General features: G+C 38.5%; 5 protein-coding genes and 1 long non-coding RNA gene across 12 annotated transcripts; 4 read left to right on the forward strand and 2 right to left on the reverse strand.

The window, feature by feature from the left end:
* Positions 1–1,856: 1,856 nt before the first annotated feature.
* Positions 1,857–25,873, reverse strand: LOC121957591 (homeobox-containing protein 1). Of its 6 annotated transcripts, none has more exons than XM_042506239.2 (11): positions 25,641–25,873; positions 23,750–23,861; positions 22,055–22,481; positions 21,669–21,754; positions 17,287–17,397; positions 15,092–15,304; positions 11,939–12,095; positions 9,852–9,934; positions 8,350–8,445; positions 7,428–7,543; positions 1,857–4,712 (listed from the first exon to the last, which is right to left on the reverse strand). In XM_042506239.2, exons 2-11 carry the CDS (start codon positions 23,829–23,831, stop codon positions 4,566–4,568), a joined length of 1,518 nt encoding a protein of 505 aa, XP_042362173.2. In that variant the 5' UTR covers positions 23,832–23,861; positions 25,641–25,873; the 3' UTR covers positions 1,857–4,565. The 6 variants fall into 6 exon arrangements, with proteins under 6 accessions (XP_042362173.2, XP_042362172.2, XP_042362176.1 ...); XM_042506238.2 differs by having other exon boundaries at positions 7,428–7,546; positions 25,641–25,871; XM_042506242.2 differs by lacking the exon at positions 15,092–15,304.
* A 2,066-nt stretch (positions 25,874–27,939) lies between these two features.
* Positions 27,940–31,120, forward strand: LOC121957592 (gap junction beta-4 protein-like). The gene is made up of 2 exons (XM_042506243.2): positions 27,940–30,298; positions 30,423–31,120. The coding sequence occupies exons 1-2, from the start codon at positions 29,763–29,765 to the stop codon at positions 30,697–30,699; spliced, it is 813 nt and encodes a 270-aa protein (XP_042362177.1). The 5' UTR covers positions 27,940–29,762; the 3' UTR covers positions 30,700–31,120.
* Positions 31,121–32,118: 998 nt separating this feature from the next.
* LOC121957936 (gap junction beta-3 protein-like) lies at positions 32,119–33,625 on the forward strand. The gene is made up of 2 exons (XM_042506755.2): positions 32,119–32,240; positions 32,710–33,625. The coding sequence occupies exon 2, from the start codon at positions 32,801–32,803 to the stop codon at positions 33,491–33,493; it is 693 nt and encodes a 230-aa protein (XP_042362689.1). The 5' UTR covers positions 32,119–32,240; positions 32,710–32,800; the 3' UTR covers positions 33,494–33,625.
* A 1,282-nt stretch (positions 33,626–34,907) lies between these two features.
* Positions 34,908–48,009, forward strand: LOC121957799 (transmembrane protein 54). The gene is made up of 6 exons (XM_042506577.2): positions 34,908–35,053; positions 37,009–37,205; positions 38,820–38,879; positions 41,760–41,951; positions 44,713–44,859; positions 45,996–48,009. Exons 1-6 carry the CDS (start codon positions 35,041–35,043, stop codon positions 46,347–46,349), a joined length of 963 nt encoding a protein of 320 aa, XP_042362511.1. The 5' UTR covers positions 34,908–35,040; the 3' UTR covers positions 46,350–48,009.
* Positions 48,010–48,309: 300 nt separating this feature from the next.
* Positions 48,310–102,713, reverse strand: LOC121958193 (hippocalcin-like protein 1). 2 transcript variants are annotated; one of them, XM_088089996.1, is made up of 5 exons: positions 102,279–102,713; positions 61,409–61,577; positions 57,465–57,746; positions 54,289–54,394; positions 48,310–53,138 (listed from the first exon to the last, which is right to left on the reverse strand). In XM_088089996.1, the coding sequence occupies exons 2-5, from the start codon at positions 61,502–61,504 to the stop codon at positions 53,041–53,043; spliced, it is 582 nt and encodes a 193-aa protein (XP_087946122.1). In that variant the 5' UTR covers positions 61,505–61,577; positions 102,279–102,713; the 3' UTR covers positions 48,310–53,040. The 2 variants fall into 2 exon arrangements, with proteins under 2 accessions (XP_087946122.1, XP_087946123.1); XM_088089997.1 differs by lacking the exon at positions 102,279–102,713 and adding an exon at positions 78,618–78,637.
* On the forward strand, positions 59,552–78,593 carry LOC148186586 (uncharacterized). Its single transcript, XR_015779385.1, has 3 exons — positions 59,552–59,808; positions 60,058–60,091; positions 78,138–78,593. It is a non-coding gene; the product is annotated as an uncharacterized LOC148186586 (long non-coding RNA).
* Positions 102,714–144,179: the final 41,466 nt, after the last annotated feature.

Raw genomic sequence — 144,179 nt, forward strand, 5'->3', positions numbered from 1 at the left:
TCGATAATCTTGGATCAATGCTCGTTGAATTAATACATTGATTTAGTGTCATTTACCCCAATGATTTACCCAATTATTCAGTCAACACATGTAGGACTAAATTTTTGTGGTATAACAGGGTTCCTGCAGCTTAAGGTAAGGTACATTTAAGACTTTAACAATTTTTTCAAAAGCTGACTTTTAAAAAAAAATAGATGTTGAAAAAGGAATCTTTTTTTATTCTTTACTTGAAGAACACATGAAAAACAATGAACATATTATATTATCATGAAAGTATCTAATTAGTTTACCAAAAGAAGTGAGATATATCTGGCATTTCTGGCTGCTTGTTTGGGGGCAATTTTGTGTTTCTAAGTCTGCATGTGAAATTCCACTATTTGAATTCTCATCTTGATAAGAAAAAAGAAGGTCTTCAATTATTTAACAACAAAAAAAAAGATGTTAAAATAATTTTGAGATTTTAAAATAGCCTACAACGTAAGAAAAAAAAAAAAACAATTCTTAAAATCCTAATTCCGATGACGGAGCATTTTTGATTTTGATTTTTGAAAGATTAATATAAGTTCATTTAATACCAATTAAGGCCTTACTTTTAGATTAATGAATTCAATGCTTTTTAAGACTTTTTACTGATCCAGGAGAACCCTGTATAAATATACACCCTGTTGCTGTGCTTCCTCTCTGTTATCAGACATAATCAGTGAGTTTGAGTGTCTTCTTTTATAGATCTGATCATAGCACTGGCACTGTTCCTGAGATCAAAACTGAATATATTAGAAAACGCTGAAGCTCTCACTACAGTATGCTTTTGAAAGGTTTTCTTTTTAATTAATTAAATAATTCAGTCCCACTCATCATGTGCTGACATGGTGAGACACTGACTTTTTTTAGATATGACTTGACTTGCTTCAGGAATCTGCTTGAATTCAGTTTCATCACCTTGACACCAACACTCCCATCCTCACATCATTTAATATGAAACACACTCGTATCTGTGTACAAATCTCAAAATTTCTGCTTTCATTGAGTTCATTTTTTAACCAACCTCAGTCCTAATCATAAATATCCAATATTCATTACTTTTCAGACTGTTATTAGTTTTGATTATCACAGCATAGTATATGTAAATTACTTGCAGCAACATTGATTCTTATACATTATTTTTGTGCAGCGTCAAATACTCACACACAAAATGCACTTTTTCAAAATCAGGCTATAAAAAATATTACACCTTAATATAATTTTCTACTGTCTTTGAGTTTATTTCTTAACAAACATCAGTCCTAATCATAAATATCAAGTATTCCTTAATTTTCTCAATTTTAACTCTTTAAAAGGGTTTTTGTCATGATGCCTCTACGTCTTAAGATGAGAAGATTTTTACTGCTTTGTAGCAACATTGATTGTAACAGTGCATCAAGTGGAAAAAGCATGTATTTTATCCATATGCCAAATATGATAAAAAAAAATAACAGCAGCGTGTGGAAAATAGTAAAAATGACAAATTCCAAGGCAAAAGCCCAGAATGACGCCCAGAAATAATACAATGCATTTTTTATGCTTTGATGGCTGTGGGATCAGAAACTGCAGTTTGAATGGCTTTTCAGTGGACCATTTTTATGCACTAAACAGTCTGAATGTAACAATTTTGTTTCCACAGTGTATTGTAGACTTATTGTAGGAGTTGAGCTGGAAATTCAAAGATGAAACAAAAATACACATCCTGCCAAAATGTATGCCATATGCATAAACACGGCCAAAATAATCACAGAAAATGGGGAATGCAAAGCACATAAAAATGTGCCAAAGAATCCCCAGGCATTAATCACTCTGAATAAATCCAGACACATCACAGCTGTTGTTTACAATTTTATTATTGTTATTGTTTTCTGGTTGTCAGATAAAAGCAGATAGAGAGGAGCAGAATAATCAGAAACAGCGTGCAGCTTTGGGGTTCCTGTCCAAAGCCGGACGTGAGAACTGTCTGAGGTGAGTATACGTTAACAATACTGGGCAAACCCCACCGTCGGAAATGCTACATAACACTGTCCATATCATCAACAGTCACAAGAACGGCTGCTGTCACTGAAACGACAGTTAGCCTGTCACACATTCAGGACACAGAGATATTCTGAGGTAAGCTAGAGGTGGCTAGTGTTGTACTGAGCAAATAAACATCTATGTACTGCAGATCTATAGAGTTGTGACTGTCGTATCCTGTTCCTTGGAGCACAGGGGCTCATCTCTACCTTGGCATAGCTTTGGCATTAGGAGGTAACATGGTAGCGGCCTGTCGGGGGCCAAATACAAGCTTCTTTGTCCATTTCATGGACATTTAGGGAGTATCTCCCTCGGCCTTGGGCCAGTAAATATAGGGGACTAAATAATGCAGAGTTTAAAGGAATACTTCACCCACAAAATGACAATTTGTATATCAATTACTCACTGTATATTACTTTAAATTCACAAAGCCTCCACGGTGAACAGCCATGGATATTCATGATAAATTTAGGTGAACGGGGTCCACATTTAACCCTTTGAATCTTGCATCAACATCACTTTTCCAATGATGCATTCAGACACCTTCACAAGTATTTAAACCTTTGAACATTGAGCAAATTTGTTTGATTTGTTTCAGAATTATGGGAAAAAGGAAAACAACAACATAAAAAAGAAAGCTGGGGGAAATTTTCCAGAGAACTACATGTTTATGATTATCATAACTATATATTTAAAAATATTTTAAAGCATAACTATAATTTTTTGTTTTGAGGTTTTTTTTGTTTTCAATTTTGTTTATTTTTTATTTTCCCATTTTCATATGGGAAAACTTCCCTCAAGGCATTCAGGCATTCACAAGAATGGGAAGTAAGTCTGTACGGATGGACATATGTATATATGGACAGACAACCCAAAAGCGTAAGAAAAAACCTCAGATTCAAGACATGTCATGTACAGTACACAAGTACAGTCTCATGCACGGGTGAATAGCTTGCTCAGGCAAACTCAGGGTTCTACTTGTAAGCAGAAGTGTTTTAATCCTAATGTTTTAGTAAAATGCAGGTTTCTGGGGAGTACTGTTTATACAACTGGATGAATGAGACTCAGATGATACTGCACGAGTCGTGTGACAGTTCGTAAACCTTTCATTTTGATGTAGTTTTGCTGTTGTTAAATGTGGACCCCTATATATTCAGTTCATGAAGAATGTTGACCTTTTTTGGATTCTCTGTTCCCCATGGAGGCATGTAAGAAAACAAAATTTTCTTTGCAAGTTTGAGGTAAAACGAGGTGTTTTTGTTGTACAAATGGTGACTGTGTGGTTGAAGTGCTCCTTTAAGGAAGCTTTTCAAGTGTGACAAATAACAGTTTCTATATAGTGCTTATGTTATTTAAAGGAAAGCACCCATAGACGTGTATATCCTCTGGGTTATGTACAGGTCTAGGCCCAAATGCAGGTAGTCTGATACGCTTCCCTCTTACAGTTAGAGTGATATTCACTTTGAAGTGCAGCTTTACAGTCATACAAACTTACAGGAGCTTAAGCTTTAGCTTATTCCAATAGGAGAGAAGGTGCTTGTAGCGTGTAAGCTATCGCATCATTTTTGATCACATTTGTTTTAGCGTTCTTTTCAACGTTCAAGAGAAAAACAAAATCAGAGCAGACTTCTGCGTGTCGTCTAGCTTCACTGGCTGAGTTGAGGATTGAGACAGAGTTTGAAATGAGGATATAACTCCAAAACAAACAGCAGCATTCAGTATAACAAAGAAGACAGATGATAAAGAGATTCTATGATATATCGTCTTAGGCTTGTTTTGCTAATATCAAAAGGTATAAATAACATCCCGTTTTGGTTAAACAGTTAAGATGAGGAAAATCAAGATGAAGAAACCAAAGCGGATGTTAAGACAAGTCTTCACTGTCCTTATCCACCTTTTTTGGGATTACCTGAGATTCCAGTTGTCCCTCAGGGCTTTACAAATTTGATGGCAACAGCACTCGTTGATTGATCGACTGATTGAATCAATCGACTGATTGAGGTTAAAGTCTTGTGAACCAGATGGGGTCAAAGACATTCAAGCAAGCGGAGGGTGTTCCTATCACCATAAACTCGATCCTTGATTGCGTACTTTATCCCCACACCTAAACACACCTGACCTGCAGGCTCAGCACTCACAGCACCACAGTCCATCAAACAAGCACTCGGTGAAAAGGCTAAAAGAAGGCATGTGGCAAAAAAACAAGAAAGGCTTAGCTTAAAATGGGCGAGGTATCTTTTACATAATTCTCCCTCTAAGGAATTTAGGCTTCTTAATACCATCTTGGAATGCACTATATATTGATATATATACTGTATATTGCCGTTAATATAAGCAGGATTACTGTTGATAAATACAGTGGCCTCCTTACCATCAGAGGCACCTCAGCGAGCCCCAGCACCCCTCTCCCTTTGATTTTTGGGTGCCATCGACCCCACAGGCCCTACGTGGGTGGAAGAAGAACACTTTTTTTCCTATTTCATCTGATTAAAATTCAAATACGATCCAAACTCCACCAGCTTTGGTCACTCTTCATCCACAGTCTCCCTTTTTGAATCCTCCTCTTTCTGATCCAGGACCTGAGGGGTGGGGCTCGGCAGGGCTGCGACTTCTGTGGTAGCCAATGAGGAGGGGTCTTGTTGGTCAACAATCCTGTGGGAAGATGTCTCTTCCTGTGGAAAAGTATGGATGGATGTGGTAAAAAAACAAACAAAAAAAAAACAGTTGGATTTGACTCGATATCCAGTTGTTTAGAGACGTGTGATTTACAGGGCTGGAACCAAATATTCGGCTATTTGAGTATCCGTTAATTATATTTGGAAATTCTGTTTTTTTTCTTTTGTAGAGGACAAATGCCGTTTGAGTTTTTGTGATCTTGCAGCTGTGCCTGTCACACACACACAGTGATAGGAATGATAATTTTACGCAGAGGTTATGAACAGGTTTATTGACTGAGTAGAACCTGCCCCCCTGCAGCACAGAGCAGGTGAATTATAATATCTTCCATAAATAAAGGACACTTATCATTTCAGATGTGCAAATTTAACAGACTAATTTAGAACACTGGACACAGATTGTTGTACTGATAACTGTTCCATCGTTTTTGTTTAACTATATAACTACAAAGTGTCACAAACTGGCAAGCAGTCGGAGGCACACTGGGCTCTCTCTCACACAATGCTGAAGCTCTGTGGTGCACGGTGTCTCCCTCTCACCTGACACACGGGCTGTGTTCCAAACCGCCTACTACACTAGCAGTACATACTGATTTGGTCAAAATGTAGTATGCAGTATGCAAACAAAAGCAAAATCCGCAGTATGCCAGCAGTACCCGGATGTCATACAGATTCGGAAAAAATCCTCAGTATGCATCGGACCAGTCTGCCTCGCCTACTGTTTCCTACAATGCACTGCGCGGAGAGCGCGACCGTTGTTGTCATGCCACCAGTGGCTCGAGCGCCGCCATCACACAGCTGGACAGACCTAAGCTACCAGATGGGGTCCTTGGCCTGCCATAGTGTTACACTCTATTAATTAGGCCTTGCCAAAATCATATTTTTGTATGTATGCTAGTAAGAGTACAATTATGCAGGAGACATGAGCGAATTTATTTCTTATTTTTTTGGCTTTTCATGCCTTTATTATATTGCAGTTAGAGAGTGACAGGAAAGGGGGAGAGAAAACGGGGATGATACACAGCAAAGGACCGCAAGCCGGAAACAAACCTAGGCCACTGCTAAAAACCGCTACACGCTTTACTCACTGAACTAGAGGCCGCCCCAACATTATAAGTTTTAACCACTAAACCAGCTTGGGCTTTCACATGAACAAGAAATCGGACGGGAAAGGAAAAGGAATTTGGCAGTAATGCAAATGTAACAGCAGTACATCAGGTCACTTACGGTCATTACAAAGGCGTTATTCATCTCACAGGTAAGCCTTCATCACTGTTGTCTATATATATCACTTGTTTACTCTCTTTCAAATCCTAAATGAATGCTACATGGTAACGGTTTTGCTATTGTTTCCTTGCGCTTTCAAAAACTGGAAACCAGCCATGCCCGAGTCAGCATACTGCAAAACAGATTGAACTAAACAGCTATACTGCATACTACTGTCGAACGTAGTATGTAGTATGTAGAGCATACTGCATACTGAGTTCAACTGCAGTATGCAGTACGCTGTTTCGAACACAGCCATGGTTTCTCCCCTCCTGACGGTGAAGTCATGAAGCACACTGTCTATCCATGACCTGATGGTGAAGCTCTGGGGCACAAGGTGTCGACCCCGCCGCTCTCGTCACGATCCACGTTTTGTCATATAAGCCACGAGTGAGGCGGAGAGGAACTGGGGGGGCTGGCAACCAGCTTGTAGGAGCAACTTCCAGGTCACAACAAATCAGACAAATTAATATCAAAATCAAGTTCAGCCTGTGGCCATTTTTGTTTTTTCATTTTTTTTTGTTTGGGTTTTTTTTTCAAGTATGAAAAACAACCCGCTTTTGACTTTTTTGGTATCTGATTCATAAACAAATAATGAAATAAATTATTTTTTAATGTTACTATTTTGAACACTGTAGCAGGCTTGTGATTAGCAAAGGACAAAACATAAAGGAAAATATACAGTTCCCCCGTAAGCTGAGAGAAGTAATGCGCTGCACGCAGCTCTATAATGAAATAGGATTTTACCCATTTCAAATAGTAAGAAAATGTCAGTATGTTACAGTCATTGTTGATAATGTGGCGGACCGCCACAAGTGAATAAAAGTATGGGAAACACTGTAATGCAATGCTAACCCATTGAAAAAAAAGAGGCTTAACTTTTCCTTCAAGTAGTAATGAAGCTACCTGGTCCTCATCCAACTTAATGGTGGCAGCTATTTACTGGTGTTAACCAACTCTTCAGCACTTAGATGCAGATAGCTAAGTAGTTCCACTTTAACTAACTTTATATATTTGAGCAATTTAAATCTTTTTGTAAGTTTACACCAAACAGCATGCATAAATGTGCTGCAAACCCCACTTGCTGACAGTTTCCCCTTTGTAGAGAGAAATCCTGATTATGTCATTTCCTGCATTGCATAGTTTACTCACTGACATTGTTCTGCACGAGTCCTTGTTTCCTAAAATCTCTACAGCAGAGGTGGCGAGTGCAAAGTTAGCGTGACCCAAAGAGTCACAATGCGCACATTTCTGTGGCAGGTTAGAATACAAAGGCTGTCTCTTGGCTTTACGTGATGTGGAAAGCCATGAGACAGTCTGTTTCTGCTGCTATTTCTTTATTTGTCCTCAATAGTGGCAGACACTTTCCACATAAAATTATCCTAATAGTCCTAATCGTTGTCTTTTTCCTTTATCAGCTACTTAAGTGGCACCACTTTGACTTACCTGCTCTGAGAATCGATGATTAACCTGATCGCCAAACTCATGCATCTCTCCCTCCTCCCCGTTTGAGTGGCAGCTTGGACTTGGCACCTCAATTCCATGACTTTCCAAAATGGCAGCTTCTGGTTGTGTGAGATGTAGAGGGTGGAAACACAGCAAATATAAATGCACATGTACATTTTCCAGAGACAAACGTGGCCTCGAGAGCCAAAAGCTTCCTTCGGTGATTCTACCTTGTTGCCGTCCACGGGAAACCTTTCTGATTTTTTTTTTTCTAAAATAAAACTAAATTCAAAACTAAAATAAACAAAACAACAAGAGGTGAAATGTGACTATATGGTGCGCTCCTGTGAATTAACCCTTTAAAACCTGGTTTGTGTTGCATTCAGATGCCTTTTACAAGCTGTTTAACCCTTTGAACCCTGAGCAAATTAGTTTGACCTCTCTCAAAAACATGGGGAGGGAAGGCGGTGACCAATTTGGCAAGAAATGTTCCACAAATTGCAAGAAATAAGTGAAAAATTACAATTAGAACAAAAATACATAAAAATGTCCAGAAGACATTAATCATTATAATTATTTGTTTAAAATTATGCTACAGAAAAAAAACACACAGATTTATTTTTAATTTCTGCACTTTTTTCCCATGGTCATTTTCTTGTTTTTCACTTTATTTGGTGCTTATTTTCAGGTAATTTGTTGTAACTTCTTACCATTTTCTTGCTAATTTTTGGGCCATGTGTTGTTAAGTTGCTCACTGACTTTTTCCCATGTTTTTGAAATAAATCAAACCAATTTGCTCAGGTTTTACTATTTAAAATCCCATGGGGTTTTAACTGTCACCAAGCTTTTTTCCAAAAGCATGAAAAGTTGACTTCTTGTAGATAAATAAACAGCTATAATATGCAAGTCACCAGCTCCTCACCTATGTTCGCTCTTCTCTTCATCTCCTTCCGACGGTTGGCAAACCAGTTGTACACCTTCAGCGCTGTCACACGCTCAAACTCAGACAGCTTACAGCCTAGGTGATGAAACACACAGTCTCTCACTTTAAGTGCCAGCAAATCTGGCAAAATGTCTGTGGAGACACTTTCTCATCTGGAACAGGTTACTTTTATCTTGTACATTATTTGGGATAACAAATTTAATTACATGAAATACAAACCCCTGACGCAGTTTTAAAAGGTCAAATAAATCAATCATGGAAAGACAGCAGAAATTCTAAGTTTGAACATTTACAGGTTAATTTAACTATTAAGTGTATAAAATGTTAACCCCTACTAAATCAATAAGAAGGTCTTGTAAAACTTGTTAAAAACGAGGATATGCAAAATTACTGTATCACGCATGCAAAGTCATCAAGGGTTTAAAAGATGACAAAGAAGTGAACTCCCTTGGTGAGTCGGGGGCACCGCACTTTGGAAAGACAAATATGTAAGCTAATGTTTATGGAAATAACATTTTCACCTTACATTCAAACTGGGATGGCTTGTATCTGCTTACTCAAAACAACTCAACCTTATCGGGCTAAATAACAATCTAAGTTTGACACTAGGTGAGTTTCCATTACAGATTTGAGCATAACAAAGCAATATTTTCAAAATGTAGATAAAACACAACTGCGAGATGACTGCGTTTCCACTGATTGATGTCATGTGACTTCTCCTCTGGCGATGTCATTCCAAGACGCATGGTGATGGATGTTAGCAGCAAACATTAGCAGGTTTATTTTTTATTGCAGCCACCGAACTAGCTGTCATTATTTCCAATCGAAGGCAGTGTAGGCGTGTTATGCGAGCGATAATGGAAAGGCAAGCCCCTTACATGTGGGAGTGGCCATGTATGAGAGATTTCTGGGAGGTGATAGTCCACAGTTTCACAGAGGAATTGTGGATTCAAAACTTTCAGATGATTTGCTCAACTTTTAAAGAGTTATAGCACTTATAGTTAGCGCCTCTTGTAGCGTCTGCTGCTTCATGAGGGAGCCACTTCCTACTGACAAGCACAGAGCATCATGTCACCAATAAAAGCCAAAAAAGTGTTTCTATTGCAGTTTTGCAAAATATGACTTTTTTGAATCACCTGAAATACCACCCGATGCAAGTACAAAACTTTTTTTGAGATAAATGGTTATGCAATGGAGTTTTTTCTAAATTGACATGTTTTCATTAGGCGCATTTTCTATCCACAATTTCAATTTTCATAATTTGAGGGTAAACGGAAACTTGCCTAGTGACTAAAATGAATTATCAAAACAGTTTACCTGTCAATGAAAAAAACAATTAATCACATCTATTCAACAAATTCAAATCAAGTATGCAGAATGCCATTTTAAATAAAAGACTTTATCAGAGTCATCTTGATCAGCCGTCTGAGGATGTTTCTGACCTGATCAGGCCTCCATACTCTAACGTTGTCTGTTAGTACCTGGTTTCTGAATGACAGAGTTGCAGGCGTTGGCGATCTCCTCCCGCTTTGCTTCATCTGGGTACTGGTTCTCCATGAAGAAGCTGTAGGAGACAAACATCCACAGTATTGGAAACAGTTAAATCATGTTGCATCACAGACTGCACATTTATTAGAAGATGGCACCAGTCTGAGCAGCACTCTCGCTACGCCCTCATTTTACACCTCATCTACTTTTAGTCTTTGTATTGAACCACTGGAGAGTAAGGACCATATTTATACAGTGAAAAGCTACAGGAGAGGTCGGAACAGATTCATGGATACATTAAGTGGATTAATTTCTGCATTTCAAGCATTGCATTGGTAAATCTTTTCCTGAGCCTAGACATATGATTGTCTGGTAAAACAGTAACTTCTATATATTTAGGAAAGATCAAAGTAACCTTTTTTTCCCCTCACTTATGCCTGGAGTCTTTATATCTCTCTAAGGCTGAAACTGAATCATTATCTCACATTACAAAACACACAGAGATCAATTTCTCTCAGCCCTCTGTTCCTCTCACCCTCTGAGGTGCCCTATCCTGTCCACTCTGTCTCAGACACACACACACACACGCACGCACGCACACACACACACACACACACACACACACACACACACACACACACACACACACACACACACACACACACACACACACACACACACACACACCATCTTCACCTCTACTGTATCGTCCTTGGGTCTAAACTAGCTCATAAAGATCAGCACTGCAGCAGAATTGCGTAATCCGGGGCCACTGCTGGTGAGTGTAGTCTGAGGGCCGCTGTGGTCTTATTACTGTGAGTGCCCACGCTGCACACTATACTTACAGCTACCATGTAATAGACAAATCAATTTCACGCAGCGGGTAGGACTGGAGAGGAATGCCTACTGCTCTTTCTCTGCATCTTTTGGCCAGAACAAGTGTTTTACAGAGAGGCAGAGACGCAATACACATAAGAAAGAGCGCCTCACTGTTCTAACTGAGTGTGGGTACCCGACCCGAGCCCTTTTAAAGTTAAACTACCACACATGCACTGGTTCAAGCTTTTCTGCTTTTCTTTATCGAACGACAGATTCACACTGGACAGGGTGTGAGCGTTGCCAAACCTGCTGGGTTTTTTTTTTTTAAATTCAGCATCCACACTTCCTGCATGAGCAGCGCTTGTCAGGTGCGTCTCAGTTGCTTGTCAGCTGTGACACATCTAGAAAAAACGGTGAAAATGATGTTTGGAAATCGGATTAGATTCTATACCACCTTTTCCTGCAGTTTAAAAGTCTCTCTGCCACAGAGATGAGGGATGTTTTACTCAAGCTTCCTTGCCTCTGTTTCAAAATAAAAGTCCTGTGACAACATCTCTGTTGACAGAATCCCATCAGTTGTTGACACAAGGCATTTTATTTTGAAATATTTGCAGCACAGTGTTGTCGACAACACAGGAGCTTGCACAATTTCATAAATTGTGTGAGTGAAAGTTGTGCATATAAATGTGGAAATAAAGAAGTCATAGCAGCAGGCAGCCCTGCAGAAGTGTAGCAGCCACAAAGCTGTCAATGTGAACACCACGGGCATGAAACAAGCTGCAGTTCAGTGAGGTTGCCGTCACGCACTGCTTCCATGTCCAATGTGAATCTGGTGTAATGTGTTTCCAAGCTGACTATCTTTGGGTTTCAGACCCTTGCTCAGACAGAACAAACTGATTTTTTTTTCTCTGGCATTTTATAGATCAACAATTATTTGATTAGTTAGGAAAAAAATAACTTTAATCAATAATGAAAATAATTGCTAATAGCCCAAGTTAGGTTTGTGTATAATAAAAGCTGCTTGTCATCATTGATGATGCTACAATGAAAGAAGTCAGTTTAATGAGGGCTTAAATCTTGAGTATTTTCTCCTTCACAACTGACAATATACTTAAGACATCGTGACTTGAATGCAAATCATACAGTACTTGTCTCCTTTTTTTTTTACACTGAGTCAAATAAAGAGCTGAAGTCATAATGAAAAAATGAAGTATGTTTGTGGATTTTTCACTCTGGCCCTGCAGCACTTAGACTCGCTCACCTCTCCATGATCGATTGGCACTCCTTCCTCCAGGTGAACCTGCTTCCTCTGCGCAGCCTCAGAGGCCCGCCCACCATCCCTGCTCTGTCGCCTGCCATGATCCCTGTCCTCCAATCAGGCTCCTCCTTCACCAGAGAGCGCATCGATAAGGTAGCCCCTGAAGCACAGAGCACATAAAACAGAACTGTTAAGATCTATGGAAACAAAGACAGTGACTGTGTTCAAACTGCAGCTGTGTGTTGCACCACAGGGACATCACCCACATCTCACCTCAGTGTTTAGTTATAACATTTCAACTTACAATATGAGCTAACTGAGTTGGCAGAATTTAAAGGACTTTTCATCCTGTGCCCCATTCAGTTCAGTATCAAGGCAATATATCAAGGCAAGGTAGATTTAGGACTAGTTAGGACTGTCTTTTTTTTATGTGAGTCAGAGTTAAGAAGTAGACCTATTTTGTCATAACCAAAATTTCATTTTCTCCATATGTTTATTGTAACATAAATTATGACTTTTTTGTCCAGTGATATAAAACAACCCTTTTTAGAGTGGAGCACATGGAATACAATGAGCATATTATATTATCATAAAGGTATGATTTGGTTCACCAACAGGAGCAGGAACTATGTGGCATTTCTGGCTGGTTTTCTGAGTAATTTTGTGTTTCTCGCTCTGCATGTGATCGCTCTGCAATTCCACAGTTCGGATTTCCCATCATGACGAGTGTAGGAAAATACATTTTTTGATATTGAACAAAAAAAGACAGACAGACATCTCTCTCTCTCTCTCTTATATATATATATATATATATATACACAATTCTACTTCCCATGTCAGAGCATTTAAGACTTTTAAAAGATTAATTGAAGTCAATTTAACACCAATTAGGGTCTGTTAACACCTACAACAGACTGTTTACTAAATAAAAAAACAATCATTTTATGATCACTTCTGTTTTACTTTGATGCCATTTATGAGGTAGGGATGGACATTAGGATAAATAAAAACCTTCATAAGAATCTGTAATCTGTGCATCTGCCGAAAAACAGACGCAACCAGGTGGTGCCGGCAACAATTCCCATCTCCAGTGAATGCAGCATAAAACACACTTCATCATCGTCATCACATCAATCATCATTGTCTATTCAATAACAGTAACTGTGCAATTCAATACAATGTGTTCATGTCTGTTCAGCATAAATGTGTACAGTTGTAGTCTGCCATCATCCCAGTGTAGATATCAAAGAAAATGTTCCTGTGGATATTCAAACATTGCCATGGTAACGAGGACTGACAATTTAAGTAATATCTTAACTCTACATTGCAGCTAACTTGCATCAGGACTTCTGCAGGGTATACGCCTTATCACATAGAATGCAATTTAATAGCTGTTTCAGTCATACTGTGCAGTATGATGGTAAACCAGCAGGAAAGATATGTCCTGACATGATTTATTATTACATCACACTTCCTTCATTACTTCCCAGCATTATATCATAATTCCTAATGATATAATTAATTAAATGAATGCAATGTGGACCCCTGTGAGTGGATAGACGAATGAAGCAATAATAAATGATGAATTCATTTTGGTTTATGAGTAAATCAACATTTGCACATTATGAGATAATAAGTTTCTAAGCTTCACTACTAAGTCGATGCCAAATTCTAAAAATGTGATGGTGTTTGTTTTTCTCCAGTATGACAGGCAGCGGGGATGCAATTCTTCTGGACCTGACGGGTAAGCATATAGACCTTCAAGTGTTCTAGTCTGCCGCTGAATGCCAAATGAAGAATTTGGCATTTGGCATGAATACTTTCTTTTACATTTTTGACCTGTGCCTGTCACTGTCACTTTTTAGCCAGCCATCCAATCACAGTGGAGAAGAGGCGGGACAAACCATAAATACCAACCATCCCATCTTACATGTGCAAAGGCTGAACAACAATAATGGAAGACAATATGTTTATATTCTGTAGGCCTTTTTTTTCTCTCGAGCACAAACATTTTGTAAACCTGTATGGACAAGCATTTTGGGTTTGAGACAGATCATCTGGCATGAAAAATAAAATTAACTGAATTAAATATCTTTAACCCTTAGGGCCCTCATTAATATTTCACACACTCGTATTGCTCTGCACACAAAAAATGCACTTTTCAAAATCAACCATTTAAAAATATTATACTTTAATATTATTTTCTGCTTTCATTGAGTTAGTTTTGTAACCAACAAAAGTCCTAATTATAAATATGAAATATTCATTAATTTTCAAAATTTTAACCCTTTAAATGATCACAGCCTGAGATACGTCAATGATTTGCAGCAACATTGATTGTGACAGTGCACCTGGTGGAAATGGCATGTTTTTTCTCCATATGCCAAATATGGTTAAAAATAACATCATCACACAGAACACTGTAAAAATAACAGGCCCAGAATGATACCCAGAAATAATACAATGCATGTTTTTATGCTTTGATGGCTGTGGAATAAAAAACTGTAGTTTGAATGGGTTTCAGTGGAGCATTTTTATGCACTTAACAGTATGAATGTAACAATTTTGTTTCCACAGTGAATTTTAGTCTTGTTGTAGTAGCTGAGCTATAAAGTCCAAGATTTAACAAAAATACAATCTTTCCTAAATGTATGCCATATGCATGAACACAGACATAATTATCAAAGAATGAAAAGCACGGAAAATGCGCCAAACACTCCTTAAGAGTCAAATATGGAGTGCTTAAGACCATGGGTTTATTATGATATTGACTACTACATTTCTGGTATCATGAAATGCCAAATACCTTCAAAGGACTTTTTATGAGGAAAATAAATGCAGTGCCAGCACATGCTGCAGGTGTTTTTATTAAGGCACTACCCCTACGTTACACTCAAACTCAGCCAGATCTGAACTCACACAGCTGCTGCGACAGACAACCTGCCACTACGGCAAAGTCAAGAGGATTTGAATAGAATGGAGCCGCTTCATTTCTAGCATTTGGGTTACATTATTTTAGTTTATCTCTCCTCAGACTGTTGAAATGCGCCCCGAGTTGACAGAGAAGCTACGGGGTAAATGGCATGCAGGTCAGCTGATGTGCGGACATCTCCTGTGGCAGTCAGCTGAGGCCGGGGAGCGGGAGGGCGCGGTTACCTGGCTGGGCCTGGGCGGCCGCGGCAGCAGCAGTGTACCAGGGCAGCAAGTGCATCAGCAGCTCTCTCTGCCTGCTCCACACTGGGTTGGGGTTGAGGTTGGTGTTGGGGTTGGGGAGGCTGCCGCTTGCCCCAGCTACCGTCCCGTCTCTGTCCCCTCCCCTGGCCCTGGGCATGGGGCTCACGCTGTGCTGGCTTTCACTCCACCTCAGCCCTTCAGTCGGGACAAAACCAACGGTCAGGCAGGCCACAGCCAGGGATCAGATTATGGACACCAGTTTAGGTTCATGTCATTGGAAATTGAGAGTTAATTGGGTTAACTGACACACTCCTGTAGACCTGCCTGGGAAGTTTATGTGATAAATTTAGAAACAAATGCCTGCTTTATAATGTATCTGCCAATTACAAGTCGAATTGACTAACAATCATGTTGGGCAGGTCAATAGGAGCCTTTATTGGAAGCAAAGCATTGTGGCCGCTGAGAAAATTAGTTATTGTTAGTATCACTGTGAATAACCAGTTTGTTAGCCATGTAGGAATGAAAACCAGCACCAGAGTACCTCCAGCATCAGGGCTGAGAACTACACAGGAGCTAAGGCCAAGCTTGGAGGGGAGGGGGAGGGATATAAAGGATTCAGATGAAGGGAAACAGCAGGGTCAGCAGATGGTCCGTTGGTGGCTTTTATTCCTTAGAACTGATTGTAACTAGAATTATCACCTCGCAGTTTATGCCTCCACGCAACAGTCAAGTTTCTCTTACAGTTTCCATCCATGTCTGTGAAAACATGGATGGTGTACACACCTCTTTACCCCGGCAGCATCAGAAGATCAAGGTGGACACCCAAGATAAGTGTCACCAATTCAGTATCCAACCAAATGTCTATGTTCGGTATTAGCCAGAAAAATGTTTTTTCAGGACATTTTGATGTCACAGTGAAGATGACCTTTGACCTTTTGGACATAAATCTTCAAACTCCATCATCATTATATCCTAAAAGACATTTGTGGAAATCTTAAATTATGGCCAAAAACATGTTCTGTAAAGTCACACTGACCTTGACCAAAGTCTTCTTTGCTTAGTCTTCAGTCAAAGTGGATGTTTGTGCAAATTTTTTTAAAGAGTCCCTCATGGCGTTTTTGAGATATTGCATTCACAAGAATGAGACAGATGCAAGGTCACAATAACCTTAACCTTTGACCACCAACATCTAATCAACTCATCACTGTGTCCAAGTTAACTTTTGTACTGAATTTGAAAAAATACTTCCAAGGCGTTCTTGAGATATTGTGTCACAAGAATGTGACAGACAAAGTCACAGAGACCTTGACCTTTGACCACCAAAATCTAATCAGCTCATCCTTGAATCCCAGGGGATGCTTGTGCCATATTTGAAGACATTCCCTCAAGGCAATTTTGAAATATTGTGTTCACGAGAATGAGACCGATGGACAACTCGAAAACATAACACCTCCAACTTCGGCAGCAGCTGGCATAGAGACACAAAAATGTGACTTTCCAACATGATTTACAGTGAATGCATGCTGTCTGACCCCAAACTAATAAAATCTCTGAGCATTGTTGCTTGTACAGTATGTTGTAGCCTTTAAAGCAATACAATTTTTTCAAGTATCTCTATCTGTATATTCGAGGACATGGAGAGGTCAACACCTACCTAAGCTGTTACTCTAGCCTGTACAGACAAACCGCATTCACCCGCTAAAGTTTCATTTCCAAACCAGAAGCCTTAATATTATTGATTAGCATCTCCTGTGACAGGACTACCTTTATCATTTGTCTTTCCTCTGAAATTATAGATTTGTCTTGTGTCCTTCCGTGACCTCAAGGACCAGGACAGAGTTAGCGGGAGGAATTAGAGGTGTGTGTACCATGCAGGGGGATGGATGGAGGGGGGGTAGCAAGCAGTGGTTCACATTCACATAACACAAAAAAAATCCCTTTTTCATTCAAGCCTTCCTTCCCACATTATCTAATCTATTATCATTACCCTGACACTCAACCTTGAGGCGCTGATCTGCACTTTCTCATAATCACTCATCCTGTACCTAACATCCATCATCCCTGTAATGATCTATTATCCCACTCCTCTGCTCTTTAACAGTCAAACTCTACACTCGATCTGGATCTTTATATGTCCTGTCTGACCCCCGCCGCCCTCACCCTGCCCTGCGCCTCACCTGGGTTATTCCTCTCCAGCAGGTACCAGCGGTAGAAAGCTCTGCGTTTGGAGTCGCTCATCTCCAGGCCCTGCTGCAGCAGCCACTGGGAGATGTAGCTTTGGCTGATGCCTGGGAGCACCAAGAAAAAGCATGTTATCTTAACACATTAACGACATTGATTTACTTCATGGTGCACCGGTAGCTTCTGTAGGGCTGAGATCGGCTGCGTGCCAGCTCTGAAATACTCCTGTTAAGCTAATGAAGTCACCCCAGTATCAATACTTTAATCAAGAACATGTGATGTGGTGCAATATTTTGTGAACATGCAGCTACTTGTGAAGTTCAGCATTTATTGCTTAGAGATGGAGCCCTGGCTGTGGATGCCAGAAACCCTTCTTTAATGTAGTGATAGGACCAACCAATCTATTGCACTGTTCTCCAAGCTTGGGACATGACGAGGATTTTTTGATTTTTTTTTGTTGAGCTGTAATTATATGTTTGAACAGCAACACTGGAAGTTATTTTCATGTAATTAAATGTGTACTGTGGATTATTGTTCTTTTTGTTGTTAAGGGGTCCTATAATCCGATGTGAGATGGGCCACTAGGTGGCATGACACTAAAATCAAATAATTCATTCATTCCAACTATTCCTATTATATTTAAAGGATTAGATCACCTGCAAAACGACCACTTGTGTATCAATTACTGTCATCTTGAATTAAGGCTGGGCAATATGGCTTTAAAATAATATTGCAACATTTTAAGGCTATATCACAATACACAATATATGTCTTGATATTTTTAAATGTCATTGAACATGTCATTGCCGTTGACAACTAAAAGACAAAATTACTGAATGAACTGCAGTTACAACACAGTTAATTAAAGAACTTGAATGCACTACTGTTATCATACCATTTAATAAATTTATTTTAAAAGCATTAAGTTGGAATGTCACCATAGTGCCATTTAACATGATGATTTATTCTCTGTAAGCTGGAAACAAACTAACAGCTCTCCAGTTCATATATTAATGGTGATTGCAAATCGCAGTGGTGCTCTACGGTAGCAAAATGTGACTAAATAGTCACAGTCTGGAGCCCATCAAAAGCTCTGTTTTGTGTGTGAGAGGCAAAGAGCCCCAGAAGAAAGCAAGTGAACCAAAATGCTGGTGGCTTATAAAAATGATGTGACAATTTATGCTTGATGTTTGCAATAAGGTCATTTTATATACTGCACCTGGAAAAAGAAGCAATACCTCGAGTACATCTTCGATGTATCACCCGCCCCTAACCTTGAATTTGTGAGGAAAACGCCGCAGTGAATGGAGACTAAGAAAGCGCAACATTCTTCATGGGACAACATTTAAAAACAGCAAAAATATACCAAACCCCTGTTTACAAATTCTAACACAACTCGTGCAGTATAATTCAAGTTTGATTTATCCAGTCAGTAACACGCCATGAGCGTGCCGGAGCACGCATGTGTTTGAGTTTAGCTTGAGCAGAATCCAAATGCATGCATGAGCTCACTCACGCTACACAGCTGTGCATGGGACAGCTTGTACTAACGTGTTTTAAAACATAATGTTTTAGTAAAAATGTACTGAGCATACGGCTGGATAATTAAGGCTCGCATCACACTGCATGAATTGTTGAGTGATATTGTTTTGCTGTTTAATTCAATTCATTAAGAATTATCACCTTTTTGGATTCTTTTTGGAAGTTTTCTTCATGTATTTAAGGAGGCATGTGGTGAGTAACTTATATACAAATGTTATTATTGCAAGACAAGTATTCCTTTAAGCTCTGCATTTCTCGGTCCTCTGTATTTGCTGGCCCAAGGCCTTAGGAGTTCCTCCCTGAAGTTAGAGCTGTATCTCTAGTTGTAGTCTTCAATTTAAAATGTCTTGTTTTGTACAAAAACTTTAGCCCCTTTTATGCTGCCTGTTCAAGACTGGAGTATCTTGTCGTCATGCTACCTCACTGTTCTGAATATGAGGGGAGACAGAGTTGTCTCGCTTTTAGGCTGGCAACTGAGGTCAAGACAGCTTCAAAAGGGCGTCAGTGTAAAAGGTGCAGCTGACAGGATGTGACTATGAGTGTGACGTTTTGAACACCTGCTATGTATGCAACCCACCGCGGGAGTTTTAAAAGCAGCTAGCAGCAGTTAGTGACTGAATGAAAGAGGAAGTACAGCAGCCATAAAAGTTTGTGAATTGGAAAAAATTAGATTTGTGAGCTCTTTACACTCCAAGCAGAGGACGAAATCAGTCACCGTGTAACAGAAAAGGTCAGAAATTGTTTTCGACATTTGCCGTTGTTATTGTTAAGAAAGGGTTGCAGATACATATTTTATACGTCAAACTACAGGCAGACGCTGTTTTTGGTGTTAAACGTCATTCCTCTTTTTATTCAGGATGTTAGTATACCGTCTACAATCACACACTGGAGTGTCACGATGCCGCTCTCTTGGTATTGTGAAAAAAAGTGAAGGCAGCCCAAAGAAGGGACTTTATAGTGGCCCTTTCGTGCAATTTCTAAAAGGTGCTTTATTTTCTTTGATTTTGAATCAATTTACAATTGACAGAAATTGATTCTTGCAAAATTTAATAACTTCAAGGTGCAGTATATGATTCCAGATAACGATTATTGATCTATTCCCAGGTCACTTAGTACCAATGCTTTGGGCTGGTGGTCAGAATGAACCACCAACCACCAAGCATTTGGACATTCACTGTTGACGGTCAGTAAATTTAACTTTTATTTCACTTTTTTATATGTGCAGAGAACTTTAAAATGTGTCTAAAACACTGCAGTTAATATCATTAAATGACACTGCCTATATCACACACTTTTCTTGTGTTCAGTCAGATGGTGACCTTCATCATTAACAGTTAAATTAACAGCCAGTAAAGTTTCAAATTGCAATTTAGTGGATTAAAAAGATGAGTGAATGTTTTGGTACACAGTGCACTGGAGTAAAATCCTGAAAATAGTTTCCCTCTTTGCTACTTATTGAATCAAGAATCTCATTCAGATCAATCATGATATTGTCAAAGATTTCAGCACTTTTTTATAACATTTGACAGGTATCCTTGTGGCTGTTTATTCCTTTGAAACCTGGTTCAGCATCTGTTTTCTTTTGCTACATTCAAACGGCTTTCACAAGCTATTTGACCGTTAATAAGTGAGCAACTTCGTCTGATTTCTTTTTTAAAACATGGGGGAAGAAGGCAATGACCAGCATGGCAAGAAATGTCCCACAAATTGTAAAAAAAAAATAGTGAGAGGTGACAATGAAATGACCGATAAAATCACTTTAAGATACAGGGAACGATTATTAGAAAATTATCCCCACAAAAAAAGAAAAAAAAATGGCCAGAAAAGTATATTTAGAATTATATTATATTTAAAATTATGTGTGCAAAAAAAACATATTAAAAAAATACTCTAAATGTTCTTGTCAGTTCTGGACATTTTTTTTGCTCAGATAATTTTCCTGTTACTTTTTTGGCTAATTTTTAGGCCATGTTTTGTTTACACTTTGAGACGTGGATCAACATCAGTTTTCTTGTGCTGCATTCAGGCGCCTATTACTTTCAAAAACAAGGCAGGAAAAGGCAGCGAGCAACTTTAATAGAAATGTCCCATAAATTGCAAGAAATTAGTAAAAGGTGACAAAGTAAAGACCTGAATTTTATTTTATTTTATTTTTCAAAGGGTTGAATTTTTAAGAAAAACTAGTTAGAATAACCTGAAAACTACATTTATAATTATTATATATATTATATATTTGAGATTATGTTACAGAAAAAATATATTTTTTAAAAAAATTTCAGCACTTTTGGGGTCATTACTTATTTGTTGTTTGTTGTTTTTTTTTCAGGTAACCTTCATTCGATTTTTTTCCTTATTTATTCTGATATTATTTTGGTACATGTCTTATTAAGTTGTTTATTGCCTTCTCTCAATGTTTAGTAAAAGGTGAAAAAGAAAAAGACCGGAATTTTATTCTAAAAAACAAGGGGGGAATTTAAACAAAAACTAGGTAAAATAACCAGAAAACTATATTTATAATCATTATATCTACTATATATTTTATGATTATGTTACAGAAAAAAATGTACTTTTTTATTTTTCAGCACTTTTTTAGGGTCATTACTTGTTTGTTTGGGTTTTTTTTATAAACGTATTTTCAGCTTTGGTCCATGTCTTAATAAGATTTTTACTGCCCTCTCCCCATGTTTTTGCAAGAAATCAAACCAATTTGATTCCAACAAGTAACTACAGGTTACTTGTTGCCTTCTCCCTATGTTTTAGCAAGGATTAAAAACAATTTGCTCAGGCTTTAAAAGGGTTAATAAGTTTTAAGAACTTCACAGAGTGAGCTGAGTACCTGTAACTTGGCCTACGATGGCCTGAGAGATCCTGCGATTGTTGAGGAACGTTTTGATCTCTTCTTTCACCAGGTTGCTGTCTCTCCTGTATAGACAAAAAAGCGCCATCGAGGCATTACAACCATTACACTGTGGTTAAAACAGCAGCCTTTGCTCTGACTAACCTTATTCACTGCTGCCTCTCTTTTTTCAGCCATCCCTGAACACCCGACCTGAATTAAACTCCAGTAAAATTCTAAAGAATAAGCCTGCACCTCAGGGGACGCTAGCTGTCATTATCTGATGTTATAATAGTCTCTCTTTGTCTCTACCATTCTTCTGCTCTCGCTTCACCCAGCTCTCTGATAACACTAAGCTCACCCTGTCCTCTTCCCTCCCCGCTCACCTCATGTACTCCTCCACCTTTTCCTCCAGGTCCCACTCCTCCTCGCCCATCATGTCGTAGCTGAATGACCGCTGCACTGCCACGCTGGGAGGGTAGAGGGGTGGGGGAGAGGCCTCATAGCTGTTGCTGGGGGACAGAGCGGCGCCGTCCAGGCCGGAGGTCTGCGTGGTGGCGGAGGCTAGGGAGAGCGAGGAGGAGGAGGATGAAGATGAGGACGGGGCCGGGGCGGCTGTGGTGGGAGCGTTGTTGGACGGGGCGGGCTGGGAGTCACAGTGCGACGGGCGGTGGTCCGGGTCCAGCCTCTCCAGGGACTCCAGAGCGTGGATGATTTGAGGTTTAGTCATGCCGGAGAGACGCAGGCGCTGCAGGAGGTCGATCTGTTCGATAGTGTAGCGCGGCTCTACCTCACAGCACTCCATCCTGGCATCTGCAAACACAATGTGGAGGTGCAAGCTTGATCAGGTGGAATTTGAGAGTGGCATTATGAAGGAAACACAAGATTGTAAATGAATATGAACCAACTGTATTAATACACCAAAGCTCAGCATGCACAGGTTGATTTCTCACCAGATCAACAGCACCCCAAAACTTCACAAAATGTTACCAACACGTATACTGCTATATTTATCTCTACGTTTAATAGATCTTAATTTAGATAATATGTCGCAAACTTTCTCAGAACCTGAAGACAAACTGATAAATGATGAAAGAAGTATTAATAGATGAAGAAACCCAAATAAAAACAGACAGTCAAAGCTGAATTCAAACACTACACTTTCTTTTTTGGGGGGTTCATTTATCTCATGCAAATCTGCCAAAATTCATTTTAGTTATGCTAATACCAAGAACTTTGAGCAAGACTGGTTAAAAAAAAGTGAACTTAAAAAACCCAGACTGCATTCTCCTCTGAAGAACCCTTGGGTCATTGAAAAATTTGGCACCCTTTCAAACACTTGGCACAGACACTTGGGGCTAACCTTGCTCCATTTGTCCAGGGTGGAATTAAAGGAAGATCACCCTGGCATACATAACCTAACATCAGGTCCGCTCAGCCTAGTCACATCTATCCTGTCATGTCCTGTGCCTGCCTGTCATGCACAGGCTCATAGGCCGCCTTGCTTTAGCATTCTCTGTTAAATGTACAGACTACAGTGTGAAAATCACATTGAACTCCTTTAAAAAATCTAACTATTTAACATGACCTTGCATAATTAAAAAGGAAGACATCTGGGACAATATAACTTTGTACATGTTAGCAATCTGATGTACTCACTCTTCAATTCGGTATAGGTATGATTTTCAAAATAACATTACTTTCACCAAAACACACAATGTTAAGCTCCAACAAAAAGAGCCAAGTGCCTTTAAAAAGTTTATCTTGCTAAATCGGATGTAAGCCGAATTTACCAGAAGAACTCACTCAAACATTTCTAAGACGTGTCAAGCCCAGTTTGGTCTTGTATGTATGTTTGTTTACAAGAAGGACAAAGTTGTCTTGCCAAATACAAAGAATTCGGTTTTAAATGTTGTGTTTACGGGACAGACTGGCACCTATTACAGCTGCACAAACTGTGCCAATTTGATCACATTCTTGGTTCTTTCTGTGCAAAACTAAAACATCCAGAATTAAGCAGCAGACTGTCTTTCGCTTAATAAAGTAAGTTAAACGGTGTCCCATCGCGGAGGTTATCTTACCTGAAGGAGGGGGCGACACAGACAGGCGCCCCGGGAGCGGTTCAGTGCGAGGGGTCGCGGCGGGGACACACCACTGTCGCATGGCTCCGTGGAGTTCAGCTCGGCTGGACCTCTACAGAGTCACACAGGACACTTGCTGCAGTGTGTGGTGGCTAAACTACCTTCACTAGCATGCTGGCAAACATATAACAGCAGATGACTCGCTAGCGGGCTGTGTTGGCTAAGCTAACGCAGTCAACTCTGGTTGGTTCCCCCCCCGAGCACCAGCTGCCTCCCACCGATAGCTGCTCGCGCTGCCTTGTTGTGTTAAGTTAGCCAGCGCGAGCCAGGCACAAAGCGGAAGTCAACCTATTAGCCCTTAAAAATAAAAGCATTTGTGGCAGCCCTGTCTTCGTCTACATGGTGCGTCTAAGGGACTGACAGAGAAGAGGATGACATAGGTGTGACTTAAGGTTTGTCTTTGTGTTTTTACTTACTGGCTTTACTTTTTACTTTTAAAACTTACACTGTGCTGTTTGAAAGTTCAGAACTGAAGACAAAATCTACTAAATCTATCACTACTTTTGTATATGTGGGTTAGTTAGTGCAAATGGTTTAATTTGAAATGAGACATAGAATAAAGAGATTTTGATTAAATACCATTGTTTTTATGCTCAGATTTGGTTGTTTGGGTTTTTTTTCTGTTGGATGCATTCACCACTGCACATAATGGCGATGTATCCAAAGATCATCAGAAATCCTTGATAATTTCAATTTTTACACTTTATGTAATAACAATAAATGGTGTAATTTTGCAGATTTTTAATGAACACAAAGGCATGCAGGTTTAAAGGCAGAAAGAAACATGCCTTCCAAAGCTTTGAGTTTTGAAGCCATGATTTCTTTAGGAATCGATGGTAAAGTAAACATAGAAACATGCAATTTAAGTTATATGCCCCACTCTAAGCCTAATAACAACAAAAAAAAAGTGCCTCCGTTACTTAAAATATTAATTGGCATGCCTCCCCCTTTTTGCATTATGCCCCCTCCTCTAATGAGTGAGCAACAGTCTCAAAACAATTTGATAATAAAAATAAACAAATAATAATAATAACAATAAACTGATAATAATAACCTCTCTATGACTGAGATTATATTCTCACAAGAGCAGAAGCAAATGATCTGAAGACCAAAACTTCACCTTAAATCATACGCATTTAACCACAGTAGTATTTACATGGGGAAAATACCTGTATAACATAAGGTACAAACTTTGCCTTACAGAACACATTTTTACATGTTCCTAAATTAAAATAATGTTTTAACTTTTATTTACACCAATTGAACTAGCTGATGGAGCCACCACCCCGAACTGTAATGATAGGAGTATAATGGTCTAAAAGTTACAAGTACTATATGTAAATAACTATCAATCAGATTATTGTTTAGCTTTAATGCAAAGGTTAGCAAAAGCTATATGTTAACAAGCTGGAGAGACACTACTCGCCCTACTTTCATGGACCTGCATCACAGGATGTACTGATTACATTCGTTGCTCATCTGCAGCTTTGTTTATGAAAAATCTCCACAATAGCCAATGGTACTTTTATTTTGAAGGGCATAGGAACCATTAATCTTAAGTCTTGCTTGCTTGTCATTCTAGTATGTCTTTTATTGACTAACAACTTATCTAAAACTTGCACTTTTAAAGTTACATCGACAGTAATTTATATGGGTAGCTATATACGAAACCTTTATGGTTATACATAACTGCTGATAGACACATTTTGTGTTAAGTCGAGGGGATGGGGCGCTGGAACACAGCGAGTTGCTAACGAGTTAGCTCGCTGGCTAGCTCGGTTAGCCGAAAGCTAGCAGCGGATTGTCCCACCGCGGAGCTCCTCTCTCTTACCTCCCGGTGCTGTGGAGAGACAGCAGCAGCCGGCTGGACGGAGGGCGAAGATGGTGAAAACTGTAGAGAAAGTGTCGGTCCACCCAGCCACCCCGAAGAAAGTAACTCCTCGGTCCGGTGTTGACGGTGAATTAACGAGCAGCGGGTGAACGGTGCAGGGTCATATTGTCTTTCAGCTATGCAGTGGGGAAATAGTGTATGCAAATGTGGGGAGTCTCAATTTATGACCCCTCACCCGACACCACTGTCAAGCTTGCGACAATTATGATTATGGTTTCCGGTTATACTGTACATAGAAAAAAAAACAATCTCTTTGAACATTTGAACACCACAATAATAATAATAATAATAATAATAATAATAATAATAATAATAATAATTATTATTATTATTATTATTATTATTATTGCAAAAAACGTAAAAAAAAAAAAAAAAACAACTGCTATTTATATAGGCCTAGCACCTTTAAAAATAGATGTTTACAAAGTGCATTAACAGATGAAGAAAAGGCAGGAACTCTGTGAATAATAAAATAGACATCAACAAACATGCCAAACAGAAAAAAAGGTCTAGAAAAGTTTTTTTTTTCTTAAATATGCAAATAAAAGCAATACAAGATGATAAAATAATATAAGAATATAAGACGACAACATCACATCAGTGGGGATAAAACAAAGATAGGAAGATAAAAACACACGAATATGAGACAAATGAACAAGTTAATACATTAAAAAATAGAAAGATAGTAAAAACAGGGCATTAGAATGATAAAGAACAGATAAATAGAGTGAGAGCAGCAAAATGCATAGTGGATGAGAGAATAAATCTGATCAGGAGAGGACCTGAGGTTTCGCTTTGACTCATAAGGGGTCAACATTTCAGAAATGTATTTTGGGGCAAGACTTATACGTGCTTTAAAAGCAAGGTTACATTTAAGCAAAGGTATTTAGAAACTAAAATACAAAAACAATTTTCATACATACACAGCACATAGCACTCTATTTTCAGCAGAAAATTTGTTTCATTTTGTTTAGCTATAGAAACATATATCGTGAAATGTATCTGATACATGACCACCTTACAAGTGTGTTTGTCTGCAGACACACAAGCTCCCTTTGTAATTTCCAAGCATTTATTGAAGAAGTTATATGAAAATAAAATAAACAACAAATCATTAGCCTACTTTTAAAAACACTGGTTAAGATTTCACCTGATGAGATGCTGTAGGCTTATTCAGGAATCCTGCAAAATGGTCTGATTTCCATTAAAACCCAAAGAAAATATTTTGTAATGGATTTGATTGCACTTTTATACAAGACTCATACTGCTACTGACTCCTACTGTAAAAGGGTTGTTAATCATACTGAAACCTGCAAGAATCAACATCGAGCACAATGATGCTTTGAGTCTCTTAAAAGGGGGAATTCACCCAAAAATGAAAGTTCATTTCAAATCTACTCACCCTCATGCCAATGGAAGGTCAGGTGAAGTTTTACACTCCACAAAACACAGCCAGTGTTTTACAGGAAAAAGGCATTGCAGTCATCTTTTTATTTTGTTTTTTTATTTATTTTATTTCTTTGTATCTATTTTACTTGTTTAATGTATGTTTAATTTATTTTATTTCCTTTTATTTGTGGTTTTATTGATTTTATTTTTTTGTATTTTTTAAAAAAAAAATCAATTTCTTTGTATTATTTTATTTTGACATTATGCATCCTGCATCTTGCATTATCCATCCTCTGGTTTTAATCTTATATATCTACCCTAATTTCTTCTCACTTGTGTTCAGTAGGATTGTTTGGTTTTCCATTGTTGTATTGCCATCTATGTATCCTAGTTCTGCTTTGCTTTGTTTGTAAACTCTGATTTTAAAGGTACTACATAAATGAAGTTATTATTATTATTATTATTATTATTGTTGTTGTTGTTGTTGTTGTTGTTGTTATTGTTATTATTGTTAGTAGTAGTAGTAGTAGTAGTAGTAGTAGTAGTAGTATTATCTCCCAAGCAATTGAAGCTTATGGTGACCAGGATTTAAACGTAAAAAAGTAAATAAATAATGCCTCTATACTGTTTGTCCGGGGTAATCCAGGAGAAGCCCCAATATGCAAAGTTATTTTGAAACATCACTGACACCATGTTTTTAGCCATATTTTGTACAATAGTCTGCAGTTCCTCATGTTGGATATGACTAATAATGGGAAAAAACATGGCTGAAAACACTGTGTCAGTGACATTTTTCAAAACAACTTTGCATGTTGGGGCTTCAGGACACTCGGACTTCTTTGGACAAGCAGTTTAAAGGCATTACATGATTTTATCATGCATTTTTTTGACATTTGAATCACCATACGCTTCAGTTGTTTAGGAGATGAGTGTAACGCCTTTTCCTGTGAAACTCTGGCTATGTTTTGTGGATTGTAAAAACTTGATTGTAAAAACCTGATCTTCCATCGGCATGAGGGTGAGTAGATAATGTCTGTATTTTCATTTTTGGGTGAACTCCCCCTTTAATCTTAATGTTTAATTCAATAGTCTATCAGGCCTCTCCTCAATTAAGCTATGTGCACGTGCTCATGTAGCTCACGGCAACTGGTTTGCATATAATTGTGCAAATTGAAGAGAGCTGAAGTAACCAAGTGGCTTCACTCCCAGAGCTACACATTACCACGGAATTTTCAGAGTAGTAGAAGAGGTTGTGCCTGCAGTGCACTTTATTGCAAGTCTTTTTCATACCTCTGCCATTTACACCCCTAAAGTGCATCTCTGTGCCCCAAATGTAGGCCTATTGTGCATTCATACACCATTTTAACCTTTCAGAAATTCTTGTGTGTGCTGTTCATGTGACCACTGAAACTAGTGGAACCACACAGACAGTGTGGAGGAAAAAATGCACACTCATATGCAGAAACAAACAACCTCCTCTTAAAATAATTAATAACAAACAATAATAAAGTTGGTTTGTCTAAAGATTTGAATCTATTGTTATGTCTCTGCACTGGTGATAGCTGTGGCCAGAGGCATAACAATAGATTAATATCTGATTAGATTTTGAAGATCAAAGGTCAAGGTCACTGTGACCTTCTCTGTAAGAGCAAACACCAATGAGGTAAACAATATTCTTGCTCAGATGTTCTGCATCACAGATAATCTATATAATCCTAATTTTAAAAAAAGAAAGAAAAAGAAGGAAAAAACTTTGCATTGCATGTGGCAATTTTGTAAATGCACGGCTTTGTTAGGTGGCATTTATGACACATTATGGCTCAACAAGTTGTATAAAGTTCATTTATAACATTTTCGCTCAGCTGACAATTTGTATTGCTACAAAAGTGGCTCTCCTTTAACCTGCATCGATCTCCATGGTAATTTATTTGGTAAACTTAACCTGGTCGGGAGCAGGTTATGTTCTGAATTTCAGCTTGAAATCAGCTGAAAAGCGTCTTTCACAGCTTCTCTGTCGAGCGTCAAACAATAATCAGTGTCAGTATCTGAGCCATACAAATTGTTAACTGAGAGAAAATGTTACAAATACACTTTATACAACTTTATAAAGTGTATTGATTATTGTGTCACATAATAATCAATACACTTTATACTTACTTTTTTGTATTTCAGCATACAGGAAACCATGGCTTTAGAGTTAACATACCTCGCTAAGGCACCAATCTCACTTCGCGGTACACCCCTTTGGTTGATGGAATATATTTATTTTGATTTCAGGGTGAACTGTCCCTTTAAATGTCTACTATTTAACTTCCAGGAACTAGTAGTGCCCTGAGCAGCTTCAGGCTTGTGTGAATGAGTATCTGAAACCTCCCTGCCTCTCTGCTTCAGCCTGTTAAGGCGTTTGCTATCACCAGTTCCACCAGTGACTGCAGCATGAAGAATGAGTCTATGTTTGCTTTGTTCAATATTCCTCCCTCCCTTTCAACCTGTGCCAAGAGGGCAGCGTTAATAAGTGCTATATTAAAGAGCCTTTGTGCTTGACCTGCTCAGTTCAGTTTGTGTCTAAGCCATCTGTGTTTGAGCACTCAGCAGAGTGTCTGCCACATTCAGGGGTCTTTCTGGGGCTTCTTCTGATTGAAGGTGGTCCAACCTAACATCTGAAACAGCAACATGAATTGGGCCTTCCTCGAGGGCCTCCTCAGCGGGGTGAACAAATACTCCACTGCGTTTGGTCGCATCTGGCTGGCTATTGTTTTCATCTTCAGGCTCTTGGTCTTCCTGGTGGCCTGTGAGAAGGTGTGGGGTGACGAGCAAAAGGACTTTGATTGCAACACCCGGCAGCCCGGTTGTCACAACGTCTGCTATGACCACTTCTTCCCCATCTCTTACACCCGACTCTGGGCTCTCCAGCTGATCTTTGTCACTTGTCCGTCCTTTCTTGTGACGCTCCATGTGTCCTACCGAGAAGAACGCGAGCGTAAGCACCGACTGAAGCACGGAGAGAACTGCGCCCCTTTGTATAGTCAAACGGGGAAGAAGCGAGGGGGTCTGTGGTGGACCTACTTCCTCAGCCTGCTGTTTAAGGTGATGGTGGATGGGGTGTTCATCTTCCTGCTGTTCTACATCTATGAGGCCACGTTCTTCCCACCGGTGGTGAAATGCGCCATAGACCCATGCCCCAATGTGGTCGACTGCTACATCGCCAGGTAAGTGTACCTCCAAGGTTCTGAAGATCCTTGAATCTTATTGGCTGAACTTGGCCTCTGACTTCCACTTTTCTCTAAAGAAATCACAATGGCACACTATCTGTCTTGTCTCTCTGTCCCTCAGGCCCACAGAAAAGAAAATATTCACCATCTTCATGGTGGTGACCAGCTTCGTGTGCATCCTCCTCACTTTTTGTGAGATTCTCTACCTGTGTGGAAAGAGGTTCTGGGAGTGCTGCGGAGGTGGACCACGCTCCATGAGAGAAAACTCCTTCATGCTGACCAGAACTCCTCTGACTGGGAAGGAGAACTCAGCATTCCCAGAGAAGGCTAAGATGGTTGACAACGGAGAAGCTGGCAAAGAGAGTTCAGCGCCAGCGTACAGCATAGCAGTCTCCTGAGAGACATGCCATGCCAATTAGTTTGACTTGACAGAATATGTTTGGTCGCTTTTGTACTGTTAGTCAGAGTTATCTGCAAAATACCTGTGGTTTTAAAGGAAATGTTGTTTACAAAGGTCATGTCTGTTTTTTTTTTACATCAAAATGATGAAATGTTTTTGTCCCTTAATACTGTTGCCTTTTTAAAGGTTTGTGATCTAAAATAACTAATAGCCTACTCTAAAGATGATTTTATTTTATTATTTATATGATTATTTGTTACATGAGATTATGTTGTTTGTGTGTCGACATAATAAAATGGCTTTATCCATTCTGACATCTGAGAGCCGCAGTGACTGCACAAAAACTTGCATATACTTCTGTATAATGTCATGAATGAAAACAAAAATTGATGATAATATTTTCTTAAATAAATGACCATCCTGTGAAATTTGCTGTATCACATTTCTCTTTTATTCATATCCGAAATGTTTTAGAATTCTTACATATTAAATCGATTACCTGTGTATCCTTTAGGTCAGTTTTTTTCAATAATGGCTTTGTCAAATGTGTTTGGCAAAGACATCTCAAATTAACCTACAACCTGCAAGTCAAACGCAAATGGGTACCAATAAAGATCTAGATGGTGAACTACATCATGTTCAAAAGAAATCAGAAAAACCGCAGAGTGACATTCCAAAACTTCCTGGGTACGACCTGATCTACACATGGTTAATGATAGGAGTAACAATATTGATAATGGTTGATAAAATCACCACTCCTACAAGTCCCACGCTGATGACAATTAACCACATCCTACATTCCTTGAGAGCAGTAGACCGAGAGTAGATTTGTAAAGGACACTATCATGAAACTGAGTGGACTAATAAGGCAGTGGCTGTCGCACATTCTTGCCTGGGATAATTAACAAGCAAACACTTGTTATATCTGCTTTTGCAATGTTGGCGCTCCGTATCTCGGGTGTATTTCAGCGTCAGCGCTTGCACAAACAATGTGAGGAGTTGGTCCTTGTTTAATCCTGATTAATCAAAACCTACAAAGGGGCATATCTCCACCAGTTGCCTAATGCAGCTGATACCACGTCACATGTTAAGAAACGCAGTGATCAGAGTGGACAAACACACCTAAATGGGGTGCAGTAAGGAGTACTTGTTATTCATTATGCTGTATCAACATTATTAGTGTGCACAAAGTCACAATCAAACAAATTCCTTGTTTGGTTAATCTGCTGATTTGTGTTTTGCTGTTTTCTAAGACATTGCAATTCAGAATAAGGGTACCCATTTGTGCCTTTTCGGAGTTCTTGGGCTCTTGAGGGTCAGCTCTAAGATTAACCACACTGACAGAAAGTAGTGGGAGATTTAAAAGTAAATTCTGGGTGGATGCCAAAAGAGGCCACACCTCCTGATTATGGCCAAGAGTGGATTCTTGTTGCAAGTCAAAATCAGAGACCCACGGAAGGAGAGAGGTTGCCTGCTGAGCGCATTCCCATTCCGAGACAGCAGACATGATGGTCTGAGTGGAAGACTTGTTTTCTTATGGTAAGCTAAAAAAAATAGTCATGATTTAATGTTTTGGGTCAGTCATATTCAGTTTGCATATCTAAGAACATTAAATTTGAGGGCAGAACCAAATTTAAAAGGTAAGATGAAAGAACATTTAACTACCTTTGAGTTTTGGCTCAAACTTTCTTCAAGGTTGAAGCCGAGTCTTTGTGGTGGAAGGTTTTATGTGTTCAACAAGTGTTTCATCAATTATTAACAGCATCTTTCTTCAAAGTGCCAAACTTTGTAAGTAAGGCTTTTAACTGTGAGATTTAGGAGAGGAGATTGAGGTTCCATAGCTGTCAAAGAAATGGTTTCATCAGGCAAGAGAACAGTGAAATGCACTGAAATATTTGGAGCAGATTACAGAATATTTATCTAAATGAAAGCTGATCTTGTTTATTTTTTGCATTCTAAAACCTTCTGTGGATAACTGCTTAACTTCTGTCTCTTTGTTGTGTTCTAGTCCCCCAGTTTTTAAAATCTACCTCCAGCAACATTGAAAGGCAGACCTCTAAAGAGTCACAGCTCAAAAGAAGCCGATCTTTGCCGAAGTCATGGATTGGAAATTCCTCCAGGATCTTCTAAGTGGAGTCAACAAGTACTCCACTGCCTTCGGACGGATATGGCTATCAGTAGTCTTCGTCTTCCGCGTGTTGGTTTTTGTGGTAGCTGCTGAGCGGGTCTGGAGTGATGACCAGGGACACTTTGACTGCAACACCCGCCAGCCCGGTTGCACTAACATCTGCTATGATCACTACTTCCCCATCTCCCACATCCGCCTCTGGGCTCTCCAGCTCATCTTTGTCACCTGCCCCTCCTTCATGGTGGTGCTTCATGTGGCCTACCGGCAAGAGCGGGAACGCAAGTACCGAGCTAAGCATGGTGAGCACACTCAGCTGTATGACAACCCGGGCCAAAAGCATGGTGGTCTGTGGTGGACATACCTGATGAGCCTCTTCATCAAGACCTTCTTTGAGATCATTTTTCTCTATGTGCTGCACTACATCTACGACAGCTTCAAGTTGCCCAGGAAGGTCCAATGTGATGTCAGTCCCTGTCCTAATATGGTGGACTGCTACATATCCAGACCCACTGAGAAGACCGTTTTCACCTACTTCATGGTGGGAGCATCTGTCTCGTGTGTGATTCTCAACCTCTGTGAGATTTTCTATCTGATTGCTGCCAGGATGGTGAATCTCAAACAACGAGGCAGCGTCCAGACCTCATGTAGAAAGGTCCACCCCTAACATGGACTATGATGGCTGCGAGTCATCTCCTACATTACAGCTAGACACCCAAAATAGGAAATCAATATTTGTTTTTATGCTTCTAATTCACTCTCAGAGTGTTCCTCTTTATTTAATTGAAAAAACAATTTTAGGTAGGATTTTATACGTAATATAAGTATATTGTATTTTGACACAAACAATCCTATGCTATGTAATGATATTAGATCTTCTTCCCCCACAAGTATTATTCATTTTTCATCATCAAAAGAAAGCGAGATGATTTTATTTGCTGTATATCATGAAGTAATCGATAAATATTGAATGACAAACCAAACAACTGCTCATATTTGTGACCATTTTCATCATGGCAATAACCAAAACTGACATAATTTGTTCTTGTATAGCCTAAAAAGACTGTCAAAGAACTGAAAATTAAATTTCTTTTTTTTTTAAACTAAATAATAAAACCACAACAAATACATGAACGTTCATGGGTAAGACTTGCTTTCTTCTACTTTAATGGCGTAATTGTTCCACTTGGTGGCACCAAAGACACACTGCACTGTCATGTGAAGGATGGTAAGCCTTCACAAAACATGGCAATGATTCCTCCCAGAGTTCAACTCTTTTGTGATGATGCAGTATTTGTACTGGATTTTGTCTGCGTTCTACAATATAGTACTTGCTACTTGTAAACTACAATTTCTTTAGTAGTCTTTAGTCTTCACCGAGTCATGGGATCTTAAAAAAGCACAGCTGTATGTCATGTTTTTCCAGGCTTTGATCTAGCAGGTTAAGTGTTACATTTAGCAAAAATACCACCTGTTAAAAAAAAAAGAACTTTCAGAAATAAAGTTACCACAAGTGACTACAATTTAATGTAGGCGATAAGGCAAAACCATCTTTTTTTGACGATTACAAAAAACAAAACAAAACAAAACAAAACAAAAACACATCAAGAACAAACAAAAGCAAAAGAAAATAGACAAAAACAGGAAGGCGCTTTCTAACAGGTGCATTATCAAAGTTGCCAAAATTCAACATGCAGCAGGTAATTAGAAACGTTGTTTCAAAATAAAAGCATGAAATCCATTCTCACAGGTGGATTAACAGTCGAAATGTAAGGCTTGTAAGTAAGGATTATTTTGGGAGATAAAAAAGGTAGTTTAGGTATTAATGTAAAACAGATTATTGCTCTGACATAATCTCAATTTTTGTATTTTCTTTATTTGCTTGAGTAATTGCACGATTAACTTAGTTCTCACTATTTTATTAACTTTCACCTACCGCTTGCTATTGAGAAATTACGATTACTGGTTTTACCAACTTTTTAAAAAGCCAGGTTGACAAGTAGCCTGCAGTACAGTGTTTGTCGAGTTAAATACACTTAGTGATACGCTTTTAGATAAAAATGGGATTTTATTTTGAAAAAAGAAGAGCAGAAGTGTCAGTGTGTCCTCCTGTCTGACTGGTGTCAGGTGTTTAGTTTGGAGACACGAAGAGACACGCGGATAAACTCCACACACGAGACCCTGTCAGTGTAGACGAATGGTGACCTGACAGCGATGGCCGGTGCAGGTAATGAATGCGTCCAAGAGGTTTATCTACATGTATTTAAACTTCAGCCGTGTTTGTTTCAAAGTTTCGGTATGTTTGTTTGGGTGTGGTTTGGCACACCGGTGAGGTGATGATGTGTGATTATCTTTTGAGGAAAGCCTTGAATTCGCAATTTCAATCTAACATGTATTTTGTGTTTTGTCTGAATCCCATGAAAAGTTTAACTCGGTTTCTATCAGGTTGGAAAATTTTCAGCAGCTCCTGTTTGTATGTATGTAGTATGTTAACTTAAATTATACATAAAACTGTCAAGTTAAGTAATTACTGCACATCTGATCAATTCAAACACACAACCTTTGGCTGAAAGATCCTAATTGTGTGTGAATTCTGATGTGAAATCCACAATGTCACCTCTGCTCTCCATGTGTTTTGTCTCAGCGAATGCAGGAAATGTGTGAGTGAGGATTCACCAAAATATTCAGTTGTGAAACTGTCTTATTATGTGAGGGTGATAGCAGCAGAGGCCAACTTAACATTTAGATGTCTCCCATGTGGCATACCTACACAAATACAAAGGTAGAACTCAATAAATCAAGTTTGGTGTTTTAGTTTGTAACTGGCCTGATGACATTTGCTATGCTACATGTCTATATTAAGTGGGATTTGGGTTTAAGGATTGGAAATAATAAGTGTCTTGGGAAAGCACAATGTGGCCTGAGTTGCTATACATCAGCTGAGTTTAAGAAGGCTGCACTATCAGGGCCTGACCTAGCACATTTGGTGCCCATGGCGTGCTTCCCCTGGTGCCCCACCCCCACAAACCTCCAGAAAGGAGAAAAATACATATAAAAATATTTTACATCTATTGTATTTATGACACCCAAGAACAGTTGCTAATTAAAGATAATTAGAGCTTTAAAATGAAATATCAGAATATTTATCTATCTATCTATATTAGCGACAAAGTTAACATGTACAGCAACCCTAAGTTGAAGTATTTTTCTTATTTTACATAATGAACTAATGGTAAATACATTGAAAAGCACTGCTCTTATATTCTGGCTATCATAAGAGTATGTATAACATGATGTTTATTCCACGACAGAAGAGACTTGATTATCATTTAAATTAGGTGGAAAAAAACCAATATATATAGTTATCTGTGCAATTAATTATATATCGGTATATCAGATACAGGCAAAAAAAAAAAAAATCCAATATCATGCATCCCTAACACAAAATTAAACAATTTAGTTAACAAACAATGATAAGAAATAACAATCAATAAAGTATACGTCATGTGCAAATTTGCAAATATTGTCGTTTTACTGTGTCCTGCAGGGCTTTTGCCTTTTAATTTTTTCATTTTCTCTCTAATGCTCTCCACATACACTGCGCTCCACCACACCCATCAATGCTCTAGCATGCTCTGACTCTGATGATCACTTACTTACTGATGGACACATTAACATAAACTGCACTCCCAGGACTACAGTTGGTAACCTTTCCCTTATGTCCAATTTTATTTTGGAGGTGGTGAGGGGCCCACCCAAAGGGGGTCGCCCCTGGCAGCTGCCTATGTCGCCCATAGGAAGATCTGCCACTGTGGCACAATTCTACATATTAATCTGTGTAATTCATAGCCTGCAGTTATGATTTATCAGAATTATTCTGTTCACTGCAGCTTTGGCTTTATTTTAAGTAAAATAAAATGTAGTTTCATTCATTAATCAACTCTGAGCTTGTTTGGAACAGGTCCAGTCTGACAGCCTGTACTGTAGTTATGTGTTTAGCAGCTAATCATTAATGCAAGTGACATCCCTGTTGTGGTTTTGACCTTCCTCTTGTGTGCCCGATCAATACAACATGGACAACATGGATGATGTAATTTGTCTGAAATCACAGCAACTCTGTATTTTGTACCATGGATCTCTACATTTCACTGCCCGGGGCATTAACTAGCTTCCCTTCCTCAGGACTGTGTTGTGCCAGCCTGGAGGATCCCAAGACCCTGATGAAGATGGGTTTGAGCATGGTCCTCATTGGTCATGTCAACTTCCTGTTGGGAGCGCTGGTGCATGGCGTGGTGCTCAGACACATCAACCTCCACAAGCAGGCCCGTGCGATGGAGTACGCCATCTCCAATGTGGTTGCTCTCACCTCTGGCCTTGTAGTGAGTACATACCTTTAAAAGATTTATACTGTTACATTATGGGGGATAATGGATGTATAACTTGTTTTCTGTATAATTTTCATTAGATTTAGAACAAAAAAAACAGACAAATGAACCATAAAGGAAAGGCAATTTTATTTCAGTACTCTCCTCTCAAACTTTTTAATGTCAAGTCGTGGGTTTTTCCATCAGGGCTATGGTTGCACCCTGCAGACCACAAGCTACAAATGCATCTGAAAGTGTACCTAGAATTGATCATGAAGCACTGTAGAGACTTTCTTAATACAAAAATCAATATTGCAACAAAGGGCTCTTTGGGCTTGTGCCTCATTGGATCCTTCTAGTCATTAGGGTTACTTGTAAAACCACTTTCCCATAAACAAAGAGCTGGAAAACTTTTTTTGTGTGTGTTTATAGGAAACAGAAATTTCCTTTTTAAAAAAGCAAAAAATGGTTGTTGTGAATCAGTCACAGATTTATCTGCTAATCTCAAATTAGACTCTTTGTAAGTCCCACCCCTCTAATGCAGACTGGCCAATCATAGCGCAGCATCTGCCAGCTCCAACAAGAGCACGGCTGTGCACCATTGACTCCAATCCAATTGTGGCAAATATCTGTCATTTTCATGCTATTTTTTCAGATTTCAAGCTAAAACTTGTCCCTGGGGTACATGTAATAATGATGCTTGTTACCTGGAGAGGTTGAAAGGAGATGTATGTTTCTTCCCCCTTCTAAAACCAAAATCAAACCCTAAACGATGTGGGGTTATCTAGCTACTGTGTTTACCACAAAATTAGAGTGTACGTGTGGCGGTAGGTGACACCAGGGGGCAAACCTGACAACAACAATAGCAAACTTGTATTTTTTTTTCTTTTAAATGCCTCTGTGTCCCCGTGTATCATTCTGTGCACCCTCACTGAATTCTGAAGTTTTTGTCTGCCCGAGAAGTACATTGGCACATACTGGTGACAATGATCGGGTTTAAAACTGGTTCCCTTCATTTTCATTGTCTTCTGTCTCAGTCACCCGTTTTCACTGCTGAGTCAGTTTGACAAACTCCGACAGCATGACTGACCATGACGAATTGGTGGCGCTTAGCGAATGGTCAGTTGTTAAGTAGATATGGGGCCATTTTAGTATTGAGTTTTTTCCCTAGGCTTTGCAAAAACAACTTTCAAAGCAAACAAAGACTCTCAAAGACATATTTGAAATGCTTGTAGTCATAGCACAGTTTTAGTGTTGACAGGAATCATGTTTTTACTTTTGCAGTGTAGCTAGCTTAAATATGTTTGAGACAGCATGAGAGAAATGTGGTTACAATGGAGCAGTAGGTATATTCTTTAAGTCTCATCTCATCAGACCTTTAAATTTAATCTAAATTCCCTGTAAGTGTTGTACACCTGTGTACAGGAGGTTAATATTGTATTGTTATGCACTTTATTCTTATCCCTGTTTCTTGGCTCCTAGTTCAATTGCCTATTTGTAGCTATCCAATGAATGCTGCAATTTTTTGTGTGTGCATATTTGTTTTGGAATTTAAAAAGATGCTCTTAATTAATTGCCCCTTGTGGGATTAATAAAGTTGTTTGAATTGAATCTGTCTTCTCTCCGCAGGGAATTGTCGTTGGTATTCTGGCTATTGTCCTGTCTAAAAACAAGAAGAGTCGAGGCATGGTTAGTATCACTCATGTTTCTCCTATAAACAGTGCTGCTGTCAGTCTGTTTTCACTGTCTCTCTTCCACTCTTTTCATTGAACCCTCCTACATCGTCAGATCAGTATTGTCAAGGCGCTCTCCGCTAAGTTTGATCTGTCTGCCTGCACTGTACGTCTATTTCTTTTCTCTTTGATATTTTCATTTTTATTCTCAGCTTTTGTCTCAGTCTATCTAGTCAGTAGGACATTAAAAACCCCCTTTGAGCTCCCGCATGTTGCCTCAGGTGTCTGATCGCAGCCTGCAGAGCTGGAATAGTTTCTGTGTTTTTTCCTCTCTCCCTCCGGTCGTGCAGCGCGCCTTCTCCTCTCTGTTTACTCAATCAGCTGTCAGGCCGCTCAGACGGGACTGACGAGGCAGCGAGCTGAACAGAATGAGTAAGCCCAGGCGGACCTGCAGCGATAAACCACTCCCCATTCTCTTTGTTAGTGAGAGCAACCGTGAACTGGGCAAAGCAGCAGTTAAACTCCTCATCCGTCTTGTTATCTTTTTCAACAATCCAGGCATCGCACTGCACGAATAACAAGTAATCTTAACACTCCCTTTATTCATATGAACACAGCCCTTTGTCACATGTGCTGGCTACTACAGCTTCTAATCTTTCTCCTTGCATAATTTCTCTGTGTTCTTATCAAGTTTCGACGCAATGGCTCAGTCATCTTCATATTTTAAATGTCCACAGACATTCTGTACCTGTGTCTCACCTTCTGTAAATGTATTAAAGGATAGGTCGACTGTTTTTCTAACCACAGACTGTTTTATTATTTAATTATTGCTCATAGCTGATAGCTGTATTTTCTTATGTTGCAACTTTTTACTGGGAGTTCGATATAGCCACTAAATGAACCAAAACCAACAATGGGCCTCATGCAAGAGTCAATATACAAGCAAATTATTGTTGCTCATATCCAAGATTTGTTCTTATTTTGTTAGTACCCACTGATTTTCAGGATTCACCAATGTTATCTTATTTTCTCTCAAGTGAGAGAAAATTTTACGAGTGGTCGAGAGCACTCTTACAAGATAAGAGAAAAAAATCTCGTTTTCACAGACCACAGATTGTTGTCCAACACAAGGAAAAATAAGTTTTATATTCGAGGAACATTTAAAACCATTTCAGTCACTGCTCATGAACTGTGGTCAAACTGTGAAACTAGTGAATGCTGATCAAATACAAATCAAGATTCTGTCACTACAGTGCCTTTTTCTCGTCTGAAACTTAAAAAAAAAAAATTGTTTTACTGTTTAGCTGTAAAATGAGAACGTTTGTGACCTGGTCACTTTGTTGGAAGTTGTCAGTCAATGTACCAGGCACTGCCCGCCACACAGACCAACTTTCTCGTTTAACAGCTAAACAGTACACTAATATTAGAGCTCTGATCGGGCCTGATCGTACATGAATTTCTGTCTGAGCCCGACCCAACCCCGACCCATGGCATCAGTTTTTGGCCCAGTTAAAACCCTAATTTGTGCAGTGAAAATAGGCCTATAGAATATTACGTTTTATATATATATATATATATATATATATATATATATATATATATATATATATATATATATATATATATATATATATATATATATATATATATATATATATATTTTTTTTTTTTTATTTCAAAACATGTTTTACAAGCTAGAAGGCTGAAGTGTTTCCCTGTACCACTTCACCTTCCTCTCTTCCGTCTGTTATTCTGTCATCTCATGCATGACAGGTTCGGCAAAGCAGGCAGTGCCCCTCACAGTGTGTCTAGTAGGCACAGCGATGGCGATGCAACACGTAGACGATGATCATCTCCCTCCACTGCTTGTTATTTACATCTCTTCCATTGCTGGGGAGGGAGAAGCAGAAACTGCCAAAGAATTCACCTTGCCGCCCTCCTTTCTCTTTCTCTCATTTTCTGTCCCTCTCTCACCTGCGCTCTGTCTCTCCCCTGGTTCTCATCATGCTCGTCACTGAATCAAGAGGGAAAGAGAGGGTGGAGAGAGCTCCACCCTCTCTTTCCCTCTTGATTCAGTCCATTAAAACTCCCACCAAAGTGCCATTTAAGCATGGGACAGTTCACAACTGTTTATTCAAGCCTGAGGGGATAGTGAGAAATTGCAGGCTGGCCCAATCGGGTTTGGGCTGAGAGTCAAAGCTCTAACTAAAATATGTGTCTTCATAAGTCTTGTTTTGTGCGACAGAAAGGCCCAAACGCAGAGATGTTCACTTATATACTCAATATAATGGAGAGAAGCAGCAAATCCTGCATTTTTAAGACGCTAAAACCTAAGAATGTTTGGCATTTGCACTAGTTCTGCCTGAAAAATGACTGAGACACTCAATTATTGAAATGGTCATTTTCCTGATGAATGACGAATCAACTCGAGTCACGAACAACGTCTCCATTGCATTAGAACCTAATTTGATGGGATTGTTTCAGGTATTAGTTAAACTTAGGTGTTACCAGGGAGACTGAGTTTTGGCTTGTGAAAAACTTAAGAATTTGATTGCAAAAAATAAATGCAAATATTAGTAAATGTTCTTATTTTATTTTCTTTGGCAAGTGACCATGATATAAGCATGATAATGTTTGTCAAGGTGTCCAAAATCAGGAATTAATGGCCTTTCCAACGTCCTTTGTTATCCACTGATAATGGACACCTTGTTGGGCATTACCATTCACATTATTTGCCCTGTCTGTATGAATATTGTTTATTCTTTGCTGTCTTTTCATGTGTTTACTGTTGCCTTAGTTTTGCAACTGAACTCTTAATCCTAATCCTAATCTTCTCTGCCATCATAGTTCTGATCCCTGATTGTTCTTCTTTGCTCTCCCTGTGTTCCTCCCACAGACGTGGTCTCTCTTCATGGTCGGTCTGGCTGCGGCTCTCATGGCAGCGGCCTCAGCCATCGGACTCTTTGTGTCTGTAGTGAGGGCCATCATTCACGGCGGGCGGAGCCTCCTGACTCACTGCCGCTTCCCTGACGCCATTGGCTACTCCAGCATAACCAACGAGTGTCCTTTTGACCCCACACGCATCTATGTGAGTGTATTAGTGTGTGCGACAGACGCTGAGATCAAGGCGTGAACTGTGACCTTTTCTGCAGACGCTGGCTCTTTGAACAGCTGACCATTGTCATGGCTGCAGATACACAACAGAGCGGTGTGTGTGTGTGAGCGTGTGTGTGTGTGTGTATACAAGATGTGGGAGAAGGAGGGAGTGTGAGGCTTTGGTGTCTGTCTTTTCTGTCACTCAGTCACATTGTGCAGCCAGTGGGCTGGTGGCAGAAATGCTGACCTGACCCTGTCGGTCCACTTCGGGCTCTGTCCTGTTTCAGTGTGCTGCAGATGGACTGTCAGGCCCGCTTAGCCTCATAGCTGCAGATGCACATCGGCACGACTTTGGCATTTTAGCATGGCTAGTAGTCTGCAGTTTGTCAGCTAGGTGACCTTTGTCTTAATCAGGATTTATACTGGATATAAGGAGTTAATGGCAGTCCCACTGTGAGTAAATACAGTTATAGCTCAGTGTCGGATTTCACCCATTAGAAGCACAAAAAGCATTAGACAGACGTTCAGCCTCCGACAGCAGTTGTGTTTACCTTCATTTATTCACTGTGTGACACAAAGTGTCAGCAGGAGGCTTTTGACCCAGCTCATTACTCAACAGGGGACTGATGTCAAGCAGTCATCGTGTTTACAGCACGTTCTGTCATCACAATAAGCTTGTAGCAGTCGCACAAATACAAAAGTGTATGAAGTAAAAAATGAGGTGTTAGATTTCCCTGTTGTGTGCTGCAGTTGACCACAGTTAACCTTAAAATTTAACTGAAAAGTCCTCAAGCTATTTCTGAAAAGCAATTATGCCCACCACCAGCACATTAGAAACCCACTACAGTGATGGTTATCTGACAAGATTTTTTGGGGGCTTTTATGCCTTTAATGGATAGAAAAGCTTTTAGTGTGAAAGGGTGAGGGAGAGAGGGGACAACATTTAGCAAAGGGTCAAGGCTGGAATCGAACCCGCAGCCCCTGCGGCAAGGGTACAACCTCTGTACATGGGGCACCTGCTCTAGCCACTGATCCACCAGGCACCCCAGCAAGAATGCTTTTCATTCATTATACACGAAGACGTTATTCACCTTATAAGTAGTGTGACGTGTCCCTTATCTTAACCTTAACCTCTCTTTTAACTTAACACTTCATAGCTATCTAAATGCTAACTTAGCATTCTCTTCAGGGCTTCTGCTTCCAGAACAAGGGGCGAAGGGGGCTGACACCTGTTTCATTTTGCCTGCATGAGCAGCACATGAAGGCTACCTTGCTGAACTGCTGTGGCCCGCATGCTTGTGGAGTTCACACAGACAGAGCTGCCTTCTGCTGTAACTGCTGAATTTTTACAATTAAAAGCTGATACGCAGCTAATTGATGGAGCCGTGCAAGCCACTGCATTGACAACAACATGGTAATATGTCACCATAGAAAGCCTTTTGTTAACATGTGAAAGCATTCTTAACAAAAATGGTGTCTTTTAGGGCTTTTATTTTGAAGCAAAATCAGAAGATGTTAAGTTAAATAAATACTTTTTTTATGTCTCTTTATCAGGATCGCTGTAACCATCTCCAAATAGACTGTTTTCCACAAAACTAAAAATGTATTGATTTTTTTTTTTTTTAAATAGGAAATGTACACGTCATTACATGGTGTTATTGCATTCCTTATACAAGGTGTGGGCTGGGTCTGGATTGACTTCCTTTCAAGTCAGTCTGGACTTTGACTTTGCTGTAGATGCTCTCCGCAGCTGAGCAGCAACCAAGCTGTGCCTAAGCAGTGCCGCTCACATCGGCAGTTTGGCTCCTCTAACCTGTTAATACAGGCACCAAAATAACTAAGAGGTCCACAATGCTCATGTAGACAGTGTGGTCCATGTGTGATTGTGCACTGATGCTGGGCTTGTCATGAAGCTCGTTACTTGAGGTAACAACTTGTTTATTACACCCCTTTTGTTTTGTAGTTTTGACAGCCATTCCCATCAATAATAAACCCATCAGTTTACTCGCTGAGTTCATTTCTGAGATTTCTGAAAATAGACAGACCCCCGGGTTAGCCAAACTCAAAGGAGAGGACTAAGGTCAACTGTATAATTTGTATTATTTTGGGTGTGCTCACTTTTTGTTTTACCTCCAAATAAAGTCAAAAAATGAGCTCCAGCTCTAAATCAGTACAGAAGTAACAAACTTTGCTTTGGTCCACTGAGACTGCAGACAAGGCTCTTCACTCCAAGTTGCCCATTAGCGAGGGACCTCCAATATGACTGCTGGAGGGCCCATTGCATCACCTGAAAGAGTTTTTTGGGCCTCTGGTTCTGATACTCTCTAGCTGCTTAGAGGCAGTAATGATGGTTATGCAAGCTTTATTTTCTTGCGCTTCCTGCATATTTCATCATGCATTCCAAAGAAAGCTCCAATCTTGGAGCTGTAAACGTTCATTCTCTTTGTAGTCTGCAAGTCAGCACGCCTAACAAATGGCAGCTCTTTTTCTTTGAATTCCCTCCGTGCACTTTTGCTTTGATACACACTGCTCTGCATATTTTATTCACAATGCTGACTCTCCTGTGCAAACTCAAACTCCCTGACTCGCTGCTGTGTTTTAGCTCCGCAGCCATTTGAGGAAAAATGAGGTTCCGTATCGCATCATTACCCACACTGTATTCCAGATTTTGTGAAGCTGCTCTTGCCTCAAATTGCGTTCTGTATGGTCCAGCTGGTGGCTGCCACTAACTCTACTCCTCCATCCCTCCCTAGAGTACCACTCTGATCCTCTGGGTGCCTCTGATCGTGACTTGTATCATCCAGATGGTGTTTTCCGCCCGCTGCTCTGCTGTGTGTGCTTCATTCCTGGGTCTACCTTGCTGCCCATACAGGAAAAGAACCAGAGACTTCGGCAGAGCGGTGAGATTTCCACTGAAACATACATTGTGCTGCTTTAAAGGGACAGTTCACCTCAAAATCAAAAATACATATTTTTCCTCTTTCCTGTAGCGTTCTTTATCAGTCTAGTCTGTTTTGATGTGAGTTTTAGTTGGTGTCTGAAATTATCAGCCATAGAGATGTCTGTCGTCCACCCAATATGTGGGAACTAGATGGCACTCTGCTTGTGGTGGTCAAAACGCCAAAAAAATACATTAGAAAAAGTCAACAACAATTTCTCTTTCCCAAAATTATGACCTTGTAACTCAACATAATCCACAGACCTTGTTGTGTAAAGTTTCATGTAGGAACTGTTTTCTTTCTGTCCAGCTACACCTGACAACTGTATCACTGTGCAGAAGGAGGTGTGCATCTACGCAAAGACAAGAGGCTTATGCTTGCAACAATGCGAGATGTAAACATGAATGGCTGTATCCTTAGCACTACAACGTGATCACCACTGAGCTTGCAACCAAACTAACTAACTAACCAACAAGCTAGCTACCATATTACACCCACCACCATATCACCGTGCAGAAGGATGTGTGCATCTAATGCTAGCTCACCTAGCACCACTGAACTATCTACTGTTACAGCTTTCCCAAGGAGGATGCCATTAATGTTCACGTATCAATTTACATCTTTCCCTTTCACAAGCACTAGCCTCTTGTCCATGAGTAGATGCACATTTCCTTTGCACAGTGATTCAGTTGGCAGGTGTAGTTCGGTAGTAAGAAAATAGTTCCTACATGAAACTGCTCACAACAAGTTCTGTGGATTTTCTTAAGAAATTTGGTGCATTGGTCATTTCTGGAAAGAGACATTGCTATTGAGTTTTTCCAATGTATTTTTTGGCACTTGGAGCACAACAAGCTGAATGCCATCTAGCTCTATTATTTTGGAGAGAATGTATACATCTATATGGCTATCTCCAAAACTCTGCAACTCACACCAAAACTATATATAGACTGATAAAAAGCACTACAGGAAATTGAAAAAACATTTGATTTTGGGGTGAGCTCTTTCTTTCCAAAACAGAATTCTTCACATGGTGAGACTGTTTTTCATAGAGACGTATTTTAAAATGAATTTAAAAACAAATTTCTCTGTTTGCGTAGATCAATGTGGTGAGGCCAATAAAGGAAGCTTCGACCTCTACTTACATTGAACCTTCAACACGCTACTCTGAACCTCCAACACACCGCACAGAACTACCAAGAAGGTCCCACGAACCTCCAAGACGGAATACTGAACTTCCACGACAGCAGCGCAGACCCCCTCCCCCTTCTCAGCCTCCTCCCCGTCAGCATCAGAGTCTTCCTCCCTCGGAGAGGCGGCCTCGTCGCCAGCCGCACAGAGAAAGGTCAGACAGAGAAAGGCAAGAAACGAGGGGTGGCAGCCAGCAAAGGGCACCAGAGGAGCACCAACTGCTGGAGAGGGGTACAATGGAAAGGTCCAGCTTCTGGATTTAGGCACATTTGACATGCCAAAGCTTCTTGAAGACCAAATGTTGTGAGGGTACTTTATTGCTATAATACTCGGATTCAAACTTCATACTCGCAACCCATCAGTACTTCAAAATTATGAACTCTGAGCTGGAGATATTTTTTGTCAGTGCTGATGTATGAATTTTCTCATGCTTAGACTTTGCACAGTGTGCAGGATCCCAGTGACTGTGTCTGCTCTTGGATTTCTGTACTGATGAGGGTCAAATTATTCAGATGAGGCAAATTCTCTAATGTGAGAACATAGTGCCAATCGCTGCTTGTACAAGAAATCATTCAGAGTTAAAAGAATAGTTTAACATTTTAAGTAATGCTCTTTGTAACTTTGTTGCCGAGAGTTAGATGAGATCAATACCATTCTCATGTTTGTGCGTTAAGGACAGAACTGCAGTGAGGACATAGTTAACTTAGCTTAGCATAAAGACTGGAAGCAGCTGTCTCCAAACAACTTTAAAGCTCAGTTCTTAACATGTATGTCTTGTTTATTTAAACTGTAGAAAAAGATCTAAAGTCAACACATTTTTGTCCAAAGTTTATGATCTTTTCATTGTTTCTACATCATTTTATTTTTCATATAAAGTCAGGAGTTAGGCCTAATTAGCTTAGCTTAGTTTAGCATTTAACTAGAATCAGGGGGAAACAACCAACTAGCTCTCTCCAAATAACTCAATTGTTATCATGTTTGTCTATTTATTTTAACTGTATAAAAAGGTGTAAAGACAACCTGAAATCTTGTTTAACAGATAACCGATTATAATATGTACAAAAGATGTCAAGACAGTATTTTGGTTTTGTTTTTTCTCAGAGGTTTATAATCTTTACACTTCAGTTTTTGTAGAGATGGAAGTTAATTAGCGTAGCTTAGCTTAGGGTAATATGAAACTGGAATCAGGTAAGGAACCGCTAGCTTGTCTCTGTATAAAGTTATCAGCACTTCTAAAGCTTACCAATTAACAATATGATTGTCCTTTGATTAATTTGTGCACAAGTGGAAATGTAAATGAAAATGTTATAATGCTTTCATGGTGACAAGACTCCAGGAACCAAGAGCTGATAACAGCACGTTACTTCCTGTAAAACCACAACTTATCATTTTAGCATTTTGACTTTTGTACATTTTTTTCACTGGTACCAGTATTATTATTATTATTATTATTATTATTATTATATATATTTTTTTTTTTATTTTTTTTTTTTAAATGGCTTGGCTAGTTTTTTCCCTTGCTTTCATTTTATGCTAAGCTAAGCTAATATTCTCCTGGTCCTAGCTTCACATTTAGAGCACATAGAGTGGTATCTATCTTCTCATCTAACACTGGGTAAAACAGTGATAAAGTGCGTTTCCTAAAAATCTGGAACCGTTCTTTTAATTTTTGAATTTACACATGTAATAGAGGTAGTGGAAAATGTGTGGTTCTTAGCAATGAATACAATGTGTGTATTTGGGTGTGCCTCTGAGCTTTTATCTGTTTTTATGGCCTGATTGAATAATTGAAAATCGAGTGTGTGTGTGTGTGTGTGCATTCTGCTGTTAGGTCAAGAGACACTTGTTTCAAGAAAAACTAGATCTGCCAGTTTTTGTATTTATTAACTTTAGTCAACAAGCAAATAAAGTTTTTATTCAAAATTCTGCATCTAGGACGTGTGTTTGGGAACAGCTTGGTTTAAAATGCGGTAATGGCAGTAGCTCTAGTGGCCTGACAGGAATGACTGGTTACACTAACATGCAGACATCCTGACAGGTTGGTGCAAACACATTCACCCACGTCCTGTCAGGGGTATGTTAATGAGGACCTACAGTGTACCTGACAGGCTGCAAGTGCATTACTGAAATGTTCAGCTGTCAGACCAGACATTAGCCTCAGCTGCTCGGCTCCTTAATGCATTCCATACAAATAACCAGAAATGAGTAAACAGTCCACACGTGCAGCTTTGAAACACATAGGTATATTTCGATTTCCAACGGAACAAACATGACATCCTCACCTGAGGTTTTCATGCAACAGAAAAGTAGGAAGGAAAGGGAGGTAAGGGGAGGAAGAAAGAAAGAAAGAAGGGAGTGTATTTATTCAACACAAGATACCAGTTCGTCAGAGGCAGTAAGAATAGAAAAGGGTTAAACTGTAGATCGGGGTAAGCAACTGTTGTTCCTTATCCTACCAGCAGAAGGCAGTGACACAATAGGATCCCCAAAAGCAGAGGTGCGGCTGGTTAGGAAGCTCCTGTGCAAATGTTTGGTACACCTCAGTCTTAATGTTGTGTGAAAGCAGCTGCTCCAGCACAGCTCTCATTTCATTTTGCCACCACTGCACACACTAATTCAATTTGTGAGGTAGTGAAATGTTGGGTAACACACATATGTTGGGGCTGATATTTTTGAAAAACCTCATGTTTGGCAGCTAAGACAGAGGCTTTTCTCTGACTTGCCAAAACAAATCTTATCCCATTCAGTTATTTTTATCTCACATGGCAGACAGAGAAATCATTTTGTGCCAGGGTTTTACTCCTCACCTTCCACACTGTGTAAAGCGAAGCCTCACTAAACCTCCTTTATGGGGCTGCTAACCCGCCTGAAATAATTGTATTAGTCTGGATTTCAATGAATGAATGGTTTCAATGTGCCATTTCAAAAGGATTTTCTCACACAATTATAGAGCAAACACTGAACATTAAGGTTGGAGCTAATTTAAAATGTTTTATATAATCTGAGGGGGTTTTAATCAATAACAATACAATATATTTTATAAACTAATATTTCTTTACTGTAAAATCTTAAATTACTAGTAACTACAGTTCTCATGTAAATGTATTGCAGTAAAAAGTACAATATTTGCCTCTGAAATGCAGTGGAGAAGTGTAAAGTAGCATGAAATGAAAAGGTACAGTAGTATTGTACTTAACCCTTTGAAATCCAAATCAACATCACTTTTCTTGTGCTGCATTCAGACACACAAGCATTTAAACCTTTGACCAAATTGAGCGAATTGGTTTGATTTACTTCCAAAAACATGTTGAAAAAGGCAATGAGCAACTTGGGAAGAAATGTTTCGCAAATTGCAAGAATTTAGTAGATTTAAAAAATAATTTTTGGAAAAGCTAGAGAAAAATGTCCAGAAAACTATTATATCCTAACTAGTATACTGTATGTAAATTAAATATCTATAATTATCATCACTGTAAATCTAAAATATTCTCAGGTTTTGAATTCATTCATTCATTCATTGCTCGTAACCGTTTGTCCTCGTAAGGGTCGCAGGGGGCCTATCCCAGCTGTCATTGGGTGAGAGGCGTGGTACACCCTGGACAGGTCGCCAGACTATCGCACTCACATGCACACCTATGGCAATTTAGAGTCACCAATTAACCTGACATGCATGTCTTTGGACTGTGGGAGGAAGCCGGAGACCTGGAGAGAACCCATGCAGACATGGGGAGAACACACAAACTCCGCACAGAAGGGCACCCCAAGGTCCCAACCTGGATTCAGACTGGGGCCCCTCTTGAAATCTGCAGATTTGCCCAGATTTCAAAGGGTTAAGTCCAGTAATTGAGAAAATGTACTTAGTTACATTCCACCATTTTTTTAATACCAAAAACATTTATACATTATACTTATACTATAACAGCCTCTAAAAGTAAAGGGCCTTTTGGTCCCCTGCTATAGTGTATGAGTATGTGCAATGTCACCGCCTTTACCCAGCCTGCCCAAAGTCTTAGCTTCTTGACAATCAGAATTTGGGTTGTGTTTAACCTCTAAAACAGAAGATGGCAACAGTGATCTGACTGACTGTCAGACTGACTGAATGGGGGCCCTCAGTTGTTCATGGGAGTGGTGCTGGTATTCTTGCAAATAGTGGCTATGTTTACATGAGCGTGGTATTTCAGATGGAGGTTTTTAAGCATCATATATTCACTTGAGACTGTGTTTTGAAACAAAAAAAATCATTTAAAGTGGAGATTTGATGCCATGTCCCTAATCGTGTGTTCACACCAAACGTGATCACTCGCACTAATACGGCTGCTGAAATGTTTTTTGGACTAGGCCTATATCGCAAATGGCAAATACTCACCCTTAAAAGCTGCGCTGACTGATTTGCACAGCCACAGGAGGCCGTTCCTCAGGCTGCATCAGGGCTCAACAAGCTCCCTGAATGTTTCCGTTCTTTTTAATATATCTAGACAATTTTTTAAGCTCCATCTGCCAGTTTGCTCACTCCCTTCATGTTAGAAAGAGGTGTCATGAAAATTTAAAAAATCTTCAACTTGCACGAAAATACTAATGGCACACATTTCATGTTATTCACATCATTTGCACCACTCATCAAAAATTTGTGTCTATTAAAGTTTTTGAATTGACTTTGTATGTAGTTGCAGCTTGCGAAATGCTTACTTCGCATTCGGTGTGAGCACACCATAAGTGTTCCACTTTCTTGGTGCTTCAAATATTCAGTAAATAAATTACCCTTTGTAACCTGAGCAAATTAGTTTGATTTCTTTCCAAATCATGGGGGACGATCATCAACGAAATAAAGAAAGACCTAAAAATTTGCAAGAAATTAGTAAAAAGTACAAAAAAATACCTGAAATTTATTAAAAGTAATTAATTAAAATAAAAATGATATTATTATTATTTATAATAATAATAACACATTTTTAAGAAGATTTGACCTGGAAAAGGGTATAAAAACTATAATAATTTGTAACATAATTTTACATATACAATTATGATAATTATAAATACAGTTTCCCCCCAGCCTTTTTTCCCTAGATTTTTTAAAACTAATTTTCTAGATCTACTAATTTCTTGCAGTTTGTGAAACATTTAAAACCCAAAAATAGCAAGAAATTAGTCAGATAAATTATAAGGAAATCATCTATAAAATAAACATAAAAATAAAAGTAAACAATAAAAACAAACAAGAAAATTACCCGAAGTAAGTGTGGAAAATAAAAGAATATATGGTTTTTTTTTCGTTAACATAAATTTATATCTAAAATTATATTGATTATAAATATTTTTTCTGGACATTGTTCCCTAGTTTTTGTTAGTTTTCTAGTTTTCTGTCACATTTTACTAATTTCTTACAGTTTGTGGGACAATTCTTGCCAAGTTTGGTCATTGCTTGTATTCCACTATGTTTTTGAAAGAAATCAAACCAATTGGCTCAGGTTTCAAAGGGTTAACAAAGTGCTAATGTAAACACAGCCTCTGATCTCTGTCACATTACAACATATGTTTGGAACCCTGAAAACTTTAATCGGAACAAGCGTGTGCACTTTCTCCTATCTCGGGAAACATGTCCCTTCATCTAACTGCTCCGTAAGCAGATTAATCCAGGAGGTTATAAAATCATTCAGCAAGATAGTGATGAACGAGCCCTTAGTGAGTTCTCTGTCTGTCAGAGGAAAAGAGGGAGGGGGAGAGGGACGATGGGCTTAAGGAGGTGGGAGGGTTTTTCCCAAAGCAAGACAAATACTCAATCATTTCTGCCTGGTACAGAGCTGAGGAGGCTGCAGAGCTACAAAAAGATACTGCTGTGTGTTAACTGTTTTTTTGTGTGGATTTTGTCAGTTCATAGGATCATGCAGTATAGTGACAGGTTACGACTATCTTAAGTTTACTGCTCGTCGTTAAAGAACTTTAAAATACTTACAAATTAAGAAACAACACAACATGATAATACTGTAAAAGTTAGCCTCGAGCACACGGTGCATATTCACATGCACACACACGCATTCACACCAAATGCACAGCCATACTTTATAAACACATGGCGGCTCGAACGATATGTGCTACTGGTGTCGTTGATCAAATGCATTACAGGATCCCCTTAGAGTTTCATAATCCTTCACTGTGACAGACCCACAAATCCCCCCAAAAAAGATCAATCTAAACTCACATTTTCTCTCTCTCTCTGTCACTGTAAACTGGAACACGGTCATTTGTAACGTTTCAAAGTAAAAACACAATAATAAGAATAAAAATGAATAAATAAAATGACAGGAAGGAGGAAAACAATATGTACAGATGAAAAAAAAAAAAAACAATTAAGAAACATGCCAGTAGATATCAATAAAAAGCTAATGGGATCTTAGGCCTTTCTTTTTCTCAGCGAAAGATCATATAGCATGAAATCCCAATAACCCCCACCCACCTCCACCCCAACCACCCGTCCAGATTACACCAGGAAGCTACGCTACATAATACTGCCTTTCAATGCCAGAGTGTGCACCATACATGAAGACAAACTTCATCTTATGATATACATAGACGTACAGTATATACATGATATACATATGTGTTGGAGGACAAACTGAGTAATCCTCACCCTGCAAAAAATCCACTCTTTGTTACAAGCTCCCCTGGAAATCCGTGGTTCCAGAGAGAGAGAGAGATATTCGGGAACATTAACGCCACTGATCATTAAATGTATGCATGTCCCTTCATATTTCCCAAATATAAAAATGAAAGTAAAATGATAGCGATGGCTTTTCTTATCTTCCTTAAAATCCCTCCTGCATCCTCGCTCACAACAACTAACAAAAACAAAAAAAAGAGATGATATGAGAGACGAGAACCATCATGCATTGATTTGAGTGACTGTTTCAATAGCAACAGAAATGGTGAGGAAGAAGGGGTCGTAGCAGGGCGGGGATTTCAGAACTGGGAGGCTGAACTTGGGTCACACTGGAGTAGCCGCACAATGGAGGGGTCGCTTTTGGCACCTTTGATAAACTCCTCCAGGGACAATTTGCCTGCAGGGTGAAAGAGAAAAAAAGAGACAAAAATAGCCATTATTTTGAAGGATTATGACCGTTATTCGTGTTGCAAAATGCCTGTTTGATTTCGTCAAAGTTACTAATAGATTGATGCTTACTGCATTCACTATTTATTGCCTAAAATGTCTTCTAGTGAACTGTTTGGCTGTAGAGTTTGTGAACAAGAAGTGGACGCCATGCTGTTTCCTGTATTGTAAAACAGAAGCTTAAATAACTAAGATCAAACAGTAAAACTAAGCAGCTCTCCTCAAATACAGTACAAACCAAGATTCTGTTACTGAGTTGCCTATTTCTTGACTAAAATGATTTCAGAAACATATTTTTACTGTAGCTAGCTGCTGGCACACTCCTGCTTTGCAAAAAAAGATGGGGTCCACTACTGGTTTGGTCCACTGTATGAGCTAAACCAATAGTTCACCTTGCAGTATTTAGCATAATGCATATTGCTTTGGCTCAGGGGGTAGAGTGGTTGTCCATCAGTCTGAGGGTTGGTCGTTCCAACCCACTGTCAAAGTGCCTTTTGGCAAGATACTGGACCCCAAATAGCTTTTGATGGCTGTGCCAATAGTATAGAAATGTGTGTGTGAATGGGGTCAATGGTGCCTGTAGTGTATTGTGCTCTGAGTGATCGCTAAGACCAGAAAAGCACTCTATAAATGTCGTCCATTTACCATTAGTAAGATAAGAGTGGCTATTCACATGCAAAACATTTAAATGAACCACTCACTTGAAGAAAGCCTAAACTTTAGACGTGTGGCATTTTTTCCCTCTGCTTTAGTGTACAGTTTATACAATTTTTTTTCACAAAAATATGTTATTTGAAAGCATACAGCAGAATGTACTACCATACAATATAATACGATACGATACGATACGATACGATACGATACGATACGATACGATACGATACGATACGATACGATACGATACGATACGATACGATACGATACCATTATTGTCCCTGTTGGAGAAAATTGTATTGGCACTGAGGACGTTTTATTGTATATAGGCACTGGAGTGCTGCACTGGAGATTTATATTTTATTTTATATAAAAACTTAATGTATGCACCACATTTCAAAGATTATCCCTGATAACTGTCACATCACAACCCCCAGCCTATTCACCATCATTATTGAGGTCCATTTGTCTGAAGATCTTGTCTGTCCTCTTTTCTGGCGTGGATTCATCCTCTGGCATCTTCATCACAGATGACACCATCTTGTAGATGGCCTGAGACAGAGCAAGGGAGAGGAGGAGAGTGACAGGGTGGGGGAGGGAGAACAGAAGTGAATTGCAGCAGGGACCCACTAAGAAGAGGCAGCAGGAAAAGAATTAAAAACACAAGTGAACTGAAAAACAAAGTCAATGTGGCTGTCAAGATGCTGGTAAAAACGTTTTGTGAAGTGAGAACCTGGACAGCTTGTTCACAAATACCCACGCAGGGTCTGTATGGCTAGAAAATCACGCCATCATACTGCAGTGACACAGATCACATACATGTGCCAGCGGGGAGGATGTTACAGGCAGCGTTTACTGTATTGATCTGATACATCTTTATCCGTTGACGGATACCAGCACCTCCCGTCCCCTGACAGCAGTAAATTAACCTCTGCAAGTTAGCACAGAGAGGAGTATCAGCTCGCCTCGGACACCCATCTACAATCAGTTTACGTGCACAATAAATTATCTCCACAAGGAGAATAGTGTGTTTGAACTGACTGTTGATCAATGTGACAGCAGCACCCTCAGATGAGAAAGTAGACTGCATGAAATAAGCCCTCTGTGCCTTTTGGTAAGACAGCAGTAAAATTTTATCTCCTTGTCTATAGAACGAGTTCATATCTTTAATATTGAAAGACAGTTTTCAGGCTTTAGTTTATTATTCCAACACAGAGAAATGTTTTAGAAAGCATCAGAATAAAAGACCATAATGCCAGATTAACCTTTTGAAAAAAAAAATGGTTTGATTTCTTTAAAAAAAAAATGGAAAGAAAACTGAGCAATGAAAGAAGAAATGGTAGTTAAAGCATAGTAAAAACAGTTAAATAGTAAAAACAAAAAAACTAAAAGGAAAAAATAGTGCTTTAAAGTTTATAATAATTTTGTAACAATTCTAAGTAATCAATAATGTTTATTATAATATAGTTATATATATATATATATATATATATATATATATATATATATATATATATATATATATATATATATATATATATATATATATATATATATATATATATAAAACTATTTTTTCCCACTTTTTCCAACATTTTTCTCTATTTTTTTTTTTTTAATTCTAAATCTACTAATTTTTTGCCATTTGTGGATCATTTCTTGCCACGTTGCATATTGCCATTTTTCCCCATGTTTTTTGTAAGAAATTGCACCAAAAGTCTCAAGTTTCAAGTTTAACTTTTTAAAATAACATTAAGTGTGAGAGGAGAAGAGAGAGGGGGAATGTCATGCACCACAGCCTCTGTACATGGGGTGCCTGTCTCACCAGGTGAGCTAGCAGGCACCCTTGTTTCAAACAGTTAAATACTTGTGAAAGGCATCTGAGAGCATCACAAGCAAAGTGATGTTGCTGTAGGTTTTGAAGGGTTACGTCAAAGACATGTCTCCATGTCATTTGATTAGTGTGGGGATATGTTTTTTTTGTCGGATAATGTTGTGTAAAAACAAATCTGACCTCCTCTATAAGGACAGTCTCTCTCTCTCGGTGTACAATGACACAATGGGCCCCTCCTCTCTCATCCAGTGGTGCGTAACCTCAATTAGCTGGAGGATAATCCCAGTATTCTGCACACTCAGGGATAAACTCCTGGTTATATTTAACTCGCTAATCTATGAGAACCCAGCAGCACACACACCACAAACACACACAGAACACACAGCGAGATCTTCCATCCAGTGTCGACATATGAGGCTCTCTTTGTCTTCTCTTAAAGAGTGACGGGATTACATACAGTACTAATGTAGCAGTGTGCTTAACAGCCTTAATGCAAACTGTTGACTGTGCTAATGTTGCAGTCAGCACATTACAAGTATGCCTTTTAGAGTCTTTGCACATTGGTGCTTGAGCCTCTTTGCACATACTTGTATTACATTACATAATTAAGTGTAAAAGAGCTCTGTCCATTCCTGTTATTGCAAAATTCTTTTTTTTTTTTTTAATAAAAGGACAGCTAAGTTTGCTAACCAAGAGATTTGTGAGATTATTTGGGGATCTCCTGCCACTATACACATGTTTCATTTAAAAAAAAAAATCCCCTTGTGACTGATATTTTAGATCTTCTTGTTAGAGATTTGTGCCTTCTGTATTAATCTCAAAGGAAATCCAGTCTATCTTTAAAGGGGAAGTCTGCTGACTTAGACATCAAGTACAACTTGTGTATAATGAGGAGTATGACTCAGCATGTAAAAATTCCCTCTGAGAAAGTAACTCAAATGATGTCATCGGTTACATTGGTGAGGGCTTGTAAACGTTTTTATGGCACTATATTGCCTTTTTGTTTAGAAGTTTACTTTTAGCACCCGCGGTGGCAAGCCTCTTTAAGTGTCAATATCGACAACTTAAAGAGGCTTGTGTAAATGTGAGATGCAAACTTTAATGGCATCCTCCTCAGATGAGATGTAACTAGCTAGCTCAGTGGAGCTAGGTGAGCTAGCAGTAGCCAACGTATCTCCAACACTTGGCAACTCACATCAAAACTATCTAGATTAATAGATATTACTACAGGTAAGGGGAAAAATAAAGTATTTTAAATTTTTGGTTTAATTGTCTTTTATGGCATTTATTGCTACCAACCATGCCATGCTGGCATGTCTGTAAAGGGGCTAAAATAACACTTCAAAATTAAGGCAAATTTTGGTGAGGGAGGGCCCTGTCTAAATGAAAATGGGTGCTATGGATACCCAGGAGTCTCTACTAAACTGAAGAGGGTTTGTTTGCAAATGTTTTGTTCCTTTCAATGTTCTCTTTCAAATGAAAGCTGTTTTTTTTTTTTAAGAAAAGGACAACCAGCCTATTTGAGCATACCAGTCGGTGATCCTTTAACTCTCATATTGATATACTTTTCAACTAGCCTTTATACTTCAACAGCAAAATCGAGCCCCTAAAATTCAGTTTTGGCTTTTTGTTTTTCGTGCCACGCCAAGATTTTCAGTTGTCCCTATGAAAAATTCTGGGAGTGCCACCTGAGGCCAGAGAATGCACAGCGACAACAAACAAACCTTTTCAGAAATGAAAAATACCCCACATCCTTTTCAACTCATGTTTTTCCCCCAACTTGCTCACCTGCACAATCTCCAGCATCTCCTCGCGACTGATGTACCCGTTTCCATCCAGGTCATACATACTGAAGGCCCATTTCAGCTTCTGCTCCAGTTTGCCCCGTGATGTCACGCTCAGGGCGATGATGAACTCCCGGAAGTCTATCGTCCCATCGCCGTTGGTGTCGAACGTTCGGAAGACATGTTCAGCGAACTTGGAGGCATCACCATAAGGAAAGAAATTGGCGTAGATTTTCTTGAACTCCTCCACATTCAGGGTTCCGCTGGGGCAATCCTTCAAGAAACCCTAAGGACGAGACGAGACAAGGATGACCATAAATCACGTGAGGACAATTAAATACATCTCTACAACACAAGTTTTACATCAGCAGACCCAAATAAAAACCTTTCATAGCCAGTTGTAACAATCAGGAATCTCATTTCTGCAACCAAACTTCGACTAGTAAATCATTCATGTGATGCTTGATTGTGAACAGATTGAAGAAGTACTTTTTTGAAAGGTGCTTGATCTTAGATAGTTGAAAGCAGTTCTCTCTTCTTTTCAAGGATTCACATTTAATAAAGCAGCATTATGCCTCAGAAGAAAAGGGAAGTAAAAGTCAGGTCAGTCTCGGCCTTTGTTCAGCGGAAATAAAGGTCTTTTTTTAAAAAGGCCTATAAGATTGACCAGAGAGGTGAGAAAGTCATTGTCCAGATGTAAAGGCTGGAATTTCTTCTTGATCCTCATATCTAATATTCTCATGAGCAAAGGTGGAAAGTCAACACAGTTCTGTTCCTAGTAAAACTCTTTTTCATTGCCTGTGTCTTTGACATTTTCTAAAAAAGGCATCACAACTTTTCTTGGATTTATTGCCAATAAAATCTCCCAAACGGCAAGCTGGAGAACTTTTTAGAGAACTCAGGCACTTCAAGATTCAGTATGACTTCTCCATCATCCTGGATCTCCTAATCTTCTGAAAGCAGCCATCATGACCACTGACAGCGTGAACAGACCCGGGGTCAGGGAGGCTTAAGTGACAGGTTAGGGGGGGTGACGGTTTAACATGTACAGCTCTTATTCAGGACAGCTTGCACAGCTGTTCCATATGTTTAATCCATGCATAAAGCCATATAGACACCGCACAAACACACTATCCATTCACACAAGAGGAGATCAGTCTTGCGGTCGAGGTCACTGTGGAATCCTCATCATGGCAAGGCTTAACAGACTGGGAGCTGATGGTGCCCTGCTTAAAACTGAGACAAACATTATCACATTCAAGGCTGCTGTCATAACACTGATTAGTGTTAAAACATGACTGTACCAAGCCCCCAGGAACACTGACAGGCTTTGTAGAACATTTTACATGGTGGCCAAAAGAATCATTACACTGTCAGGGTCTGTCTATTGATGCCTTAGGGTCGAAAAATACTTTTTCTCTATTGACTTACATTAAAAAAGGGATGTCTGTAAATCTGTGGATACATTTTTCTGACTGTCAATCTCCCCAGAAAGTGACTTGTTTAACTATCAGGATTTGATCCGTTCAGTCTGATAACATTTAAGCCCAGGCCACTTTGCTTGCATGAGCAGCGCATGTGCATTGTGGAATCTATTGTTTTTTATTTTGGTGCCCATGTTAACAGGTTAGGGCAGCCACACTGCTGCTCATTTTGGCTAAAGACTAAAAAGACACCTGTTTACTAATATGTTCATGACCAGGGACTTAAGTATAAGTAGTCCATGTAATGCAACTGTTGTAGAGGACCATATCACAAAATGGCATCACTCGATGAAAAAAAAAAAAAAATCTAAAAAATTTAGTGAAATATATGACAAGTTACATAAACCCCAAATATTTCTACAGTCTGTAATGCATACACTTGATATTTATACCCATAAAAATGCAATTCTATCTTTATCATGGTGCCAAAGTAAAAGTCGGTACCAAATACAGTCTATGATACCAACCAAACTATACCAAAATTATAAGCTTCCTTGAATAAACCATGAAAACTAATAACGTACTATTAAAAACAACAAACAAACAAATGAATATTTCTTATTTTCTTTGGTATTGTTTTATCATATACAGATGCAGTGATGATTGCTGGGTAATGACTGCATGTTGACGTCCAGTCGCTATTTGAGACCGTGAGACTGCAGCTGGTGACGCGGAAAATCTGTCAACACTGATGAGCTAAGGACACCTAGCGAGCAGTCAGGGCCATTCAAACACAAAAGTGGTTGCAAGAAAAGAACAGGAGGAGAGGGCTGCACAGCTCTCTAAACTGAATGTTGTTTTTTACAAGACAGTCGCCAGCGCATGGACAAGCCCCTTGCAGTGTGTGTCACCATCATGGAGCAGGTAAGCTAACGGTAGCAGCAAGCTAGATAACAATGGTCTTAATAATTGTAACATTTGGCTGTTGTGTTATATATAAATTTTAAGACAAAACATACATGTATTATGTAGGCTAAGTTGTGGGCTGCTAATACATTAATGTCTCTACCAGGTGGCTAGCCAGTTTTTGAATTATTATGTTAAGCTAACTAATAGCCTGAAAGATGCTAGCTGCTCCTAGCATTAGTTAACCGTTATAATTCTGTATTTCAGGTCTAACCAGTCAGAGACAGAAGCATTCATATAGGTGAGTACAAGTGTTTTTTCAGTGCGATTTGGGGTATCTGTTGGGCCGCCGTGCCCCATTTTGTTCAAAGCTTTTCATTATTTGGGCATCGGGTTGCTGCTGAGCACTTGTTTCATTGTGTGTGTGGACTTAAGTGGGTAAACGCTGTAGCTGGCCCGTTTTCAGGACATGGTGTTGTTTGTTGAAAACTTTTGCATCTCTTTACTAATACCAAAAATACCTGAGAAGTCTGTGGTCATTTCAGCAGACAGTAACATGGGCAGCTGCTCTGCTCTCACCTGCTTGTTGTCACATTTGTGAACTTTGACTGTCACAGCATTATCAATGCTTCTGATCATTTTCTCTGTGACCTCTGAACTCTGCAAATAAAATAGCCTAGGTGACACATCCCCAAGGGCAAATCCAACACGTTTGGTAATGTGTATAAATAAGCCTAATTGTGTGTGCATATTTCAGTGTGTGCTTATATTGTATAACAAATATAATCATTCTTATAGCCCTTTCATTTTTTTTGAAAGGGCTTTGAAATTATGCATATTTTATTATTTGACAATATTACTGTTGCAATAATGTGTAAGCAGCATTTTGATGTTCAGGTAGATCAAGGTGGAGCTAATATTCAACTGCTTTATAAACTGTTTGAAATCTATAAGAATGCATCATATTTTATACAATGATCATATACTTTACATGAAAATCTGCAAAGTATAGCTGCTAGCCTACCGTAAAACTTCATTAGCCTGGGCTGTTATTTGCTTAAATCACAGAGCTCAACAGGTTTATATTTGGGACAGGCATCTATATAAGATGTGCTTTTAATTCCTCTCACACAAAACTTTCTCAGCAAAGATGGAAATACAATTAACGTATTTATTTAACCCTTTGAAACCAGGGCAAATTGGCTTTTTTTTTTTTTAAACACAGGAAGGGTTTATAGGACACCAAAACTGCAGCAGTCAAATTATTCAGAACATTTAATTTCATTACAGAGAACACAGATTATTATACAGCTCTGTCTAAAACAAAATATTCTGCCATCCTTCCCAAGTTTGTGCAAAAAAAAAAAATTGCAAGAAAAAAGGTGAAGCACAACTCAAGTTTTTTATTTTCATCCAACCAAAAGAAATCGGCAAATTTAGAAATTTTAGTAAAAAATACATTTCTCAAGTCATCATAAACAGGGCAACAAAACAAAAAGAGTTTCGGTTTACTATAAGTTTCTTTCCACTTCTTAATTTGTAATATTAAAGTCCAGCCTGTGTTTACAGTATGTACAGTAGTTTATAGGTATTATGTACATATATGTACATATCCTACCTTGTACCACTCCTGCAGCTCATGGTCGGAGAACTCGGTATTCTCCCGGAGGTCCTGCAGCATCTCTGGCCGCAGCTTGCTGTTCTGTTTCCCCATGGCAACGGGACAGGACTCTTGGTTTCCTTGACAACAATAGCGACTACAGCACTAGCCAGGCCGCTTTTCCCACCTGTCAATCAGAGACAAAGAAACAGGAGGTCAGCAACAATTAAGCAACCGGGAGGATGACCTCCTGTGACAAATGAGAAGTGAAATGCAGTTGGTCAGCAAACAGTGGCACGCTACTGGAGTCACCCAGTGGCCGTCAGCAGATAAAAAAACAAGAAAAATGAGATAGGAGGATTCTTAAAGCAAGACTACACAGCGGTGACAGGTGAAAAAGGCCTTTAAAACAAATTTTAAAAAATGCTTTCTTGATTACAGTTCAGCTGCAATACACAGAGGTTGAGTTTGTGCAAATTAAATGACCAAGCAAACAACAGAAAAATACCATAAGGCAGTTTCCTTACAAGATGTCGACAAACCAGCAACATGATTTTGTCCACTCACACAATTCAGTTTTTAAAAAAATGAAATCAAAGCGAGCCTTGTCACAGTATTGTGTCTTAATCCCCTTCACACGAGATCTTATGCAACGCCACAAGTCTCCAAACTGCTGCATCACATTCGCAAAACATTAAATAATCCCAAATGCACCCCTGTGACGTCAAGCGCTAGCCCACTGATCACATTTATGGGTTTATCTGGCCAGCTGTGTGTTTGTGTGTCAAATCAGCTGTGGTGTGTGTGTGTGTGTGTGTGTGTGTGTGTGTGTGTGTGTGTGTGTGTGTGTGTGTGTGTGTGGTGTGTGTGTGGTGTGTGGTGTGTGTGCCCAGATCTCCTAATCTGCATCTCAGCTCATCCTGCCTGACAAAACACGATTTCAGAGAAGCAACGTGCATGCTTTAAGGGGTTATTAAAGGATAAAACACACTCAGCATTAAAAATTATGAAAACAATCCCTTAATTTTTACCCCAAAATGCCTTAATGTCTTGATTTTTTAACTTACAGTGAAAATGCAAACAATGATAATTTTTGGTCAATTTTAAAGGGCTTTTCCATTTTAAATTCCCTTAGACTCCTTTAAAAATACCCTTTGTAACTGAATGAAAAAAAGAAGTCTTTTTAAGGTACACATTAAAGCATTTATGTAATGTAATGTAAAAGATAATGTTTTTTAAACTGTTCGAATAATCCATTAAAGTATAGTAATGTATTACAGACCATTAATTTATCTATTAGTTATTTTATTGTTGAGATTGAATTTACACCTGAATTACAAAACTATCATCATTTTTTTCAGGATCTAAAATCCACATGTAGCAATTACAGGATAATAGCATATGTTTCATTTTTATGGTAAAGTTGTTGAAATAATGGTCTGTGAAATTGCAAGTTAAAAAGGACCTACAGCATCAATAAATTAACAAACTGTCTCAGCATTATTAGACTTTACAGCAGAAATGAACATGTTAGCAGCTTGGTACAATAGTGTTGTTGGTCTCTGTAGCTAATTTTCATGGTGAAATTATACAACTCACCCATGTAGATATTATTAAGTTTTACATGTAATTAAGGCCGTTGCTGCTTTGAGTGAAAAGTGGGTACCATCCTTACACAAGTCGCTGTCATGGCAACAACGGTTAGGTACCATAACCATGACAGTTAGGAAAAGTATGTTCAGTTTCTCTGATAAGTACATTTTATTTTATTGGTTCAAAGTATTGTTATTAAATGTATTACTTGTGATTATAGTATTACCTTCAGTGAGGTATTTCTATAAGCCCATTTGGGGTTCTAATGTCTTCAGCACCCTGTTTTGCATTCTTGTTGGCCTGTTTTCTGTTGCAGTTTTTAATGATGCAAATAAATGACAATAAAATCAAATCAATACAGTCAATAAAATCCAGAGAATACCTATTGAATCTGAGTTATGTAAACAGTCTGCTAGTAATGGTATTGTTAAATCTTAGTTTACTAGCCTCTATGCAGTACTGAGTGTGCAGTATGTTAGTATGCGATTTTGAACACAGCCGATAGCTTGCTAGCTAACAAGCTAACATGGTCAAAGGGCTGTCCACATCAAGCACTATAACTGTAACCATAACTATACTGATAACAATGAGAGCATCCACACTGATGAATGATAATGTTCTGTAAACAGTGGTGCAGAGCACACGCTATGCACTCTACCCAAATGGATGTTGATGAGCTGCTGAATGCTGTGAGGAGAGTGAGGAGAAACAAACAGAAAACTAGGAGAATACTAAATAACATACAAAATATAAAATACAAATTCAAAATACCCTCACCAAATTCTTCAAAGACGACAATAATTGGGAAAATCAAACACTCTATTTCAAGAGCTGTTGTTTTTTGAAGGCAAGTTTTATTCATATTTTAATATGAGTCAACATTAGTTTGCTGACATTGTGGTGATGCTAAAAGAGGACGTCAGGAAAGACAAAAGCAACCTCAGAGACACATCAGTGCCAGAGAGTGTTTGGTTGCATGTCTCAGGGAAAAATTACAAATAGATGCATATACTAAATGTGCAACTACATAAAAGTAAATGACAGCTACTAGGAACAAAATAATACATTTTTACTGTCAATTGTTGACACTGTTTCTATGCCTTTCGCCATTTACACTAGCCTTGTGACGCAAACATCACAACTCAGCAACTCGGGTATTATCAAAATTCCCCAATTTCCAACTCGTTATTATGACTTTGTTCATGTGCTCGTAACTTGTAAATACAGTAAATATAATATTGCAGAGGAGCACGTCAAGGCAGCATAACACTTTAAACCATGCATATAATCCTTATTTGAGGTGTTAATACCTGAGTACTGTTTGTAAAATGTCATTAGTGTTCATCTGAACACATTTTGGAACTTTGTGTAAACAGTTAGGTGTTAGGTGTGTTTCCAGGGGTGAATCAATGATTAATTTACTTTATTTTAGTGGGATCATAGTGCATGCAGAGAAAAATAATAACAAACTTGTGCTTGTTAACATTGCCACCTTGTACTAGATGGCTAATTAGCCTGTGTTCCACCTTCAAAGCAGTAGCTTCTGTGCATGTGTGCATGAGTGTGGATGGTGATTTGAACTACAGCATCACTGGGGCTTGAACGCCTCCGATAAGACTTGGCCGACTTCTCAGAACTCCGATCTCTCCTCAGTCATGCTAGGTAATTACCACAACCACTTTGTGTGTGTGAGAATGAGCACAGGCCTGGTTTGTTTGTACGAACTCGAAAAAGTCAAACAGTAGTATGCATGTGAGGCGGACCGTGTGCGTGTCACAGGTCTTTATCGCTGCCTGGCGAGAGCTTCAAAACACAGAGACAAAACCACACGTCTGATTATCTCTTTGCTTAGTTAATAAAATCAGACTCATATTAAGTCCTTCATCTGGGCAATAGATGAAAGGCTAGTACACTGACAGTAATGCTTGTAGCTAATTCCCAGGCGACTGAAGGGAGAACTGTAGCCATCAATTATGATTTCCTCCTCTGTGTTTGGGGACTGCACACTTAGGAATTCGGATTAGGAAATAATATAATGGCCTTTTGCCATTTGGCATAAAAATGCAGTTCTTATCCAGACTGTCTTGGTACAATTGTTAAAAAAGCTTGAATGTCTCTTTTTCCTCTCAAAAAACAAAAAATGGTGGTTCCTATCATTATATTTCTTTCCTCTAAACGTTTTCACACCTGGATCAACATAAGTTTTCCTGTGCTGCATTCAGGTGACTTTCACAATTATTTAAGCCTCTGAAATGGTTTGATTTCAAAACAAAACATATTGAACAACTTGGCAAGAAATGTCCCGCAAACCGCACAAAAAAATAAAATAAATGAATAAAATGAAAATGAAGAGAAAGAAAAAAAAACCCAAAAATTTGCAGAAAAAAAACAGTAAAATAAAACAGAAAATTCGCTATGATGGATTATTAGGTATTATCAAAAAACAAGGAAAAATGTCTATAAAAGCTATATTTAGAATTGTTTTAATTATATATTTTAAATTATGTTACAGACAAAACAAAAATCATCTAACTTTTCTAGCACTTTCTTGGCATTTTCTTGTTTATTATTATTGTTATTGTTATTATTAATAATTAATTAATTGATTAATTAAAATTTAAAATTATTATTATTATTTTACTTTACTTATTTTCCTGTTACTTTCTTTTTTACTAATTTCTTGCTATTTTTTGGCCATTACATGTTAAGTTGCTTGTTACCCTTCCATGTTTTTGAAAACAAAATCAACCCAGTTTGCAGGTTTTAAAAGGTTAAATTGACAGCACACATCTCTTTGTCATTCTACAATTGTGTTTGACAAATTACTTTTTCACATGTGAAAATCTGCCGATTTAGTTTACCGTTAATGTGGCAAAATTGGTACACCACCCAGCGCAGCTCAGTCGTCCTTAATCCCCATACACAATCGAAGGACAAAGGCAGACACAAATTAATTTCTCCTCCAGGAGTGTTTGAGTGGTGTCTGCAGCACTAGAGAACTATATATGTGAAATGAGTAGGTCTTGCTTTAAAACAGTAATTTGTGTGTTTTAGTTGAGCAGGCAGACAACAGGCTCAGTGCACCGCTGTGTTTCAGATGAGTGTTTGGAAAACACACCCGTCATACACGCATTGACGCACACACTTTTTAGTACCTGAAGAGATTAATAATAGACGCCCACACGGTCCAATTGGAGAACACAACCAGCAAGCAGCCTGTGTGTGTGTGTGTGTGTGTGTGTGTGTGTGTGTGTGTGTGTGTGTGTGTGTGTGTGTGTGTGTGTGTGTGTGTGTGTGTGTGTGTGTGTGTACAGATGTGGGTTAGGGGTGAATAAGAAGAAAAGCTTGGAAGAGAGGATGAGATTTAATTGGAGAGATAAAGATTCTCTAATTGAAGGAGCTAATGCTTCCTGATGACACACAGACAGAGTACACAGCAAACCATCACCCTAATTGGCTTGCAGCAAAAGAGAATAAAGAATGAAAAAATAGAAAGTCAAAGAAAGTACTAAGTACTTCATCCACAAATGAACTATGTGTCGTAATGAGGGTTTGGTACAGGAGCTTGCATATATATGTACTCTAAAACCTATTTAACACAAAAAATATTTAATTATTTTAATATATTGTAAAATAATACTACAAAATGTTGCATTGAGTGGAAAAAGTAATGCTGATTTACATTTGCGCTCTGTAGTATGCAGTATGTTAGTATGAAGTATCTAGTATGGAGTACAGTGTTTTACACTGATGGGGGGGTTGGACTGCTACCTTTGGTGTCACTCTAATAGCTAATTGTTTCTGCGGGTCCATGAATGCAGCGCAGCAGACAGAGTCCTTTGCAGTTGAATGGAACTCTTGAGGTGGATAACTGATCAGTTCATACGTTTACAGCTGATCAGACTGAAAGATGAGAGGTATATGCAGATTTTTGTAAGTGAAAAAGGGTTGTAGGCCCAGCAGAATAAACGGTTTAGTTTCACTTTTAATGGGCCTGACGTTCTGCTGCGTGTCTCTGCTGCTTCTGGTGTTTTATTACAGCTCTTAATTCACAGTCCAGTTCCACTGAGACTATGGCGCCTCGCTAGTATGCAGTATGTTAGTATGCAGTATGTTAGTATGCACTGTGTTAGTATGCAGTATACAGTATGTAATATACAGTATGTAGAATGTTAGTATGCAGTATGTAATTAAGCGATTTTGAACTCTGTTGATGACTTGCTAGCTAACAAGCTAACATAATTACTTATTTACTATTTACTAATTTGACCCAAACATATAGTGGACTAGAATTATTGCCTCACAGTTGTTTACCTCCGCAAAGAAGTCTTACAGTGCACTTAAAGTTTACATCCATATCAGTGAAAACATGGATGCCACAGACACATATCTTTATGTAGCAGCATAGACGAGTGATATAATCAGCGCAGCTTCAAGATAAGAGTCACCAATTCAGTATCTGACCAAATGTCTCCTGTTGTGCTCCTGAGATATGGCACTGAGCAAAGTGTTTCTGCAGAATATTATTATTTCACAGTGAAGTTGACTTTTGACCTTTTGAATAGGCTATATAATGTTATCACTTCACCATTTTATCATATTAGACATTTGTGACATTATTCCCCAACAAAAAATAGCCCTGTGTTAACTGGTAATCTGTGTTCTACAGTATGATATAAAGTCTCTCCAAAATAAAATTGATGCAAGAGCTTGTTCCATTCAAGTAAAAGGAATGTAGTACAATCTACATTTAGCAAATCAACAGCAAAATAAATAAAACAATGTAAAATTCAAGTCACTTTTAGAAGGAGTAACAAAACAGTTACTCTGTGTTACAGTAACAAACCTCAAATCTAGCAGTCCAACAAAACATTACACTAACTTACAGTATTACACATCTTACAGTAAAATTAGTGCAATTTGAATAACACTATAACTTTTCTCTAACAGAAATAATTATAACTAGTACATTCTTTCTGCATCAAAATAGTCCAGCCTTAACTGGGCCTTCAGGCATACTGCCGCCTGCTGATATGAGTGCTGTATTTTCATATTTATAAGCACATATTCCACTCATTTATAAAGTTATACAAGCTCCTGCACAGCTGACAACCCCATCCTGTAAATGTTTCAAAATAAAATGCATTGTATCAGTGTAACTGATGGCATTCTGTCCACAGAGACACAGTCAGATAGCTTTTGTTTTGAAAGGGAAGCAAGGAAGTTGAGGTAAAACAAACATCATTGTATTTCCTCATCTCTGTGACAGAGAGACTTTAAACTGCAGTATAAAGTGCTATAGAGTCAACAAACACGAGCGTCACGCGTAAAAAACGGCGAGGCACCGTTTCTCTAGATGTTCTGCAGCTGACACGCAGCTCAGATGCTCAGGCCAGCAGTGTGCACGCTCTAACTTGAGCGCCGAAACAAAAACAACACGCTCGGCGCTGCTCATGCTCTCATGAGGCGCGCTGTGTGAAACGGTGCAACGCGTCGATGCCCAGATTGAGTCAACGCGTTGCCCCAGCCCTAGCTGAGATAAACCCGTTTTTCAGGTAATGTGTTGGTCAATCTTGAGTTAATGAATAGTCTGTTCACTGCACAAACCATGGAGTGTAGGTTGGTGCTGTTTGTTGAATTCAACTTGGGAAGCACTCTACATGGATGTTTTTTAGGCAACTGCTGACTGTTTTACAAATGACTTGCAGTGTTTTTCTACCAGGGATGTTGTTTTTTACAGAGACTTAAGTGTATTCCCTTCTGGCAAAGCGTCACCAGAAAGTCATTTTTTTGCCTAAACAGAACCACAAAGTTGTTGGTGCGTAAAAAAAACTTAAGTAGATCTGCTATATAATGATGTACAAACTTGTCCATGGTTTGCTGAAATGTACAACATTTTTTCTGAAGATTGAGTTGCGGTAGGTTGGTAAGAAACACAATTAGTTTCCATGGGACCTCCAGCATGGCTGCAAGAGGAAGGTGTTAAATCATCTGACAGCTGTCTACAGGTCTTAACAAAGCCCCCGGAGACCAAATCACTCTCCACAACAGTCCTATTCTAACACGCTGACCTTTACAAACCACTCTCTCCCTCCCCTTAGTTTTTTTTTTCCCCTTTTTCAACCCAGCTGTGACCTGTGACAGCTCACCACGCTCTTCCCTGCGGGTCTATACAGAAAGTAAAAATGATTCTGTCCTCACTGGCTTTTAATCCCCGCTGTGGCCCCCAAAACCCAAACCCTACTTCCAATCCCTTCGTACCATCCCTCTATCGTTTATCCCTCCATCCTGAGGCACGAATCACTAATCCATCTCTCCAGTCTAAGTGCCCACTGCTTGTTAGCTGCTGTTGTCCAGCCCTGTTGTAAGTCGGCGCGCGCACACACACACACACACACACATACGTGGACTCTGCCCCTTGAACATCTGTTCTAGAGCTACTAAGCGGGTCACCAACCTCTGGGCTGATGATTCCTGCACTGAGGAGAAAGAAGGGAGAGGAGGGAGACAAAGACATGCAGGCAAATGATGTAACACCAAAGACAGAGAAAAAAGGAGGGAAGGTGAGAGGAAATAAGGACAAGAGGTGCTTCCACACAGAGACAAAGAGTGATATCAGGTTGTAAAAAGTCTTTCGCCTAAACTCTTATGTGAGGGATATATGTCTGACAACAGGGTGTTTCACCATTATATTTGACTCACAGAGAGAAACCATTTTAATGAAAGAAATCACTGACAATCTTTCAAATACCTAAAATGTTTAGACTACTGCACAGGGTTTTGTTTGCCAAATTGCTCTATCTCTCTCATTCAAGAAAAGATGAAAACCTGAAGTGTTGGGCTGTAACCCATTACTTAGCAATGCGATTATTGATATATATATATATATATATGTTTAAGTGCAGTTAATGAGAGATTATAATTTGAAATTCAGTCATTAAATTTAAATAATATCCTGTTAGTTTGACAGCTTGGGAATTAGCTTGTATGCTGTCATACCAGGAATCTTGAATTTTATTAGCTTGGGGCTGGACGTGTTCAGCCTCTACTAAAAGATAAGAAATACAATATAAGTCGTCTTACATTAGCTGGTATGCTAACTTTAATTTCTGGTAAATAGCTGGTTTAGTTGGAGGGTAAAGGTGACAGGATTTAGGGACTAACATTGAGCTAAAGTTAAGCTAGCTGTTAACGGTCAGTAAATACAAGACAGTAAAAACATAAACTCACTGCTTGTTAAACCATAATGTCTTGTTTTCTATTTGTGTTCATGTTAAATACAGAAAGTATTTTTAAGGGCACCTTTTGTGTGGGCCGAGTAACGAGCAATTTAACAAGAAACAAATTACTGAGTAGGGGAGACTGGGGGCAAAATATTTAGTTTTTTTTGCAGAACATCATGATGCCACAGTGAAGTTGACCTTTACAAAATGTCATCACTTCATCACTGTATCCTATAAGACATTTGTGTAATTTTTTTTCATAATTAAGCTACATACAAATGATTGAGTTATGGACAAACACATGTTTTGTAAGGTCGCAGGGACTGCTTGTACGAAATTTGAAGAAAATCCTTAAGGCTTTCTTGAGATACTGCATTCACAAGATGGGATGGACAACCCGAAAACAAATTGCCTCTGGCCACAGCCACTGCCGGCGGGGAGGTGTAAAAACTGTTGAGCTATTTGGCTATTTTGTGCTTGTGCTGCTTGTTGACAATCGTCAATTGTTTTTACAAGCTGTAAAAACTAAAGTCTAAGTTAGAGCCACCCTTTGCTCCAACCTCCTGCCCAAAAAAGGTTACTCCTGGCTTCAAAAAACAAAGATGGCAATGTCTAGAATTCCACAGGCTTCAAAACAAAAGTCCACATCCAGTGGATGACATCAAGGTAGCTCGGCCATTATTTATACAGCCCATGGAAACAACACACTTAATCACTTCATTTAAATACCAAGGACAACAGTAAACATCAAAGAACATATATATAGTTAAAACATTTTAATATTCATTGATCAATTAATTCCACTTTAATTAGTCTAATCAATCATATCAAGAATGAGACATCAATGAGGCAGGCATTGACCATGTCCATAATGAGTTTCATGGTTCTGTCTCACTCCTGGTTGGTGCAATTTAAGGTGTTACAATTGCTCCTTTTTACAATTGTTACTCCCCTAACTGCTTTTTGAATGATATATAATGAGTTATTGATTACATTTTTTAGATAACTTGCCTTATGCTGTCCTTATGTAACCCTTTGTTTTTTGTATATTACTACTCTTATTGTGATATTTAATATGAGGTGACTATGCTCGGATTAGGAAGCAGAGTTGGGAAATGTGATAACTTTCTTTTTAATTGTGCAGAAAATTAAAATTTTGGTGATTTTATTTCACCCTGATAGAATTTTTGATGACTCAGAATATTTCTCTAGAACATCAGTAAAACTACTGCGTTATTAAACCTTTTGAAAAAGCTTTATCTTTCAGAGAACAGACTCTGGGTCTGTGACTTGTAATGATAATACGCGAGGGCACAAAGTTGGCTGTGACATGGTGAAAACTTTCAAATAAAACCTTTGAGGGCTGATTCTGAATTTATTCTTCATTTAAGCTGCCAGTAGCTGATATTTGGTGCCAACATTATAATTGGATTTTTTTTTATCAGGCCATTTTATTGCCACAAACCCCCTCAGAAGCACCTTATAGCACATCAGTGGACACTAAAATTAATTTAATTCTTTGAGTTAGGATAGCTGCTCCTTAAGGAGGATCGAAGCAGGTTTCACTGCAGATTTTACAGACTGTTGAGTGAAATCCTCCCACACCAGGCTGCAGTGATTTCTCCAGGCAACCATGTGAAATAAAAAATATTAAAAGTAAATTGACTAGCTGTGGTCAGGGAGGTACCGTCATCATCAGAGGTGGATGACTCTGGTGACACTGGCTAGCCCATAACAACTTTTTTAATAAAAGGCCTGTTATAGCACGTCAGCCCAACTTTTGCTGCTATAAATTAAAGGAGTAAGAAAGTGGTGGAGAACAGACTGAGATGGAAGAGAGGGAAAGTGGAAAAGAGGCAAGAAAAATGTGAAAGAGAGAAAGTCAGAGAGTTAGAGAAAAGATAAGTCCAAAGTCCAATTTAACATTTTAGAGAGCCAGTCTTTTTCTTCACTGTTTAATGTGCTTATAAGACAAGAAAATGCGGCCTTCATATCGCCTGCCAACAGCTCAGTCATTAGGGAGGAAGAGGGATAGAGCGAGGCAGAGGAAAGAGAAGGGAGGATAGACAACGAAGGGAGGGGTTGTTGAAGTGGTATGCGGCACTAGAATAAAGCCGACAGAGCCGTTGCCATGTGAAAAAAACGATAGATCAAAAAAATGACAAGCACCATTGATTTCTTTTTTCTTCACTTGAGTGTTTTCAGCCTCCCGTTGCGTCCTCTCAAAGCGCAGCAATCTAAAAGGCCACCTGAGATGCCGGGCTGTTCATACCTTTCATCCATATTTCTTTTCTTTCTTTTTCTCACCCCTCCCGCTCTTTGTGTTTTTATCTCTCCCTGCAATTACCCGTAATTTCTGCCCAACAATTTGCTTTTCTTCTCCTGGAACTTTCCTCCCGTTGACCTGTCGTGATAGCCCCAGATTGTCAGCCTTCTCTCTCTCTCTGAAGGTTTGGAGTCTATTTTTTTTCCTCTTTCTTTTTCACTGATGATGATGACTCATGTTGAAGATGCAGTGAGAGGTGCATTGTGTAGGTGAAAAAGACTGTGGTATTGAAGTTCCGAGAAGTGACTGTTTTGAAAAACCTTTGTTGGCGCATTCAGGGTCGAACAGATAGCTGTGACAGCGCTAACTAAACTGTGCTAACTAAAGAGGCATCTAACGAACAGCAAATTCCTTTATGGCTCAGTGTTTGCTCTGCTCCTGTTTATCCTGGAACATTATCTGTTGTCATGGTCCCCACTTTCACCAATCAGTCCTCAGAGAACAGTACGATATTTGGCTTGGGCAGTGTCATGGTATTACGCAATATCAGGGCATTTAGAAACCCTGATGGTATGTTTTTCAATATTGTCATAAAGGCACTTCTCTTTCTTTTAAACTCACTGTATGTAGTGCACAGCACACACCACCAAAGCTCAGTCTCCGGTCTCTACTGATGGAACAGGCAGCTGAGCTGAAAGACCTCGTGATACCTAGTGGTGGAGGGAGAAGTTACAGGACTGTAAACAACCGGCGGCCGACAGCAGCAGAGGGAGACTGTGGGGAATATTGGCATGTTTTTCACTTGAAGATTTATTTTGATCTAACTAGAGGTGGTGATTGTTGGAACAGTGGACTTACTAACAAGATTATTAGCAAGAGTACCCAAGATGGTTTACATGAGTTTTGTTTTGTTGCTGTCGAGTTTGAATGTCGTAAGTTTCATGATGAGTGAATATGAGAATAATGGCATGTTTAGAAGGAATACTGGCATGTTTTTTACATCTGGCTTGATTTTTTGTTGCTTGATCTGATAAAGGCTTTATTTTTCATTTTTGTATAGATTATTTTTGGGGCTTTTTATGTCTTTATTCCATAGGACAGGTTAAGCGTGAAAGGAGAGAGAGAGGGGATGACATGCAGCAAAGGGCTGAGGCCGGACTCAAACCTGCGCCCACTGTGGCGAGGACACAGCCTGCATACATAGGGCACCCGCTCTATCCACTCAGCCACCGGGTGCCCTAAAAGGAGTTATTTTGACTATACCAGAGCTGGTGATTGTTGGAACAGTAGACGTACTTACTACATTACTAACAAAAGTAACCAAGGTGGTTTCCATCACAACGTCCTAAAGCCTGAGGGGAAATCTTCAAATGCTTTGTTTCAGAGGTGTCAACAAGCAAATATTCACACATAAGCAACCGGAGGCAGATAATTTAGTTATTAATGTTTTAAAAGTGATTTTGCAATGAATAGATTATCAAAATTGTTGCTGATTATTGTCAATCAGTTGACAAATTGTTTCAGCAAAAAATAAACATCCTCAGACTGACCTGTGACAAATCGCACATGATCACCACCAGCACACCACTTCTGACTGACCATCGACAGCTCCACTCACCTCACATCTGCCACCATGCAGTGATTTATGACATTAACTTCTCATTTTAACATCAAACAAATTTCATTATCAAAAGTGCCTTTCTTTTCAACATCTATGCCCATGCCATTCCCTTCTCTGCTGCTGAAACTCAGACCCACGCCGTCATTGCCTCAAGACTCAACTACTGGAATAGCATTTTTATGATAGTTCCTCCAAAGGGCAAATTAGCTCATGAATGCAAATGAAGAGAAAGCTTTTAAACCTGCAAGGTAATAATAATGGGCCAAAACATTATCTTTAAATGGATAGTTTGGATATTTGAAGTGTGGTTGTGCGGGGTACTTATCCATAGTCAGCGTATTACATACAGTTAATATCTGGGCACGCCAAGTGTGCCAACATGGAAGCTACCTACTACTATAGATGGGGATGGCAGCAAAGTGTATTTCAGCCACCAAAAAGATCCCACGTAAATAAAATCAATATCAGTCTAAGTGTACACTATATTGAAAGTGTTTTCACCGAAAATAGAGCACATTTTGATGGAGTTACTTATCTATGTTCCCCCCAGAGCAACCTGACTCCATTGAGAAAAACTGTTATTTTAGCTGGCTGAACACAGGAGCTGCTGGTTTACCTCTGCCTTGATCAGTTAGTTGGTTTGTATTATTATGTGACTTTGGTGAATTCAAACTAACCTTTTCACAATAACACAAGCAAACTAACCAAAATAGGCAGCGGTAGACCAGCAACTCCTGCATTCAGCGAGATAAAGTCCTGTTTTTTTCTCAATGGAGTCTGGCTTTGAAGAGAGTGATATAAAGACTTTAGTTAAGGGTTAGAAGTTCCTGTCTTAGAGTAAGAAGAAAAGAAGAACTGACCCCCCAAAAATGGAAAAAAATATATAAGTACAAGAAAATTACCTGAATTCTTTTTCCATAGCTGTTTTCCCCTACACATTTCTTAAAAATATTTTTCTAAACTACTAATTTCTTGCAATTTGTGGAACATTTCTTACCAACTTGCTTGTTGCCTGTTTCCAATGCTTTTGAAAGAAATCGCAACAACTTGCTCAGTGTTTTAAAGGCTTTAATACTTGTGAGAGTCATCTGAAAGCAGCAAGAAAAGTGATGGCACTCCAGGTCTCAAAGGGTTAAACTGAATTTTTTTTTCTTTTTTTTTAGGTGGCTAAAATACTTTATGTTGCTAACCCCTCCCCAGTTGTATAATGCTATGCTTCTGCGTTGAACTCCAGCCTACTTCACCAAACTCAGAGTATGCACAACTGACATCTACTGTATGTAATACACTGACTTTGGAGTACCTCATACAACCCCACTCCATAAGACCCCAACTATCTCTTTAAGCTGTAAACAACACGCTGTAAAAACACTGATGCAGGACTCTGCCATAAAACCAAAACAATGAGCTGATGATGCTCAGAGCTGAGTGGATCTGCAGAGTCGGGTAATAATTCTCTGCGGTTTTATTACAATAAGTGACTCATTTAACATAAATGTAGCCATGTGATCCATTGTTCAATCAATCAATCAAATTAATATTTTTTTTATTTTATGGGATATTATTATTTTATTTATTTTACAGTTTGATTGAAGAAACAAAAACAAGAACAAAATAGAAATGAGCAAAAATGGACCTTCAAAAAAATAGAATACAGTGTTTCCCACAGAATTTTCAGAGACTTTATAAAAACCATTATGCAGTGAAAATAAGACAATACATAACAGCCAGACTAAAAAGTTCTCAGTATTTTCATCTCCTCACCTTCTGGTTAATACAAAATTATTGAATGTTATTCAAGGTATTAATAACAAACACAAACTGTCTAGAAGACTACATCTCCCATCATCCCTTGCTGGCATCATATTGCACCCTCACTGCCATTGCTAGTCTGCTAGATGCTGCTGATCAATACCAACCAACTCATCATGTCTCAAAATTCATGAGTTCCCATCTTCATGGTGAAAAAAGAAGTAGAAAAGGGCGAGGAGAGGAAGGGTTGATGAAGGAAAAGACATTAATGGAGTGGTTAAAAATAAGAATGAGGACTGGTCCTCAGTGTGGAGCTCTCTCTCCGCCTGCACTCCGAGTTATCAGAGCATGTCCAAATCCAGATAATAACTCTCTGTCAAAGAGGGAGCGCACACGTACACGTGTATTCACACACACACTTGTGGTCTTCCTTCTTTCATTAAAATAACTGATGTATAAAAGATCCAGCCGCTGATGACTCTGTAAGCACTGAGAGGAGGAGACGAGATGAGAATGTGATGAAGTAACATTTAAGGTCACATAAGTGCAGAAGGCAAAGGCTTAAAAGGCTTATGTGGTATTGACTTCAGATGGTGAGGATGAGAGACAGACAGAAAAACAGACAGACAGAGAGGACAGTTGGGGGATAACTTTCTTTGATGGATCCAATGGTGAAAAAACTACTAAAAAAAACATCCTTCAGAGATTATCATAATCAAATTCAGAGAACTGTAAAAGGATTTTACTATTTCCTGTCTGCCCAAATATGCGTTCTCCACTTATGAACATGCAAAAATTCTGATACTTATTCCAAGTGCACGCTGGATGAAAATATTCAACAGCTTCGACTGTTTATCCTTTACTCCATCAACTGTTATGTGTATGAAACATCAGAAAACAGTAAATGCCCATCACAATATCCAAGAACCAAAACGTCCTACATTTGTACCAAGCCAACAGTCTAAAACCCAAAGACATTCATTTTACCTACCTTCACATCTGAGAAACTGGAACCATCAAATATTAAATATTTTTGCTTAAGACCTGGAACAACGTCACTTTTCTTCACTAGCATTCAAACCTCTTAAACCGAAACACGGTGAGCAACTTGACAAGAAATGCCCCACAAACTGTTAAAGAAATAGTAAAAGGAGGTGGTGGTGGAGGGGGGGGTCTGTAACATTATTATGACTACAAAATTATCTTACAGGATTTTTTTTTACTCTTTCTTGAAATAATTTTTCTTTCCCTTTTTTAAACTTTTTTTTTTTTTTTTGCTTTTTCATGTAATTTTCTTGTAAGTTTTTACTCATTTCTTTTTTTCATGCTTTTTTTTGTTGCCCATTACCCACCCATGTTTTATGAAGAAACAATTTGCTCAGGTATCAAACTCTTTGAAGCCTGAGCAAATCAGCTTGATTTCTTTCAAAATGTCAAGAAAATGTCAAGAAGCAGAAAGAAGCTTGTTCAAAGTACAAGAAAATAACCTGAAAATTTGTTTCAAAAAAGAAAATCAAGTAAAAAAAAAAAAAAAAAGATTCAAAATAAAGGTGCTTTACAATGATTTTAAAAAATCTGTAACATAATTTTAAATATGTAATTATGATAATTCTAAATATTTTTTTCATAGCTTTTTTCTTTTTTTCTCTATACATTTTTGCTTTCAAAATAAATTTCTAAATCTATTTTAAAAAACCCTATCTTTTTCAATGTATAAAACATTTCTTACCGAATTGCTCATTGCTTTTTTCCTTATGTGTTTTAAAGAAATCACATCAATTCTAAAGGTTTAAAAACTCATGGGAGATGTCTAAAGCAGTACAAGAAAAGTAATTTCGACCCAGGTTTGAAAGGGTTAAGAGAAGAAATCCCAGTCTGTTTAAGATTGCATGGTTATGTCATGTGCTCAATAAAACAAATCTGATCTAGGGTTTGGCTTATAGTAGAAAATCTTATGGCATGAAAAAAGGACCAAAACACAATCTGTTACCCAGCAGCAGTCAACACAAGACTTGGACTCTTCAACATTGGCTGGAAGTCTTATTAACTTCCACCCACCAGCCAGACATGTAACTAACACAAATTCACCTTCTGACAGGTGACACTGGGAGTCAACTCACGCCATCTGCTGGGTGAATCAGTGACAAATTTCATATTCAAAATCATATAAATTACAAATAAAATGACATTTTGTAGCACTGTACTGCATATATAATATTCCACTGTATTGTAGCAGCAGCGTGTCAGATTGTCGGATTGAGCTTTAACACACACTTTCTCCTGGCCCCTCAGGACAACAGCGGCAGACCTCTTTTAAAGACCTCCATCTGGGAAGAGGCTGACCTCATTTATAACCCGTCCATTGGAGGGCAATGCTATTTCCATCTGGGTCACAAAGACAAGAAATAATGTCCTCCATCTAGAAGTAACAATCTGCTTTATGTGACTGAGAACCTCAAGCAACCCGGTGCCCATCCATTACTGAGGCTCTGAGCGAGCGAATACAGATCAATCCCCCACTATGAATTCTGGGACTATTTACAGGCCCCTCAAGTCATCCAGGTAAACCTATTTCCACAGCTCGATGGAGAAATTTGTGATAATGGCCTTCTTGGCACCGGACAATGATCTCATTTTCCTGAAACAACGACAGCCGCATTCCAAGAAATCATGTATCTTTTTTACCCGACCGGCATAACTTGTAATAACTAATTTTTAATCAGAAAGAACAAAATAAATGCACAAACATGCCAGGAATGCATGCATACATACTCTTTTCTTGCAGGGTAGAGGTATAAGCCAGCTGTTACCTACAAAGACAGAGAAGATATTCATATATATGTAATGTTTATATAATATTTTTAAGCCTTGGAAAGCCTGCCCACCCCCATTCGTTATGAAATATTTACACTGAGAAGCTCATCTTCGCAGTCGGTGGCACAAAATTCACCATGTAGTCCGTCTATTAACCAGCTGCTCCACTGTTCACACCTTCTACATGTATGAGACATTATTGCACATAAATGTCAAATTATACTGGGTATTTGCATGTAATAATAGCAATGGTACACCGTGAACTCAGATGTGAAAAAAAAAATTATCCAGCTGACTGAAAGACAAAATCACTATGCATTCAAGAATGCGCTGGTGACAATTTTAATTTCGTGGCCACTCGCGAGATGCACTTTCCTCTGTTTACACCAGCAATTTCACATGAATAAAGAGCACAGTAATAGCGAGGTGACAATCACAGAGAGGAAAGTGTGGGCAGCTATTACGGCCGTAGTCTTTTGTTTATTTCGGTTAATGGCTGGGACATTATAAGTTACAAGGCTTTGGACGGATGCAGTAAATCAAGCATTCAGCTCCGGAGCTGGGAACGCTCAAAGCTGTTGCTCAAAGCTTGTTTTCAGCAGCATACGGCTCAGGTCAGCGCTGCATCTGTCCCTGCATTCACAGCCGGGGAGGGTAGCTTCTCCGGCTGTAGCGAGCGCCATGTGTTTGTGTGGGAAGGGCCAGGTTAGAGGAGACAACGAGACACAGTTGTTGGATCAAACGGAGCAGAGATATAACATTTGTTGATTACACAATATAAGTGGAAAATGTATTTAGGACTGAGAGGAGGGAAAGAAAGAAAAAGGAAGCCGATTAAGAAAAGATTCAAGTAAACAAGAGGAGCACTGATGGATAATTAATGCCACTTTTTCTCTTCCTTCCTCCATCTGTTTTCGTCTCAGTATCTGCTCCGTGCAGCGCTGTGACCTCTACCGAGTGTGTAATTCAAGCACGGGGCCTGGGCATAATAGTATATGAAAATCCATAGTGAGTGCCGCACAACGAAGACAGGAGACTCGGCTGCTGACAGGTCGAATCGTGGTCCTCCTCCCAGACAGCCTATTATACTGTATCAGCAGCAGCCGAGCTCCCACGGGGGAAGATGCAGCCACAAGTTAGCTCGTCTTCCTCTCGGAGACAACTCGGCCTCAGCAGCTGAGATAGTCACAGTTCAGAAGCCAGGTTCCAGTTCTTCAATGATATTTTTAGACATGCTCTTCTCCCCTCCGAGATAATCAGACCCACTGTCAGGAAGCTGTGACAGATATTCGTGCTCCAATATGACTAATGTAAAGATCCATGCATTCAAAGAAGGCTTTTCAAGATGAATACCAACTACTGTCATAACTGTCAGGATTAATATTACAGCCCAAATGAGACCAAAAAGTCCTAAAACCTTTAATAACCATTGACTTTCTCTTCATCATTGGACTGTAACAAGGACATAGAGTGGTCACATTGTTTTTCCGAAACAGAACATGTTGCTTTAACCCTTTAACAGGCACACTAAGCAATACTTTTGCAAAAAAAAAAAAAAAAATCATCATTTGCGTAACCAAAGTCTTTTTTTCATATAAAAACCCTACAGACTGTAAAATATGTTTACAAAATGCATCATTTATTTGTTTTAGTAGAATGGCTTTGTAAAATAGCAAATAATTAATTGAATATAATAGATATCTAAAAATAACAGTAATCATGAATAACCATTGACTTTCTCCTCATAATTGGACTGTACAGGGAGATTGAGTGGTCACATTGTGAAAATGTAGCTTTAATCCCTGAACAGACACACTAAGAATTACTTTTGCGGAAAAAAAAAATTCTGGTAAAAGTGTTCCACATTTTGCAACTTGAGTTGAGTTGCTCTGTCATTTTAGCATGAACTTAACTGTACTAGGCATCAATGTATTTTTTTTCGTGTAACCAAAGTTTTATTTTTTTTAATGAAAAACCGGAGAGACTGACAAAATGTATCAAACTGTTAAGAAAAAAACTTTTTTTGTGTAATGCCTTTTAAAATTGCAGTAGTTTATGGAATATATTAGAAATCTTAAAATAACAGTAACTCAATACAATTAAAAACAAACAAAACTAAACAAATGCAAATAATAATAAATCTAGTAACAATATCTGTATAGAATGTAAGATAAAAACTTTGTCAGAGTAAAATGTACTGTAATTGGGCAACTCAACTGAGTGGTTAGACAGTCTTTGCCTGGTAAAAGAATACATTGTATTGTCCATTTGGACTACAAAACAAAAATATAATCATTAAGTGATGTAGAACATGAAATAGGATCTGATTTTTCACATCAACTTTTAGTGTCACTTGAAAAAGAGCACCTTTTCTGCAGTCAGTTTCCGTTTCAGCTTTCAGACACAGATTTTTAAAAAAAAAAAAAAAATTGTAATTGTCATCAGACACTTAAATCAGTGAGGGGAATAACAACAAAAAGTCTAAAATGGGGTTTGCTTAGTTTCTGGTGCGGCAATTAAATCGCAAAAAATGCCAACTATGTGGTTATAGTGCCTGTTAAAGGGTTAAAATGACTTTGATTTAACAAAAAAAAGACTTTTTCAAACATGTTACCAAACAGACTAAGCACACAGCAGTATGTAATTCAACAAAAGACGACAGCTATCAGGTTATTTTGTGGATGTACTAAGAATTAAAGACTGATTATTGGAGCAGTTCTGACCAAAGATGTAGCTTTCACAAGCATATGCTGTACATGAGGTGGGGGTGGAAATTCTGAATCACTTGGCTGATTAGATTCACTCAGTTCAAAGATTCACCATCATCACTGCTTCATTCTTTTTATATGCTCTCATTATGTCACCATTTAAGAAGTATTTTACTGCTATAGAGATTGTCTTCATAAGAGTAGGCTGTCTAAGAGAAAAAAAAAGGCTCAAATATTTTTGAAGTTGGTGCTTCATGAAAAGAGAAAACAGAAAAAAAGGGCTGTGGTATTTGCTTTTGTTCAAGAGGTAGAAAACCTACAACTACCAGAATGCACTGGGTATTGGCAAGACGGCATCAAGTTTACCATAGTTGATATCTGTTCTCTTCATATCATCTGGTTGTTCACTCAGTTCAGTTTAGGACAAACTAGGGCTATATAAGCATTGTTTATGAGGAAACTGACATATGAAAACACGTTTAACCCTTTGATACCTGAGCAAATTGGTCTGATTTCTTGCAAACCATGGGAAGAAGGAAATGAGGAACTTAAGAAGAAATGATCCAAAAATGAGAAGAAGCTAAATTTACAAATTTATTTCAATTTACCAAACGTTTCTCACCAAGTTGCTCATTGCCATTTTCCCCATGTTTTTGAAAGAATTTAAATCACTTTAATCAGTGTTCAAAGGTATTAATACTTGTGAAAGGTGTCTGAACAAAAAAAATTGCAAAAAAGTTATGTCAATTCAGGTTTAAAAAAGCGTTAGGAAGAGGTGAGCCACTCATAAACCAAATTAAAATTCCAAGATTCCCATTGGCTGAAGTGGCATTGTGTCCGCAGAACCGACCCCGAAACAAATCCATAGCATCCACAAGTTCCCCTCTGGGGTCACAAGTTCTATTCCTGCTGCAGAGGTGAAGGAGAATCCTGATCTACTTCTGTCCTAAGCTGCAATTGATCTGCTGACACACAACACCCGTCTTCCCTATCCTGTCATTTAGCCTCTCCCTTTTTTATTTTCCTCTCTCCTCCATCCATCTCCCTTCCCCTCAAAAAACATCTCCAATTTCAGTTTGTCGTTTTTTAACAGCCCTTGATCTTTGCTAAATGCCTTGGGCCTAGCTTGCTGCTGCCCGAGCTCCCCTGGTATCGCTGCTCTAGATCTTTCCGTCCAGCTCCTGCCAACGCAAACTGGCAACAGGAGCGCTAGAACCCGGCCCTCTGGCCTTTCTCCTTGTCACTAAACCACCCGAAAGTGGGTTCAGATGCATCGTGTTGTGCTGGGAGTCATGAGTGCTGTCATGGTGACCTGGTTTAGTTGCCTGGACAAGACACAGTACGAGTAATGGACACTGAGAGCCCCTTTAACATTTGTACACCTGACATATAAGTGCTGGTTTGATGAAGTTCTAGCGTGCATACCCATGATCTACAACACAATCATTCAAAAAGTTGATGTAAGTACGAACCTGCATGCATCAGGAGAGGAATTGTAATGTTCCAACACGCGTTCAGCAGCTCGGACAGTTTGAAAAGCTTGCGGTCAGGTGTAGTTGTAGCTCTGGTGTAAATGATATTGTAAGGCCGAGTTAAATAGGACACTGAATCAAACCTCTCTGCTTTCAACCTGCCAACAGTATCACATTGCCTGAGAGGTGAATTGTCCCACATCCGCTGAGTGCTTAAAGGGTTACTGCGCTGTTTTTTAAACTCTCCACGGGCTCTAAAAGAGGGACATCCCTTACTGAGAGAGGCCTCGGGGGTGGAGGGCTTTCGAGGCACCGAAGTGTATTTTAGCTCATGTCCCAGGACAGCACGTTGTACCGGCACAGCAGCAAGAGCCCCAAAGACACACTCACGGCCACGTGCGGGAATCGCACGCACCCGTGTTCATGCAGTCATGAAAACACACACTGCAGAGACACGCTTCCCAGAATGAGGATGGTAATTACTCTCCCAGCATTAACTTCCTTTCTTTGTTGCTGGAGGCAATTACTTGCTTATTCAGGTCAAGGATGCTTCTGTAGTGAGAAATGAGAGGTGGAAAAACAGACAGCTACAGGGGCATCACTAGGGTTTGGCAAATTGTGGCATTTCCGGTGGTTAATCTCAAGAAAATTTTGATATTTAATGTGTTTCATTTAAAATGTTTTCGTAGTAATCAAAAGGATATACCAGCAGTCTGTGAGTTCAAACTTAGCTTAGACATAACATGAGTTTTTAGTAAGATAGTACTCAAAAGGAGTAACTTCAACTAGTTCAGTAAAACATGTTAGTAATCTAAATATTTACACCAAATAAGTCCTGTCTCTAGGCTAATATACAAACTTCTAAATATCTTTAGCCTGTGTTAACCACAGACCTCATTTAAGGCATTTTACCAAAAACCCATTAAAAGACCCTATAGACTTTAAGATGAGGGAACCAAAAGTGCAAAAATGCAAATGGACTTCCACATATTAGGACTCATTACTTCACCACTCTATGGTGTAACCTAATTTAGTATATCATTAATTTGACACTTGCAAACTTAAGTTAGCTAAGACCTCTAAGTCCTTTAGTACAGTGACGTAGAGTTTTTCCCAAATCATTTGTCATCAGTCACCCTTCATAATTCTTCCCAAAAAGTCAATCTCAGTTGTTGTTGAGAACAGAACAACCATGGGGAGTTTTTAGGGTGAAAAATCAAAACGACAAAACAACAAAAGTGATACAGGGATGAAAAGGGGGATATTATGGTGAGAAAAACAAAAGGGAATGCTCCGGTCATGTGGCGCTCAGGAGAGTCGGGGGTGTGAAAGGCAGATGGGCAAGGCAGGAGCATCAGTCTTTTCCAGCTGCTTGCTGGCACACGCTCTGACGACAAGGTTACGACCCCTCCGGCTTTCACTTTTTGTCTTCCCTTCTCCCATCTTTCCACTTCATTTTCTGACACCCCACTTTCTCTGTGTATCACTCCCGTCATGTTCCAATTCATCACATTCCTCCTGCAGATATCCTGCAGTATGTGCTCTAATCACCCAGTGAGAAACACCAGCACAGACGGCTGTCGATCCCATCCCCCCTCCCCCCTTTGCTCCTTGGCTGACGTTCCACTTTGCGTCCAACACATGGTGATCACACATCCTTTGAAATGTGTGACTCATGTAACAAATGTATTGAATGAATCTATAAAAATAACTACACTTTTGGCTGCGTTTATGATAATAGATCGTGTATGTGTAGGTGAACTGTGGGTGTGCATTTGCCATATTGTTTCATCCTCACACTGGCAGAGAATTATAAATATCACATAAAGGTATTTACATTTTATAGAGTTTTGCCTTACCCTTACTCTAACACTGAATGTATGCATAACTTTTAGAAAATGTATGAATTCTGTTTTCCTATTTATTTATTTGTTTATGCATTAATTTATTATTCATTAATTTACATATTTATCTGGGTTTTCAATTGTATTTTATCAGAGGTTGTCATATTTAACTATTTCAAAACTGAACGACCCCTGGGGTTGAGATCAATGAGCTCTAGGAAAAATTTGATGAATATTTTAGGTTGCGTAGTTTCGTCTGAGCCTATGGTCCTTCCCACCTCCTCCTTGTTTTGAACCTTTTATCGCTAATTTTTTGTTTAATAATTTTTTCAATAAATGAAACAATTTTTAATTTTTTTTAACCTATGAAGGACGTTTCTTTTAACAACATTCTCACAAATATGATCTAATTCTTACTACTCTCTATCCCAGCAAGATATGATGAAAATAAACCCAACGTCTAGAACATGTATGTGGCTCAAAGGTTCCCTTGACTCCCAAATAAGGCTGAAGCACACAGCAAATAATACAGAGAAAACTAGGGAAAACAACCTAAATCTCATGCTTTGCTGACAGGGGGATATGAGGGGTGACTGGACAAGTACGCTGTACCGCCTGGCCCCATTATAGCTGTCTCACTTTCATATTTCCTGCATTGGTGACGAAAAAAGAGAGAAAGAATCTAAAAATACCAGCAAGCCCCGCCTTTTCTCAGGAAGGAAAACGGCCAACTCAGCGAGAATTTCCCCTTCACAAGTGATCACATCCCACTGATAAAGGGCCACAAGCTGTGTGATGGAGACGTCCCACAATGCAGTGCCGTGACTTACAGTACTGGGCGTGTGGGGCTTGCTCTGGACTCAAGTGGAAAGATCACACATTCAGACAACTCCTCGTCTTTGCTCGCAGACTCTCTTCTGCTTCCCGCTGCAGGCTCAGCTGTGAAGTTCACACATCAGTCTGCTGATGCCAAGGAAATAATCACATCCGCTCTGGTTAGCGCCTCCCCCCCATCTTCTCATTTTTATCACGGAGCTGTGGATTACTACTGCCGAAAGTGTGACTTACTATACCTGGGTGATAAGAAATTCTGACACTCCTTATTTTAGCACTGCATAATTAACCTGCTCCACATTTCAATTCTGGGGGAGGTCCTTTGGAGAGATGAGTATGAAATGATTCATTGGTTGTAGAGCTACAAAAACAAAGTTAGTAGTTATGTTTTACTTAGCTTAACTTTACCACTGTGTGAACATATATCACAATATGTTATGAAGTATTCATTAAAACAGGTTCCCATTAGTTACTTCTAGTTACTACATAAACTGCATAACCCTCATAGTTGTGAAGGCTGTGATCACGTGACCAATGTGCCGATTTAAAGTAAATAAGGAAGGAGTATAAAGAGTGACAGTCTGCGTGAGCAGGTAGGTTGGGGTGGTGAATGGGTTAAACACACCCGGGACTGTCCCCCTGAGGCATTGTGTGAACTCAAATAAGCTTTGTTTCTTTTCCCTAACCTAACCTACGTACCTACCCGTAGATTGGTAACTTATCTTACCTAAACTTAACCTCCAAAACTTAATTTTTTCTTTACTTATCTAAACCTAAACTATGGAAACTAACTTACCTAAACCGGACCTATGTAACATAACTTATCTATACCTAACCTACCAAAGTGTGCAATGAGATAATGCTAAACCATGATTCTTGGCCTAAACCTAAACCTAACCTTACCAGTAGGGGCACTAATTTGTGGGGTGCTAATTTGTTTGATGGGTTGTCATTCAAACCACAGTATATTTTCGTAAGATATCATGCGAACTGTTGTATGAAGAAATGTTAAACATTTGCATTCATTTAAAGTGTTTTTTTCTGGCCACTTGATGAATATGAATCTTGGGAAAGTTTCTGACTCTTCTTCGCTCCTATATTCATCGGAAAACAGCTGCCTGCTGCTGCCAAAGCAACACTATGTGGGCAGTGAGAGTGAGTTTGGGTTTGCAATGAGGCTCCAGATTCAGGCAATACTTCTCTGAAGGTTCATCAGCACAAACAAGCAATGCCACATTGCCACTTGATAGATTGTAGAAAAATATTTACTCTAGCCACTTTAAAAAAAAGCATAAGGCAAAATTTTATTTCAGTTTTGATCCATCACCATCAGACTTAAAGCTAAATGTAGCAAAAACATGCCACAAAAGCTGTTCTGTTTAAGCAACAGATATTCCTGACGTCAATATATTTTCCATAAAGGAGGCAACTAATGAGGCAAGTAATCAGTGAGAATGGTTGTCTCTAGGACTGCACACAATCTGAACACATCTGTGCTGTCAGCTGTAGCTCTTTCACACCTTCTACCTACTCCACTTTCTCCTTTATACCCACATCTCTCTGATTCTCCATCTGCCCCCCCGATACATTTCATATCTCCAGGTGGAGACTAACAGCTCACACAGCACTGATCAGTGACAGTCCTGTGAGCTTGAATGCAGTCACTGTGTCCATAAGGACTGCATCTGCTTGACTGTGATGTACTTCAAGTGTCTTGCTACACATGTGCCATATGTGAAGGGCAAAGGCCGCTCTATTAAACCCTGACAACAACATGCTACCTTATTCTTATTCAGTTAATCATGGTTATATAGATACCAGGACTATTAGTAACAGACCTTTTAAACTGCATATTAGTTAGGTAATAGAATAAAAACCACTGATATTATAGTGACTGATGGGAGCTAAACTAGAATAGTTAATCTAAGAGGGTAGAGTTCACTACAGCCACACCAGCATTTATAACAGCAAAACACTGGACCAAAATCAATGCTCTTCAGTGGACTCACGGTGAACCGTGGATTTGCTCGCTGAGGCATAATAATAAACCACATTAGCTGCGTCGCACCACCCACTTCTACATAATCCTGCTCTTCCACAGTACAACAGGCCTGACAGAAATGATTCAGCATGATTTGCAACCAGTTGTGACATGCAGTGAAAAATATGTTCCCTTGAATGAAGAATTGACAGCTTATCGTTCAGTTCAACACAAACAATCAGTACATCAGCATTCCACTAATCAGCAGCTAGCAGCAGTAAAAGACAAATAGCACTGCACCAATGCAAATGTAAATATAGGTGTGAAATATTTTTAAAAATAGGTTTTGCAAATGCCTTATGATAAAGGAAATGCATTCAAAATGTTTGTTGACTTCAAGGAGACGCACAATGTGTTCGTGTCAGACACACTGATTCTAAATACAGTGCGACTTTGTTTACAAGAATTTACTCCATATTACCACGTTCCGACCGGGAAGAGGCTCAAGATGACTATAAAAATACACAATGAGACCACAAAGGGATGCGAAGGAACTGCAAAGAAACACAAAATAAATGAAAATGGGTAAAACAATCACAAAATGACCCTAAAGAGACACTACAAGAATACACAAGATTACCTCAAAGAGACTCAAATGGTCTACAAAGGGACACAAAACAAACACAAAGACACACAGTATAACCTCAAAGAATTGCAAAGCAACCACAAGGAGGCACAAAATTAACTTAAAAATAATAAAAACACAAAAAGATGCATACTGACTGCAAAGAGGTGCAAAACAACAACAAAAAAAAGAAGCAAAACCATCACAAAATGGGCCCATTGTCTAAGCCGCCCATGCATATGAGCACACCTGAGGGTTTGCAGAGAAGTATCCAGGCTTTCATTCCCTTTGTCCTCTTCTAACAACCGTTCATAATTTAAATCAAAACATATTTGTGGAAATACGTTTATGTGCAGAGTTTGTTAGGATATGGCCATTAATATAGGCTAATAAAGAGTTAGTGTCACTCACTGGTCAATTTTGAGATCTAAGGCTATTTCGCACAGTCTTTTTTAGGACTAGTGGGAAAAAAACAAACATGTTAAGTTATTTATTATAGTTAAGATTTTTGTTCTGGGAATGCATGCAAATTAGTGCATATTTAATTAGGTAATACATAATTTGCATATTTAAACATAACATTTCTGAAAACAAGTTACACAAAAAAATGTTGTTCTCTTAAGGTCCAGTGTGAAGGATTTTGGGGTTGAAGTATGGGTAGAAATGCAAAATAATATAATGTAGTTATATAGTATGTTAGTATAATCACCTGGAAATAATTGTGTTATCAAAACCTTCGACTGAACTGTTTATTGTTTCTACATAGGGTCCTTGTTTATCATCATGTTGCACCGCCATGTTTCTACAGTGGCCCAGAATAGGCAAACCAAACAGCAGGCATGTTTCCATTAACTCAAATTTTACAAATAGAAAATACGCCCAATGGAAACACGTCCATTTTGGAAAAAAAAAACCCCTCCAATTTAACACAAAAAAATGTTTTTATGCTTGCATGAGGAGATTTGAAAAAGCCATGTTTTGCAAAACTACAATGGAAACACTTTTAGGCTTATAGGTTTGGAGAGGAAGAGACCTGAACACTGAAGGAATTTCAGTTGGTTGCAACCTGCACTTCATCGCTATACACCATCAAATCCCTTTCTTTCTAACACACTTCACCTTTAATCTAAGTAATCACCTGGGAAGAGTGATTGATGCATAGTTAAAAGTCCCAACGATGTAGTAGGCGTACTCTATATGAGCACTCATGAAATGCCTCTTGTCCAATCAAATTACTGGGTTGGAACTAACGGTTATATAATGCTACTTAGTAAATTCAAAGATTTAACTACCTTTTTCCAGCACACATGCTTACTACTTCTTTCCAGCCATTAATTCTCATTAGGAAGTCACAGCGGCACGTCTGGCCCCAGGAGACCTCTACATCACCACTGATCACCAACATGAGCGCCACTGAAAATGAGGGCACCCTGAAAACTGTCAACATCTATATGATCTAGCATGTTCCAAGGAACCTGTCCTGCCCTGGCCCCCATAAATCACTCAGATCACATGTAAGAAGCAGCAATACTAACAAAAATCAAACACGAGAGGCTTATTGGGCGCAAGCTCCATGATCAAAAAAAAAAAAAAAAGAAAAAAGGATTCTTCACAACTGTCTGTGTCAAACGAAAGGAAAGAAAAAAGCGCAGGCATTACAGCAGTTCCCATTATAAAAGTATCATGCGGTGCCCTGAGAGGCAGACAGCACATTTAATTGAACCGACTCTACAGAATAATACTGCTCTTTTGCTCACAGCTCCGCGCAAAAAGGTTGCAATGTGATTGCACCAGCAGCTGGAGAAATGAGTCTGCAGTCATTACGGCTGCTTGTAAATGCATCCAAGCCAGCCGGCGCCACATCGATTTTTCTATTTCTGATTGGCCCTCTGTTATTGCCCGGAGAGCCCTGCAAGAGGCTGGCGGGGCGAAAATGTTGAGCTTAATTGATGCTGTCATGCTACGAAACAGGTTATAGTTTTTCACCCGGAACATTTTCTTTCACTCCTCTCACTGTGGAAATATTGCTCTACTCTCTTATATTTAAAAAAAAAACTAAAACAGGCACAACAAGCACAACTCTGTTTGTATTTATGTGACTGAAGACGAGACACAGCTGGTGGTTATTCTTCCATAAAATTCCTGACATTCTGCTCCGAGGTAGAGTAAAGCTTTACTGTCCCACAGGAGCAAAGCAGCCTACAGAGAACAGTCAATAATAATAAATAGGAGAAGAATACACCAGTGAATCAAAATGGCAATTAATACAATACATACATACATTCACAAATTATATGGCAGCAAAAGTATAAAAAGCTAGATGTCTGATGGACTAAAAGACCTTATGTACGTGTTTGAGTCACCTCTAGAGAGGTAAAACCTGTGCAGTGAGATGATTCAAGCTTTCTGTTTGACTGACTTAATACAAGTCGTCTTCTGCTAAAGTCAATGAACATGTGCACTTAAAGTGTAGTTGTAGAAAGGATTGTTCACACCAGCTGACACATTCTCTTACCAGTGACTGGGCCATGACTCTGTTCCTTATTGTGTGAAAGGCTGACTATGATATAAGAGTCAACTGCAAACTTAAGAACAAAGCTGTCTTTATGATAAGTCTGATAGTCGTTTGTATACAAGACAAAAGTGGGGAAAGGACACTGAGCAGCCCTGTCTCTTTGAAAATTAATTTTCAACTAATTTTCAACAGCAAATCCGTTTTTGAGGGATTAATTAAAATTTCTAACAACATAATGGGGAAATGTTGCTAATTAACATGCCTGGCAAGTCACAAAAATGCTCATATACTAAACTATAGACTATATTAATAGTGTGCTTAGCTAGCATGACTTCACCCATTGGTTTGTCAACTCCCATTTTGAAGCCCTGAGTTCAGCAACTTTAGCATTCACTTCATTATTCAGCTCCAGAGGTTGCAGCTTTTACTGAATGTATCAACAAAAGGTTCCCTGACAAAGTAATTCATTTGTTTTCTGCCAAAATAGGCAATCATGCCATACGTTATCCACCCACAGTGACTAAAACATTATTGGTTTATTACCTGTTTAATCAACATTGAAAGTATTTCATCACTTTGCTCAGTTGGTACAAAACCTACAACTACCAAAGTGAACTACGTTGCACTGAAATGTTTATCTTCAATAAACACTGCAGCTGGTGGGTGACACAATGCAAGTTGGTTTCGGCTTGTCCAGAAACAATATGGCAGCCAGCTAGTAACAAACATTCTTGTATTACAGTTAAACTGTGCAGTAAAATATGTGTCTGAAAACCTTTAACACAAGAGAAAGGCAACCCATTAACAGAATCTTGGTTCATATTTAATCAGCACTGCCTGGTTTTACTGTTTCAGTATGGTGCTGGAAAGAAAAGGAAATGACCAAGTTTGCAAGAAATGTCCCAAAAATTGCTAGAAATAAGTAAAAGCTGACAAGAGAATTACCTAAAAATTAGTTTAAAAAAAATACTTGATTATATTAATTAATTATTTTTAATATTATACTACAGAAATTTAAAAAATAAATAGATAAGAAATATTTTAAACAAATATTTTTTTCAACACATTTTAAGGTCATTTACTTGAAACCTTCTTTTACTAATTTTTTGCTATTTTTTTGTTGATTTCTTGTTAAGTTGCTCCTTGCCATCTCCCCATGTTTTTGAAAGAAATCAAACCAATTTGCTTAAGTTAACGGTTAAACACAACTTGGCCAGGAGTCATTTAAAGCAGGGTCTTGGTGTCACATCCATACACTTTGTACATCCACAATAAGCTCTAACCACCTCCATGTGAATCCATATTGTTATAAATGCATGTTTCATTAATTCCAAGTCTCTGGACATAATCAAGGCAGCAATTACATTGTCACCACAATGTAATTATGAAAGCAATTTAGAAATATACTAATGTAATTCTTAGGAGAAAGGATAGCCCTGAGCAGGAAGATGAGAGTGTAATCGACAGAGAACCATTCACTCAAACTATCTGCTGTCTGACAAAAAATCAATTAAGCAACAAACAAAATTAAAACCCTTGTTGAAATTTGACAGCAGTGTATGTTCAAGCGTGTTTGGTTGATTACAATTCATCAATAAAGAGCTATCTGTTTTTTTTCCCTTTCCGGACACCTCAAATAAGATTTAGCAGAGTTGCTATGCATCAGCAACCTCCCTCATGTCTAACAAACAAACTGAAGGGGGTCCAGTCTGTCATGTGTCATAGCTAAAATCTTGCTTTTAACAATTTCTGAAATGTCTTTCACTCTGAGTGAAGTAATCATTTAATGCCTTTGGGGATGTGATGACTGGAACCACCGTAGGAAGTCTAGGGACCTTCTGCTGTGCCAAAGAAGACTGATGACATTTAGTTGTGTAGCACAGCTTGTCAGGAGTTTACCCCCCAGGACTTTTCCTCTTCTTTGATAAGACTTAAAGATTTACGCACAGCGGCTTTATCAATCAGCCCTCTGCCCTGCCTCGGTTCTGTGAGAGTTCATGATTAAAATCGTGTGCATCAAACCATAGATAAAACTTATGTAACTCCTGTGATTTATTTATGATTTAATGCCTTTTCTGGCAGCACAACCATTTCTCAGTTCACTTTCCATGTTATGCTGTCTCCCTGATAAGGGGTCAACCGATATTGGTTTATCAGGGCAGATACCAATACCGATTATTTGTACTTAATGAGACCGATAACTGATATTTGGAGCTGATATGCATTTACTATAAAAAGGAAACTATTTCTGTTCAAATTTAACCTGAAACTGTCAACATCATACGGCAAGTTCTCTGCAATTTTAAAATAATGTCTTTAATTAATTTTATTAGCGATCATTAAAATAAAAGGCTAAAACAGATAATCAGATATCAGCCCTGATAATCGGCTAGGTCAATAATCTTTTGACCCCTACCCCTGAAAATGGTTACTTTCTTATGATTCAGTACTTGTTTAAAGGATTTACTCATCCATGGCTCATTGTTAGAAAAGAAATGTTTTGCAGGGAATTACCCAATTTTTACAGAAGGTAATGCAACACAAGGCTCCTTAAAAATGCTCTGGTTTGTACATTCAAAACAGTTCCTATGTAGCAGCGCTAGACCTCGGCATGGTGTCCTCATGCTCCGTCTTTTCTCTCTTCAGTTGGCTGGCAGACTGAAAATAGATGAACAGTGTTATGATCAAAGGTTCCAGGAGGAGCTTTGCAATAAGATTTGTAGGCTCCTCTGATGGTTTCATAATAAAAGACCAGTACCTCACCTTGTCTCACAGGGCAGGTAACAAACTGAAGAAAATGACTGAGGGACTGAGCAGCGATTAAAATCCCCCATAATAAGGTTAGGTGAATCAGAGCATCTGCTCTGCAAATGCTACATCACTCTAATGGTTATTGATGTTATTGTCCATGTTTGATTTGGGGTAGATATAATCAACCACGATAAATAATTGTAGAAATTCTCCTGACAGATCAAAAGGGCACAGAGTTTCATGAACAACCCAACCTGGTCTCACAGAAATATGTGAAGTGATCATGACCCTTTTAACACTGTGGTATGTGGTGGACACACAAGTTCCCTGGTTCAATGACAGCACGCATTGGGCAGTGGTTAATGTTACAACCCCATAGGTAGTGTAAAAATCAACAAACTCCGTGTACAGAGGAGGTCAGAGTGGTAGGCGGTCAAACAAAGACAGGACTTTCACACATGAGGCCGGTGTTTGTGTCCCATGTGAAATCAAGTGAGTTATTCCAAGGTATGTCATCACCATGTTTCTTTTTACTGAACTTAACCAATGAAACTTTACTTGTCTAAACTTGATTCTATGTGCGTTGTAACATTGACTTTACCTTTCTGCACTTACATTTTTTATGTAGTTAGTCATTTTATGACATGCTTACATCCTGTATGTAACAAACATTTTATTTTTACTGAAAATACCATATTTTTCACTACTTTCACTAGTTCACTACTTACTTCACTCATCATAAAACACACGTCATTCAAAGTAGACAAAAACAAAAAAACTAAACTAAAACTCACCCAAACCATCTTGGTTACTCTAGCAAGTAATCTAGACAGTAAATCCACTGTTCCAACTATCACCTGCTCCAATTTGGTCAGAATAAATCCTTAATTCACCGTGTTAGATGTAAAAAACACCCTGTTATTCCCCACAGTCTCTGTTGCTGGCCACCAGCCGTTGACAGTCCCGTAATCTATTCCATCAACTCTAGGTGATACAGTTTCTTTCAGCTCAGGACCACCTGTATTTATAAAGGTATTGACGAACACACCTTGGAGATTTTTAAGTACCCAGGTATACAGTTATACATTAATACTGCCCAAGCCGACTATCCATGTAGTTTTGGACCCAAGACCCAAAAATGCCAGCACCACATACACACACATTAAAAGCCGACCACATAATGGGATGTCAAGATGTCGTGTTCATTTTATGCATTTTTGTGAGATCGCTTTGGAGGGTCCCAGCTGTGACTGTGCACTTGCTGTCAAGTCCCTCCATCTTATTTCTCTAAGGCTGCACATTGGTGAGCAGTGGGTTGTGCATCAGCTGTTGGCTCCATAGTCTCTTGGGCACTCCTGCCTTCCTTTGCCTCTTGTTCCTGGTTCTGTCGGGCTACATTCCTCTTTCTTTCTTTAAAATCTCCCAGTTCTATTTCCATGAATTACAGCACAGAATGAGAAATTTTTGGCAGTACTTGAGTGTGGTCATACTCCTGCAGGCCAATCAGGGCCGTAAAAAAGAACAATATCACAAGAAAGAAGCTTGTGACCTTCAAGATAGTACAGTGACAATGGATCAGACAAGCGGGTGAATGAATCCCCCTTGTCCGCACAAGAGGTATCAGACAAACAGACAAAGCAACAAAGAAACAAAATAACTGACAAAGGGAACTGCTGTTGTGGGTCGCCCCAAATAAAACACTTGACACCTGGCATGAGGCATCTAAATCAAGAGAGAAACCATTGAGGAGAGTCAGGGGAGAGTCACAAGAACAGATAATATTCTTGTTATGGCTACTGTACAGCTTCGCAGTCTTAAGGAACTAATTAAACTATTAGTCTCTTTGGACATGCGCTTTCTAAAATGGACAGAAAGAGACAACATGAACTATAAACGGGTACTGACAGAAGATGAAATGCCCATTAAAGAGGGCCAGGTAGAGATTTTATGATCGAGTAGGAGAGATGCAGAGAAAATGTCAAAAAGAGAGAAAAGAAATATTCATGTGGTCTGGAGGGGAAGTGATATGTGGTAGAAGAGGAGGTGACAAAAAGGAGGAGGCCACTTTGAGATATAATCTTAACAAAGGTAATGGTGGAGTGTGCCGAGAGTGTGTGTTCTCCACCACGCCTTATCAGTTGAGAGCTGTTGGCCCTTTTATGCTAAAGGGCACACTCACACCCTTGTTCACACACTTTTCTCCCCCCTGGCTTCATTAGCTCAACCACATGCAGAGCTCTGGGAGTAATTGGCTGCCCTTTCAGAGTCCTAGTGACTAGAGCAGAGGAAAGGAGAGGAGGGGAGGTGACTTAGCAGAATTACTGTCATCTATTTAAAATCTCCACAAGAAACCAATTTTCTTACTTAATTTCATGTGATTTATCCTTTTTCGCCAGCACCTTAAAGTGATAGTTCAGATTTCTTGAAGTGGGGATATATGAGGTACTTATCCACAGTCAGTGTATTACATATAGTGGATGGGGCTGTCAGCAAGCAGATTGAAATACTGCTGCTGAAGCTAAGCAGTGTACTGCTGCAGATGAAGGGAGCAGCAAAATTAATTTTAGCCACCTGAAAAAATCTATATCAGTGGAAACTTTATTGACAGTATTCTTCAATGCTTGACCTTGCTGTCAGACTTGAGATGACAATGTTTAACCAATGTATAATCGGTTAACCACCGAGAATATTTTTGACCAGTTACACATGTCGGTCTATTGGTTCCTTTTTTATTATTATTTTAACCCACTGCTCTTTGGCTGTGCTCCCCTGTTTGTTTATTATGCGTTCATTTGAAGACAAAGGAAGGAAGCACACACCAGTCCTGTCAAATTATTCCAGACCAGTGTCTTTGGATTGGATTCATGGGGACCGTGCAGGTAGACCTCCCTGCAAAAAGGGATTTTCAACAATCAGGTTGCCTAAGCTCCATATCACATTTATTCATAATCAATTAAAAACATGCAACTGCTGTGTTTTAACAAAAGGATGAGCAGCAACAATGCATCCTCCCAGGTTAATAATAGAGTAAAGATGCTCTAACAGGACTAAACTCATCACTGGCTGTGCTCTGAGCTACACAGAGCGTCACATCGGGATTGATTGGTACCATCTTTGGTTCAGCTGCTCTCCTGGCCTTATCGTGGGCTCTATCAGACTGGATGTCTGACGGGCAGGAGACGCCCCTCCCAGTAGGATCAGGGCAGATTATAAGGGTCGGCAGCACGCATGGGAAACACAGACCTCGTGTCCACCCATGCAGGCCGCATCACACTCCCCTACATATAAAAACACAGACTTATAGAGGGAGAGCTTACAAAGGATGAACACATGGGATGTTCCTTTCAGAGTGGTCCTGATTCTTACCAGTTTCATAAAAAATATATAATATGCAACCATGTCCAAGGTACATGTGTTATGGTTGCTGTGGTTCAGGGGCACTCCACTATTTCTTCTGTGGCCTGAAGGAGCTTTATCACGTATGAAAATTAATTCATTTCAATTCAATCTGGAATTGTTACTATTTTCCACCCAATGACGTAAGTAAAAAAACAAAACGAAACATATTCGGCATATGGAGATACTTGCAATTTCCACCCGGTGCACAAAATCTTATTGCTGCTCTCACAATCAGTATTGCTGCAAATCACTGACATATCCCAGGCTGTGATAATATTAATAGTAATAATAAAAAAAGATAAAATGAATAAAACTTTGCATATAGTATATTGAAAATGTTTAATTTTTTTTTTTTTAAATCTAAAAACACAGTGGCATCATGACAAAAAAACTGGCATTTGAAGGATTAAAATTCTGAAAATTAATAAATAGTCTCAGTCTTTTGGAGTGGACTTTTTTGTGAAGACTATCTGATATATATCTGTCTTTATTTATTTGGTTTTACTTCCTGTCTTCCCACTTTCCCTTGTGGTTTCTGTGTGTCAGTTCTTTAAGTTTTTGTCAGTTTCCTGCCTGTTTTCTGTCACAGCTGTCTTAAATCAGCCTTGTGAGTCCTTCCTGCTCCTCAGTTTCTCCCAGCCAATCAGCTCCCTGCCTGTTCTTCTGCCTCATCACCTTATTCTCCTCACCTGAGCTCCTCTGCCCTTTTTCTCATCCCGCACTTCATCCCCTCATCTAGTTTACATTAAGTATAAGTCCTGGTTTTCACTTCAGTCTTTGTTGGATCCTGGACTTGTTTCTGTGATGCTCAGTTTGCCATTTCTCTGTTCTGACCTGGAAGAAAGACTTATCTGTGTGAGTTAGAGATGTCTTTGTCTGCAGTCTCCTGAATATGGGTCCATGCGTTCTGTATAACTCGTTAAGAATTAATAAAAATGCCAGAGGATATAAACAAGCTACACCACAGTCGCATGACTTAAGGTTGCCACACCACAGTGAGGCTGCAAAGCCATGTGAGTCAAGATGTTGTTCTGTAGTCCTATTTAGCCAGAAAGCACCTTTTTTAAGGCAAATGTAATGCCATTTTAACTTTTTGAAACCTTAGCAAATAGGCTTGATTTCTTTCAAAAACATGGGAGGAAGGCAATGAGCGGTGAAAGAAGAAATTACCCAAAAAATTAGCAAAAAAAAAAGTAAAATGTAAAAGAAAATTACTAAAAAAAAAAGACACAGACACAAGAAAAATGATGTTGCTGAATGTTTCTTAAAATATGCACATATTTGTTAAAACAAATCTGTTTGAATTTATTTCATCTCTACGTGTACTTTTTGACCTGCACATTTTGCAAACTGAAATTTGTTTATTGTTATTACCACATAGTTGTTTTTAAACAAAATTCTCTTTGATATAATTTCTTTTCCACTTTTTCTCAATTTGCTAGAAATTAATGCATTAATGTTAGCTCCTTCAGGGAAATTAATGACTTGATTTGTGTTACACTTTTTTAACAACATACTTTTTAATCCAAGTGAAGTCACGAGTCATTGGTGTTCAAGTCCAAGTCGAGTTGCAAGTCTTTTTGATTTTGTCAGTCAAAAGTCATTGAATTTATGATGAGTCTGCCTTGAGTCCAAGTCATGTGACTTGAGTCCACACCTCCTCTTAATAGCCCATCCTTATGGTGATGATGGTTCATGGGAAAGTGGTATTTGCTAATTGCCTTTAACAACAAAGACGACATGAAACAAAACTCTAATAAAGATTATACAACCATTTCCTCCCATTACTGTGTTTACCACCAAACCAAAGAGCCATTTAACACTGAGCCTTGACATCCATCTCTTTGCTCTTCTGTTTTCCATAAAGCCCTGAGAGTCTTCCTCCGAGAAAATTCCACTGGCCTTCCACATCCATCACGCTGCCAGAGGATGAACAAACAGCGAGCCTCTGAGGGAGGATGTTAACCTGACTTGGAGGCCTGGAGGTCGCTCCGGCTCCACCAAGGCCTCCAAGCATCGGCGGCATTCAAAGGTTTTACTTGTCTTTTTGGAAGAAAGACAGACAAGAAGCCGAGCCTGTATGTTTCCATCCTGTGATCCACTACTGACCTGCGTTCACGTGGTAAGACTAATACAAAGTGACTTATGAATTCCATGCAAACATGCAGTCAGGGGCATCTTGTCTTCCTCGAATTTCTAGCAGCATTGTGTAAGAGCAAGGTCACCTATAAGAGCAACACTATACAGCGGCTGTTCCTGTGAGAGCCTGCAGTGTAGAATATAGACAAGGCATGCGGGAAAGAGCCATTGAGGAGGGATAAGAATGAAACTATTACCTTTTCTCTCTGTACTGCACCTGCCTCATTGAAACACACCTTGACTATGACATCTATCATTTGCTCGCTGCTTAATGCCTCAGGGTTAAAACCTCTGTGTATACAAGTTATGAGTGTGCGTGTGCAGGCCGTAGAGAGAGAGAGAGAGAGAGAGTAGCACTCCAGCACACATTTATCTCCTTATGTAACAACTAGCTAGCATTAGCACATGCAGGCTAAACACAACCAAAACATCAGCAGCTGAATTTGGCCTGTCCCACATCCTGAGTTTTTCCTCAAGACATAATCCCAAAATATGAATACATTTGTCGGTGCTGCTCCTCCACCGTGCACCACACTCGTTGACCAGGGGTTACACCCAACGACCGCCACATTATCGGGCCTTTCATCATTCTCCTCATTATTAGCCGCACCTAAATGACAGCTACAGTGCCTTTCCACCCTCGTGTGACTCCTTTAAATAACCCTGAGTGGATCAATGGGGTGACTTTCTGCACAAAATTTCTTCTTTGTGCTTTGTATATCAAGTCTGACAGCAACTGGTTAAATCTGAAGGGATTATACAAACGGCGTGCAGCAGCTGGGTGGCATTTAGGAGAGAAAATGTAGAGGCAAATGTGTCATAGCTGAGTCTGAATCAGCCATGAATGGGCTCGTTATCTGAAGGAAAAGGAGAGCAGAGGTCCTCAACACCTATAGGTTACAGATGCTTATTAAAGATGGCATGTTATATATACTGCGGGCCACTGGGTCCCTGCCTCTTATTTTATTGATTTAGTCGAGAGATTTCCAATATGGATCAAATGATGAATCAGATTTTACAAGATACATGAGATGCAGAAATAGCAGCTATAAGAAGACTGATGGAACAAGCTGCATTCTAACCACACTGGAAGGCCGTTATTAGCCTGTAATAAAGCAGCAAGATAGCCCAATTTAAAGGTCCCATATCATACTCCTTTTCAGATCACTTTTATTTTGGGTCTCGACTAGAACATGTTTGCATGTTTTAATGATCAAAAAACACATTATTTTTCTCATACTGTCTGCCTGAATATACTATTCACCCTCTGTCTGAAATGCTTTGTTTTAGCGCCTGTCTCTTTAAGCCCTCCTCCTGAAGAAGCCCCTCTGCTCTGATTGGTCAGTTTTTGCGAGTTTTTCAAATCTGCACTCTTGGCATCTCTGCACTGTTATTGTAACCCGGGGGAATGACTGTAACAACACTTTCTATCTTTAGAGGTATAAAGATTTACGTGGCAATCCAATGCTAGGCAATGGTTTGAGGACAGAAGTCCTGAACTTACTACTGAGAGACGAAATACATTATTTTAACAGCCTGTTTGGAATTGTCACTACAATATAGGGAAAAGAATCACCAAAGGCCCCACAATACGATATTATCACAATATTTAAGTCAAAAAACAATGTTATTGCCATTTTAAACATATTTCGATATCCTGAGTATTGCAATAACATATATTGCGATATATTGAGGTTTGTCATCTTTTTTTCAGCCTCAAATTATGTCCTCTAATGAAAAATTAGTCTAATTTGTTTTACATCAAATAAATGAAAATAAATAACATAATAAAGTTTTAATTTTCTTAAATCATTCTTACTGCAGCAAATTGTATCTAGCAAACACAAAACTCATTGATTTTATTATTCTGCAAAAATTACTACCAAAATTTGACTTGAATTTGTAATATTAATATAATTCTTAAAAATCAATTTTTGGCATCCATGTATCAATACAATGTTGCTATACAGTATTATAGGATATGATATGATAGAATTTGATGTGAGATGATATGACATGATACAATATGATATGATATGCTTTACTGTCCCTGTAGGTAAATTTGTCTTGGACTCAGATGCTGCGCCCATAAATGCCTTCACAGTCACAATAACACAAACCACATATAAACAGAACAGCACTAGCTGTACCAAATTACACTAATACATTGCACATAATCCAAATTACACACATAAAATATTTCACATACATTGCAACACAAAAATATCATCTAATAATCTTAATATCATTGATGTAGCGTCCCCCACCCCTTCTATATAATGTTGCTATATAAAAAAAGTCATTGAAATGTATTATAAAAATACTCTGCAGTTTTAACTGGAATATTACAGCCCATTATCAGCTTTGTAGAAATTAGGACTGGGCGATATTGGCTAAAAATTATACTGCAATATTTTTACGCTATATCTTGATACATGATATATAGCTCAGTATTTTTGTATCTCTTCAGAAGCAATTCATTAATGCTAGAAATGGGAGATAGAATCAAAAAAAGTTCACCCAATTCCTCTTTGATAAGACATTGTTGTAGGAATGACTATTGGGACTTAGAGAAAAATATTAACATAATTCAATTTTTGATCAATAATCATTAGTATATAATGACTAAGTATTGCCATAGACTATTATATAGTGGATGAGTATTAAAACCAGTATAACTGTCTGATGGTTTGAGTAAAGTATATCACTTTACTGTAATACAACCTTTAAAATCTGGAAAAAAACACAATTTATTCCAAATCACATATAATAATATCCAATATGTAAGACGATATATAGTGTCATATTTTGATATGATAATCTCGTTATATTGCCCAGCCCTGGTAGAAATAAGGCTTCAAATAAGAGGATGCAACTAGATTGCTTTCTGTCCTCTCTTTCCTTCCTGCATGCACCTCCTGGCTTTGAGACAGAGGAGCAGTGCTGGAGCATCCAGAGCACCCGTGCTCATCCATCTCTTGTCCCGCGTTAAGATCATTCATAAAAAATGGCAGGCCAATGCTGCTCTCATCCTATTGGCTGCACAAAGGACGTTTTTTTTTTTTTTTTTTAAATATCAGTGATTAATTCGTTAAAAGCACTCCGATGATGATGAATGCACATTAGCAAAACATCTGTCCCAATGCAACTGCAGGGGAATGTTTTCAGGTCAGATGGCTCGGCTGCACTCGGCGGGTTATTGTCACCACACAGCCGAAAAACACACCATTTCTGCGGGTAAACAAAAGCGTCTGCAGCGCTTTTCCAAAAATTATTAGGCTAATAGCAGCGGTGGCATTGCAGAAAACATTTTAGGTGAGCTACAAATCTCTGATCGAGCCTCTTTCTTACCCGATGAAGCCGAGGTAGAGTCTGCGGTGGGGAGGAGGGTGTCCCTGCTCCGGTTCAGCGGGGCCGGTGTGCAGGACAGCCGGGTAGAGATGCAGGGATGCTCGGCTCCTGTTCTCCGGTGCTCCTGATGTACTGATCTCCGTCTGCTTACTACTGCTGCTTCTTAGCGCACACTCACACACATCCACACACACACTGACTGGTTGAGTGACTGACTAAGTGGCCCTTGGCTACAGCAGCCGAGCCCTGCAAACCATGTTACCGTGCAGGCGACAGGCAGCAGTGATGGTGCTGCGGTACGGAGCTGCTGCTGCTTGCGGTTCCTCTCCTCCAGGGGCCGGGTCGGGACGGGATGGCAGCGGAGGACAGTGTGTTTAAGTGGTGAGCGCCGGTGAAGTGGATTTAAACGGGGGGATGGTTTCGTTGGGATTACGTGGTGGGGGTTTAATTAGACAGCGCTGCGCCTATTGGCACCGACGATGCGCACAGCCCTCCTCCTACTTTCCTCCCGTCTCTGTCGCTCTCTCTCTCTCTCTCTCTCTCCCTCCCAGTACAACAGATAGATGTGAGTGTCACAACAGAGAATTATGGCGCACCATGCTGCGTGTATAATAATATAATTTTCTGCGCCACATATTTGTTCTTAGTGATGGTGATGATAGGCAACAAACGAGCACATAAATATTAAAGTAAAATAGAAATAACGTTGTATTCACATTCCGACCCAGTACAGTATAAGAAAAAAAAATCTCAGTGCTTATTTTATGCCCTACTTTTGCATTTCATATCATATAATCATAATTATTATATTCATATTCTGCCCTTACAAAATGGCACAGTATATATATGTATGTGTGTGTATATATATATATATATATATGTATATGTATATATATATATGTATATATATATATATATATATATATATATATATATATACACACACATACATAGTCTGTATTTTGTGAAATTGTGATATAAATATGCTTCTTAAATTAACTGGAAATCTGCAAAAATAAAAACAGAAAATTTGTTTTCATGTACAAGGCCCTGGGCTGCCCATGCTGTCTGCCCCCTCAACAACAACATAACAACAAAATATTTGATTTTTAACATTTGCAAAACTCATTAGAATGCAGCACAAATGAACAACTTGCCACACAGACAATAATAATATGTAACAAACAAAATAATACAGTATGTGTAAGTTTACAAATCCCCCCCCCCACTCCTTTTTTATTTTTTGGCGCCCAAGAGCCCAAGATGGCTCTTGCCTCAACATTTTCTCTCTGCTATCCTCTCCACATACACACCACTCCACCATGCCCATCAGTGCGCTAGCATGTTCTGTGATGATCACTCACCGACAAATACATTAAAGAAGTATTTGATTACTTGAAAGATGGTCTTTTAATAAAACAAGAATGTCTGTGCAGTAAAAAGACACAAATACTTTCCAAATTACTGCTATGTGAAACAGAGAGAAAGGGCTGTGGCATTCGAAAACCTACAGCTACCACAATGCACTACTTAGATGTAGGGACGTTTATTACAGTTCATTTACAGGCTACCCACATTGTTATGATACAAAGCTGGTTGAAAATCAGCAAAATATTCTTTTAGGGCAAGCTGCACATTATTATTATTATCTTTTTGGGTGAGGGGGGTGTTACAATCTTGCTAACACCCTTGGTACAACCTATGTCACCTATAGGAAGAACTGCCATTGTTTCCATCTTCTATTGTTTCACAGATATTCGGAGACAAACAGTTGAACTAATTCTCCAGTTGGATGGCATGAAACCACTGCAGGAGAAGACGATATAATTAAGGAGCACCATTCAAACCAAAAACATGGAAAATGCTGCTAGTACTGGGTGATGATCTTCAGCACCTGCTTCGCCTCCTCCAGAAGAACCTCTTGAGTGTCACGTGAGTTGGTGACCAGCTTGTTGTTGTCATTGTTCTCCAGGCGGATGTGGCACAGCTGGCTATAAGGCATGTCCTTAACAAACAACCAGTTCACGTCAAACTTGCCCTTCCACTTGCCCTGCACCCAAACGCAGTGGCCACACTTGATATTGTTATATTATTATTGGCTTTATTTTAAGAGTTTGGAATGAGAATAGGCTGGTTTATTTGAAGTCTGTTTTTTTATTGATGCACCAACTTTTCACCCTCAGCAAAGCATAAAAAATATTTGCAATGTTGTCAACTTTTTAAATTTCCGGTATTTTTCAATTTTAAATTGCACTTCCAGCTCTTCACTTTTGTAAGGCAATCTCTGTTTTGCATATGGAAGCACACACACAACAACACACATACATCAGAGAAAGAGGCTTGAGACCTGAGTCACACATTGGACAGTCTGTGGATATTAGCATTGATGGGATAAGCTGAGCACCAGACCTCTCTCTCTCTCTCTCTCTCTCTCTCTCTCTCTCTCTCTCTCTCTCTCTCTCTCTCTCTCTCTCTCTCTCTCTCTCTCTCACACACACACACACACACTCAAGCACTCCAGAGTCCGCCATCTGAGCCAGACATCAGCCATACTTTGTCACACCTCACAGAGCCTGAGAGAGCTGTGGGAAGGTTTTTATTAAGTCTAAAGGTTGGAGATGACTCACAGTTGGTGGTCTCGGTGGACTAAGTTTGGTTGCTCATTGAAAGGACAGCTGGCCTGCGTAACCAGCGCTACTCCAACAGGAAAATCAAAAACGACACATTCCTAAAGGGAGTGCATAGGCATCTGAGAGGAAACAATTTTCCTGACACAATATGCCGTGATGGATTTTAGACAAGGAATGTAAAGCAGAGAGGTTTCAAGGGTGGCCAGGTTCTTAATTAGACGGTGTGGTGTTTGATTTCTCATTAACCCTTAGTTATTTAGGTAACACCTGCTCTCTTCTCCCTTCTTATCCTTCTTACAATAAGGCTCAAGATTTATCTCTCTTAAATTAATCAGATCAGTTGCCCAGCTCGTCAAAGCAGAGATGATTTTTTGCTGAATGGAAAGATTGTGAAAGTGAAGGCTGCTGCAAATACAAAGCTGAAAGTTATGTGTCTGATTAAAAGGAATAATTTGTAGATGAATGTTATTGCCAAGATATCATACAGCGGAATATAAATGAAGGAAAGGAGAAGGCACCACAGCGGGGTTGGATAAATTAGAATGAGATGCAACTGGAGGATGGCAAGAGTGGAATAACAATTTCCATGCACAGCATGGGTTTCATATCATGCACAAAGGGGAGGCATAGTCTACTGTGTTCAAAGTCTCTGGCCAGATGTTTGGTTGTGGATGTTGTCCTCAGGGCTCTAGGGTTGTCCATTGAAGGGACATCGCTGCAAGTCTGAAATGCATGTAGAAAGTAGTCTGAAAACAATTTGAAAGCACAACTAGATTTGTAACCCTTGATTTTCACCTTTTTTAAACAGTAAGTATGCAAATCTACTTTGAAACCTTGACACTTCAACACTGAGAGCCAATGTAAAACCTCCACTTCCAGGTACTGTTCAAGATAGAAGAAAACCTTATTCAAACTATCATTGATACTAGTATTAGCCCAATGTATCCTCATATGACAGTTCTTAAGATATCCAACACATTTGCGCCCCCAAATAACGTTACATCCTCAACGTATACTGACGTAATTAACGGAAAGTTATGGAGGTTAGGTATAGGGAAGTAAAGTTGCTGTAGGTTTAGGAAAAGAAACCACACACAACAAAAGCCATCCTTTTCACAGCGGTGTAATACAGATGTAGTATATTGAGTTGGTTTGCAAAGCAACTGGCTCAAAATTATTCTTCATACAATAATGTAACCTTTCAAAGGGTCCGATATCTTTTACACACCAATTACAACAAGTACTAAGTTTCCACTTCCTGATTTACACTGTCGCCCAAAGTCATTTGATCATGAGATCTCAACAGCATGTTTGTTCATTTAACAGAACTTCAGATGTCCTTTGTCCAGGAGGAAGCCAGGATGCCCCGGGCAGGGTAATCCGACTTATTAAGATAATCTAAAAAATGTCATTAACTGAACAGATAAACACAGGTTAAGGTAGAACAACATTTGGTATAAGGATTAAGGAATAGCATGAATAATATAGAATAAGAATATACATCTTAATAATGACATAATACTGACAATGTACTTTTATTTTCCATCTAACCAGCAGAAAATGTACAGTATTATGTACAGTATTTTGAAAAGACATAATGTAACAGGTAAATTTACAAAGCATCCCAGAATGTCAACAATAGATGCAAACAGAGTACCTAGCGCATGATATGTAGACAGCAAAAGTACACTGAATATGTGACAAATTGGGACTGAGAATATGCTGAGAGGAAAATTCTAACAATGTACCTTAAAATGATACCAGTCTCCTGGGGAAACTCCTGTGTTTTGTGACCCATCCAGCTCCCCAACCTGCCTCCATACGGGCACCAACAAGGGCCACTTCTTTCTTTACTCCTGTTAGCACATTGAGTACGTGATCACAGCAGTCCAAATATTTGGGTTGTGCATGAATTATTGGTCCATCATTACGATGGATATGTACAAATTTTGGTGCATTACATTTCGTAAGAATATGTATGAACAGTGCATGAGAACAGTCGTAACTAAGGATCCAGCCCAGTCACATAACTATAGGTATCTTTCACTGAGAGTTTGACAGTCAGTCTGCTTTGTATTCATCCATGTATCACTTTAAGGAGCAGATCGATCCTTTAATATCACTGAGTTGAAATGATAATAGCAAGTGCTGTAGTATATTCTCATTTATCTTATAGAATATACACAGTAAACCCAAGGGACATGTTTGCCTTTATTAGACAGAGAGATGGAGGAAACCCTTTAGTGAGTGATTATGTTGAGTTGCAGCTCATCAGGACTTTGTCTCTCTATGGAGACAAGTATACATAAATTCATGACTTTCCAAAATGATATTGTAGTGCTAATATATTTTTAAAGGGGATTAGCAGGAGACAACAAAAGGTCCTCAAATTTGGCATTTTAGTTGTCGCCATCTTGGATTTTGGAGCCATAAGTGTCCATTTGGACAAAAGGGTGGGACTAACCTCAACACCAGCTACTAGCTTGGTTAGCTCAGGTCAAGGGCGTAGGTTACATTTCAACATTGGTGAGGGAATACATATAAAACAGGAGGTTTAGGGGATCCTCAGACAGACTATTTTGAGCATTAAAGCATCATTTTTATGCATGAAATCATGCCTTTTCTGCATCCATTTACTTTGTAAATGTCTCTATTTTTGTTTAGATAAAAGTCCTCTGCTGGTTTAATGTTTTTATTAAGAGGGGCAAATTCCCATTTTCTAAATATTAAGGTAAACATGTCCCCTGCGTCCCCCTGAAATCTACACCTATAGCTGTGGTTTACTGAGTTAATGCTAATTTATGATAGCAAAAAAACAGTCCTAAAACCGCTGAAACAAACAATACTGAATATGAACATCCAATCCTGTACAGGGTCTTTAAGTACAACTAAGCACTGATCAAGACATTTTATGATGACTAAAATGCTACAGTAAGCTTTAATAAATTACATAAAAACGTTAAAATAGTGACAGGTTAAGCTACACCTACAATCTGTGAATCTATGGTTACACCAAGATTACATTACCAAACCAATGTTGTTGACATGGTAGCGAGGTGTCTATGGATGGCAGCTACTTGTTACTCAAAGCCCCATACACTCCTAGAACAGCTGTTGTCATGCATGTTGAAATCAGCTATGGATAACTTTTTTTTTCTCTCCCAGGCTGGAAACATGGGGGCCAAGTGGCAATTTGAGAAACTGCATTTTTTGGCACATTCATTTTTCAGCCCCCGAGGTTGTTGCCTGGATACAAAGTACAATAGTATTATAATATATAGTATTGTTTTTGTAGTATTGATGACAATGATTAGGTGACAGCAACAGTACATATTTTACTTGTAGTCCTGATGGTGTTGATGATGAGGATTAGGATGACAGTAACAGTACATATTGTACTTGGAGTATTGTTGATGTTGATGGTGATGATTGGTTGACAGTAGCGATACATATTGTAACTGTAGTATTGATGATGTTGATGTTAATGTGAGAGTGACAGTAACAGTACATATAGTACTTGTGAGCTACATTGCAGCAGGGGGGGGTTAATTCACCCCCAAATTGCGCAAATAGAAATGGCAAAACATGTACATTTCGAAGGAACTCCCAGGTATATCAAAAATTTTTACGATCACATGAGGTGCCCTTTCGTGTGATTCGAAAACGTTTTGCAAAACTGCAATGGAAACACTTTTTTGGCTTTTCTAGGTCACATGACGCTATGGCTATGTGCTTGTCGGTAGGAACTGGCTCCCTCATTATGCAGCAGGAGCTACAAGAGGTGTTATTTCATTACAAAACTCTTCAAAAGTTGAGTGGATCATGTGGAAGTTTTGAATCCAGACTTTCTCTGTAAAATCGTGAACTATCACCTCCCAGAGATGCCTCATACGGAGCCGCTCCCACCTATAAGGGGCTTGTCTTTCCATTATCGCTCCATATCACACTGACGTCACCTTGAACTGTAAATAATTAATACTAGTGCAGTGGCTGCAATAGAAATAAAGATGCTAATGTTTTGAACAATCATTGCTATCTTTCTTGGAATGTTATCGCCAGAGGAAAAGCGGCATTAAAAAGGCATTAAAAGGCATTAAATTTTATAATCTCTAAATAAGGCCTTCATTGGCTTTAATTAATTGTTTAGAAGTCTTAAAGATGCTCAGACATTGGAGGTTTAATGAAATGCGTCTTTCTGACTTTGCATTGTAAAATCTCAAAATAACTGGTAACATCTTTTAAAAAAAAAAACAAACCCATACAGAATCCCTCTTCTTACACTGTTTCACGGAATGTCACAATACATGTTTGGGCGAAATTGTTCTTACCTCTATGAAAAAAATGTTGGCTTATGATTCATGTTTTATTTATTCATTTATTTAGTTTTGGTTGTTGTAAAAATAGCTTTAAATTTTAACCTGAGTGGCATTAAAAAAAGTCTTTAAAGGTATTGCCTTAAGCTGTAGGATCCCTGAGTGCACTACATTGTGAAAGAAGTTGATTAACATCACTCAGTGGAGACACAGTCATCTCGCCATTGTGTTAGATCGACATTTCCAAAATATCACTTAAGTTTTGCGCAAATCTGTAATGGAAATCTGCCTATATTTACCATGTAAAGAGAAGAAGAGGAGAAAGAAGTGACAATGAATATAAAAATGTATTGTCATTTATTGTAATCTGGAGTTTTACAGGACTGTCTGATATTGACATTGATCTGAAGCGTCAGTGGTCTGTTGGCTGACCGTCAGTGTTATGGTATCTGCAGGAGGAGAACAGCCTCAGACTGGAAATCATAGCTCCCACAAAGCTCGGGGGCAATGATCACTGAAGGGTGGATGATCGGGAGCTCAGCCTGGGAGTTGGGGTTTTAAGAGATGTGTGTTCAAGGCCTTATAGTGTGTACGAGTGTGATCATGCATGCTCTCCTCAGCTCAGAGGGATGAGGGTGGACGGGAAGTTGCACTGCAGAGATTTTCTCTTCTTTGTGACCTTTTGACCTGAAGGAGTGGAGGTGTTACTGTAGCAAAGACACAAGCTCTGTGCTTGTCTGTCCTGCTTTGTCCCCTGGTGTTCTCTCTGCCCACACCTTCACCCCCGTCTTTGTCTCACCTCTCTGTTGTTTCAGAGCGGGACAAATATCTGACTCAGCTTTTGCTTATTTCATTAGTTGTTCATAACTCTGGCTCTCTGGCTCTCTGTCCTGTGAATGAGGACGCTGATGTGATTGAATTACCCCCTTCTCCTCCTCCTCCCTGTTCCCTCTCTTTTCCCTTCTCTCTCTCCTATGTGTTTTGTGTACTGTTGGCACTTTCTCTCCTCCGAGCCAGGGTTCAATGCTGTTGTTGCACTTTCGCTGGTCTTGCGTAACAACGGTCGTGTTGCGTTGCATCCTCCATCTCCTCTTCCCCAGGCGCGATGGTCACTGTGGGAAACAGCGGCCCAGAAAACTGACCTTCATTTCAGTATTCTAGAAAGACTTCCCGCAGTGTGTGCGTGGAGCTCCACTCCCCAAAGGAGAGCGTCATCAGACCTGTGACCTTTGTTGAAGTAGGATAAAGCTTTGGGATCTGCTTTAGATAAAGGCTGGCACTCTTAAATGACAGCAGCCACAATCAGTTTATTTCATTATTTATTGATGGGGCTGTTTCGGCTTTCTGTTCTCCTCAATGTCATTCAGCACTGAGGGACACACAGGTGTTTAAATACAGGAATTCACAGGATGGCAGTAAAAACAGCTATGTCTGACAAACATAGCTTGTAATTAAATGCTTTTGCTCATCAATTATATGGCAACATTAACTTTGAAGAGTTTATTCTTATTTTAAACCTGGCTTTGATATACTTAGTTATCCACACAATTATTCTTGATACGTACTGAAAGAAAAACTGTTAAAATCATAATAGGAATCACATGAGATTAATTCACCATTCATCAATAAATCAGATTTTACTTGTATCGCACTTTCCATGAAAGCACAACTGTAATACAAAGCGCTTCATACAATAAAACAGATTCACCCCCTCACATCCCCAACCACAGACACACAGACACACAAACACACACACACACACACACATGCACACATGCACATGTGCGCGCTTGCAAGAACACACACACACACACACACACACACACACTCACACAAGCACATGGATTAAAGCAAGAATCAAGTAAAGCAGTAAAATAATAGCACTCATAAAAACAAATACTGTTGAAATGCTATCACACGTGCAGAAACACCAAAGGCAAGATAAAACATATGGATAGACATATAAAACAACTGATGAATAATAAAAACATGTATTATTATTATTATTATAAATTATTATAACTGTTTTTTAATAACAATAATGTGAATGAAAGGATAGCAGCACAAAGTGGAATAATATCGTAATATGTTAAAAATAGTAAAATGATATACCAACTACTAAAACCAACTAAAGAAATAAATAGGTAGAGTTCAACTAACTCTTTGAAATATGGATTGTCGACAGTTTTCTTATGTTGCGTTCACCTCTTGACACCTCTCACAAGTATTTGACCCTTTGAAAACAGAGCAAAGTGATTAGATTTCTTTGAAAATTATGGGGGGAAAAGGGCATCAAACAACTTGGCAAGTAAAAGGTGAAAATTACTTGAAAATAATTTTAGATTAAGGGGGGAGGATTTTTAGAAAATTATCCAAAAAAATAACTCAGGAAACATTTCTATCAAACCACATTTTAATCACAATATTGTTATATTTAAAATTATGTTGCAAAAGTTACAAACAACACATGCAACACATTTTGTTTTTGTTTTTTTGCTGTTTTTTGTGCTTATTTTCAGGTTATTTTCTTGTAAGTTTTTTGTAATTTCTTTGCAAATCTTGGGTACCGTTTCTTGTTAAGTTCTCAAGTTCTCCTTATGTTTTTGACAGAAATCAAAACAATTTGTGAAGCTTTCAAAGGGTTAAAAGCTAGGCTAAAAAGGCAGGTCTTATTAGAGTATTTGACAGAATACCCAAAGTGTTCATTCTGTAAGCCTTCCCCTTTAAGTTCTTATTATTAAAAGAATACTTCACCCACAAAATGGCTATTAGTTTATCAGTTACTCACCCTGTGTTACCGTGAATTTATAAAGAAAACTTTGATCTTCTGGCATGCCTCAGCTGTCAATGAATAATCTGAAAACCGAGAAAAATTATTGATGAATTGAAGTAATTAGGGGGCTATGTTTAACCACAGCAAAATTATACAGAAACATTCATCTACACACTCAAACAAATTTTGCAGTGTGATACAAGTCAGTCGATTTATCCAGTTGTGTACTTAGCTTTTCCCAATCACATGCATTATTGCTAAAAAAAAACCTTTTTAAAAACGCGTGCAAACTAGTAGCAAGCCTGGGCATGTGCATGTTTTACATGCTGCCCGTGCACTTCACTGAGTTAGTGCTACTCAGCCATGTGAAAGACTGTTTATTATTGTTATTTTTTAGCAGACATGAACATGTTTGTGAATTACTGAGCACACGACTGGAAAAATAAGGGTTGTATACAGCACAAGTCTTGTGAAAGTTTGTAAATGGATATTTTGATGTAGCTGTTGTTAAATGCAGTCCCCATTTACTTCAGTCCATTGTGAATGATCTACATTTTTTAATTCTCCATTCACAGTAGACACATGTAAGAAAAAAAGTTTTCTTAACAAATTCAATGCATTACTGGCTGAATAAGTGACATACATGGTCAGTTTGTGGATGAAATATTCCTTTAAGGCACTGATTTACACAGTTGAGTTTGCTTATCATTTTTGGGGAGTCTGATAAATTGGTGTTACTTGAGTTGTTGCCGGCTGAGTCTGAAGATGATATCAAGATAAAAAGCCATTGGCGTGTGCAAAAATAAATATCTGTCGGTGGCAGATAGTGTTTCAAGAAGTCAGGCAAAAGTAATTTTAGATGCTGCTGATTTATCTCCTTTCATTTGTTCCATTCTCACGCAGTTTATCAGGACTGATTCATGTGACTGTTGAATTTAGTCTGTACGGGATGGGACTTGAAATGTAGCAAGTTCGTGATACTTATGATTAAAAGTACTTAAAGGTCCAGTGTGTAGCATTTAGGGGCATCTTTGTGCGGAACTGGACTACAGTATTCATAACTATGTTTTCATGAGTCAATGATCACCCAAAAAATAAGAGTCATTGTGCTTTCATTACCTTAGAATGAGCAGGTTTTATCTACACGTGGAGTGGGTCCTCTGCCACTGAGTGTGCCGTGTTGTTTCTGCAGCAGAGCAGATGAGGCAAACACTGGTTACAGATAGGTCCATTCATGTTTTCATGTCGGCCACCGTTGTTCTCCTGGATGCTTTGTACACGGGAGAAGTTTCCGTTCCCTAACCTCACTGCAAGATGCCATGAAATCCTCAGCCCCATCAAATAGCGCTGCTCTCTTAATGCTTTGGGTATACAAGCATGATGACAAACGCCACCTTCCAACTTCCACGGAATGTGGCTGGATGGCATCAGATGAGAATGCGCTCGGACAGAACCGGTGGCGTTGTTATCATATGCTGGTGGACAGCCGGATGACAGCGGGCGCGTCCACATGCAACGCTGATGGACAGCGTTGAGTAATAATGCTGTTGAAAACCACATTATATAGGGAGTGCAAGCATCCTTTTGTGGCTGGTGAGCGGGTGAGGAGGTAGATGGGTCCCACTATCAACCGACTTTCATGTGGGAGTCAGGAGTTTGTGTCTCATAGTAGATTTGTGGGGTTTTTTTCGACACCGTACCATAAACCTCTTATGCCTGAAAGGCATGTCCATGAGTTTGTTGCCTCATGCTGAACAACATGATAATCCGCGCTATTGTGTAAACATAAGGACCATGCAGCGTCATCCCACCAAGTGCTTTTGTTGAGATCACAGTAACGGCGTCCAGGAGCGTAAACAGCTGATGCACAAGGATACTGAAAACCCCATAAGTAGATGCAGAAGGTCACTGACATAGCAGCACCATGTGACAAGTTGGGATAAGAATGTGTTGAAATCCTACACACTGGACCTTTAAGTATAAAAAAAATTACCATCTTTTTCAAAAATACCACAAAAAAGTATAAATACACAACTTTAATTTCTCAATATATTATGCAGTATCTTCCTTTGTTTTATTTTGAAGTCATATGGTGGGGTTGTTGATGATGATGAAGTGGTTGTGAGATGTTGACAGCATATGCTGTACAATGTGTAGACTCACAGAATATACCATGTAGTCTTGCTGCGCTGCACAGTATGCATATTTAAAGAATGTAGTAAAAGCAATGCAAAAATTTGATCACAAACAAAATCACTCCTGCTGCAAGGAGACACAGATCACTGTAGTTCACAGCCCTTTTTTGAGGAGCACAGCTCAGAAAATCATCTGGTTTAAGAAAAATATGGAAAAGAAATTTGAAAGGAGCTGCTCATTGTGCTCCAGAGTCCCTATAAATAAGTAAAGCAGACAATAAAGTAAACAGCAAGAAATCATTAAGATTGCAGTGTTTCTGTTTAAAAAATGTCAATTTTTTGTATAACAGATTTTCTCTTCTGGACTCTTAGGGTGAGTTTTTACCGGTGCCAATGTCTTGCGGCTTCGAGCGCAATATGAGCTGTATGATGCGCGCTGTGCCAATTCAGAGTTAGCCAAAGGATGTTTTTTTTCCACAGGGGGACAGAATCTCACTAAAGCGTTTCAACAGCTCCCTCCACTCTCTCCACACATCAGAACAACACCTCGAGCTGCAGGTTTGTGTCTCGAGAAGTTCTGCACATTAACAAAAAAAGAAAAAGAAATTTCTCTCGTGAATCACTGTCAGGTTCTTGAGTATTTACATGTTCTGTCCTGCAGGCATCACTATCAGAGAAAACTTTTATTACCGAGTTGCTCGGGTGCTCAGGGTCTGTTTCTCTCCCCACAGTTGGCTCCTGCAGCCAGCAATAAGCCAAACTCCAAACAAACACAGCTATGGTCCATTCAAGGATCTGCATCCAGCTTATATTTTGCGTCACCACTCTTGTGTTGCTAGGATACAGCTTACGTTCATGCTCATTCCTGCCAGCCATTGCTACCGAAAACACAGCAACAGGAAATGAACTTACACCAATTTAGTTTGTTGATGGTACACATTATTCAGCAAAATGACCTGGCACTAACTAACTGCTCTCTCATGCCAGCGATAGTAAAAAAAGTCATTAATGGTACCTGTCAGAGCGTTTTCCACTGCTTCATTTGACCCAAGCTCCATGACATGTGGAAAATCCATGAATGAGCAGGTCATGTAACGAGATATTTATCTTTTCAGGAAATACAATGACAGCAGCGTTGGCCTGCGCCTCACCTGCACCTCTAGCAGAGATAGTAGCTCTGCGGGGGAGCCCTGCCTCTGAGGCTTGAGCGTTCAATAAAGAGCAGATATCATTTCAAGAGAGAGAGTTGATTGTTCACAAATAGCCATACTACTATGACTCTGAATATATAATCACCTAACCAACTGACCTGAAGGTCAACCTTACACAAACTGGTGAATATGTGGAATAACAGTTTAAATATATGTGGAATAAACCGAGAATATCTGTAATTACACTTGACTATATGGACTAAAAGGTGATACACATGCAGTGAACATTTGAACATATGTAATGGACCTTGAAAATATGAAATTAAACTTGAATAAACAGAATAAAAGTTTGAATACATAATGGAAAAGTTTAAAGCTGAGGATTAAACCTCAAAAGTATGGAATTAAACTTAATTATTCCCGGAATAATACTTGAATGCTACTACTAATTGAAATCTTTGCACTGAAAGCTTTTATATATCATATAAAACTTAAATATATATATAATAAAAGTTTGAATATATAAAATAAATCTTGAATATGTGGAAATAATCTTGAATACATAAAATTAAAATATATGCACCAAAAGTGAGAACATTTTTAATGATTCTTGAATTCATTAAATTTATACTGAAATATACTGAATAAAAGTTTAAATATATGGAATGAACATTGAATACATGTATGAACTGTTACAGAATTAAACTTGGCTATATTGTATAAAGGTTTACATTATGGAGTGAACCAGGAATATGTGGAATTTAAGTTGAATATATAGAATTTAAATCTGAATATATGCACTAAAAGTTGGAATATATGGAATGAATCATGACAATATAGAATTAAACTTTAAAGTAAAGTTTACATTCAGTCAAAGTTTGAATATGTGGAATTAAACTTTAATATATGGAATTAAAGTTAAAATATATGGACTGAACCTTGAGTATATGGAATTAAACTTGAACATGTAGAAAAAAATAGATAAATGTGGAAAGAACCTCAAATATATGGAATTTAAACTTGACCATACAGAATAGCACAAATGGAATAAACCTTGAATATTACAGAATTAGTATTACAGAATTATAAAGAATTAAATTCTGAATATATGCCTTAAAAGTTTGAATATATAGAATGAATGTTGAATAAATGGAATTAAACTTTGATATATATAATAAAAGTTTACCTGTATATACACGGTTAAAGTTTGAATATATGGAAATAACCTTGAATATATACAAAGGAAGTAATAATTTATGCAGAAAAAGTTTGACTGTATGGTATGGAATACTATTTAGAATATATGGAATACCAGGAGGAATATATAGCGAATGAAACTTGAGAATATTGAATGAAACTTGACATCATCAAGTCGTTGGTGCCATTTTTTATTTTTAACGTGATTAATTCTTACAGATGTGGCTGCAAGAATCTCGTACCAGAAATCCTAAGTAAAGAGATAATTGACACTCTGGTGAATGCATGAATAACCCAAAAATAATTCTGGCAACCATATTCAATACTGTACCAGATTTCCATGTATAGACAATACATTTTTTTATGAGGGCATAAGCAAATGCAACATTCCTGAGGCCGTTACAATAATTTGAATATGTGGAAACTAAGTATATAGCTAATGTCTGAGCAATATCACTTAGGTATATTCAGCAGAGGACGATGTTGTAATGAGAATGTGGATTTGAAAACTCACCAACCAGATGATGTGTCAGGAGGAAACCAGGCTTCCCTCAACACCTGCCCAGTGTGTGACGGTTAATCCTGCAGCATCTGATATCACCTGTGTTCAGATAGAGGGATTATACCAGAGCTATTTCTGAGAGAGGAAGAGGGACTTTCTTTTTTTTTTGTAATCCCAATGAAAACCGTCCTCGGAGGCTGTTTCACACAGCGTTTTTTGTTTTAAATATGCGAGCACTTCCTGTGGCGAGTCGTGACAGTGTGAAACGCAATACCACTGTAAAACACGGATCCCAGTCGAGATGTTACAACCAATTAAAGAGGAGCGGTGAATGCATAAAGACCAGTGGAATGAGTCACGATGTAAAATGGCCACAGCGGTTCCTGTTTCACTGATGCATAACTCTTCTGGGCTTCGCAGACTTAAACATTCCAGCCAGACTGAGACGGCTAGTTTTAATGCACCGAGCGACTCCCACTAATGCTTTGACTGCACACTGTAATGCTTCCACTTAATCTGCTTTGGCTGTGAGGAGAGGATGTTCTCACCTGTAAGATCAACACAGGAGGACTTAATGAATGTGTAAGAGAGGGCAGGGAGCTGTGACTGAAGTGATGATGATGAATGGCCACCCTTAATAAGCTTCTCTGCTTCACAGATATAAAATTTGTACCCAAAGATGAGATAACTCCAATTTTAATAAACCATCTTGAGATATTTGACCTTAAGAAATTTGAATGCTCTGAGATGAAAAAAAGCGTTGATAAAACTGAGCATATTCTGCATTCTTCGTGCTTATTTCTCTCCTCAGGGAGTTTGAAGCCACTTAAACCAGAGCGCTTTCATCCCCACAAGAGTGTGTGCATCTTAACCTAATCATGAAATTGGCAGATGGTCCAAGGTCGTACAGACCAAGGTGAAAAAATTCAGTTGTCCTTTCTGCTAATGAAGCAGAGAAGCGAGAGTCTTTGGCGCCGAGATGAAGAGTGTCATCTCTCAGATGAAGGCGGGTGACTGTGCATAAAGCTGCAAATGGCTTTGCAATAGTGTTCATTTGCGAGCCCGTCTCCTGTCACCTCCATCGGGATGAGAGTTTCCAGTTATAACGAGGCCTTTTGCTGTGAACGTCTTTGGCATTCTGGCTTTCAAAGCACTCTCCTCATGCTGTGGATGACAACACTTGGCTTAGCTCTTTATTCCCCAGTTTCTCCAGTTATGAATTTTAAAATGCAGAGACAAATGAGGAAATACATAAATACTCTTAACCTTTTGAAACCTAAGGAAAGTGGCTATTTTATTTCAAAAGAATGGGAAAAGGTCATCGAGCAACTTTAGAAATGCCCCAGAATATATGATGTACATGATATTTGCAAAAAAATACAAAAAGGAACTTCTGTCACTAAGAAATTATCCAAAATTAAAGCTTAAAAAGAAAAGTAACTAGAATATAACTTAAAAATAAAAAAACAAACAAACAAAGAAAAAGAACTGAACAGAAGTTGCTACTAATAATATTGAATAATATTGAAATGCTCATTGCCTTTTTTCTTCCAAAGAAATCACAGAGGCAAGCCCAGCGAGCAGTTAAACCATTCAAACATGAAAGTGATTGTAAGGAGTGAAAAGAAGAGGAGAAGAAGGTTGCAAATCACCCTAATTTATTTATTTTATTTTTTTTTATTTTTACAGACAGTCCCCAGCTCAGGGACAAGCCCCTTGCAGCTGCCTTCAGTGTGTCAACAAACATGTAGCAGGTAAGCTAACGTTAGCATGAAGCCAGATAACAATAGTCTAAATAGTCTATAATATAATCATTTATGAATTATTATGTTAAGCTAACTAATAGCCTGGCAGATGCTAGCTGCTCCTAGCATGAGATAACTGTTATATTTACATATTTTCGGTTGCAGGTCTTAACCAGTCAGAGACAGAAGCATTCATATAGGTGAGTACAAGTGTCTTTTCAGGGGGATTTGGGGTATCTGTTGGGCCGCCGTGCCCCTTTTTGTTCAAAGTTTGTCATTATTTTGGAGTCAGGTCAGTGCTGAGGACCTGTTTCATTGTGTGTGTGGACTTTTGTAGGTAAATTGTGCATGCTGCTGTAGCTATACACTAAAGAAAACATCCTTATAATATTGTATTATTATTACCATTTTTTAAACAGGATTTTTAGTTGTAATGGAGCTATTGCTTCATGGTGATATTTCTACTTTTCTCTCCTACTACTGGCTATAGGAGAGGATCTCTTATAGCAATGGCAAGAAAATCAAGGGCTGTGACAAAAGCATGGCCACTTGTGATAACTCAAGTACTAGCCCCCTGAATACAAAGTTAGGATGCAACCAATAAGAAAAAAGGAACAACACTCTATGTGTCCAGAATATTGAACACAACCCTCTTACCTCTGTAGACTATACATACTATATACTTTACCAACCATTATACGTAATTTATGATACAGAGCTGTGATGTGATGAGAGGCACTTGGTGCAGCTGCTGCTCACTAGCACCACCACTTGTATGAGAGGATTAGACTTGGAGAAATGCCCAGGGCTAGTTAATAGCAGCCAGTGGAGAATACACTAAGGCTGCACAGCGGTTATATAACACACACACACACATACACGCATACAAACTCATGATGTCAGATGTATTGCATTTGCTGGTTTTGAATACAAGAATAAAATCAAATCCCAAAACCCACGTAATTAATACAAACTTACCAAAATCATCAATATCAGCTCTTATCACTAGGCTTGGGCAGTATCATGGTATTGCGGTGTACCAGGGTATTTATAAATTCTGAAGGTATATTTTTCAATACCATCATAAATACAAGCACTCCTCTTTCTATTAACATTTTAAAATCTTAAACCAATTGCCCTGATTCCTTTCAAGAACACAAGAAGGAAATGTATAACTTGAAAAAAAGAAAATTAAAAACAAATGCAAAGATGGAAATGTCCTGAATATAAGTGCTATAACATCATTTTTAAAATTTTTAAAATAAATAATTAAATAATTTTTCTTGTTACCTTTTACTAATTTCTAGCAATTTGTTGGACGTTTCTTGCTCATTCCTTTTTTTTCCCAAATTTTGAAAAGAAATCATTCTTTGTTCGGGTTTCAAAGGTTTAAATGCATGTAAAAATGCGTCTGAACACAACACAAGAGAACTGAGGATGATCCAGGTCTCAAAGGTTCAAAGGCATTGTATGTACTGAACAGCACACACCACCAGAGCTACCGCGACACCTAGTGGTGGAAGGATAACTTACAGGACCGTAAACAGCCGGCGGCCAGCAGGCAGAGAGAGACAGCCAGGAATAACAGCATGATGAGCTGATTGTTGGAACAGTGGACTTACTAACTAGATTACAAGCAAGAGTAACCAAGTCATAGTTTGTTTCTGTCAAGTTTGAATGAAGTGTGTTTTATGATGAGTTAAGGAGACAGTTGAACCTTGTCAGTCTTCCGTGACCGGGAGAAAGTTGACATCTAAAGGTGTACAGTTGTATTATCTATTATTAAAATAGATGGGAGAATATTACTTTTCTTAGCATTTTGTGGGTTTCTTTTGTGTATTTGTTGGTCTAAAAAAGCTGAAAGTAAGTAGCGCACTTGCCGTCGGGATAGGTTTTTTTTAGGGTTGCATACTTATACCATCATATACCATCATGTACTGTAAATTTCAGGAAGGTATGAAGGTATGAAATATTACTTACCGTCTGAATGTACTTACTAGTGGACTGTTTTCATCTTCTCGAGGTGTATCCTTGAAAAACAAGCCCAGCCGGGAGCTTGACCTCTCCAAGAATGCATAATGCAGGATCAATGTCCAATAAGACTTACTGTCCAAACAAGAAGAGACCGATGAGTTGAAGCTGAGACTGACCTTTGTGATTGGTGTTGGTATTGGCGGGATAAATCCCATAATGCTGCGGATGCTAATAAACAATACAAGGCCTACAAACAAGAACACAGCTGTTCAAAATCTTCAATCATTGAGTTATGTAATCCTGCAAAAATAAATCAAAGAGCACATTTTCTGTGATCACATCGCTGCCTCACATGTGAACTCGCTGTTTTTCAACAGGCAGACAGTATGATTGGTTCTCTAAATCAATGACTCGACAGCCAGGTTCGGATCTCCTGCAGCTCGCAGGGACCATCGGCTCATCACTATGCTCCTTCCAACCTCCTCGACTCATCTCAGCAGGCAGAGAAAACAGGAAAATAAAAGTTAAATTAGTAATGCGGCCCGGGCCCGCTGGCACGGGGAGGGAGGGTTTGTAATATTGATGAGCTGAGTGCAGCGGGAATGACTCATCTGAAGATGGAGATGAAGGAGAGCATAAAACCTACAGTACAAGTCATGACTTTATTTTTTAGCCCTGAATCTCCAAAGCACAGACAAAACAATTCTTTCTAGATGTGTTTTGGTTACCAAGAATCTCAGCACTTTTCATGGTGCATACTCTCTCCAATGCAATGTCAGAGTTGAACTGAAGTCTGAATTTGAATACTGCAGTACATGTAGAGCAGGGGTGTCAAACTTAAATACACAGTGAGCCAAAATTAAAAACTTGGACAAAGTCGCCAACCAGACTCGATATTTATTGAAAAATTGACTACAATTGAGCATGTTTTCCCTTCTCTCCAGATATATAATGATAAACTGTTTCATATGGAAACAAACTTATGTTTTGCTGAAACATTGAATCTGGAACGAGCAAAGCCTATTAATATTTAAACACATCATAAATCAAAAATAAAAGACACATCAGTGGCATTTCTTTCTTATTTTTATATAAATAAGTAAAATAAAATAAAATAAAAAAAATTGTATGCCTCTTTCTCTGTCTGTAGCCTTTTGAGTTCATTTTCAATGGAAACCTTTTTTCACAGGCCAGCAACAAAACAAATCTGCCTCCCACCTGTCTAGAAAGCTCTCTGTACACCACCTCACTCGGTGCAGTGATCCGCTCCCACGGTTTCTCCTACCACTGCTATGCTGATGACACTCAGCTCTTCCTCTCCTTTCCACCTGATGACAGAACGGTCTCAGCTCGGATATCAGCGTGTCTGGCTGATATCTCCACATGGATGAAGGAACGCCACCTTCAGCTAAATCTGTCTAAGACCGAACTCATGGTCTTTCCAGCTTGTCCATCTGTTCAGCCTCGGATCAGTGTCCAACTAGACTCGAGCCTACTTGTGCCCACAAACTCAGCCAGAAACCTGGGTGTCATGATTGATGACCAGCTGACCTTTAAGGTTCATGTGGCCTCAGTTTCTCGGTCTTGCCGTTATGCCCTCTACAACATCAGGAAGATCAGACCCTTCCTGACCCAACAGGCCACACAGCTTCTGGTTCAGGCTCTTGTGATCTCACGCATTGACTACTGCAACTCTCTTCTGGCAGGCCTCCCTGCATGCTCATTCAAACCTCTTCAGATGATCCAGAATGCAGCAGCACGTCTGGTCTTCAACCAGCCCAAAAGAGCACATGTCACCCCGCTGCTAATTTCTCTTCACTGGCTTCCAGTGGCAGCCAGAATCAAATTCAAAGCACTTCTCTTGGCTTACAAAACAATCACAAGAACTGCTCCAGCCTACCTGGAATCCCTGATGCAGGTCTACTCTCCTTCTCGCCCACTACGCTCTGCATGCGAAAGACGCCTGGTGCTTCCAGCCCAGCACGGCTCTAAATCACGGCTGTGCGGCACTTCTTCTGCCACTAGAAGGCAATACCTGTGACCAATCACACCTGAAGCACTTTTTGCACTTACTAAGGGTTTTTTTTCCTTAAGTCTAAATTCTTGCTTGTGTTGTACGTCGCTTTGGATAAAAGCGTCTGCTAAATGAAATTGTAGAATTGCAGAATTGTTTTCAAAGTCCACCTTTTGTTTGGCCATTTTTTGGGTGGGATAGCTTAAATTTGCCCAAGGTGATTGACAGCATGAGGCTGCTAATGAATGCAGCAGAGGAGGAAGGGACACTTGCAGGTCTTGATTGACGCACCAACGCACTTGTAGTGCAATCTGGGATTTGTACTAATAGCGGAGCATGCGCTATATACCGGCAGGCCAGCTCTAATAGACATTTGATATTATCTCGCGGGCCAAACGTAATTACACTGCGGGCCGGATTTGGCCCACAGGCCTTGAGTTTGACATCTCTGATGTAGAGGAATCGCTTTCAGATATGTCTGTGGAGACAGCATCTGAGCTTCTAACTCATATGTATTTCGCATGGCAGTGGCTAACATGTAAGAGCTAATGCTGCTAGCAGACATGATAACTTGTGTGATGCATCAGTTCTACTGACTGGAAAACTTCATATACTGTATCAATCCATAGCCTATAAACGCTTATACAGTACCTTTACCCCGTTTTCAAAAAGACTCATTACTGATCACAATTTAGGATCTCTGTCCTTTTGACATTCAGCTGCACGATCATGCTGTTAACCCTGCTAACACCTGGATCAATATCAGTTTTCTTATGCTGTGATCAGAAGCCTTTCACAAGCATTTAAACATCTGAAACCTGAGAAAATGGTTTGATTTCTTTTAAAAAATGGGGAAAAACCATAAAAATGTTGTGCAAAACACTCAAAATTTGTGAAATGTGACATAAAAATGACCTGAAGACAGAGATAGATAGGATATTAGATAAGAAAATAAGATATTAAAAACATAATACTAGGGAAAAAATATATTATCCTGTCCTACAACATCTATGTGGTAGAAAGACAAAAATACTTCTGAAATTGCTGCTATTTGGCCAGAGAAAACAGAGAAAAAGGACTGCGGAATTTGTTCTTACTCAATAGGTAGAAAACCTACAACTACCAGAATGCACTGTGCCTTATCAGACTGTTAAATACTCCCTCTGGTGGCTGACATTATCCGGACTCATCAGTTTGACACAATGGCAGCCACCTGGTAACAAAGTATAACAGTCAAACAGTAAGTATAACCCTTTGAAACCTGAGCAAATTAGTTTGATTTCTTTTGATTTCTTTTGGCAGACGGCAACAAGCAATTTATGAAGATATATATATATATATATATATATATATATATATATATATATATATATATATATATATATATATATATATATTCATTTTATATCTATTTTACATATTGAGCAGCAGCTACTCCTGTAACCTCAGCTCTTTGTTTGTTACACCATGCTTCAAATAATTTTAAAACAAACTATGTTGTCTATGCTCTTTCATCCCAACTCGTCACATGTTGCTGTTTTGTCAGTGACCTTCCACATCTACTTATAATGTTTTAGGTATCCTTCTGCATCAGCTGTTTACGCTCTGAGATTATGTTACCTTGATGTCAACAAATGCACATGTGTAATGAAGCAGTGTCTTCCTTATGTTTACACAACAGGGTGGACTGTCATGATGGTTGGGATTAGGCAACAAAGTCATAGATGGTTAGGTTTAGGCAAAAGAGGCACCCACATGAGAGTTGATTGTTTGTGGGACCCATTCACCTCCCCATCCACCTGCCCTACAAGTGCACTCGGGCTATTATGTGGTTACCAGCAGTGTTACAAGCTGATGCTGTCCTTCAGTGTTTCATGCGCATGTGACCGGTTCCGTCTGGCCGCATTCTCAAGTGATGCATGATTGCACATGGATGTGCCCGGTGCCGTATGGTTCTGTCTGAGTACGTTCTCATCTGACACCATCCAGCTGCGTTCTGGTTGTACGTGGATGTTGGCTTTTGGCGTCAGGCTCGTATGCCAAATTCACTGGCAGAGTGGCATTATTTGACGAGTTTGTAGTGAAAACGGGCTGCTATTGTTCAAACACACAACTCATTCTAGTGAACTAAGCAAACCCCAAGTACAAGTTTTTTGGGGGAGATTTCTCTCACATTTCAGATTTCTGAAAAGTGTCAAGGTTACATGACCTATAAAGTGATACATGCTAACATGGTCATTCACATTCAATACAATGCAGCTTTAGACAACAAGTGCTGCTTATACCTAGAATAACCCACATGTGCAAACTGACACAACATTAAAGTTGTTGATTCTTCATGAACCTCAAAAGATATCACAATGTCGCTGAAACCTTGTGGCAGAAGTTGATCCTCTGCACAGATTAGGAGACTTAAAGGGAAAACTGGTGACTTAAAATCATTATATTGAAATTCTTTGTCCAGCAGCTGCAGGCTCAGTTAAACAGCCTTCTGAAAAAAGATCGATACCTAAATCTCCATTGATGATGACTAAGCATGTTTGGAGCACATTCACAGATAGTGTTTTGTTTATGTCAGAAATGAGCACTTTAAAGTAGATCACTGAAATCACAAGTGCATTATAGATATGGTATCACTTAGCCAACACAGCTGCCTGATTCTGAGCCATGGTATTTGCTTTAGTTTCCAAAACACTGAGGGAACCCAAAAATCACATATTGCTGCTTTCCAGTGGACTTTCACAACTACATATTACGCTCTAGGTATCTAGATAAAGAATAAAGCTTCTGCCTCTGCTGTTTATGCCACGGGAATACTGCTACTGTGATGTCAACGCAAACACATGGTGGGATGACACTGGTCGTAGTTATATTTAAGCAACAACAGCACATGACAACCAATTCCAGGATGTCAACAAACATACATGCTGGCACTAATGGTTAGGTTTTGTGGAAGGAGGCACACTGCAAAGTGTAGAAAAGAAACATCACATTCAGACAGGAAGTGAACATCGGACTCCTGCATAAAAGTCCGAGGTTTGATAGATCCATCCACTGCCCCTTCCACTGAAGCCTTGCAAACACTAAAAGATTTTTAAAATCTTAACTGATTTAGAAAATGTGAGAGACCACACATGATAACAAATAATGACAGATTTAACAGTTTTCCAAGCACATCAGGGAGGGTTAAAGTCACTCTTAACACACCTCACACCAAAGGAAAATCTGGCAAGATAATCTTTAGAACCATCAGATAATCAGGCCTTTGCTGACGGGGGAGGTCGGGAGGGGGGAATCAGGTCCAAAATTGGCCCAATTATCTTGAAGTGTGTACCACAGTTGACCTTAATACTCATAATATTACGCTGCTACCAGCAGCATTTTTAAACTGACGACATTCAGCGTATTATCACAATATGAGCGGTTTTGTCTGGCTGCGTGCTCAGACAACAACATTCAGTGGCATATTATGCAGATGCAAAAGGTGGCTTTTGGCATTAGCATCTTACACCAAAAGCCCTGCAGAAGCCGCCGTGTTTGACAACTTAGGAATGAGGAATGGGTTGGTCTGGTCACTTGAAAATATTTTTAGCACTCCAAGATGCCATTGATTACTGACGACTATCATCAACAATAGAACAGTAGGAGAACTAACATAACCATACAAAGAATCATTGACGAACTCAGTTTCCCACCTTTTATGATATATGGGTGTATTGACAATCTAGGAAAATCAGATATTACTCCTCTGAACTGTAGTTCTTATTGATATTTGTGTGTGTGTGTGTGTGTGTGTGTGTGTGTGTGTGTGTGTGTGTGCGTCCTGTGTGCTTGGCTTCTGAAGTCTTAATATTCAGTCACACACACACACACACACACACACACACGCACGCACGCACACACACACATGCACACCCCTCTGGTTTGATATCCGCAATCCAAGTTAATGAGCTGAACCTCCAGAGGCCTCTGCTATGGATCCTGAGCTATCGAATTCTCACCTCATTAACATGCTACAGCACAGTGGCCATTTCTGTCCTGCCTGGGACATCAGCGCAGTGTGGAAACCAATAGGAAGTGACAGAAGACAAATATGTTGACAGATTTCATGTCTTTTGGCAATTATTCTAACGATTTTGATTTGATGTTTCAGGCTTTTTATTTCTGTTTCATGACTTTGCAGCTGAGCACTGACTCAGAACATACACATACGGAGGTAGCACCTTGGGCTGATACATCATCCTAAAACATTATTATGTGTAGAAATCACACCGTGTGTCTCTTGTATATTTGATAGACACTCCCTCACACAGAGAGGATGATGGGCAATTAATCCCATACTGTGCCCCACATGATTAAAACCTTAAGAAAACACCTTCAAACATTATGATTTAGCGTGTTTGCTGATAACTTTGGCTTTGAGAGAAGTTCCCGAAAATCAGTAAAAAGAAAATGTAAACTGATGCACATTTCCATGAATCACATCAGTAATGTGATGTCACACTGTGAACTCAAAAGCTGATCTATAACTGTTAGTTTTAATTTATGTATATTTCATACCTAATTGTTAAATTAGTTAAATTAAATAAACAATTTTATGTACTTTGCGAGTTAACTGAAGCTTCATTGAGTATTGATATTTGTGATAAAATAGCTTGACACGGAGTCCTGTTGAATTTTAAGTAAAGTCAAAGAGAAAAAATCGTCTAAATATTTATCTTCTTTACAATCTTTTTTTTCTGTTTTAGATATTTTATAAGGCCTTGACTTGGCAGAGGCAAAACCCCCCAATACTTCAACTCAACTCCCTAAAATCAAATTTACTTTGTTGAACCCTTAACCTTAGCAAATGGGCTTGATTCTTTCAACAACATTGATAGAGGGTGATGAAAAGAACAGGTAGAACAAAAGAAAAGAACAAAAACAGGAAAAGATCTGAAAAAAGTACTAAAAATATAAAAATAATAGTGCAATTGAATAATGATATTTTTTTCTGTAACCTATTTTTAAGTATATAATAATAATAATTATAAATAAAGTTTTCCTGATGTTTTCCCTAGTTCCCAAGATGATTTTACTAAAGATCCTCTCTCTCTCTCTATTTTTAGCTAAATTTCAGCTCATTCTCTTTTACTCACCTTTTACTAATTTTCTGCAATGTTTTTGAAATAAATTAAACCATTTCAAATGTTTAAATGCTCATGAAAGGCATCTAAACAGCACAAGAAAACTGATGTCGGTCCAGGTCTCAAGGGGTTAAGTTTTTTTTAACAGTACATCAGTTTCACTACTGCAGAAATCCTTCTTCTTAACAGCATTTTTGGTGTCATCCCTCAAGTCTTGGCCATGTGCCAGAGTCTTTGCACATGGCACATAACCTGCCCTCATATAGTGTTTAGGAGGCGTTACCTGTGTTAATAGGTGACTTGTTTGGTGCATTTAGAGCTGACTTCTCTTAAATTTTCTCTGAACAGAGAATTAAGAGAAAACATAAGTGGAATTTAAGAGAATGTTGCTGCATGAGGCTCAACGCGACATAATTACAGAAATGTGCATTGCCGACATTTCGTGCTGGCCACTGGGCTTGTTCAGTCTCAACACAAAGGGTTAATTTCCTGTTTGCTTTTACTTTCTTGAAGATGGCTTCTTTTTCATTTTTCATGGCGGTGGCACTCTGCTTCTGCCAGAAATTGATTTTGACTTAGGGTGAGGTTGATTACTCGAGTGCAGGGCTGAATTTTTCTTGTGCATCAGTGTTATTGAACCTTGACAGTAACATTTTAGGATGGATGGTTCAAAAGCAGAATATAGGCGAGGCACACTAGTTCTCAGCTTTCTGGCCTTTTCACCTCAGGCAAAATGATTCTGGGGGTACAGGAGTTTAAACAAACATACCCACTATACAGCAAAAATATATATATTTAATCAGATTTTCTACCAGCCTTTAACCCTACAGGGCCCGCTTTAATATCACGCACACTCGTATCGCTCTGCGCTTTTCAAAAACAAGCTTTAAAAAATATTATACATTTTTATTATTTTTTACTTTTATTGCGTTAATTTTTTTAACCAGCATCAGTCCTAATCATAAATATCAAATAGTCATTATTTCTCAAAATTATAACCCTTACAAATGCCAGGTTTTTGTCATGATGCCACTATGTTTTTTAGAAAAATCTATTATTTTAGATATACTACATGCTAAGCTGATTTTTTATTATTATTGTTTTTTAATTTATTATCTTTTTTATCAGTAATAATCAGGAACATTGATTTTTATATATTAATATTTTGTGTGCAGTGTCATATTCTCACACTCATAGCTCTGCACACGCATCGGGTGGAAAAAAGTAAAAATTACAAGACAAAAGCCCAGAATGACACACAGAAATAACATTGCATGTTTTTATGCCTTAATGGCTGTGGAATCAAAAATTGCAATTTGAATAGTTTTCAATGGTGCATTTTTTGCACTTAACAGTGAAATTCCAAGAGTAAATAAAAATACACAAACCTGCCAAAATTAGTGACATGTGCATGAACATAGCCAAAATGATCAAAAATTAAAGAATGAAAAGCTTGCAAAATGTGTAAAACCGTCCCTAAGGATTAAACCCTTTCTGCCCTTAAGAGGGCATCAGGAATTGGAGGCACAAATACACACACTCTCCTGCACACAGACTCTTAGATAAACCAGTGTCAGGACACAATAAATCTCTCTATTACTGTCTCCCTTCTTTCTCTATCTTCATTTAATGCTTTTAGCAACTCAGTAAAACAATACCCGTATGAGCAACAAACACATCAAGCAACGTCGGCTCAGATCCAGGAAGATGAAAGACCAGCGTAATATAGCTCTCAGATAAAGAGTAACAACTTTCTGGCTTTGATAAATGCTTCCTGTAATGCATTCTAAAATCACTCGCTGTGGTCTTGTTTTAAGTTGTGCATTAGAATAATCGGCCTGTGGTTATGACGCACGGAGTCAGAGACAGGCCCCCAGCTGTGTCTCACAATAGCAACTCATTAGCACTGTTGTGGACAGTTGATCACACATCAGACTCCTACAGTACGTGATGTCAGCATGTGTGTGTGTGTGTGTGTGTGTGTGTGTGTATGTGTGTGTGTGTGTGTATTTGTTTATGAGTGTGTTCGGATGAAAGGATTACTTAGTGTTGTTGTGTCAGTGTGTAAAAGACAAGCACACATCCCTTAATGAGTTTTCCTCATTTAGGAAGTGTGTGCATGTGTGTATCGTTGGGTGGCTGCCGTTGTCTGTTGCCAGGGCAACGTTTGGCCTCACCCATAAGCCCCTGACAAAATATGCAAGTAGAGCAGCCAGCCCAGAGACTAATATGACCTGACTTTACTTTCTGGGCTTCTGCTGGATTAAATGTTCTTAGAAAGTTTAGCCCGAAAGTTTGAATGTGAGTTTGGTCTTGTACTTTAATTTTAGTCTCAGAACTCATCGACGATCTGTCTGACGACGATACAGACTGAGGATGAGGGCCAATATTTTGGCCTGATCTGGTTTAGCCAGCAGATATCCGGGCCAGTTACTGAGGCCAAGTTCTGACGAGAACGGAAAAGTCTTTCCTTTGCGTTCATATGATAATGTTGTGAGAACTTTCCTTGTGTATACTGATCTACAAAAACAACTGAAAACACTGTAGTGTACATACCAGGCCAGTAGATCGAGATGTAACTTTGTAATGACACACCATAGAAGAACACTATGTGCATGCGACGTGACGCAGTAATTCTCACAGTATTTGCACATTGCCAGTTTACAAGGCAACAGAATGGGTAGTATTCCTGAAAGATCACACTCTGCAACCTGGTTTTTAAAAAGATTGTTTTCAGGACCCCAAAACACTGTTGTCGTGTGAACGAAAGGCCAAACCGTGACTAAAGCTTAACGTTTCATGCAAGATCCGTTGCCATGTAAGCAGCTTCTCAGTCTTCCATGCACCTTCATTTCAGCTAATCTCTATGAACAGATATTTGCATTTGAATTCAGATAGATTAAAAAACCAAAACAAATTAAAAAAAGGCTAAATTGTTGTCAGACAATAGCCAATGTGTTCCGAGATAGTAGTTTGGCTAATGGTTCATTCACCCTCTCTACAAGTTACGTATTGTTCAAATATTAAAGGTAAATTCTACAGTTGCACTACAAATGGACTACAAATTGAATCCATAACACTTCAGATTACAAAATCTGTACCATTGCCAAAAGATTCTGCATGCAGATATGTGTTTATTGAGAGTACTTTATTTTCAAATCACAAATATGCACAAATATGATGAAGAATTAGATCGGGTTCAGAACCAGGTACGTCCTTCTGCTGAGCTGAATCCTGAGCACTAGTTTTTAGGCATTTGTGATCAACAGCTATGAATGTTCACCAGTAAAAGAAACTGTGTAGTTTGCTTTCTTTCATTTTGACAACATGCTTTTGTATGGATTATTGTTGGACCTAAAGTTTTTATGAAATAGTGTAAAGTTATTTGATAAACACATGCTGAGGCATTCCTGCTCGTGCTAGAGTGTGCAAACTTAATCATGGCTTTCGGAGGAGCTCACTGTTTTGTGTGTGTGTGTGTGTGTGTGTGTGTGTGTGTGTGTGTGTGTGTGTGTGTGTGTGTGTGCACTCGCGCATATATATAACAGGGAACATACTCATCGTTACACAGTCACCAACAGGGAACGGCAAAACTAACAGGGGACATTTTTTAAGTCCCCACTTGGACATGCTCTAAATCATCATAAAATCATGTGTTATGGCCTCTGGTGAAATTTTTCAGATTTTGCCAAGAGGGGACCAAAGTGTGTGTGAGTGTTTATATCCATATTCAGAGCTCTCCCTCCTGGTTGGAGCTGGTATTTGAACGACCCATTCACACACGTCGCTTTTAACACTCCTCTCCCCAGCAGCCTTTCAGACTGCAGATGGGCCGTTAAACAGGCTTTAGTAATGTTAATGTGGGTGACATGAAGGCCACAGAATGTAATGTATCAAATATGATACAAATAGCATGATAGGGTTAATAAAGACACCAGTCTCCTGAAAAGTGATTTGTTATTAGTCTTTGCATTAAAATTCAAGGCTTGGCTTTAGGTGATTTCATAAGTTTTAAGCTCTATACTGTATTAAAATAAAGGGCTACCCAGAAGGCAGGAGAGAAATCAGTATTTTAGAGCCTTAAAAAAAGCAAGAAAACTATAATCCAAGCAGAATAAACCTTTACATAAAATGATCAGCAGTAAGATTTTTTTCTATTTAGGTTTAATTATGTAAAATGATGTAACATCAGACCTTGACTAGACCTTTAAAGTTGTTCAGTCCCTGACGATACTGACCTGACCAGTTTTCACGAGCACTGAATGTCAATCAGTTTTTCAATATACTTCAATATACACTCTCAGTCTGTACGCATAGAAATGTAATTTGTTTGTGGGTGCACATTATAGAAGACATGTCCAAACATAGGATAATGCAACATGAGTCCACTGTTGGCTGGTACATAATGACAATTAGTTCCTCTTGGATAGCATGGAGTGACGTTCACACTCCACCATGTAAAGAATAAATAAAATGAGATAGATAAGACTTACACAAAAAGAATCTCACCTAAATAATTCAAAAATTATTCCTCAACTATGATTACAATGACTGTGATTATTATAATTATAACTAATATTTTATAACAAACTATAAAGGCTCAGTTTTAGTGGATGGCTTAACCATCTAGCTTGACACTGTTTTACAATACGGCTTCCCCAGAGGGCAAGGAAATATTTTTAAATCTAAAGAAAGGAGAAATAACAATAACAACAATAATAATAATAATAATAATAAGGGTAGGAAGAAAATGTGGAGAGAAAATACCAGCAAGATCTTTACTAATTTTAATGAATTGCTTAAATTAGTTTATTATCAGAATTTAACTTAACCTTGAGATTAGCTCAATCCTCCAAAACTCCCTTTGAGTTTTTAGATGCACTAGAAGCACTAGATTTCTGTCAATCTTACAATGTACATATGTTTTTTTTCTCTATAATCACAGGAATGCATTTTATTTGCTGATCTACTCTACAGGCAAAAGAGGTCCACACTTGTGTAGTATAAAGCAACAGGGGTCCACAGTTGGCTGGTACATAATGACACAAGTTACTTGTAAAATATATCTAAACTAAATCATGTAATTTTTTTGCTTCTAAAAGGATCTGTAAGTATGTATTTTGTAACTGAATATAAAGGCTCAGCCGTTGTGGATGTCTTTACCATTTTATAGCTTGACACTGTGTTTAAAAAGGAGCTACCCCAGTCCATTCTCATTGTTAACTTTTTCAAATACATTCCCTCTGTCAGTGCTTTTGGCATACCTGCATCAATCTGGATCATGGCAGGATGATGTGAGATGAGAACATAGCCGGACAGAGCCAGCGGCATTGTTATTATACGTCAGTAGACAGCCAGACAGCACGAGGCACATCTGCATACATCTTGCGTGGCTAGCATCACTTGAGAATATGGATGGACGTACTCAAAACTTCCATTTAACAGTTTTTACAAGCAAAAAAAAATGCCATGCAAGTTTTAGGTTTTATTTTTGAGGATTTAAAGTTTTTTTTCTATTGGGAAAAGAATATTAAAACAAAAATGTTATTTTTTTTTTTTAAAAAGGAATAAAGTTTCATCATCATTGAATGATGCCTTTTCAGAGCCAATATTTGCATAAAATGAAGCAAATAATTTAAAAATAGCTTTGCTGGTCCAAAGTCTTCTTTGTAAAACATCAGAGCCACTCAGAAATACTTAGAGGGCAACTGAGGAACTGAGTGGATTAGTTGTGGGCAGACATACAGTGAAAATCAGATTTTAACCGGTTTAAATAGTTAAGAATTCTGTATAGTTGCAGTGATTTGACAAAATTGCAGGGTCTCCCAGAATTCACAGGAATCAGCTGAATTTGGCATTTATTGTTATGGTTGAAATCCAATGTATGTGTGCCCATCTATAGGAATCCATTTTATTTGTCGCTCCACATTACAGAAAAGAGGTCCACACTTGAGTTGTATAAAGTGACATGAGTCCACTGTTGGCTGGTATATAATGACACAAGTTCCATCTTAGATATATAGTATAGAGTGACATTCCCATTTCAACATGGATAAATGACAAAGAATAGGAAAAAAAGAAGTTAGATGCATTATTGTTCAAAGAAAATAATCTTACAAAAATGTAATAATAAAATTATTTATTTTTTTAGGAAATTGGAGATAGAAATATCATTTTAGTTTTTTCGTACATTGCTTTTTGAATCGTGCACCTGAATAAGTTTTTGAGTTGCTGTTTAAGAGTGTGCTCCTTTTTACCTTGTGTTGAAAACACATTGACAACCCATCATGATATAAATGACTAGAGCAATCTTTAATGGTATTTATAATATGGGAGGTTTTGTGAGCAATCAGTTTGTCTCAGTTACAGGGATAAGTCAGTTAGAGGAATGATTAACCTCTGAAACCCTCTGTTCAACTGCTGAGATGAACTATTTCAAATGCTATAGGTTTTTGGCTGTACTTTTGGCTGTACTTTAACTTTAAATTCTAAAAAGGAAAGTCAGTCCACACTTTGTCCCTCTTGGCCTGTACAAAATGACACTTCTTGTTTTGTTTTGTTTTGTTTTGTTTTATATTTTCTCCAATGTTTTAAATTAATCTTAAATCTGCATTAGACAGATAAAATTGTATATACACATTACTAGATCTCAAGAAAACCAAAACAACTACAACTACTAAAACAACTAAAGAAATATAAAACAGCCAACAATACAAAAACTGCAGAACTAGGATCAAAATAGGATTCACTTTCAAGTAAAATAAAAAATAACGCTGAGAGATTTGGATTGGATTGTCTGCTGTGTACGACCTTTGAAGTCTTCTGTTGTAGGAGAGGGAACTGAGAGTTTTTAAATGGGTGTACTGGCATGCAAAATTACCAGCACATTTATGGATTGTGTCTTTAACAGAGGCTGACTACTCATTTTGTATTGGATTAAATGATTTGCCATCTCTCTGTGTGCATGCTGCAGTGACCAGAGGGACTTATTATTATTCAACACAGTTTTGGTTTATATGAAGAATTTCAAATTCCTTAAAGGGTTTTTAGTTTATGATGTAAGCATTAAACAATCCTCCACATTGACTGAGTGGAGTGTCCAGCACCCATGTGCCTTTAAGGTTGCCTCTGAGAAATGAGTGACTTGGAGAGGGTGAGGGGTCAGCGTGTGCAGCTCTGTGCCAGGCCTTGATTCTCTGCAGTGTGGGGGTTGGTTTCTTTGTTGTTGACGATGGTCAATAGGCCATTCCACATTAAGCTTCAGAGATGCTAATTTATATTAGCTAGAATGTTACATCCAACTCTGACTGCCTGAGACATGGGTCTGTCCCCTGTCCTGGTTAAGCAAGTGGCACACAGTGCTTATTTTAGCTGGTACAACATCTCTGGATTATTGGGAAGAACATCCTAAAAGTTTACAGATTGGGCATATAATTCTCCACTCAAATTCCCACTAGCTTGAATACTGATACAAAAGTAGTACTTTTTTTACTGGATAGTTAAATATTTGAACATATTTAATCACCTAATAATTACATGAATTTCATGGCAAACCATTGTGATGTTACATAGTTTATTGTGCCAAGTTAACATTTAATTGTTCTAATCATAATAAAAGGTTTGGTTTCAACTATAGGAGTAAAACAAAACTAAAGAGTAAGAGTGATCGACTGATCATCATGTTAAACATATTCAGGAAACAGAAATAAAATGTCAGAATGCAACATTGAGCCAAAGAAAAAACATGGTGGATTATTGTAGTTTTGTAACATAGGTTTTGTTATTGATCTGTAATGTTGAATTTATGTAGTCCATTTTTCACCTCCTGAACCCTTTTCATTTGAGCTGCAGTGATATAAATTTAAAAGGTTTGGTCATAAATCAGTTTGAACTTATATATGAAAATAAATAGTTTTCTAACCTATAAAACATTTAATGGGGGCAACGTGTATGCATGCTTAACACAGCGCTGAGAAACAAAGCATTTTTTAAGTGACTGTAAGATTTAAAACAGCAAATGCAACTTTAAAATGGCCTCCCAAATAATATGTCAAGATCCACTACATGGTATTTTTAACAGTTTAACAATATACCATCAGTAGTGTATCAGTGTATCAGCGTACCATCAGTAGTTGCAATTTATTTATTAGTTATCAAGTAGTATTGACAAAAGTGAAATTAACAGTCTGTTAACAGCCAGCTTAGGAAAGATGACACTGACATGTAAAATTACCAGCACATTTATGGAGCGAAATGCATCCCTAAAGGAGGTTAAATATTCATTTGTTTGTGAAAAAATTGTTGTTCATCTCTCTAAGATGTTAAACATTTGATTCAGTGGTGCTCTGCATTATTAAGTAAGCAATCACATGGTGTTATAGATATATTGTTAGATTTATGAGCCTTCAGTTGATGAAGCTGACAAAAATATGTAATTTCCTCTACACTGAAGAGGTGGAGTGACCAGCACCCATATGATTCTCAGATCCTAACTTTGAATGTTGAACAGTGGAGACTGCTGCCACTGAGAAGTGAGTGACCTGCAGTGAGTGAGGGGTTTGACTCTGTGCAAGTCAGTCTGTGAAAATCTGTCAGGCCTTGATTCCCTGCAGTGCGGGGATGGTTTCTTCTAGCTGACGATGGTCGTTAGCACATGACACATTGAGCTAAGGGGTTGCTAACTTCTCATATCCAAGATGCTGTATCTGATTTAGACTGACTGAAACGTGGCTTATTCCCCCATCCTGGGTTTAACAAGTAGCACACACTGCTTATCTTGGTTAGTACAACATCCCTGGATTATTGGGAAGAACACCCTGAAATTGTACGGAGTAGGCATACAATTCTCCACTTTAATTCCCATTTTAAATACTGTTTTTTTTTTCAAAACTTGTACTATTATGGATATTTAAGTAGTTGAACATATTCAGTTACCTAATGATTACATCTGTTATTTCATGACATACCATTTTGATGTTGCACAGGTTATTGCCTCAAGTTTACATTTCATTATTCTAATTATAATAAAAGGTTCTGTTTTAACTAAAGAGGTAAAACAATACTACAGAATTAGATACTCTGTAAAGCATCTACAAACATTATTTAGATAGTTAAAATGTTGTCAATGGTTATTGATTGTATGGAGTAAAACTAAATTGGCCCTTTTAAATGTTTTATAGGTGAGCTACATAAAGAGTACATGTTTGTGTCCTGATTGTGTGATTATCATTTTAAACACATATATGAACAGAAAATCAATGTTGACATGCAACTTTGAGCCAAAGATAAATGTAGTGGGTTATTGTTGTTTTGCAACTTTTGTAACCTATTAAGAATTTAATGAAGGGCAAACGTGTATGTATACCTTACAAAGTGCTTAGAAAGACATTATTTATTAAGTGACTCAAAAGATTTAAATAGCAACTGCAACTTTATAATGGTCTTCCAAATAGTATTTCAAGATCTGCTACATGGTATTTGTTAACAGTTTAACAGTTTATTACCATTAGCAGTTGCAACTTTATAGAAACCATCCAAACAATGTTTATAAACAGTTTTCAAACCAACTATTAATAGTTAACAAAGTGTTATAAATATTTGGTCTATCTATCCAAGAGATATTTATATTGTATAATTTACTTTTTTTGTTTTTACAAAGGTTTACAAATTAGTTGGAAACCATTAATACTTAGTTTATGTATTTATACAAGACTGTATAAGTAAAGTAACACACAAAATAACAATCTGTAACATTACTTATAATGGGTAAAGTTAATTAGTTATCATTTCTTCATTGGTTATCAAGGAGTATTGACAAAAGTATAATTAACAGTCAGTTAACAAATTATTAATGATGCCTATAATACAGTATTGCCAGCTTCAGAAAGATGATACCGACACGTAAAATTACCACATTTATGGAGTAAGATGCATCCCTAAAAGAGGCTGAGTATTCATATGTGTGAAAAAAAATGTTATTCATCTCTGTATGATCTATGTACATTTGATTCAGTGGCTTTGTGCATTCTTTAGAAAGCAATCTGTCTTTATTACATTCACACACAGTTTTATAGATATATTTTTATATTTACTTGGCCTTCAGTTGATGAAGTGGACAAAAATATGTAATTTCTTCTACACTGAAGAGGTGGAGTGACCAACACCCATATGATTCTCAGATCCTAACTTTGAGTGTTGAACAGTGGAGACTGCTGCCACTGAGAAGTGAGTGACCTGCAGTGGGTGAGGGGTTTGATTCTCTGCAAGTCAGCCTGTGAAAATCTGTCAGGCCTTGATTCCCTGCAGTGCGGGGGATGGTTTCTTCTAGCTGACGATGGTCGTTATGGTCGTGAGGACATTACACATTGGGCTTCAGGGTTGCTTACTTCTCATATCCTAGATGTTGTATCTGACTGAAACATGGCTTTTTCCTCTTTCCTGTGTTAAACAAGTGGATGTTGGGTAAGATAATGTTAAACTGTAAAGAGTAGAAATACAAGCAGAATTCCACATTTGTCGTCAATTGCACAATTGACTACAAGCTATTCAAAAAAAGGAGTTAAACATGTTTTTCACATGAAGAAACATCTGCTGGGAAGTGACATAATAACCACATGTATGTAATATCACTGAAATAATTGAAAGGTAATTATTTATTAAGTGGCCCTCTAAAGCAGTAGGGCATCTTGGCTCTCAGTGGCTCTGTTTGTCTGAATTTTTAACGCAATGGCCATCAGAAACACATTAACATTAGTTAAACTTTAAGTGCTAAAGAGTTGTTTCAGTTGACAACACTGGAATGTAAAGACCTGTAAAGCTGAGTGTCAATGTAAACTTATTTTAGCAATCTCACATGCCTTCATGCACACTCTCTGTGCCGCAGTGACAATGCTGTATACCAGCCCTGTATTTGCCAACTAATTTACAACTCTATGTGTTACCAACTATAGTTATCAAAAACTACCAAAAATAGATATAACAATAATAAAACTTAGTTCTGGGTTGCACAAACCTCTTTGAATGGGGTCAACAGAAGATAACTAGTGAAGGCCCATTCATAGATGTATATCCTGCTGTGATGGTTTTGAGATGAGGTGTTGGTGGCTCATCACCATTTCAATGCCCATCAAAAACACTAACATACCAGTTAAACTTTAAGTGCTAAAGAAAGGTTTTAGTTCACAATACTGGAATTTAAAGTCCTGTAAAGCTGAGTGTCATTGTGAACTTATCGTATTATTATATTATTTATTATGTGCCTTTCACTTCATGCACACTCTTTGTGCACTGTGACAATGCTGCATGCCAGTGTGTAGTATATGTTATAGACTGTAGTCATTAAAAAACAAACATCTTTGAATGGGGTCTAGATTAGATAATGCTAAAATACACTTACAAACACAAGAGTTTCATCCATCACTAAAAAACTATTCATTTTGAACACAATGGAACACATTACAAAACAAGATATTTGGTGTTCAAATCCATTACCTATCATAATAGCATGAAAAGGAGCCTTGAGAAATACATAAAAGAGACAAGGCTAAAACCAAAAATGAATGGCCATGACCTTTGACCCATAAAGCTGCACTGCATTAAATACCAACATGACTGAAGGATATCACAAAATGAGCTCGGGACACTAAAAACCACTGACAGTGGACACAGTTTATCACTGTATCTATAAATGCAAATTAAGACTTAACTATGCAAAGTGAAAGCCAGATATCAGCAAAATCCAGAAACACTGCCAACTTCCCCGGACCTGAGCTCATCTGTCACGTCACAGTGAATATTAAGACAAGTTATAATTGTGTTCACATTATAGCCTTTATTTTAAAACGCTACAATGGCAACATTTCTGGTGCCAATTTACTAAACAATGAGAAGCTTTACTGAATAGATACATTATTGTATTAGATATTTTTCTCTTTACAAAATGCACCTTTCTATTTCTAATCTATGGTGGAGTGTGAATATCACTCTGTCCTATCCAAAAGGGAACTTGTGTCATTATGTACCAGCCAACTTGGGACCACCGTTGCTTTATTCTATATGTGTGGCCCTTTTTTCTGTAATGTTGATCAACAAAGAAAATGCATTCTTATGCATATAAATTGAAAGCACGCACATACATTGTAAAAGAGATCCTGTGCTTGTAATAACTCTTAATGGGAATTTCCAGTAAAAGTCTGATAATAAATCTATTTTTATGATTAATCAGCAAATACTGTTGCTGACCTTTATATCGTTTTGGTCCTTTCTGGGAAACCCTTCATTGTAAAGGTGAACATCTAAAGTAGGAATTCCAGTATGTTTTTTCCATGGCCAAGGGATCAGCCAGTATGTGTGATATCTCTGATCTAGACACTAGAGAAAGAAGTCTCAGACTTGTAATGTCATGAAGTATAAAGTCTGGAGCTGCTCCTTCTGCTCATCGAGAGCCTAATTTTGGGGACCAAGAGAATGTTTGTTATCCCTTAAACCCAAATGAACTTTATTATATTGGTGTTGTCAGTTCTGTAACAGAAAATGTTCCCATATACTTATAACATTGTTCTGGCTGTTCTCAGTGTCATCTAGAAAATCTTTCACAATTTCATATCAATGGAGCAACTCTACACTTTATATCACATGACATCACAAGCACTCCAGTTTTTGGATATGGGAGCGAGTTGCCCATGTTTACTAATGTTTTTAGACTGCCTTGGATCATAGAAATAATATGTATGTATTTTAGAAATGGGCATAATTTCCCATTAATACAGTATCAAGCCATAAAAAGGTTAAGCCAGCCACTAAAGTTGAGCCTTTATATTCTGTTACACAAACATACTAACAAATCATATTTGAAGAAGAAATGTAACATTATTCAGATGAGATTTTTTTTCACAAGTATTATTAAATATGTTTGTATGTGCTTTACATGGTTGAGTGTGAACGTCACTCCGTGCTATCTAAGAAGGAACTTGTGACATTATGTACCAGCCAACAGTGGACTCATGTCATTATATCCTACTCAAGGGTGGACCTTCTTCTGTAATGTGCACCAACAAACAAGTTGCATTTCTTTAAGTACAGACTGAGAACACAAGTATATTGAAAACTTGATTGACATTCACTACTTGTGAAAACTGGTCAGGTAAGTATTTTGGAAATTGAACAATTTTAAAGGTCAAGTCAAAGTTTGATGTTACATAATTTTAATTTAAAACTCCTTACCAGTTAAACTTTAAGTGCTAAAGAAAAGTTTCAGTTTACAATACTGGAATGTAAAGTCCTGTAAAGCTGAGTGTCATTGTGAACTTATCGTAACATTTATTACGTGCCTTTCACTTCATGCACACTCTCTGTGCACTGTGACAATGCTGCATGCTAGTGTGTGTAGTATGTGTTACAGACTGTAGTCATTAAAAAACAAACATCTTTGAATGGGGTCTAGATTAGATAATGCTAAAATACACTAACAAACACAGGTGTTTCATCCATCACTGAAAAACTATTGTGAACACAAAGGAATACATTACAAAACAAGTTATTTGCTGTTCAAATCCATTAACTATCTGCCATAATAGCATGAAAAGATTTAGAGAACCTTGAGAAATCTCTGCATAAAAGGGACAAGGCTAAAAACCAAAAATGAATGGCCATGACCTTTGACCCATGAAGCTGCACTGCATTAAATACCAACATGATATCACAAAATGAGCTTGGGGACACTGAAAACCACTGACAGTGAACACAGTTCATCACTGCATCTATAAATGCAAGTTAAGACTCTACTATGCTAAGTGAAAGCCAGATTCAACAAAATCCAGAAACGCCACTGACTTCTCTGGACCTGAGCTCATCTGTCATGTCACAGTTTGATTTCTTTCTTTTGGAAGCAAACAGCTTTTAAGGTCTAGTCACAGACTTGTGTTAAATCATTTTATAGCGATTAATTAATTCAAATAAATATATTATTTATTAAAATAAGTAATTATATTGCTGATCATTTTATGTATAATGTTACTCATTTATAGATTTATTTTTCTGAATTTTTGGTGATACATTGGTAGTTACAATTGGTCTGGTCTAAATATACATTATATATATATATATATATATATATATATATATATATATATATATATATATATATATATAAAACAAAGACAACAATAAAGTTATTAACAGTAAATACTAAGTAAGATAAAACTGAATTCACAGGATTATGGGAGCCTTCTTTAAAAGATATACTTTGCTTTGGCAAGTATTATTTCTGTAATATTTATTATCACAAAAAATGTTGATATATTGCAAGCAATAAAGTTTACATACCCATTTTTAAAGATACAAATGAAGTTTTAGTGAAAAAGAAGCACTCTATACGTGAGAGAACCAGGATAAACCAGTTTGACTGCAGTATATGGATGTCCCCCCTTTGATAGGCAGACGTCGCTCAAGGCTTCAGGTCCCCTCTTGGCAATTTCTTTAAAAAATTGTAAAAATCACATTTGCAGTAATATTGTGAAAGAAGACCTCAAAAGTAAATTTTCAATTCTAGTTTTGTATTTTTAAAATGACTGCTAATAAAGGTTCCCTCTTGGATAGTACACTTAGATAGTCCCCTATTATTCATGTTCGCATGTATGTGTGTGTGTGTGTGTGTGTGTGTGTGTGCATGTGTGGGTGTGGGTGTGGGTGGGAGTTGGGGTGCATGGCTCAAAGACAGACTGTCACACCTGGTACACACTGCATGCATGAGCAGTGTGAGGGAGCTCCACTCACTCTATCACCAGTCAGGTGAAAAGTTCCATTATTTATAAGTTTAGGTCAGTCGTGGCAAAACTTTTATGAGTTGGGGGCCAGATTAGATAATGTGAAAATACTTGGGGGCCAGCTGCTTCTCACATCATGTGGGTTATTTAAAAAAACAAAAAAACAAAAGACATACAAATGACAGAAATGCAACCATTTTATCTTTAACCCTAAAAAAACCTAAACAAATTCACTTGATTTTTCCCTTAAACATTTGAAAAAGGCAGTGAGCAACAAAATGAAACGATTAACAAAAAAAAGAAAAAAAGGAAGTAAAAACAAACGAGGCAAAAAAAGCAAAAAGCAAAAAAGGCAAACAAAACAAAAAAGTAAAAGTTAAAGCAATGTGTAAAAAAATGTAATAATTTTGTAACATAACTTTAAATATGGAGTTATGCCAATAATAGACAGTTTTCCCCATCTTTTTCTGTTTTCCCTAAGTATATTTCCCTAGTTTTTTTTCTGTAAATATACACATTTTTTGCAGTTTGTAGATAATTTCTTATCAAGTTGCTCTTTGTCCTATTTTCCACGTGTCTGAAAGAAATCAAACCAATTTCTTCAGGGTTTAAATAAAAAGTATTTAGTTTGATCCAGTTTGGTTGATTAATATATTTGCTTCGTTTAGTAGTTTTCATTCCAGTATTTCTTTTATTGTTTTGTTCGCTGTGATTTTCTATCACTGTTTTCCCTTATCGAGGTCCACTTCCTGCTTGAGGATGGTGCTCTCATGAACGCCTGTACATGAATGCCCCTTGCTCCACCTGGGGCATGTTCAATATCAAAACATTTGGCACCAGTTTGGCATGGTTTCAAGATTGCACAACATGTTTCCTTGAAACAGTAAACAATGGGCTTTAAGGTATGTTTTTTCCCGTTTGGCGGGTGTATCAGAGGTGATACCCAATCAGCAATTTATATAAATGTTTACATAAATACATTTCTGGTGAACCTTTACTTATTATACTTACACATTTTGTTTATATTTAACACATGATTTGGTATGGTAAATGTGTTTCCCATGCCAAAAAAGCCCTTTGAAATCAACTGAAATAAGCCTCAGGGACTGTTTGGTGCATTTTATGTTCTTCATTGTTCGATAATTATGTCTGTGTTCATGCATATGTCATACATTTTGGCAAGATTGTGTATTTTTGTTTCATCTTGTAATTTCCAGCTCAGCTCCTACAATAAGTCTAAAATAAGCTGTGGAAACTAAATTGTTAAACTCATACTGTTAAGTGCAAAAAAATGCGCCACTGAAGCCCATTAAAGCTGTGATTTTTGATCTGACAGCCATCAAAGCATAATACATGCATTGAATTAGTTCTGGGTGTCATTCTAGGCTTTTCCCTTGGAATTTGTAATTTCTGCTTTTTTCTACCGGTTTTTTTTTTTTTTTTGCAATTTTACTATACCATACATACCATATTTGGCATATGGAGATAATGCATACTATTTCCACTTGGTGCATTGTTATAATTAATATTGTTGCAAAACATTGACATATCCCAGGCTGTGATAAAAAAAAATGCATGT

This window comes from Plectropomus leopardus, chromosome 17, assembly GCF_026936395.1.
Source record: "Plectropomus leopardus strain MGB_pleo_1.0 chromosome 17, ASM2693639v1, whole genome shotgun sequence".
NCBI classification, from domain to species: Eukaryota; Metazoa; Chordata; class Actinopteri; order Perciformes; family Serranidae; genus Plectropomus; species Plectropomus leopardus.

Bases quoted from the DNA above. Each gene is read 5' to 3' on its own strand.
- LOC121957799 (XM_042506577.2), top strand. The intron at 38,880-41,759 runs GTTAGTATCACT...TTCCTCCCACAG, and splicing joins ACAAGAAGAGTCGAGGCATG to ACGTGGTCTCTCTTCATGGT. The intron at 41,952-44,712 runs GTGAGTGTATTA...ATCCCTCCCTAG, and splicing joins TTGACCCCACACGCATCTAT to AGTACCACTCTGATCCTCTG.
- LOC121957592 (XM_042506243.2), top strand. From the start codon at position 29,763: ATGAATTGGGCCTTCCTCGAGGGCCTCCTCAGCGGGGTGAACAAATAC. The intron at 30,299-30,422 runs GTAAGTGTACCT...TCTGTCCCTCAG, and splicing joins GTCGACTGCTACATCGCCAG to GCCCACAGAAAAGAAAATAT.
- LOC121957936 (XM_042506755.2), top strand. From the start codon at position 32,801: ATGGATTGGAAATTCCTCCAGGATCTTCTAAGTGGAGTCAACAAGTAC.
- LOC121958193 (XM_088089996.1), bottom strand. From the start codon at position 61,504: ATGGGGAAACAGAACAGCAAGCTGCGGCCAGAGATGCTGCAGGACCTC. The intron at 54,395-57,464 runs GTGAGCAAGTTG...GCTCTGTCTCAG, and splicing joins AGATGCTGGAGATTGTGCAG to GCCATCTACAAGATGGTGTC. The intron at 53,139-54,288 runs GTGAATAGGCTG...TTCACCCTGCAG, and splicing joins AATGGACCTCAATAATGATG to GCAAATTGTCCCTGGAGGAG.
- LOC121957591 (XM_042506238.2), bottom strand. From the start codon at position 23,831: ATGCGACAGTGGTGTGTCCCCGCCGCGACCCCTCGCACTGAACCGCTC. The intron at 15,305-17,286 runs GTGAGGCGCAGG...TCCCGACTGAAG, and splicing joins GCTGGAGAGGAATAACCCAG to GGCTGAGGTGGAGTGAAAGC. The intron at 8,446-9,851 runs GTACTAACAGAC...TTCATCACCTAG, and splicing joins CTCTGTCATTCAGAAACCAG to GCTGTAAGCTGTCTGAGTTT.